The following is a 144,179-nucleotide window of genomic DNA, read 5'->3' as shown; positions in this document are numbered from 1 at the left end:
AGTCTCTCCGATTTTCTAACCTCTGTCATGGGAGGGACTGTAACAGTACCCCCTCATCTACGGGTGACTGACCTTATCCGGAAGCGCCCTGTGAAAGGTTTTCACTAGGCAACTAGCATTAACGTCGGCCACTGGAACCCACATTCTCTCCTCTGGACCGTAACTTATCCAGTGAACGAGATACTGGAGGGATCTACTGAGAATTCGGGAGTTCACTATCCTGGCAATCTGAAATTCAAGATTATTGTTCACCATGACAGAATTGACTATGGAGAGCTGGATCATTCCACTCCGTATCCGTAGCCCATCTCCTAAATTCTGAGCAATAGGTCTCCGCAGAATGCTCTCCCTGCCGTAAGCCAGACAACTTGGTCTCGGATAGGGAGATTCGATCTGGGTCATCATAGATAAGCCCTAGGGCTCTGAAAAATTTGTCTACTGACCGGAGGGACTGTGATCCAGTCCGCAACAAAAAAGCCCAAGACTGAGCGTCACCTTTTAGCAAAGAAATGATTATACCCACACTTTGACTCTCGTCCCCAGAAGAGCGTGGACGCAGTTTAAAATATAATTTGCACGACTCCCTGAACCAAATAAAATTGTCACTTTCCCCGGAAAATCTGTCCGAAAGAGCCACCTTAGGTTCAGGGCGGGCCTGGTACAACTTATCTTCAATAGAAAATGGATGGGCAGGAACACTGGAAAGGTCCACACACCAGCTATTCCAAATCCAAGCAGAAAATATCAACCACATGGCATGAAGTGTGCAGTCAGACTAAATAGAGGAGCCGTAATGACCACAAGCTACACCTGGGACAAGAGGTGTGGTCATTACTGACAACAACTCTGAAAATCAAGAGACTGTCAGATAACCTTACGTGCAGCCAGTCTCTCAGATCTTCTAACCTCTGTCATGGGAGGGACCGTGACAACATCTTGGCAGGCAGGCAGAAGCATGATCGAGGCAGCAGCAGCCTTATGAAAGAGGATGGTCGGCAGGCTGAACCAGTGGTATGGTGGTGGCAGCGGCATAATGGAATCAAGCAGGCAGCAACAGCAGTATTAGCAAGGCCAGATCTATTCAACAGCCTCAGCCAGAGGAGTGTAAACATCCTCATGAGTTCAGGCTTAGTTAATTTTGACAAAAGTAATATTTTGGACACTGGCGGAGAACAACTTGGTCCAGACAAAACACTGGAGGCTAGGTAAGAAAGAAGATAGAGTGTGTGCTGTGCACCAGAGGGTGTCCTGAGTTTAGGTATGCCTGAGTATGGGTGTTGAGTCAGGAGCCGTTGGCTTGCTGACTGGCCTCAGCCTGGTGCTGCACATGAAATATTCCAGATGAGGCCACACCAAAGCTTTGTAAAGTGGTAATATTACATCCCTGGCACGCGAGTCCATGCCTCATTTAATGCATGACAATATCCTGGTGGCCTTAGAAGCATCCGATTTACATTGTATGCTGTTATTTAATCTACCATCTACAAGGACACCCAAATTCTTCTCTATAAGTGACTCCCCCAGTGTTACATCCCCGAGGACATATGAACGGAGATTATTACTACCAAGATGCATAACTTTACATTTGTCCACATTGAAGCTCATTTGCCAAGTTGATGCCCAATCACTCAGAGTGTTCAAGTCAGCTTGTAGTTTATAGACATCTTCCATAGACTGTACAGTTCTACACAGCTTAGTGTCATCTACGAAAATAGATATGGTGCTATTAATCCTGTCCTTGATATCATTAATAAATAAATTAAATAATAGAGGACCCAACACCACTTATAACCCGGGACCATTCTGAATAGGAATCATTGACCACAACTCTCTGGACACGGTCCTTCAGCCAGTTTTCATTCCAATTACAGACTATACTTTCCAAGCCAATAGACCTTACTTTACCTATTAAACGTCTATGAGGGACAATATTAAAATCCAGAAACACTACATCCACAGCCGCCCCTCTGTCCAGGCTTCTACTCACCTCCTCATAAAAACAAAGCAGGTTAGTCTGACAACTTATGTCCTTGGTAAACCCATGTTGGTTATCACTTATAATATTATTTATAATCACATACTCCTGTATATAGTCCCTTAAGAGTCCTTTAAACATTTTTCACACAACAGAAGTTAAACTAACTGGTCTATAATTACCTGTGGAGGAGCTAGATCCTTTTTTGAATATGGGCACCACGTTTGCCTTGCACCAATCACTTGGCACTTTACCAGTCCCTAGAGAATCTTAAAGAATTATAAACAGGGGCACAGCAATGACTGAACTGAGCTCTTTAAGGACTATTGGGTGTAATCCATCTGTCTTCCCGCTGCTTGTACAGATGCTCAAGCATGTGCAACGTTGAATTCCAGTGATATGGAATGTTGAGAATGCAGAGTAAGCAGTGTAGCTGCAGTCCATTCTGACTCTAAGTCCAGAAGAGCATTCCTCACCATGTGAGAATGGCTGAAAAGAGGGACAGTCTCCAAGACATTGCCAGCACTTGTACAAGTCAGTGCATTTTTAAAAGGCCATGCAGGGAATATGTGTTATTTCCCCCAGGTTTAGGGCAGCCAGGATGTTGCGCCACTGCCGTTGACCACCTTGCCCAGTTAGAGTCAGCGGGGTGACAACCAGTAGGATGTTTGCTGATTGATGTACTTTAGCAACTGCTTTCTATTGTGGCTACTTTCGCCCAGGCCGATCATCTCCAACACGGCGTGGTAACGCTTGACGTGACATATGTCATAGAAAGAAGATGGAGTGGCAGGACGCTGTGCTCTGCTGCTGTTGTGGATGGGTGAGCATAACATAAGAGCAGCAGGGCACAGGTGACAGGGGAGGAGGAAGCGTAGGATGTGGTTTACTTCAGGGTTCTATGTAAAGGTGATCCACATGAGGAATACAAAATCCATCTCTATGTACTGCCCTATTCCACAAATGCTGAAGAGGTAATGAACAACATATCACATCTTAGATAAAGATTCATGTCCGGGTTCACACAATGTGTTTAGTGCATGGCCACAAAAATGGCTGCAATTTTTTATGTAGTTTTTATGACAGTGTTTTTAGTGGCATTTAACCCTTCAGTAACAACCCTTTTCATGGTATTGTAGAATAAGCCTTGCATGGTCTCCCGTCCAGCTGTTGAGCAGACACAAGGTTGTCTAACCTAATTAAACATTTGATTGCTCGACATGAGAAAACTTCTAGTGTTGAGCGAACAGTTCGAGCATAGTTCGGGTCCGTACCGAATTTTGGGGTGTTCGTGACACGGACCCGAACCCGAACTTTTTCGTAAAAGTTCGGGTTCGGGTTCGTCATTCGGCATGTATTTTGGCGCATTTTGAAAGGCTGCAAAGCAGCCAATCAACATGCATCATACTACTTGCCCTAAGATGCCATCGCAGCCATGCCTACTATTGGCAAGGCTGTGATTGGCCAAGTGCAGCATGTGACTCAGCCTCTTTATAAGCTTGTGCGCACGTCGGGACGTGCTCACTCCCGATGTGAATAGAACAGGGATAGACGCAGCTGATGCTAGGGCGAGAATAGGCAGGGATAATTGAATAACTGGAAGCAAATTTCTCTCCTCCACCTGTGATTCATCTGAACAACTGCAGCTGAGCTGCTTTTTTGATAGGGATTGGCTATTTTTAGAGTGGCCAGAGTGATTTTTCCATCCACATGTACCCGGGCTGACCGCCGGCCGCCATTTTGCGACTTGTAGTGCTGCAGCAGAAGCTGCCACAGTGTGCATTCCAAAGCTCCAAACAAGTCAGACATCTACACCTGGGATTCAGACCAATAGCGATTTAGCAGCACAGTCCAAGGCTATTTTTTTTAAAGGTTGTGCAGACCATTTTGTGGCACATGTTACTGGGCTGATAGACGGCGGCCATCTTGGGACTAGTGCTGCAGCACAATCTCTCCCAACGTCCATTAATCACTTGTAATAGTGGTCTGTGCCATAGAAATCCTACATCAGGGACTTGGGTGTGCTTGTGTCACCCCTACTAATACCAGTCCACCTGTAATCCATACAGTGAAAAGCCATAAAGTATTCCAGTGAGGGAATTTTTTTTATTTAAAAAAGGCCAAGTTAGTTTATCTGGCGTTCAATATACTAGATACAGTTAGGCCTGCGTTTCATACATCTGGAATTAGCAAACTAATGTGCTGGGGTTGGGAAAACATATATGTACCCATACTAGAATCTGTCAAAGAAAGCGGTACTCACATATAACAGTCATTCCATCTGTAATCCATACAGTCAAAAGACTAAAAGTATTCCAGTGAGGGAATTTTTTTTATTTAAAAAAGGCCAAGTTAGTTTATCTGGCGTTCAATATACTAGATACAGTTAGGCCTGCGTTTCATACATCTGGAATTAGCAAACTAATGTGCTGGGGTTGGGAAAACATATATGTACCCATACTAGAATCTGTCAAAGAAAGCGGTACTCACATATAACAGTCATTCCATCTGTAATCCATACAGTCAAAAGACTGAAAGTATTCCAGTGAGGGAATTTTTTTTTATTTAAAAAAGGCCAAGTTAGTTTATCTGGCGTTCAATATACTAGATACAGTTAGGCCTGCGTTTCATACATCTGGAATTAGCAAACTAATTTGCTGGGGTTGGGAAAACATATATGTACCCATACTAGAATCTGTCAAAGAAAGCGGTACTCACATATAACAGTCATTCCATCTGTAATCCATACAGTCAAAAGACTGAAAGTATTCCAGTGAGGGAATTTTTTTTATTTAAAAAAGGCCAAGTTAGTTTATCTGGCGTTCAATATACTAGATACAGTTAGGCCTGCGTTTCATACATCTGGAATTAGCAAACTAATGTGCTGGGGTTGGGAAAACATATATGTACCCATACTAGAATCTGTCAAAGAAAGCGGTACTCACATATAACAGTCATTCCATCTGTAATCCATACAGTCAAAAGACTGAAAGTATTCCAGTGAGGGAATTTTTTTTTATTTAAAAAAGGCCAAGTTAGTTTATCTGGCGTTCAATATACTAGATACAGTTAGGCCTGCGTTTCATACATCTGGAATTAGCAAACTAATGTGCTGGGGTTGGGAAAACATATATGTACCCATACTAGAATCTGTCAAAGAAAGCGGTACTCACATATAACAGTCATTCCATCTGTAATCCATACAGTCAAAAGACTGAAAGTATTCCAGTGAGGGGATTTTGCTTATAAAAAATAATATATTTCATTGTGGTGCGAGTTGAATCGCAACAATGAAGAAAAATACTATTAAGGGACGAAGACGCGGTCGTGGTGGTGTCCGTGGAGCCTCTGTTGCTGGTAGAGGACGTGGCCGTTCGGCCCCAGGCGCACACAGTAGGGAACGAACTCCCTCAACTAGCCGGCAGAATGTACCGCAATATCTCGTGGGGCCCAATGACGCTCTTAGGATGGTAAGGCCTGAGCAGGTACAGGCATTAATCGATTGGGTGACCGACAGTGCTTCCAGCACGTTCACCACATGGTCTTCCACCCAGTCTTCTGCGGAAAGCGCACAGGTGGCACCTGAAAACCAAGCCCATCAGTCTGTCACATCACCCCCAAGCATATCAGGGAAACGGTCTGAGCCACAAGTTATGCAGCAGTCTCTTCTTCTGTTTGAAGACTCTGCTTCCAGGGTTTCCCAGGGGCGTCCACCTAGCCCTTCCCCAGTGGAGGAAGACATACCATGCACTGACGCACAACCACTTATGTCTCCAGATGAAGAGGACATGGGAATACCACCACAGCAGAGTCACCGACTCTCTGATGATGACGAAACACAGGTGCCCACTGCCGCGTCTTTTTGCAGTGTGCAGACTGAACAGGAGGAGGTCAGGGAGGGAGACTGGGTGGAAGACGATGCAGAGGACGATGAGGTCTTAGACCCCACATGGACTGAAGGTCGTGGCGATGACTTTCACAGTTCAGAGGAAGAGCTAGTGGTGAGACCGAGACAACAGCGAAGCCAAAGAGGGAGCAGGGGGCCAAAGCAGACGAGCCGCCGCCCCCAGAGTTCGCCTGCTACTGGACATCGCCAACAGGGACCCAGCCCCACAAAGGCAGCTTCAAAGAGTTCCCTGGCATGGCACTTCTTTAAACAATGTCCTACCGACAAGACCCGAGTGACTTGCACGCTCTGCCATCAGAGCCTGAGGCGAGGCATTAACGTTCTGAACCTCAGCACAACCTGCATGACCAGGCATCTACATGCAAAGCATGAACTGCAGTGGGGTACACACCTTAAAAACCAGGCACTCGCTGAGGCTCCCCCTGCTCCCTCTACCGCTGCTGCCTCGGCTTCCGCCTCGAGAGGAATGTTGCCACCTGCCGAGCAGCAAACAGAGGATGTGCCACCGACACCACCACCACCGCCACCGTCAACTAGCGTCTCCACTATATCACACAGCAGCGTTCAGCTCTCAATATCTCAAACCTTAGAGAGGAAGCGCAAATTCCCCCCGAGTCACCCTCGAGCCCTTGGCCTGAACGCAAGCATTTCTAAACTGCTGGCCTTTGAAATGCTGTCATTCCGGCTGGTGGACACAGACAGCTTCAAAAAGCTGATGGCCATGGCTGTCCCGCAGTATGTGGTTCCCAGCCGCCACTACTTCTCCAAGACAGCCGTGCCTTCCCTGCACATGCAAGTGTCCGATAAAATCAAGTGTGCACTGCGCAACGCCATTTGTGGCAAGGTCCACCTAACCACAGATACGTGGACCAGTAAGCACGGCCAGGGACGCTATATCTCACTAACTGCACACTGGATGAATGTAGTGGCGGCTGGGCCCCCGGCGGACAGTTCCTTGGCGCACGTCCTTCCGCCCCCTAGGATCGCAGGGCATCATTCTCTGCCTCCTGTAGCCTCCTCCTCCTACTCGGCTTCCTCCTCCACTGCTTCCACCAGCTCATCTGGTCAGCCACACACCTTCACCACCAACTTCAGCACAGCCCGGGGTAAACGTCAGCAGGCCGTTCTGAAACTCATATGTTTGGGGGACAGGCCCCACACCGCACAGGAGTTGTGGCGGGGTATTGAACAACAGACCGACGAGTGGTTTCTGCCGGTGGGCCTCAAGCCAGGCCTGGTGGTATGCGATAATGGGCGAAATCTCGTGGCAGCTCTGGGACTAGCCGGTTTGACGCACATCCCTTGCCTGGCGCATGTGCTGAACTTGGTGGTGCAGAGGTTCATTCACCACTACCCCAACATGTCAGAGCTGCTGCATAAAGTGCGGGCCGTCTGTGCGCGCTTCCGCCGTTCACATCCTGCCGCTGCTCGCCTGTCTGCGCTACAGCGGAACTTCGGCCTTCCCGCTCACCGCCTCATATGCGACGTGCCCACCCGGTGGAACTCCACCTTGCACATGCTGGAGAGACTGTGCGAGCAGCAGCAGGCCATAGTGGAGTTTCAGCTGCAGCACGCTCGCGTCAGTCGTACTGCGGATCAGCAACACTTCACCACCAATGATTGGGCCTCCATGCGAGACCTGTGTGCCCTGCTGCGCTGTTTCGAGTACTCCACCAACATGGCCAGTGGCGATGACACTGTTATCAGCGTTACAATACCACTTCTATGTCTCCTTGAGAAAACACTTAGGGCAATGATGTTAGAGGAGGTGGCCCAGGTGGAGGAGGAGGAGGAGGATGAGGGCTCGTTTCTAACACTTTCGGGCCAGTCTGTTCGAAGTGGCTCAGAGGGAGGTTTGTTTAAGCAGCAGAGGACAGGTTCACAAGTCGCCAGCCAAGGCACTGTACTGGAGGACGAGGAGGAGGAGGAGGTGGAGGGGGACGAGGATGACGCAAGTTCACAGCGGGGTGGCAGCCCAGGCCCATCACTGGTGCGTGGCTGGGGGGATACGGTGGACGATGACGATACGCCTCCCACAGAGGACAGCTTGTCCTTACCCATGGGTAGCCTGGCCCACATGAGCGAATATATGCTCCAATGCCTGCGCAACGACAGCAGAGTTGCCCACGTTTTAACGTGTGCAGACTACTGGGTGGCCACCCTGCTGGATCCCCGGTATAAAGACAATGTGCCCACTTTAATTCCTGAACTGGAGCGCGACCGTAAGATGCGCGAGTACAAGCGCACGCTGATAGAGGCGCTCTTGAGAGCATTCCCACATGTCACAGGGGAACAGGTGGAAGGTGAAGGCAGAGGAGTGGCAAGAGGTCGCCAACGCAGCTGTGTCACGGCCAGCTCATCTGAGGGCAGGGTTAGCATGGCAGAAATGTGGAAAAGTTTTGTCTCCACGCCACAGCTATCTGCACCGACACCTGATACGGAACGTGTTAGCAGGAGGCAGCATTTCACTAACATGGTTGAACAGTATGTCTGCACACCCCTCCACATCCTGACGGATGGTTCGGCCCCATTCAACTACTGGGTTTCGAAATTGTCCACGTGGCCAGAGTTAGCATGTTATGCCTTGGAGGTGCTTTCCTGCCCGGCGGCCAGCGTTTTATCTGAACGCGTATTCAGCACGGCAGGGGGCGTCATTACTGACAAGCGCAGCCGCCTGTCCACAGCCAACGTGGACAAGCTGACCTTCATAAAGATGAACCAGGCATGGATCCCACAGGACCTGTCCCTCCCTTGTGCAGAGTAGTCCTTATTAACTGCCTAAAACATGTCTTGTTGTGCTACGGGCCACTTCTTTATTTGATACAAATTTTATGAAACCCACAGTTGAATGAAACTCTTCTCTGTCTGGGCGCCGGGGCCTAACCAGATGAAAGTGGCCGGTTAAACTAACGGGTGACATGAAGCCATAACCTCTGCCATGCTACCTCTGTCTTCTGTCTGGGTGCTGAGGCCTAAGTCAAATAAAGCGGTCTTCTGCTGTGCTGGGGGATATGAAGCTAATCTCTGACCTCTCTCCTCTGTCTGGGTCCAAAGGCCTAAATCACTGAAAGAGGCCTTTTCCTGTGGTGTGTGATATGATGCCAGAATATGTGCTGTGGGGCCTCTCTCCTCTTCCTGGGTGCAGGGGTCAAATAAACTAAATTGTGGCCTACTCCTGTGGTGGTTGATATGATGCCTGATTCTCTGATGTGGAACCTCTCTCCTCTGTTTGGGTGAAGGGGTCAAAGTAACTAAATGGTGGCTTCTCCTGTGGTGGCTGATATGATGCCAGAATATGTGCTGTGGTGCCTCTCTCCTCTTCCTGGGTGCAGGGGTCAAAGTTACTCAATGGTGGCTTCTCCTGTGGTGGCTGATATGATGCCAGAATATGTGCTGTGGTGCCTCTCTCCTCTGTCTGGGTCCAAAGGCCTAAATCACTGAAAGAGGCCTTCTCCTGTGGTGTGTGATATGATGCCTGAATATGTGCTGTGGTGCCTCTCTCCTCTTCCTGGGTGCGGGGGTCAAAGTAACTCAATGGTGGCTTCTCCTGTGGTGGCTGATATGATGCCAGAATATGTGCTGTGGTGCCTCTCTCCTCTTCCTGGGTGCGGGGGTCAAAGTAACTCAATGGTGGCTTCTCCTGTGGTGGCTGATATGATGCCAGAATATGTGCTGTGGGGCCTCTCTCCTCTTCCTGGGTGCAGGGGTCAAAGTAACTCAATGGTGGCTTCTCCTGTGGTGGTTAGTATGATGCCAGAATATGTGCTGTGGGGCCTCTCTCCTCTTCCTGGGTGCAGGGGTCAAAGTAACTCAATGGTGGCTTCTCCTGTGGTGGCTGATATGATGCCAGAATATATGCTGTGGTGCCTCTCTCCTCTTCCTGGGTGCGGGGGTCAAAGTAACTCAATGGTGGCTTCTCCTGTGGTGGCTGATATGATGCCAGAATATGTGCTGTGGGGCCTCTCTCCTCTTCCTGGGTGCAGGGGTCAAAGTAACTCAATGGTGGCTTCTCCTGTGGTGGTTAGTATGATGCCAGAATATGTGCTGTGGGGCCTCTCTCCTCTTCCTGGGTGCAGGGGTCAAAGTAACTCAATGGTGGCTTCTCCTGTGGTGGCTGATATGATGCCAGAATATGTGCTGTGGTGCCTCTCTCCTCTTCCTGGGTGCGGGGGTCAAAGTAACTCAATGGTGGCTTCTCCTGTGGTGGCTGATATGATGCCAGAATATGTGCTGTGAGGCCTCTCTCCTCTTCCTGGGTGCAGGGGTCAAAGTAACTCAATGGTGGCTTCTCCTGTGCTGATTGATATAAAGCTGATGGTTGTGCCATCTGACATGGTTGCCAGGGTCTGATTCAATGGGGGCCTACTCCTGTGGTGGGTGATCTAAATCCCTGATTCTCTGCTGTGAAACCTCTCTCCTCCGTCTGGGTGTAGGGGTCAAAGTCTTTCAAAGTCGCCTTCTCCTGTGCTGATTGATATGAAGCTGATGGTTGTGCCATCTGACATGGTTGCCGGGGTCCCATTAAATTGTGGCCTACTCCTGTGGTGGTTGATATGATGCCTGATTCTCTGATGTGGAACCTCTCTCCTCTGTTTGGGTGAAGGGGTCAAAGTAACTAAATGGTGGCTTCTCCTGTGGTGGCTGATATGATGCCAGAATATGTGCTGTGGTGCCTCTCTCCTCTTCCTGGGTGCGGGGGTCAAAGTAACTCAATGGTGGCTTCTCCTGTGGTGGCTGATATGATGCCAGAATATGTGCTGTGGTGCCTCTCTCCTCTTCCTGGGTGCGGGGGTCAAAGTAACTCAATGGTGGCTTCTCCTGTGGTGGCTGATATGATGCCAGAATATGTGTTGTGGTGCCTCTCTCCTCTTCCTGGGTGCAGGGGTAAAAGTAACTAAATGGTGGCTTCTCCTGTGGTGGTTGATATGATGCCTGATTCTCTGCTGTGAAACCTCTCTCCTCCATCTGGGTGTAGGGGTCAAAGTCTTTCAAAGTCGCCTTCTCCTGTGCTGATTGATATAAAGCTGATGGTTGTGCCATCTGACATGGTTGCCAGGGTCTGATTCAATGGGGGCCTACTCCTGTGGTGGGTGATCTAAATGCCTGATTCTCTGCTGTGAAACCTCTCTCCTCCGTCTGGGTGTAGGGGTCAAAGTCTTTCAAAGTCGCCTTCTCCTGTGCTGATTGATATGAAGCTGATGGTTGTGCCATCTGACATGGTTGCCGGGGTCCCATTAAATTGTGGCCTACTCCTGTGGTGGTTGATATGATGCCTGATTCTCTGATGTGGAACCTCTCTCCTCTGTTTGGGTGAAGGGGTCAAAGTAACTAAATGGTGGCTTCTCCTGTGGTGGCTGATATGATGCCAGAATATGTGCTGTGGGGCCTCTCTCCTCTTCCTGGGTGCAGGGGTCAAAGTAACTCAATGGTGGCTTCTCCTGTGGTGGCTGATATGATGCCAGAATATGTGCTGTGGTGCCTCTCTCCTCTTCCTGGGTGCGGGGGTCAAAGTAACTCAATGGTGGCTTCTCCTGTGGTGGCTGATATGATGCCAGAATATGTGCTGTGGTGCCTCTCTCCTCTTCCTGGGTGCGGGGGTCAAAGTAACTCAATGGTGGCTTCTCCTGTGGTGGCTGATATGATGCCAGAATATGTGCTGTGGTGCCTCTCTCCTCTTCCTGGGTGCAGGGGTCAAAGTAACTAAATGGTGGCTTCTCCTGTGGTGGTTGATATGATGCCTGATTCTCTGCTGTGAAACCTCTCTCCTCCATCTGGGTGTAGGGGTCAAAGTCTTTCAAAGTCGCCTTCTCCTGTGCTGATTGATATAAAGCTGATGGTTGTGCCATCTGACATGGTTGCCAGGGTCTGATTCAATGGGGGCCTACTCCTGTGGTGGGTGATCTAAATGCCTGATTCTCTGCTGTGAAACCTCTCTCCTCCGTCTGGGTGTAGGGGTCAAAGTCTTTCAAAGTCGCCTTCTCCTGTGCTGATTGATATGAAGCTGATGGTTGTGCCATCTGACATGGTTGCCGGGGTCCCATTAAATTGGGGCCTACTCCTGTGGTGGGTGATCTAAATGCCTGATTCTCTGCTTTGAAACCTCTCTCCTCCGTCCGGGTGTAGGGGTCAAAGTCTGTCAAAGTCGCCTTCTCCTGTGCTGATTGATATAAAGCTTATGCTTGTACCATCTGACATGGTTGCCGGGGTCTGATTCAATGGTGGCCTACTCCTGTGGTGGGTGATCTAAATGCCTGATTCTCTGCTGTGTAACCTCTCTCCTCCGTCTGGGTGTAGGGGTCAAAGTAACTAAATGGTGGCCTACTCCTGTGGTGGGTGATATGATGCCTGGTTCTCTGCTGTGGGACCTCTCTCCTTTGTCTGGGTGCTGTGGTCAAAATAATAGTAAGTGACCTTCTCCATTGGTGGGTGACTTGAAGCCTGATTCTGTGCTATGGGACCTCACTCCAATTAATATTGTTTAATTTTTATTTATTTTATGTTAACTCATCATTTTCCTATCTACATTTGTTTGCAGGGGATTTAACTACATTTTGCTGCCTTTTGCAGCCCTCTAGCCCTTTCCGGGTGTGTTTTACAGCCTTTTTAGTGCCCAAAAGTTCGGGTCCCCATTGACTTCTATGGGGTTCGGGTTCGGGATGAAGTTCGGGTCGAGTTCGGATCCCGAACCCGAACATTTTTCGAAAGTTCGGCCGAACTCGTCGAACCCGAACATCCAGGTGTTCGCTCAACTCTACTGGTGACACCTCATGACTTGAAAGCAGCACCCTGGATAAATCCGAGCGCCACCTGTTTAAAGTATTTTGTCGTGAGGCTAAGTGATCTGCTGGGGTATATCTTTAGGGGGAGAAAGAAGAAATGATCTCAGAGGGAGTCTCCTATCACCAGCTTCTGCCAGAATGTCGAGTCTGTTCTCTGGGCCTCTAATCCATTCCAGACATCTCATCCCCTGGATTGCTCTATAGTATACTTCCATATCAGGGAGTCCCATTCCCCCCAACCTATTAGGTTGAACCATAGTCGAGTGCGGTATACAGGGTCTGGATTTTTTCCAAAGAAATCTGGAAAAACATTGTTTCAGCTGGGCAAAAAAGGATTTTGGCAAGTGAATTGGTAATACTAACATGAAATACAAGATTTTGGGGACTAACACTGATTTTATCAATGTACGCCTTCCAAACCACGAGGTGAAGGGGATACACCAGGAGTCAATAGTGGCTGATATTGATCTATGAAGATTACTGAAATTTTCCTCAAATAGATCTCCAGGGTCTGATGTTAAATTTACCCCTAAAAATTTAATAGAACGTGATGTCCAGCCATATCCATACTGCCTTTCCAATATCATCTGCAAGTCTCTACCAGCTGTGACATTTAAAGCTTGGGATTTCGATGGGTTAATCAGGAAATTTGACAAGATTCCAAACCTCTGGAATAATTCCTGTATAACAGGAAACGCCTCCAATGGATTGGTTATTATAACCAAAAGATCGTCGGCGAACGCCGCCAACTGATGGTAGGTGTTACCCACCTTCATACCCTGGATTCTATCCTCCTGACGGATCGCCTGAAATAAGCACTCCACCACAAGGATAAAGAGCAGGGGGGACAAGGGACACCCTTGCCTTGTGCCGTTGCCAATGGAAAATCTGGGAGATATGGTGCCATTTACCATCACACTAGCCGTGGGTGAAGCATACATAGCCATCGTGGCAGAAATGAACTGGGGCGGGATCCCAAACTTAGCCAGGGCCAGACGCATAAAAAGCCAATCAATGCGATCGAACGCTTTCTCTGCGTCTGTCCCCAGGAGAACCAGAGGAATGGATCTTTCCCTAGCTTGATGTATAACATTTACTATCCTAACAGTATTCATCCTTCCCTCCCTGCCAGCTACAAAACCCACCTGTTCCGCATTAATTAAACTGGGTAAGAAGGGTTGCAACCTAAGGGCCAGCATCTTGGCATATAGCTTCAGGTCTGCATTCAAAAGCGAGATAGGCCTATAGCTGGCACAGGATGAAGGGTCCTTACCCTCTTTTGGCAGGATAGTAATGAGGGCTGATAACATTTGTGATGTAGAAAGAGGATCTTAAACTAACACAGCAGAAACTAACATTTCTGTGAAAAGAAAAAAGGTGGGGGTCAACTGATCCCCCGTAGCTGTCCTGCAATGTGGTGGAATGATCTGCTAATTTAGCTTTTGTCCATTTGTCTGTAATTGTTCTATAAAGAATTCTCCAGACTCATGATCCCGGGGGTCAAAGTTAGCACCTTTAAGTTCAGGGATGTGGATTTGATCCATTATCAGTGTGGAGTATTCACCTGTCTTGTTTTCCACTATACTTTGCAGGTCCGACCATGTGCACCCATAGGTTTGATGCACTTGGGACAGTTTCCTGAAAAAGGGCATGGGATGGGTCTCAGGGTCAGGCAGTAAATTCACTATGGTGAATAACTGTTGTGGGGATGCGGATTCTGCAGCACCGTCTGCATCCCCCTGTTCTGCTTCATCAGGTTGCCCTCCTACCATTATAGGAGTAAGGGTGGCAGGTGAGTGTGGTAGCATGAATGTACCGTCCGGGTTAACCATGGGGTACAAGGTAGTAGGAAGGGGCAAGGGTGACATAGGAGTGACGGGGGGGTCCGGACCGGATGATATTAAAGGTCCGTTCATGGGCGTTGCCTGGGGACAAGATGGCGCTGTAGCTAACACGGGAAGTGATGGGACGTGCTGGGGAGTAGTTACCAAGGTGTGGTTTTGTGGGTGGGGAACCTCACAGTGAAGGCACGTATCACGGGAGGAGGGATTCTGTTGACCACATGTTTTGCAGGTCCACCCACCTGCTTTCTTCCCGGCGCCATTATAGGGTGGTGGCAAGTCATGTATCAATGCAACACCAGGTTTACAGAAATATCTCTGTCTTTTCTCATCAAAATTTTGTTCTCCCCCCCCGTCTGTTCAAATTCTTTACTACAGTCCAACCACACACGGACCATGTCTGTCAATTTATCATCTTCTAACTTCCCCCTCTTCTCGTTTAACAACACTTGCCAGGTGGCACTACAAAGGATGCCTCCTTTACAGACACTATAACTCTTCTCCAACTTAGTTAATCCTTTTATGAAACGTTTGCCTCTCCTGTCCTCCACGTACTGTTCAGGTGAACAGTAACCCTTCGGGACACTTTCCTCATTTCCCATCTTCTGGATCCTTCACCTTGTTCTGGACAACACAGAAACCCGATATAACACGTTGAGCCTAATGTCCCACACACTCTGGGTAGACACTGGCCGGTCTCCTCCCTTCTGTCGCCTCTCGGTCACAACACCAGGGTGACCGATTGACACAGGCACTTTAGGAGACCTTTGGGTTTCTATCAGTCTGTATTTCCATTACAAAGGGTCGCACATTAAAAACAATAAACCACAATACATCAAGGAAGAACCCTTGCGTACTGTCTAATCGTCTCTCGCACCTACTGGAGCCGCCTAAAGACCTCTGTATAGAGTAATCACTGGACGTGAGGACCTTTGAGTCCCGGCAGCACACTCTGGGCTACCCCGAACCGCTCTCCACCCATCTGTGATCGTCCCCTTTATGGAGATTTGAGTCAGACGCCGGGCTGAACTCCGATACAGGCACACAGGAGAACTCCGTGTCTCAGTCAGTGATACTTGTCAACAGGGTCTTCACAACTTATAGGCACAACACAGTACATCAAGACTTTAAAAAAACATATGGGGTTCTTACTTTCATGCCCTCGAGGACGTCCCAGACTGCTTCCGCACCCCTCCCTCAGACGAACTCCAAGAGGCTACACCAGGGGACACTTTAAGGGCAAGATGACTCAATTTTCTCACCTCATATCACCGGTTGCGATCCCGGTGTCCGTTAGTGCGCCTCTCCTCGTCTGGTCTCCGGGGGTACGGGAACAGAGGGTCCAATCCTCGAGCCCCACGTTTGGGCGCCAAAATTGTTCTGGTTCTGGCCAAGCTGCCAGTTCAGTTGATGTACTGCTCCAAATTGATTAGTGTACGTGCACGGAGAGATCAGACTGAGACAACTCACAGCAAGGAGTTAAACAGGATCTCTGCTTTATTTTCTGAAAACAACACACAATACATAGGTTTTACGACAGGGAGGGGGGGTAAAAGATAAAGTATATCTTTTCTATTGGCTACGAACACTCTATGCTTTTCTGTAACCTTGACGGCCAGAAGAAGAAATTCCTCCACCCTCCCCCCTTGCTCGTGGGAGATACCGTTACTTCTTATTCTTTGTAACTGCTTGCTTGAGCTGAACGGAAACCTCTTTGTAACTGCTTGCTTGAGCTGAACGGAAACCACAAAGAAACACATGATAAAACACAAAGTAAGATTCTAGTTTATAGGTGTTGGCTGACTGCCTGGCCGCCATCTTAGCTAAACATAGTCCTCAACAAGCAAGTATCCATTTTGTATTAATAGTCCATAACAATGTGAGTATATCGCAGAAACTAGCCCTCTGGGTATTTGAGTTTTAACAACTCCTATGAGTGTGTATTTAGAAACCGTGGTGTTGGCATTTGGGAGTTTCCTCTGTATAGCTGAACGGATTTGTAGGTATGAGAAAAAATGAGTTTGAGGGATCTGGTATTTCTGGGATAATGTTTCAAATGTCATTAATACTTCTTGGTCATATAAGTCTCCAACTGTTTTAATCCCCATCATCTGCCATCTGTCTCTCCCCATTATCCTCTGCAATTGTGGTAGCGATTGGTTGTCCCACAGGGGAATATTTGAGACAACTTCCGTAAAACAGAATAATGATATGGCTTCTCTCCAAGATGTTTGTGCCAGCCTGTGTAGTGGCAACAACGGTTTCTGGAATTTAGGGGGCATTTCCAGGACGGACCAAAGTGTATTGCAGTTGAGATCATTTTTTAGGAAATATTCTGAGGTGGGTAATTCCTCCGAGGAGTACCAGGCGCTAATAAGCCTCAATTGGCCTGCCAAGTAATACAAACAATAGTCCGGCAATGCCATACCTCCCTCTGTTTTTGGTCGTTTTAATGTATCCATGCTTAATTTAGGTCGGGATCTGCCCGAGACAAAGACTCTAGTAAGTGCATCTATTTCTGTAAAGAGTAATTTGGGTATATAAGTCTCTGAGTGTTGAAGAATATAGAGGGATTTTGGAAGTATAATCATTTTGATTAGATTGATATGTCCTTCCACAGAAATGGTCACTCTTCCAATTTTGAAGTTTATTCCGAACATGGCCAATTAAGGGGTAAATATTAAGTGATAAGGCCTGGGAGTGTTTTTTGGTAATGTGTACTCTTAGGTATTTGAAAGTGTCCACTACTTTGAGTATCTCCACATGGGATGGGCCAGTCCAATTCGCCTTGCCCAGGGGCATATATACTGATTTCTCCCAGTTAATTTTTAGACCTGAAAACTCTCAAAACTGATTTATCAGCCCTATTGCACTTCTAAGAGATGTGTTGGGTGATGACAAATATAGAATCATGTCGTCCGCATATATGTAATCCTATGCGAATTTCTCTCTCTCCCATTTTTATCCCTGTTAAATTATTGCTAGGGTTGAGCGAACCCGAACTGTAAAGTTCGGGTTCGTACCGAACTTTAGGATTTTTGGACGCCGGACCCGAACATTTCAGTAAAATTTTGGGTTCAGGTTCGGTGTTCGGTGAGTTAATGGCGCTTTTTGAAAGCAGCCAATCAACAACCGTTTAACTTGTGTGCCCTTAAAAGCCATCACAGCCATGCCTACTAATGGGCATTTTGTTTTGTGGGTGCAGTGCACAATCTTTTTACCCTGCCCTGAGCCCGGTGACCCAGAAAAATAGGCGAGACCTGTGTTCCTTGTTGCGCTGTTTCGAATACTCCACCAGGAATATAAAAACTCCAGCAATAGCGTTGCAAAGAAGGAATTCTTTAATAGACATTTGCGGCTGTGTACAATTTGTGACGTTTCGGCCACACATTGGCCTTCATCAGACTACAGCAAAAGGAAAGGAAAAGGTAAAAATAAAGTGAGCAATGTAATCACATCTTACATATAAATATTTGCATAATGTACCATGGCAAGTAACATGGAATAAGGCACAGGTATAAAGCAATAATTGGAGTCCAGAAGGTTCTGTAATCTTGTCCACCTGTCAGTCAGTGGCCGGACATATCCATATATCCGTCCCTAGTCAGACAGACATCCTTGGTGCAGGTACTGTGGTCGGGTCAAATAGTGAGGCAGGTACTGTGGTCGGGTCCCATAGTGAGGCAAGTACTGTGGTCGGGTCCCATAGTGAGGCTATCTCAATTGAGAACATATTAAGGGGTATAATGTCCATATGAAAAGAAGTCCATAGTGTACTTAGATAATCCGTGAGCATCAGCAGCGTTACAGGAGTGAAAAACACGTATTGTCATGATAATATGGTTCAGTCACCAGGTAGAACTAAGGTTAGATATCCTTATGTTCAAATGGAACACAGTTATATGGAACAGCTGGAGGCGGATCCATGGGTAAATGAGAAGGATTGGGAGGGGGGAAGAGGGAGAAAGCAGGGAGGAAATGGGGTGATAATGATAACAGGAAATATAGTATTTCGGCTACTCATCATATGTACCTAGTATGCAGGGAAGATTGTATTGCAATCACCAGCCTATAAACAGGTATACTTAGCTATTACTATGGAGTTGGAATATATCCTACCTTCTGCCGCTTTGGGGTAGATATCCAGGATGTTGGCGTCAGGGTAAACGTGCAATCACACTATCTGGGAAGCGCCTGTGTAGCTCAGGACGCGCGCCCTCATTTAAGGGGTATTGCGCATGCGCAATAGGTTCCGGTGCGTGTCAAGCCTCGCTTTTGTTGGGGATGAGATCCGGTATGTGTCACATCGATGCACCTCAAGCCTTGCTTGGGATGTTAGTGTTGCGCATGCGCAGACAGTACTAGTGCGTGTCAAGCCTCGCTCTGAGCACCGTTATGATTATAAGGGATATCTGGAGCGCACATAGTCCCAGCACTTAGTATAGAGGGAAAGTGAAGGTTTAAAGGCAGGGCGTACATAGGAAGGGATATAGAGGGAAAGTAGAGTATATGGACATAAAATACATGAACATAGATAATATGGGCATACGACGTACGGACATACGGATATAAGACATATACATGTAACATACCATAACGTGAAAAGGATACTATGGATGACCCCAGGATGTGAAGGGCAGTGTAATTAATTCATCTAAAAGGAATGACAAGATAAATGAGATGGTGGTGGAAATTGCATCTCCACATGCTACCACATACATAGGTATACAGTATAGAGGTACATAAGTCCCAGACAGACCTACCATAAGAGGGTCTATGGATATAGTGAAAAACAGGAACAAAAATGTTGTATGTTAAAGAAAGGGAGAGCATATTAGATACTGAATAATGAATACCATTGCGTCATTCATTATATTGTATCTCCGTACATAGTGCTGTGTATAATTGATGATTCAGATAAGGCTGTGAATTTCATATTCCCTATGTAATCCTTTGGGTTCCAGGCTATCGAGCGTATGGATCCAGTATGCTTCCCTCTTTTTTAACAGTTTAATTCTATCACCTCCCCTCCTACTTGGTGTCACCTGTTCAATTACTTGGTATTTTAGCTGCGATAGACTATGACCTGCTGACTCCAAATGTGCTGGTACTGGAAGTAGTAGATTTTTACGTCTGATATTTGATTTGTGCTGGCATACACGATCACGTATCTTTTGAGTTGTTTCTCCTACGTATATCTTTCCACAGGGACACTTTAATAGGTATACGACGAAATTGGTTTCACATGTGAAAAAGCTGCGAATCGGAAAGCTTTTACCTGACTGTGGGTGATAGAATTGGGGTCCTTTCAATACATTTGAGCATTGGAGGCAATGTATGCAGGGAAATGTTCCTGTCTTTTGTTTCTGCATAAATGTCTGTATCAGGGTGGTCTTAGCCGGGCCAATGTCAGCCTTCACAATTAGGTCCCGTAGATTCTTGGGACGGCGTGTACAAGATAATATAGGGTATAAACCCTATATTATCTTGTACACGCCATCCCAAGAATCTACGGGACCTAATTGTGAAGGCTGACATTGGCCCGGCTAAGACCACCCTGGGACAGAAAAAAAAAAAGGCACATACATGTGTAAATTCCCCTTCGTGATCATTACCTTGTTGTGGTGAAGGGGCTTGCGTATCACAATGAATTGACCACCTCTATGAGTGTGTTGGCAATGGCAATGTTGGCACACCCCAGATGATAAGGTCGTTGCTTCATTGTGAACAGATCAAAAGTGATCGGCTGGATAATTTTGCATTGAAAAAACATTAATTTTCTTTGTGATCATCTAAGGCAGTGATGGCGAACCTTGACACTCCAGCTGTGGTAAAACTACGACTCCCAGCATGCTCCATTTATTTCTATAGAGTTCTGAGAGCAGCCAAGCAAGCGGGGCATCTTGGGAGTTGTAGTTTTACCACAGCTGGAGTGTCAAGGTTAGCCATCACTGATCTAAGGTGATCATTAAAGCCTACTGGGCCAACAATGGGCCCACACTGCAGAATCATTGTTTTCTGGGTCACTTAACTGTCACTGAACTACCTCAGCAAGACCATAGGCTTTGAAAAACCCCCATCGCCTGCAATCTCCCAAACGTGCGCACGAGCACAGTCATCACTACACCAAGATTGACGCACAGAGGTATAAAATTTATGTCATGTGTGTCAACTATTGACAACTCTTTGCGGTTGTCTAAACTCTATTCCATACACGTCCCCTGATAGGGGACGTAACAGGGATTAAACTGATAAGAATAGAACTACTTAACACACCACTCATATCTGGTGGCACAGTACATTGCAAGGCGCACGCGCAGTGCCCCAAATTGGAAGTAAGAGGAGCAACCAAGCATCTTTTTCCATCTCCCGGTTCCTAAAATCTATTCCATACACGTCCCCTGATAGGGGACAAAACAGAGATTAAACTGGTAAGAACAGATTTTTTTCATAAAAAAAAAAAGAGGACAGCCTCTGCGGAGCTGGGTATTTATGCCCTTTATGGATTAAAACCCGAATCTGCGTCAACTACGCAATTTTCCATGGGAGTTTTGCCATGGATCCCCCTCTGGCATGCCACAGTCCAGGTGTTAGTCCCCTTGAAACTACTTTTCCATCACTATTGTGGCCAGAAAGAGTCCTTGTGGGTTTTAAAATTCGCCTGCCTATTGAAGTCTATGGCGGTTAGCCTGTTCGCGAACATTTGCGAAAATTTGAGTTCGCCGTTCGCGAACGGAAAATTTTATGTTCGCGACATCTCTATATATGTCACGGATGTGTATTAATTGCACACTGTAGACAATAAATGTGGCGCTGATTATTTGAATTTACGCAAAAAGACACAGTCTGCGGATGATGTACAGTATATGTCACTAATAGGTATTAAAGAAAATATCTTGCTGATGTCAAACACACACAGTGGTCCTTAAAAGGACTTTGGGGTCTTTTGGTAGTAAAAACAGCAAATTTCTCTCCCTGCACTATCTGTCCCTTCCTCAGCACGGATGTCCCTGAGACTGATCAATTTAGCGCAGGTAAAAATATATTGCTGCTCTAAAACACACACAGTAGTCCTTAAAACGACTTTTGGGTCTTTGAAAAGCTTTCTGCGAATAATAACTGAGAATTTCGCTCCCTACACTGCCTTTCTCTTCCTACGCTCTGCTCTCCCTGACTATGACTGATCCGAGCACGTGTCATCCGGTGCTATATAGCACCCGATGATGCGTTGGGCCAGCCAATCACTGTAATTCCAGCAGGCAACATGGCTACTGGCATTACAGTGATGGCAGTACATAGCTGCACGTTTATTGGCTGCTTAGCAGCCGCAAAACGTGCAGGCAGGAGACTCAAGCATGGCGCTCGAGCACATGCGGTACTCGGCCGAGTTCCGCCATGTGCCGAGCATAGCGTTGCTCGAGCCGAACCGGTATTCGGCCGAGCATGCTCGCTCATCACTAGTGCTGAGTCAATTGCAAAGACAGAAATACTTCTCTCTAGTGCACTAGTAGTCAACCCGTGAATGCGAACAAACTGTCCATCAACCAAGTTAGCTCTTGCCCCACTGTCGGTAAATGCTTCGATTTTCACAGTTTTGGACTCTAGCGCCACCTCCGCAGACAGGAGAAAACGTTTACTACCAGTAAAAGGCAAAAGTAGGTTTTCTTGATCCCCACCCACACTAGCAATAGTAATTTGGAGATTAAACGTTTTTTTTTATTTTTGTTTACACCTTGATGCTGCAAGTACGGACAAATATTCACAAAATGTCCCTTCTTGCCACAACAAAAACACACTCCTTTCACATGACCCAAGCTTTTGCCAGTAGTTCCAGGAGTAGATCCTCCTAAATGCATAGGCTCATCACAAGGCGTAAGCAACGGTGTTTCTCTACCATGACTGTCAAAGGAAGCGGTACCCTTGTTTGACAGTACATCCTGAAGGTGAGAACCCCTAGATCTCTCTCTCAAGCATCTATCCAGACATATAGCAAGGGACATAGCTGCTTCCAATGACTCAGGATTTTCATGAAAGGCCAACGCGTCCTGCAGTCTCTCAGAGAGACCCTGACAGAATTGGCTACGGAGAGCAGAATCGTTCCACTCAGTATTCTCCCTGCCTCAAACCCCGTAACTTGGTGTCGGCCTGAGAGATCCGATCTGGGTCATCGTAGATGAGACCCAAGGCTCTAAAGAATTCATCTACCAACTGGAGGGAAGGTGATCCGGTCGGCAGAGAAAAAGCCCAAGATTGGGCGTCCTCTCTAACCCCTTAAGGACTCGGGCCTATTTCACCTTACGACTTGGCCATTTTTTGCAAATTTGACCAGTGTCACTTTAAGTGCTGATAACTTTAAAACGAAAATAGAAAAGAACGGCTCCAGATTCACATAGAGGTCCTCTAAAAACTTCTTCTTTATTCATATGTATAATGCTTACAGCAGACACATCCACCTGGTATACAAGACTTGTTGACGCGTTTCGGACACTTGGTCCTTAGTCGTAACAACATTTCATAATGAAGCACAAGAATTTAAATGTATCACAGTCCCACCTCTCCAAAATCCAGGGGAGGGAAAACTGACATCATTGGTTGCTTCATTAGGTTGACACCCTTCACCTACACACATCTAATCAAATAGTACCATTGTGCAATGTCTGGTTCTGGTTCCACTTTAACCCCTAGAGGTCCGTACAAGTGATTTGCTCTGAATCCATACAAGGGGGAGAAAAAAAAACGCACAGTGTGAATGGCATACTACAAAATAAAAACATATGGTGACATTTGCTAATATGACCTCCTTCTATACTATTACATTTCTATAATATAGGGATCCATATGACCTATAAGGAAGAATAAAATGTACATATATTCTCATGTTGAGCACATTACTGATAAATGTACATTAACTCCTTTTTTAAATTCAAACCAGCTGGGACCCTACTGTTCAGTCTGAAAATCCAAAATGCCTCCCGTAGGAGGAGTTTTTTTTTCTGTGGTCACCTCCTCTTGAGGGGGCAAAGACCCTGTCTATCGCAAAGGCAGTGAAACTTCTAACCCTACGGGCATGCACCTGCACAAAATGTCTTGCTGCATTTGAAATATTGATAGCATTGGGATTACTAATATAGTTCAAATGCTCCAAAAGCCTACTTTTGAATTTCCGCATGGTACTACCTATATATATATCGAATCACACTCAGTGCAGCGGACAATGTATACCACGCCTGTAGTATTGCAATTGAACTACAGGAGTGGTCCGAATTATCAAAGGATTGTATAGGGATCACATAATTGCAAGTTTTACATGGATTACCCCCACATTTCGTGAACCCTCTATAGCTGAGCCAATTTATTCTGATGCCCTATTGCTAGCTCGTGTGTTGGATGCGAACAGGGACGGTGACAGGGAGCAGGACAGCGTGGAAGCCCTCCTTGGCACTATTTTAAAGCCAGACTTTAGTGCATTATATAGAATCTCGTCATCGTATAAAATCGGAAGGCACCCCTTTATAATGGAACATATTTTATTGAATTCCTTGCTGTATGTTATAGACAAAATCGGAGTGTTGTCCCGCCTCCTGTCACCGTGCCCAATCACATCCTGTACATGGTTCATGGAATCCCTCTTCTCCCGTTTGGACCCAAAGAGCATATCAAATCAGTTTTTTTGCATCGCTATATTCCTACCTCTCTGCAACATCCAATCGGGGTAGTTCCTTGCTTTTAACCTTTTATCGACTGCACTGAATTCCTCCTTAAGGTACATAGGTAAACTACAATTTCTTGCAGTCCGTATATATTCCCCCACAGGGATCGCTTTTATGACATGCAAAGGGTGGTGACTTCTTGCATTTAAGATTGAATTTCCCGCTATGTTTTTCCTATATGTTCGTGTGCGCACAATCTCACCAGGACATCCATGGAGTGTCAGATCCAAAAAATTGATCCTGGACTCATTGACCAAACATGTAAAGCGTAAGTTGTAATCATTATCGTTTAAATAGGCCTGGAGGTCTGGGACGGCAGACACATCGCTCGCCCATATCATGAGCAGATCATCGATGTATCTGCCATACCAGACCAATCCAGAGCCTTTAAAACGCTTTGACTTATCCAGGCCATTCTGAGATTGTTTTTTCGTCACATATTGTACTTCATGACAGTGGTAAAATGAAGTAAAAAAAATATCATTTTTATTTATAAAAAAATACCAAATTTACCAAAATTTTTTAAAAAGTAGCAAATTTCCAAGTTTCAATTTCTCTACTTCTATAATACATATATCAAAGGAAAAGACCGTCACTTGCCGGTCTTTTCCTTTTATATTTGAAGCGGGTTATTCTCACCCTGGACGCGAGCACCACGATTCATGAGGAGGAGTGCCGACTGTTTGTATTTCCATTCTATAATACATAGTAATACCTCCAAAAATTGTTATTACTTTACATTCCCCATATGTCTACTTCATGTTTGGATCATTTTGGGAATGATATTTTATTTTTTGGGGATGTTACAAGGCTTAGAAGTTTAGAAGCAAATCTTGAAATTTTTCAGAAATGTTCAAAAACCCAATTTTTAGGGACCAGTTCAGGTCTGAAGTCACTTTGTGAGGCTTACATAATGGAAACCACCCAAAAATGACCCCATTCTATAAACTACACCCCTCAAGGTATTCAAAACTGGTTTTACAAACGTCGTTAACCCTTTAGGTGTTCCACAAGAATTAATGGAAAATAGAGATACAATTTCAAAATTTCACTTTTTTGGCAGATTTTCCTTTTTAATAATTTTTTTCCAGTTACAAAGCAAGGGTTAACAGCCAAACCAAACTCAATATTTATGGCCCTGAATCTGTAGTTTACAGAAACACCCCATATGTGTTTGTAAACCGCTGTACGGGCACACTGCAGGGCGCAAAAGGAAAGGAATGCCATACGGTTTTTGGAAGGCAGATTTTGCTGGACTGTTTTTTTTGACCCCATGTCCCATTTGAAGCCCCCCTGATGCACCCCTAGAGTAGAAATTCCAAAAAAGTGGCCCCATTTTAGAAACTACGGGATAGGGTGGCAGTATTGTTGGTACTAGTTTAGGGTACATATGATTTTTGGTTGCTCTATATTACACTTTTTGTGAGACAAGATAACAAGAAATAGCTGTTTTGGCACTGTTTTTATTTTTTGCTATTTACAACATTCATCTGACAGGTTAGATCATGTGATATTTTTATAGACCAGGTTGTCACGGATGCGGCGATACCTAATATGTATACTTTTTTTTATTTATGTAAGTTTTACACAATGATTTCTTTTTTGAAGCAAAAAAATCATGTTTTAGTGTTTCCATAGTCTGAGAGCCATAATTTTTTCAGTTTTTAGCGATTACCTTGGGTAGGGTATGATTTTTGCGGGATGAGATGACGGTTTTATTGGCACTATTTTGGGGTGCGTGTGACCTTTTGATCGCTTGCTATTACACTTTTTGTGATGTAAGGTGACAAAAAATTGTTTATTTAGCACAGTTTTTATTTAAAAAATTTTACGTTGTTCATCTGAGGGGTTAGGTCATGTGATATTTTTATAGAGCCCGTCGATACAGACTTTTTTTTTATTTATGTAAGTTTTACACAATAATATAATTTTTGAAAAAAAATAAAAAATCATGTTTTAGTGTCTCCATATTCTGAGAGCCATAGTTTTTTCAGTTTTTGGGCGATTATCTTAGGTAGGGTCTCATTTTTGGCGGTTAGATTGGTACTATTTTGGTGGGCAAATGCCTTTTTGATCGCTTGCTGTTGTACTTTTTGTTATGTAAGGTGACAAAAAAATGGTTTAGTTAGCACAGTTTTTATTTTTTATTTTTTACGGTGTTCATCTGAGGGGTTATGTCATGTGATATGTTTATAGAGCCGGTCGATACAGACGCGGCGATACCTAATTTGTATACTTTTTCCCCCCTATTTTTTACCATTTTTTTAACTTTATTTGGGGAAAATGACGTTTTTGTTTATTTTTATTTGAAACTTTTAATTTTTGGGGGGAAAAACTTTATTTTTTCAACTTTTTTTTTCACTTTATTTTTTGTCCCACTTTGGGACTTGAACTTTTGGGGGTCTAATCCTTTACAATGCATTCCAATATTTCTGTATTGAAATGCATTGGCTGTATGAGTAATACTGTGTGTATTACTCATACAGCTTCCGGCCTTCCTTAGGCATCGCGCTGCCTTCCATGCCATCGGGTCCCCCCCACAGCCCCATGGGGACCCGATGGCACAGCCGACCACCGCCGCCGCACCAGGTAAAAGCCGCAAACCGCAGGTCTGAATTGAACTGCGGTTTGCGGCGATCGCCGACACGGGGGGTCACGGGACCCCTTTCCGTGCATTTAGCCGTGGTGCCTGCTTAATGATTTCAGCAGGCACCATGTTCCGATCACCGCCCGCCGGGCGGCGGTGATCGGAATTATAGATGACGTATCGGTACGTCATGGGTCCTTAGGGATTCGGGAACCATGCCGTAGCAGTACGTCATGGGTCCCTAAAAGGTTAAGCAACGAAATAATCATACCCACATGTTGACACTCATCCCCAGAAGAGTATGGATACAGCCTAAAGTATAATTTACATGACTCCCTGAACCGGATGAAATTGTCGCTACCTACGGAAAAAACCTGTCCGGGAGAGGCACCTGTCCGGGGACCCACGACCAGAACCAGCAGCTGTAGACTCTAAATCTGCAAGACCGTCGGGCGGAGGTCTGCTACCTCCAAAGTCAGATTCTGCAGCTGTTCGACCAATGCAGACATAGTATCCAGAATTGCACATATTACAGTAGAACAAAAATGGTGGTATGAGCTCTGGATAATGTCACGGATGTAGTAGGGGAGAACACCAATGAGACAACAAGGAGGAAGGGGAAAGACACCTGGCCTCACCGCTAGGGAAGGAAAAGGGTCACCTCCTATAAAACCCTGCTCCTGACCCTAACTCCTATCCATATGGGCACCTCTCGATGGTAGAGATCCCCATACACAGGAACCTAGAAAACCCTGGTGACCCTCGGATGCCCTAAACGTAATGACGGGGCAGAGTCAACCAATTCCTTCCAAGGTGAAGGAACTAGCGACTCACTGAGGCCCAGTAAACAACCAGGGGGAAAAATACAACAAGCGGAACACTTAACTTATGAGGAAGATGGATGAACAGGACTTCAACAAGAACCACACTCCAGCTTTTCCAGAACCAAATGAAGCTATCCAGAGAAAGGAGCGATGGGTTAAGTCAGACTAAATAGGGAGAGGTAAAGGTCACATGATTCACACCTGAACAGGAGGTATGGACATATCAGCAACACATAAACAAAGTGAAACCAAAAGAGGCTGTCAGATCACTCATGTGCAGTCAGTCTTTCAGACCTTTCAACACCTGTAACAGGTGTGACACAACCATACTTTTTTCAATGGTCAGCTCAGCAGCAGGCCCTCAACCATAATTTTTTCGATGGTCAGCTCAGCAGCAGGCCCTCAACCATAATTTTTTCCATGGTCAGCTCAGCAGCGGGCACTCGCCTATAATGTTTTAGAGAGTCAGCTCACCAGCAGACCCTCAACCATAATTTTTTTGATGGTCAGCTCAGCAGCAGGCCCTCAACCAAAAAATTTTCTATGGTCAGCTCAGCAGCAGGCCCTCAACCATAATTTTTTTGATGGTCAGCTCAGCAGCAGGCCCTCAACCGAAAACATTTCTATGGTCAGCTCAGCAGCAGGCCCTCAACCATAATTTTTTCGATGGTCAGCTCAGCAGCAGGCCCCCAACCTTTTGATGGTCAGCTCAGCAGCAGGCCCTCAACCATAATTTTTCCAATATTCAGCTCATCAGCAGGCCCTCAACCATAATTTATTTTGATGGTCAGCTCAGCAGCAAGCCCTCAACCATAATTTTTTCAATGGTCAGCTCAGCAGCAGGCCCTCAACCATAATTTTTTCGATATTCTGCTCAGCAGCAGGCCCTCAACCATAATTTTTTCGATGGTCAGCTCAGCAGCAGGCACTCATCCATAATTTTTTCCATGGTCAGATCAGCAGCAGGCACTTGCCCCTAATGTTTTAGAGAGTCAGCTCAGCAGCAGACCCTCTACCATAATTTTTTTGATGGTCAGCTCAGCAGCAGTCCCTTGCCCATAATTTTTTCCATGGTCAGATCAGCAGCAGGCCCTCACCCCTAATGTTTTAGAGAGTAAGCTCACCTGCATACCCTCAACCATAATTTTTTCAATGGTCAGCTCAGCAGCAGGCTCTCACCCTTAATGTTTTAGATGGTCAGCTCAGCAGCAGACCCTCACCCCTAATATTTTAGATGGTCAGATCAGTAGCAGGCCCTCGCCCCTAATGTTTTATAGGGGACACCAGCAGGCCCTTGCCCCTTATGTTTTTGAGGGTATCCAGAAGGCCAGCAATCATAATTCTTCAAGGGTGGGCATGATGCTCTCCTTTATATGTAATAAAGGGTGTATTGAAGTGCCAGTTTCTTGCAATTTTTGGCAGCCCTTTCACTTAGTGCATAGGCTTTATGAGTTTTTTGTTCTCCTCCTCCATCATATCAACATGCATATTAGGCTGCCCTCGCTCCTAATGTTTTAGAGGGTCAGCTTAGCAGCAGACCCTCAACCATAATTTTTTTGATGGTCAGCTCAGCAGTAGGCACTCGCCCCTAATGTTTTAGAGAGTCAGCTCAGCAGCAGACCCTCACGCCTAATGTTTTAGATGGTCAGTTCAGCAGCAGACCCTCACCCCTAATGTTTTAAATGGTCAACTCAGCAGCAGGTCCTCACACATAATGTTTTAGATGGTCAGCTCGGCAGCAGGCCCTCGCCCCTAATGGTTTAGAGGGTCAGCTCAGCAGCAGGCCCTCAACCATAATTTTTTCAATGGTCTGCTCAGCAGCAGGCCCTCAACCATAATTTTTTCGATGGTCAGCTCAGCAGCAGGCCCTCAACCATAATTGTTTCGATGGTCAGCTCAGCAGCAGGCCCTCAACCATAATTTTTTTGATGGTCAGCTCAGCAGCAGGCCCTCATAATTTTTTAAGGGTGTGTATGATGCCCTCCTTTATGTGTAACAAAGGGTGTATTGGAGTGCCGGTCCCTTGTAACTTTTGGCAGCCCTTTCCCTTAGTGCATAGGCTTTATGAGTGTATGAGTCCCACTACCTGAACAATTGTACCACAATGTGAATGAGGCCTCCTTTATGTGATATACAGGTTGTATCGGAGTGCCTCTTCCTTGTAATATTTGGCAGCACTTGCACTTTATATACATGTAAATATATATGAAAGAATTTTTCCTCTAAAATCGATTTTATCTTCGGTTTTGCGCGCATTATAGTCAGTCTGTAAAATTGGCGTACTGCTCGGACAACATTGTTCCCAGCAGTGACTTGGGAGTCCAAGATGCATCCAGACATCCTCCACATGCTGTTCCCGAACCATTTCAGTGGTGCTTGCATCAGTTTCTGACCTTTTCATGTGAACCAGACACCATCCCCTCTTCAGAGCAGGGGGTGCCTGGTTTAATGCTTGGGTTCTCCTATTGGCTTACATTGTGCTCGGGTGCTCGGTAGAGCACCCGAGCATCGCGAGGTGTTCTACTCAAGCACACGAGCACCCAAGCACTTTGGTGCTCGATTAACACTAATGCCTAACCCTATTAAATGTAGCACACTTAAAGGGGTTAAAGGGGTTGTCTCACTTCAGCAATTGGCAATAATCATGTAGAGAAAGTTAATATAAGGCACTTACTAATGTATTGTGATTGTCCATATTGCCTCCTTTCTATCACATTATACACAGCACGTATCTGTGGTTATTACCACAGTGTAATCCAGCAGCGGTGGCCGTGCTCGCACACTATAGGTAAAGGTGTTGGCCTATGAGCACTTCCAGCCTTTCCCTATAGTGTGTAATTACCGTGCTGGATTACACACTATAATGGTAATAACCAAGGATACGTGCTGTGTTTAATGTGATGGAAAGGAGGCAATATGGACAATCACAATACATTAGTAAGTGCCTTGTATTAACTGCATGATAAATGCCATTTACTGAAGTGAGACAAACCCTTTAACCCCTTTTAGCATAAATGTCTGGCATGAAATTTACCAAATCGTAACCTCCTCAGATTGCACATAATCTACAGTATAATAAAAGGGTTGTCCGACCATAATGACCTATTGCCTATCTACAGGATCGGTGATAAATATCAGATTGCTGGGGTCTGACTGCTGGAACACCCACTGATCATAAAAAAATGAGTCCTGAGACATTCAATTACATTACCACCAATCTATGTACACAAGGGTCTTAAGACCACGTTCCCTTGATCATGGTGGTCCCCTGCAGTCAGACCCCCACCAATCAGACACTTATCACATGTCGTGTCATAGCTGTTGGACCTTATCACATTACCTATCTTTAAAGGTTTTCTTTGGGTGTAAAAAAATAAAAAATAAAACATCGGGCCCAAAATATGTGTCAAACTAAACTAGAAAAGCTCGCCTGTTAAAGAACCGGTGTCCACTTTTCTAGTTATCCTTTATCCACAGGATCGAGGATAACTAAGTGATCCGCGGGGGTCTGAACGCTGGAGCCCCCACTGATCCCCCTTCTTGATTGAGTGGCAGGTGGAGCACATGCCCTGCCTCTCCATCCATTCTCTATGGGGATTTTGGAGATGGTGGAGTACAGCGCTGGCTATTTCCAGTGGTCCCAAAGAGAATAGATGGAGCAGCAGGGCGGATGTGTGGCCGCCACACCATCAAAAAGGGGAAACAGGACCCGTTCCTGGGATCAGTGGGGGTCGCAGAATCGGACCCCACTAATCATATAGTTATGCCCTATGGTGTGGAGAGGATAACTTGAAAACCTGGACAACCCCTTTAAATCCTTCACCAGTCCACCAGTATCTTTTTACATGGCAGCAGTGATGCCTGTAAATACAGAATATCATCACTACCACCATGTAAACCATTTGTGTCAATACTGGAGAATAGGACGCACTGTGCAGAATTTTCTGGGCGTAAGTCCAACCCCTTTTGCAGGTCACAACCTTTAACAAAGCCCAAGCAAAGTTCCTAGAGGAGCAACGTGAGCAAAGGGCACAAACGAAGGGTCATAACTGGAGCAGAGGCATTATGTCACCTGAGGCAGGGTAATAGTGTGGATCCTGGATCAGGGCTAACTGGAGAAGAGGCAATACTAGTGGTGCATTTAGAGTGGGGGCATCTGGAGCTGGAGCATTTATGAGGGTGTACCTAAAGCAGAGGCATTAGGATTGCAGGGTAATAGTGGTGATCCTGGAGCAGAGGTATTGGGGGGCAATTGGAAAAGATGCAATATTAGGGGTGTATTTAGAGTGGGGACATTGGGGGGCATCTGGAGTTGGGGCACTTATGAGGGTGCACCTAAAGCATAGGCATTGGGAGGACCTAGGGCAGAGTCCCCCCCAATGCTACTCTGAACTCTGCAGACAGCAGCACACATTCATAGATCTGTGTCTGCTATAAATAAATCAGTCTCCTACAATCTCCTACAGCTCACTACTGTCACACACCAGAGAAATCAGCCCAGCACCGCAGAGGAGTCCTTCTCTCCAGCAGCCACAGTTTCCTGACAGTAGGGCGGGCAGGAGGATGGCCAGACATGTTCTCTCCTCCATCACTGCCAGCAGCCGGGAAGTTTAGAAGATACTGCAGGGCCTCCTGTACAATGTACACCAGTAGGAGGCTGCATCACTGTGCGATACTGCCACCTAGTGGCTACAATAATTATCTCTCCTGAGAAACAAGAGAAAAAATTACTTACCCGTCTTATCTCTAGTCGCAGGAGACTGGGGGCCTACCAAGGAATCCCCCGCCTCCCCGGTGGGCCAGTCCGAGCCTGGCGGCAGGCAGTCAGCATGCAGTGATGTATCTGGGCCAGTGACGTCAACACAGACTTTCTGCTGAAATCCTCTCCACTCCACTGTTATGGACCCACTACTTGTATCGGCCTGGAACAGAACAGGTTCTCTAGCAGACAGTGTAAAAGGAGTGCGCTCTTTCACTCTATAGTATAATCTTGGGCCACAGCACGGATTATACCTGATGCTAACATTGACCTGTAAGGCTTAGTTCACACTTCGTTATTTGGTCAGTTTTTGACCCGTTACTGACCAAATACAGTAAGTGAAGTGTGCAGTGATTCTAAGAGCGACGCCTGTCTCCTGCTAGTCATACTGACTCACAGTATCGTTTCACTACCAGAAAGGACTAGCTATGCAGCACGGTGATGTACACCGAGATACGCTCTCCCTGCTGCCGGGAAATAGCTGATTACGAGCTTTGTGACAATATAATTTGGATCGAATAAAAAAAATTGGAAAAAGTCTGTGAAGCGTCTGAATCCAATTTTTTAAAACTTCGCTCATCTCCACTCCTCTCATCTTAACTACCAGAACAGTGGCGTAGCTAGAAATGACTGGGCCCCACAGCAAATTTTTGAATAGGGCCCCCATCCCCCAGAAATTTTTTGCAACCCCTTCCTTTCATGCCGCCCCCATTCCTGTGGCTAGTAAAGATCGCTCTCTCAGACCAGGACCGGCAGCTGTTCCATCTGTTTTCTACGCTGTTTTTACTGTCACTATATATAATTTTATTGTTTAATACTGTTGAGGGGGCCCTGACAAAATGTTTTAGGCCCCTTTCACACGAGCGAGATTTCCGCGCGGGTGCAATGCTTGAGGTGAACGCATTGCACCCGCACTGAATCCAGACCTATTCATTTCTATGGGGCTGTGCACATGAGCGGTGATTTTCATGCATCACTTGTGCGTTGCGTGAAAATCGCAGCATGCTCTATATTGTGCGTTTTTCACGCAACGCAGGCCCCATAGAAGTGAATGGGGCTGCGTGAAAAATCGCAAGCATCCGCAAGCAAGTGCGGATGCGGTGCGATTTTCACGCATGGTTGCTAGGAGACGATCGGGATGGGGACCCGATCATTATTATTTTCCCTTATAACATGGTTATAAGGGAAAATAATAGCATTCTTAATACAGAATGCATAGTACAATAGGGCTGGGGGGGTTAAAAAAAATAAAAAATAATTTAACTCACCTTAGTCCACTTGTTCGCGCAGCCCGGCTTCTCTTCTGTTTCCTTCTTTGCTGTGCACAGGAAAAGGACCTGTGGTGACATCACTGCGCTTATCACATGGTCCATCACATGATCCATCACCATGGTGATGGATCATGTGATGGACCATGTGATAAGCGCAGTGACGTCATCAAAGGTCCTATTCCTGTGCACAGCAAAGATGAAGACAGAAGAGAAGCCGGGCTGCGCGAACAAGTGGACTAAGGTGAGTTAAATTATTTTTTATTTTTATTAACCCCTCCAGCGCTATTGTACTATGCATTCTGTATTAAGAATGCTATTATTTTCCCTTATAACCATGTTATAAGGGAAAATAATACAATCTACACAACACCTAACCCAAACTCGAACTTCTGTGAAGAAGTCTGGGTTCGGGTCTGGGTACCAAACATGGCGATTTTTCTCATGCGCGTGCAAAACGCATTACAATGTTTTGCACTCGCGCTGAAAAATCGTGCATTTTCCCGCAACGCACCCGCATCTTATCCGGGCCAAAAACATGACGCCCGTGTGAAAGAGGCCTTAGTCCTCCTCCTCCTGGATGGGCCCCTCCTGGGTCAGGGCCCCAAAGCAGCCGCTTCCCCTGCTTCCCATATAGCTACGCCCCTGTACCAGAATATATTTTGCTGTGTGATTACTCAATGTGGATTTGAAGCTCTCCCATTTATCCTCAGTATTATTATGTGACAGTAGCTGCTCCCAGTCTATGCCCTAAAATGCTGCCCTCATCCCAGGGAAATTGGCTTTTTTAAAATTCAGTGTCTTTGCTCTGCCTGACAGAGATTGCTCCTTATAGTTCAGGGGGAATATAATTATATTGTGGTCACTATTACCTGGTGTTTCACGAACAGTAGGATTACCAACAAGCTCTGTATCATTAGAAATTACCAGAACCAACACAGCATCGCCCTTAGGCCTAATGCACACGGCCGTTGTCTTGGTCTGCATTCCGAGCCGCAGTTTTGGCGGCTCGGATGCGGAATCATTCACTTCAATGGGGCCGCAAAAGATGCTGACAGCACTCCGTGCTGTCAGCGCTTTGCGGACAAGAATAGGCAGTTATATTAAAGGCTTTCCGTGCCATTCCGCAAATTGCAGAATGCACACGGACGACATCCGTGTTTTGCGGATCCGCGGTTTGCGGACCGCAAAACACACAACGGTCCTGTGCATTAGGCCTTAATGTGATCATCTACAACAGGCATCCTCAAACTGCGGCCCTCCAGCTGTTGTAAAACTACAACTCCCACAATGCCCTGCTGTAGGCTGATACCTGTAGGCTGTTCGGGCATGCTGGGAGTTGTAGTTTTGCAACAGCTGTAGGGCCGCAGTTTGAAGATGCCTGATCTACAAACTGGCCTATAAAGTGGTCCTAGAGCAAGTTGAGGAATTTTCTCCCCTTTGCAGTTGATACAGAACCATGATCCCACTCAATATCTGGTAAGCAAAAATCTCCCCTTATGACCACTGTACCAGCCCGTGCAGCCCACTCTATTAGGTTATACAACTGAACTTCTATCTCCTCTGTGATGTCTGTGGATTACAGCAAATATTATTTTTTTTAAGGTTTATTTCCCTTTGTAATTCCACCCATAAGGTTGCAACATCCTCACCATCTTCACCCACAATTTCCTCTTTCGCAATTGCCTTCATTTCCTCCTCACATACAGTACAGACCAAAAGTTTGGACACACCTTCTCATTCAAAGAGTTTTCTTTATTTTCATGACTATGAAGGCATCAAAACTATGAATTAACACATGTGGAATTATATACATAACAAACAAGTGTGAAACAACTGAAAATATGTCATATTCTAGGTTCTTCAAAGTAGCCACCTTTTGCTTTGATTACTGCTTTGCATACTCTTGGCATTCTCTTGATGAGCTTCAAGAGGTAGTCCCCTGAAATGGTTTTCACTTCACAGGTGTGCCCTGTCAGGTTTAATAAGTGGGATTTCTTGCCTTATAAATGGGGTTGGGACCATCAGTTGCGTTGAGGAGAAGTCAGGTGGATACACAGCTGATAGTCCTACTGAATAGACTGTTAGAATTGGTATTATGGCAAGAAAAAAGCAGCTAAGTAAAGAAAAACGAGTGGCCATCATTACTTTAAGAAATGAAGGTCAGTCAGTCAGCCCAAAAATTGGGAAATCTTTGAAAGTAAGGGCTATTTGACCATGAAGGAGAGTGATGGGGTGCTGCGCCAGATGACCTGGCCTCCACAGTTACCGGACCTGAACCCAATTGAGATAGTTTGGGGTGAGCTGGACCTCAGAGTGAAGGCAAAAGGGCCAACAAGTGCTAAGCATCTCTGGGAACTCCTTCAAGACTGTTGGAAGACCATTTCAGGTGACTACCTCTTGAAGCTCATCAAGAGAATGCCAAGAGTGTGCAAAGCAGTAATCAAAGCAAAAGGTGGCTACTTTGAAGAACCTAGAATATGACATATTTTCAGTTGTTTCACACTTGTTTGTTATGTATATAATTCCACATGTGTTAATTCATAGTTTTGATGCCTTCATAGTCATGAAAATAAAGAAAACTCTTTGAATGAGAAGGTGTGTCCAAACTTTTGGTCTGTACTGTACATGCACACGCCACAGCCTTTTCTGTTGCCCCTGTCTTTTCTAAAGAGTGTAAAACCGTGAATAGTAACAGCCCAGTCATGTGACGAGTCCAGCCATGACTCGGCCCCACCAACTACATGAACTGGGTACATTACGAATTACCCCAAAATTTGGCTGCAAGATAACCCTTAAGCTTTTTTGGGTGTAATTCTCAATATTTGCTCTTATTCTGTATATATGGACACTGCACAGTACCACTTCTCCTGTCCTGTATACCGGGTGTAATCCTCAGTGTGCAGGAGCCAGTGGACGGGTGTGGTCGTGTGTGCAGGAGTCAGTGGACGGGTGTGGTCGTGTTTGGAGGAGCTCCTGCTGATTGTCCAGCCGCTTCCAGGGATTTTTCCATCTATCCCAGCCCAGGCCCTGCCTCTCTCCCCAGGGAGGTGGTGGGGTCCTGGGCAATGAAGCGACTGAAGACCCAGGATCCTACTTCCCGGGGTAGGCCGGCGGGAGGTAGGGGAGGTGAGCTACCGGCCTCAGTTCCATCTTCCGCCTCGGGGGTCAGAAGATCCAGCAGGAGTCGTGGTGCAGCGGCCCCTGCAGCCCCCGGAGGTGAAGCCGTGTCCATCGCCGGCAGTTCCAGGAGGGCGGACAGTAGCCCTCCAAGAGGTACGCGGAGTGCTCCTGGGGATGGGACGGTTCCGGTTGAGGCTGACTGGGGCAACATGAAGCCCCGGGAACTAATCGCTGTTTACAGCTCCCGGATCACAGACTATCTCCGGGAGTACGAGGAAGCGAATAGGACCCTCAAGAAGGTGAGGGAGAACCTAAAGCTTGAGAGGGGGAAGGTGGACAAAGCAGCCAGAAAAAACAGGCCAGAAATATCAAGAAAAATAAAAATCTTAAAAGAAGTTATTAAAGAGCTGCAGGAAAGAATGGGGGCCATTCTGGATAACAGTGGTCCCTTTAAGGAAAAACTCATGAACGATGAAAGGTTCAATGAAATGGCTGGAAACCTAAAGCAGCAAGAAGATGACTCCTCTAGTGAGGAGGAAGAGTCGGACATGGGGGGGCAGCCTGCGGAAACTGGCATCACCGCAGAGCAGGTATGCCTGCCCCCCACTAGCTCTGACGAGGAAGGCGGGTACAGTGAGAACAGCGGAGTTGGGGGGCAGCTTATGACCGAGATACGCCACCTGGAGTCCCCCAAAATTCATGAGGACATTTGTTTTGGTGATGAATTACCTGAAGATGAGCCGATGGGAAAGAAGAGAAAGACAAAGACATTAAAGCCAGAGGTGAGGTATGTCTATGTGACCCACCCTGCGTGCCCTGGGCCAGCTGAAAAGCCAGCTTAGGGCACGAACCCCACCATCCTCCCTGGCCCGGTCTCTGCTGTGGGATCGGTGCGTAGGAGTGGGGAGACAGACGTGGCAAAGATGGCGCAGGACGCCGTCCCTGTTTGCGGTAACAGGGGCGGTGAGGAAAAGCTGGAGGGGCCAGACAGGAAGGCTCCCGGGGCGGGCGACGAGGGGGGCATGGTTGGTGGTCGGATGGCTCCGCCCGCCTCTGCTGGGGCACTGGACAAGTGCCAGGTGGAGGTGCGGCGGGGCGGTGTGGCTGCCACTGCCCCCCTTGCAGAGGTCGTTGCCGGGATCCCTATTCTGGGGTCTGCCTCCTCTGCCCCGGTCTGCTTCGCCGCTCCCGTGCGCCCTGCAGCCCCCCCTGCCGGTTTTGGCATGGCGGTGGGGGACGGGGGGGCGGGGGTGGTGGGGACGGCTGTGGGTGGAGGGGGTGGGACCGCGGGTACAGCGGTGTCCCGATCCGGAGTTGCAGGGGGAGGGTGCGAGGTGGCTGCCTCCGCCCCTCCCAGTTTGGATGCCCAAGTCCTTGCCGGGGTTCCAGTCTCCTCTGCCCCGGTCTGCTCCACCTCAGTCCCTTCCGCTGGTATTGTCGTGGCGGCGGGGAGTGGAGGCGCAGTGGGAGTGGTCAGGGGTGGAGGGGGTGGGGCTTCGGATGTCCAGAGAAGAGCTCAGAGCAGTGTGTGTGTAGGCAGAGAGGGAGGGGGCGGTCCTGATGCGAGTGTGGTGCGCACCGCCCCTCCCTCCTGCACTGTCCGTCAAGTGGATAAGGCCGGCGTGGCTGGGACCAGTGGTTCTACAGCCCGCCGGCCCGAAAAATCAGGAAAGACTGAAAAATCAGGAAAGACTGTTAAAAATGTGTCCAGCAAGGAGATGCTGGACAAAACAAATAATGTGACCTCGGTCCCCTCTGGCCCAGCAGTGTGTGTGGGGGGAGGGGAGAGTGTGGTAGTGGCCACTGAAGAAGTGGTCACTTGTGTAAATACAGTTTTTGTTAGTGGTGTTGCCCTGGGCCCTGATGGAGGGGTGAGCTACTAAACTAGGAAGGCGGGAGCTACTAAACTAGTACATGGATTGCAGGATAAAACTTACCAGGAAAGGTTAAAGGACCTTAATATGTATAGCTTGGAAGAAAGAAGAGACAGAGGGGATATGATAGAAACTTTTAAATACATAAAGGGAATCAACTCGGTAAAGGAAGAGAGCATATTTAAAAGAAGAAAAACTACCACAAGAGGACACAGTTTTAAATTAGAGGGGCAAAGGTTTAAAAGTAATATAAGGAAGTATTACTTTACTGAGAGAGTAGTGGATGCATGGAATAGCCTTCCTGCAGAAGTGGTAGCTGCAAATACAGTGAAGGGGTTTAAGCATGCATGGGATAGGCATAAGGCCATCCTTCATATAAGATAGGGCCGGGGGCTATCCATAGTATTCAGTATATTGGGCAGACTAGATGGGCCAAATGGTTCTTATCTGCCGACACATTCTATGTTTCTATGTTTCTATGTTTCTATGAATGTTGGAGGTCGGCCGCCCACTGTACAAGTGGCCGGTGCGCCTCATGTAGCCCCTTCAGAGGGGTCTGGAGTGGCACCTGCTGTAGATAGGTCTGGGGGGGGTGGGGGTGGGCCCGGTCCGGCTGCCCCTCCTGCGTCGGTTACACCTGGCAGAAGTTATGCTGGTGTGGTTGCCGGCGCAGGGGGGGAGGGGCGGTCCCCATTGTCCTCCCCATTACCAATGTCTGGTGACGGTAACTTGCAGCGGCAACTTCTAGAGGCTCTTAGGAGAGGGGAGAATTCCATTACAGTAGGGGGGCAGCAGGTGGATCTATCCTTCTGGATAGACAGGCATGGCCTGCGTGCCTTCCGAGAGCAAGGCGGGGGCGAGACCACCTGGTCCTCACCCACAACCGGCCCCGGGTCAACCAGGCGGAATGTTGTCTGTCTGAAGTGGAGAGGCAATGAAGCGTGCCCTACCAGAAAGAGGGTGGCAGAGCTTCTCTTTCGGATGGGCATCAGGGCATGTGACATCTTTGCCCTGATACATCCGTATAGCACCCGGGAGTTTGATGTCAGTTTTGCCCTGCCAGAGGGTCTTGAACTTTTCTGGTCTGGGTATGAACTGGCAAAAGACCAGCCGGACTGGCAGGGGTTTTTTGTGCAAGCGATAACCCGCCAGAATGAGGTCAAGAAGGTGACCGTTCTCACCCGTAACGAGTCACTTTCTTGTGTTGACATCTTGACCTGGTTGAGCAGGTACGGGGACGTCCAGGGTCTTCCTAGCAAGAACCTGGATGAGTTTGGCATCTGGTCGGGTGCCTGGACGTTTCAGATTAAGTTGAAACATTCAGGGGGGTCGGTTTCCCACATACCATCCTCTGCTTTCCTTGGTCGGGATAGGATCATGGTGTTCTACAGGGGGCAGCCTAAGCTGTGTTACAAGTGCGGCAGCCCTTCGCACTTCAGCGCCAGCTGCCAAGTGCAGAGGTGCGCGTTGTGCGGGGGTGAAGGCCATCTAGCTGCATCTTGTGGGCAGATTAGATGCAACCTGTGTGGTGAGCTAGGGCACCCGTTCAGTCGTTGCCCTCGCTCTGTCGCCAACGTGGCTCGTGCACGCGCGGAGGCGAGCCGGGAGGCCCCCACCGCCGAGGCGAATGCTGGCGAAGGCGACAGGGCAGTGGGGTCGATGAAGAGAAAAGACGGCCCGTCCCAGCAGAGACGGAGGGAGAGGCGTCAAATGGAGAGGGGGCAGGTGGAACCCCGTCCTGGGGTGATGCCTGAGCCCTCCCAGGAGAATGCCTCTCCTAGAGCTGAGACCCTGGGGGATATCGAGGGGAATGAGGAACTCAGGAGACTAGACCGTTCCGAGGTGACTCTGTCCTCTTGCTACGAGAGTGCAACAGAGGGGAGTGAGACAGAGTCTAAAAGAATAAGAAAGAAACGTCTGACCAAAAAAAGATCTAGCCCGACTAGAGTGCCTGTGGAAGGCAAAGCCAGCTCCCCCCTGGACCTCTCTAATCCTGACTCTCTTCCCCTGGATCTTTCCAACCGGTACCTCACCTTGGATGAGATCTCCGCCTCCTCTTCTTCCGGGGAGGAGGTTCAAGGTGGGGAGCCGGAGGGGCAAGAGAAGGAGCCTCTGGAAGGGCCCGGGCCTCCCTCCGGTGAGGATGCAAGGTCCTCGGGAGGTGGGGCGGGTCCAGACACTGGGAATGGGAATGACAAGGGTGGTGCGAAGGGGGAGGCGGTAGTGACTAATGAGATGGACACCACTGTCTCTCTCAAAAGAGATCGTGCCACCTTAGGGGGTAGCCCCAAGAGGGGTAAGATGAAGAACAAGAAGGGGAAGGGAAGGAATAAGGCCGTCTAACTTAATCACTCTGTATGGCGGCACTCACTCCGTTGACGCTGGCGACCATTAATGTCGCCAGTATTAAATCGGATGCGGCTAGGTTTGCAGCCTTTGATTTTCTCAGCCGGGTTGAAGCTGACATTTTATTTTTGCAAGAGACCAGGCTGCCAGATTTGGCGGCTGTGTATAAAGCAAAAAAGGAGTGGAGGTGTGGTCCATCATATTGGTCTCTTGCGGCTGAGCCGTATAGCGGAGTGGCGGTTCTTTTTACCGCACCAGTAGAAAGCCGACGAGTGATTGAGTTAGAAATGGGGAGGTGTTTGATTTTAGATGTCCTCATGAAGGGTCAAGAGCTTCGCCTGATAAACATCTATGGTCCCCAAACCAGGTGGGATCAGAAGCGTCTCTTTATGAGGATCAAACCTTTCCTTTTTACGAGTCGGCAGGTGGTCTTTGGCGGGGACTTTAATACAGTCACAAGGTCCCAAGACCGGGGAGGCGCCAGAAACCGGCTGGCTTATGATAGTGTATCCCTGAATAGCATAGCTAGCGAGGCTCGCCTGGTGGATGTCCACATTAGGCACACCCCAGGCCACGGTGGTTTCACTTATTATAGAGGTAGTCAGATTAGGTCTAGAATAGACAGGTTTTATTTAAAGGAGGAGACTACCTTTTCACCTTTAGAGGTGGTAGAGGTGGAATTCTCCGATCACTGTATGATTATGTTCTCTTTGAATGTTGCAGAATCCCCCCAAATGGGAAGAGGCTATTGGAAGCTAAATTCGGCCCTCCTGGAGGAAGCAGAGCTGAGACAATCCTTTAAGGACTTCCTTCAGAGTCAGGTAGAGTTGCTGGATCTTTGTGACACTAAGTCTGAGTGGTGGGAGATATTCAAAGATCGGGTGGCAAAGTTCTTCCGCCAGCTCTCGAGCCTCAGGTCCCTGGACAGGTACCGCTTGTATCAGGGTCTGAGGAGGAAACTCGAACAACTGGTCTCGACTGGAGGTAGCCGAGAGGATATCTCCAGGGTGAAATCTTTGCTTAAGAGGTGCCAGTACGATAGGCACACATCTTTGGTTTTTGAGAGGGATTTCGGGAAGTACCGCTCGCCCGACCCTTACAGAAACTGTAAGATGTCAGTGAAAAGTAAGTTGGTGACGGGACTGGTCGATGGTACGGGATCTCTGGATAGGTCCAGATCAGGGATCTTGGAAATCGTCAAGTCCTTCTACTCGTGCCTCTTGAGGAAGAAGGATCTGAATCGGGACAGGATTTCGGCTTTCCTGGCTGAAACCATCCCTGAGTCAAGAGTAGACCTCTCTCTTGGCGTTTTGATAGAAGAAATCAGAGAAGAGGAAGTCAGCCTGGCGATCGAAGGGCTTGCCCTAAAGAAGTCGCCAGGCCCGGATGGCTTAACATCCGAGTTTTATAAGACCTTTAAGGACTCCTTGGTTCCCCTCTTGACTAAGGTATTCAATGAGTGCCTTTCCTCGGGTGCTCTGCCGAAGTCAATGAGGAGGTCAGCTCTGATCCTTATATCAAAGGGTAAAGATCCGAGCTGTATTGAGAATTGGCGTCCCATAGCGCTTCTCAATACGGACAGAAAGATCCTGGCCAAGATACTGTTTAAACGGTTGGTGCAGTTTGCACCCCGGCTCCTTTCGGAGACCCAACATTGCTCAGTTCCAGGCCGAAGCACGTTTAGTGCTGTGCTCGGTGTCCGAGAGGCAGTGGAGCAGAGTAGGGCGGGTAGCTGGAAGGGGTACATGCTGGCTTTAGATCAGGCAAAGGCTTTTGATCGGGTTAACCACGAGTACCTCTGGGCAGTCCTTCTGAAATATGGCCTGCCGGGAGGGTTTGTCGATTGGCTAAAGATCTTGTATGCAGGGGCAGAGAGTTTCCCGCTGGTGAACGGTTGGTCTGGCAGCCCTTTTGAGGTCGGGTCTGGAGTCCGCCAGGGTTGTCCATTGAGCCCGCTCTTATACGTGTTTGCGATTGATCCTTTTATTAGGAGGATTGATCGGGGACCGTTAGCGGGAGTCAGGATGAGTCTGGAGGAGCCAGAAGCCACTCTGAGGGTGGTGGCGTATGTCGATGACGTCACTGTTTTCGTTTCCTCGGGAGGGGAGGCGGAATACATGATGTCGGAGGTAGAACGCTACTCGGAAGTCTCCGGATCCGTGATTAACCGGGATAAGTGTGAGAGTCTCTGGCTGGGAGGGGGTGATCCATCTTTCGGTCTCCCGGATACCCTCCGAGAGCCCCAGTCGTCAGCCAAAGTCCTAGGCGTTCAATTCGGCCATGGGGATTATCCCACCCAAAATTGGGACAGCAGGCTCACGATCGCCGCTCAGAAGGTTGACCAGTGGAAGGGTTGGTCTTTGACCCTCAGGGAAAGGGTGAATCTGATCAAGACTTACCTTCTCCCTTTGCTTATCTATTTGGCCAGTGTATGTGTCTTGCCAGAACCTCTCTGGACTCGGGTTTACAGTCTGTTCTTCCAACTGTTTTGGGGGAATAGGCTGAACCTAGTCAAGAGAGAGGTCACATACCGTATGAGGAGATTAGAGGGGTTGCGTATGGTCTACCCTGTGGTGTTCCTTGTGAACACCTTTGTTAAGATCAACCTGGAAAACCTCTGGAAAGAGATGGCTCCTCCGTGGGTAGTCTCTTCCAGGGGTTGGTTTCGGCCTTTCTTCCAGGAGTGGGAGACAGGAGGGCAAGTGAAGGATTTGCGTACACCTCACGGATATCGTCCGGCTTATGTCACCCCGATTCTGAAGGTGATCCGCCGGTGGGGTTTGGGAGTGAGGGAAATCAAGATCCAGTCAAGGAGATCCCTTGACGAGAGGGTCTTGTTGACCCACTTCCAGAAGACCCTGGCCCTTAAGAATTGCCCAACCCGGGATCTAGACAAGGGGTTACAGTTGTTAAATTCGGCAAGGATCCCCTTGAAGTTTTGGGACTTGGCTTGGCGCTGCTTTCACGGGAAGCTGTATGTAAGGGACAACTAGTACAGGAACTCTGATGAAAGGGGTTGTCCCCGGGAGGAGTGTGGCAACATACTGGAAAGTATGGAGCACTTCCTGCTTCAGTGTTCCTTTAATACAGAGGTATACAAACGGGTGGGTGCATCCATTGGCTGGCCTAGGCTAGCCAACCTCTCCTATGCGGAATGGGCTTATGGAGCATTCAAAGGTTTGGGAAGAAAGGACCCATGCACAGCTTTTATAGTTAGCATAGTGATCAGGTACTTCACATGGAACACACGGTGTTTAGTTTCAACCCAGCAGAAAGTCCTCCCTGTGGAAGAGGTGTGTAGGAACATTCTAGGTGACCTGGCGAAGGTTCGCTCTCTTGAGTGCGAGAAGGTGGGTACGGATGGGGTCTCTTACCTCTGGAGAGGCTTCACCTTTGATGTGCCTTAGCCTCAGTAGCACTTTTCCTGGTGTTGGGCTGAGGCTTTCACATTAGGTTTTTGTTTTGTATTTAAGATGAGTTTTTGAAGAAAGGTTTGCAAATGACTGAACTTGGGCCTTCGGGTGGATTTTAATATTGGTTTGTATAGATTGATATGGTTGTTATAAGATGTATATATTGTATGATAGGGTAAGTGGGGTGTAGTTAGGTTGGGTGGGATGGGGTAGGGGGGTCCATATTTTTGTGTGGGGAGGCCCTGGGTGAAGGTGATGGGATAGATAGATAGATTGGTAGGGATAGTATAGGTTTGTGTTTTCTCATAAATGTGTGTGTGTATAAAAATAAATAATAATAATAATAATAAATATATATTTTTTATTGTTATTTGATATTTCTATTATGATTTCTATTATGATTATTTAATTTGTGTTGATTATTTATTGTGACAAGTTGTCATTCATTTTCTGTTATAAACAATTTGTATAAATTCGTATATAGTCAGGGTTCAGCCGGATCGGATGTTTAGGTTAGGCTAGGTTTCTTTTTCTCTTTTCATTTTCTCTATTTAGAAGGTATGAATGAGATAGTATGCATGTAGCTGGGCCAGTAGGGTAAGTGTATATACTTTATACCTTGTTTTATATCTTGTTTGGAAATTTTATGGCAAAGTTTTTGTATTTTTGTATAAAATTAAAAAGAGTTCCTCAGTATCTACTCTTATTCTGTGTTGTGTATATATATATATATATATATATATATATATACACTGCACAGTACCACTTCTCCTCTCCTGTATACTGGGTGTAATCCTCAGTATCTGCTCTTATTCTGTATATATGGACTCTTTTAATTTGCAAATTAATAAATAACAAAAGGCCATAACAATATCTTCACACAGAAATGAAACACATTACTAAACCCATCCCGACCAGTCCACCACCCCACTAGAACCTACAATACTATTCACACTTAAAACACTTTCGTAACCCCATACTATACATATTTACATATTTGCATCTTACACGTATATATAAAATCCATAAGATAAAATATATACACAATATACATAAACTATATACAAACTATATACCAACTATATACAACTTATAGATCTAAATCTAACTAACCCACCACCAGTCCACAGCAAATATGCAAACTGATAACCCCCAAAGTTCCAAGGGGATAAACCCCGAACTTTGAGAAGTCCTAGTCATTCCCCAGTCGGACTGGGGTCAGTCAGTTTGCAGCAAAAAAAAAAACACCCTTTTTCTTTTTTTTTATTATATATATGTATATAATATATAATAGAAAATAAAAATATATACACTCCCTCCTCCCTCCCAGCCCCCCTCCCAACCTAACTAAACTCCACTATAAACTTAACAATACTAATATAATAATATAATATTATCATAACACTAACATAATACAAAACATACCTATATAATACAATATAGTACAATATAAATACAATATAAATACAATATAGATACCATAAACCAACACTATTACACCTAAACCAGCTATGGTTCGGTACCCGTAAGCCTTTCCATACTTACATTACTACAAAACAAAAACCTATGAGTGTGCTATATCAGCCCATCACCAGGAAAAGAGTTCTGCTCAGCTATGGAACCCCAAAACAGAAGCCCCTCCACAGACGAGAGGCCTTGGGGTCCCCCCACCTTTCGTACTCAAGAGAGCGTACCTTCACCAGGTCACCCATGATGTTCCTATATACCGTCTCCACCGGGAGGATTTTGCGACTCTTTGTTGACACTAAACACTGTGCACACCAGATGTGGTGCCTAACCACTGCACTAACTACGAATAAAGTGCGACGGTCCCTCCCACCAAGGTCTTTGAAAGCCCCATAGGCCCACTCTGCATAGGACAGGGCGGCCAGCCTAGGCCAACCGATGGAAGCCCCCACCCTTTTGTATACCTCTATATTAAAGAGACAATGAAGTAAGAAGTGGTCCATGGTTTCCAGCAGGTTACCACACTCCTCCCGGGGACAAAGGACAACCCCTTTCCTCTGAGTTTCTACACTTCACATTGTCCCTAACATAAAGCTTACCATGGAAACAGCGCCAAGTCATATCCCAAACTTTCTTAGGGATCCTTTCTGAATTCAACAAAGACAGCCCATCCTCCAGATACTGACTTGGGCAGTCCCTCAAGGCCAGTGGGCCCTGAAAAAGGTAAGATAGAACCTTCCTGTCAAGGGAAAACCTTGACATGGTCTCAACCTCTCCCTTCTCCAGACCCCACCGTCTCAGGATTCTCAGAACCGGGGCAACATAAGCCGGAAGATATCTATGTGACACACGTAGGTCTTTCACTCGCCCTCCTGTCTCCCATTCCTGGAAGAAAGTCCAAAATCATTCCCTACAGGAAAATACCCACAAAGGAGCCCTCTCTTTCCAGAGGTTTGCAATATTAATTTTCAAAAAGGTATTTGTTAAGAATACCACCGGGTTAACCATATCCAACCCGCCTAGTCTCCGTGTGCGGTAAGTAACCTCTCTCTTGATTAGGTTCAGCCTGTTTCGTCACAACATCTGGAAAAAGAGGCTGTAGACCGTACCCCAGAGAGACCCTGGCAAAACACATCACCCAGCTCACCTCCTCATCCGAAGAGGCAAGAATGGAGACATCATCGGCATGCGCCACCACCTTCAGAGATGGCCCCCGCACCGCCAGTTCCATCCCCACCCCCGCCAACGGTCCATGATCTACCCTTCTAATGAAGGGATCAATCGCAAACACATACAGCAAAGGGCTTAAAGGACATCCATGGTGGACACCTGAAGCCACCTCAAAAGGTCGACCTGACCAACCATTAATCAACGGGAAACTCTCCACCCCTTTGTACAAAGTTTTTAACCAGTCTACAAACCTCCCAGGTAGACCATACCACAAGAGAATGGACCACAGGTACTCATGGTTCACCCGGTCAAAAGAATTTTCCTGGTCCAAAGATAACAGAAACCATTTCCAAAGGCCCATCCTGCCCCGCTCCACGGCTTCTTGGACACTGAGAACGGCGCTAAAATCGCTACGACCGGGAACAGAGCAGTGCTGAGCCTCATAATGAAGTCTCGGTGCAAACTTCACTAATCTGCAGAAAAGTATTTTTGCCAGAATCTTCCTGTCCACATTGAGAAGCGATATGGGTCTCCAGTTCTCAATGCAGGAAGGATCTTTACCCTTTGACAGAATAATCAGGGCTGACTTACCCATTGACTTTGACAGAGTGCCCGAGGAAAGACACTCATTAAACACTTCGGTCAAGAGAGGAACTAATTGTTCCTTGAAAGCCTTGTACCACTCGGATGTTAAGCCATCCGGACCTGGCGATTTCTTGGGCCTAAGCCCATCAATGGCCAGTCCCACTTCCTCTTGCCTGATAGATTCTGCCAAAACATCAAGAGAGGGGTCTATTCCTGCCTTGGGAATAGCTTCAGCCAAGAAAGCTTAAAAACTGTCCCGATTTAGTTCTGTCCTACCCAAGAGGTGAGAGTAGAAAGACCTGACGACCTCCAGGATCCCTGATTTGGACCTATTCAGGGAACCCGTACTGTCGACCAGGCCTACCACAAATTTACTTTTTACTGTCATCTTACAGTTTCCAAAGGGGTCGGGTGAGCGATAATTCCCGAAATCCCTTTCAGCAACCAAAGAGTCGTATCTATCGTACTGACACCTCTTGAGCAAGGATTTCACACAAAAGATTTCCTCACAGCTACCCCCGTTAAAACCAGTCTTTTAAGTTTCTTCCTCAGTTCCTGGTACAGACAGTATCTGTCCAGCTCCTGAGGTTAGAAAGCTCATGGAAAAACCTCTCCGTCCTTTTTTGAATATCTCCCACCACTCCGACTTACTGTTGCAGAGGTCCACCAAAGGTTCCTGGCTCTGAAGGAAATCCTCAAAGGACTGTCTTATTGTCACTTCTTCCAGGAGAGACAAATTCAGCTTCCACATTCCTCTGCCCATACAGGAAGTCTCTGCAACATTCAAAGAGAAAATAATCAAACAGTGGTCGGAGAATTCCACTTCCACTGCTTCTAATGCTGAGAAAACAGTCACCTCCTTTAAATAAAACCTATCTATTCTAGATCTACGATTTCCCTGATGAAAGGTGAAATCCACGTGGTCTGGCTTATGCTGTAAATTGGCGTCCACCAGACGAGTATCCTCAACTATCCTAGACAACACAACGCTATCAGCATCCAGCCCACCTTTGGAGCCTCTCCTATGACAGGCCCTCGTCACATTGTTTAAGTCCCCTCCAAAGATCACTTGCCGGCTAGTAAAAAGAAAACGCTTAATCCTCATGAGGAGACACTAGCGGTCCCACTTACTCTGTGGGCCGTAGATGTTTATTAATCTCAATTCTTGTCTCCCCATGAGGCACCTTCCCATTTCTAACTCGATTATCCTCCTGCATTCCACTCTTTTGGCGGTCTTAAAAAGTACTGCCACCCCACTACGTGGCTCAGCCGCAAGAGACCAGAAAGACGGACCTAGCCGCCATTCTCGCTTGGCTTTTGCCAGCAGAGTCGTACTTGTTAACCAGGTCTCTTGCAAAAACAAAATATCAACTTCAATACGGCTGAAAAAATCAAAGGCCAGGAAACGAGCTGGTCTTACTTAATACTGGCAATGTTAATGCTTGCCAGTGTCAACGGGGTGAGTTCCGCCATCATTGATGATCGAGTTAGATAGCCTTCTTTTTCCCCACCCCACCACCATCAGCATTTTCATCTGAACCATCACACTCCTTCTGTCTTTTCAAACATACAGAGACATCCATACCATCCTTTTTACCCAAGGTTCCAGGCTTGGACCCCCCTCCAGAAGGTAATTTACCCCCCGGACAGGGCCAGGAATCCTGCGAGGAAGCCCCCGTGCCCTCTAGCACCACACCCTCCTCCCCCCCAGCTGAAGCAGTTGGGGGATCCTCGTCAAGGGCCTGGTGCCGATTAGAAACTTCCACCAGAGGGGGACCCAGTTGATCCTTCCTAAAGCCTCTGGTCGAGGATGAGTGGGACAGATGGGTCCCACTCCAGAGAGGGCTTACGACCCTCTCCTTTCTTCTTCTTCTTACTCTGCTTGTTCCTCCTACCCTCCAACCACGCTCTGCTGCCCTCGTCCAGGCTTTCGCCATACGAGGAGACAGGGTTGGCGGATGGTTTAGCCTCCACAGGTTGGGCCTCTGGTTCCCCATCGTCGCTTTACCACGGGTCACTACAACCGGGATCCTCAGGCAGACCAGCCAAAGGACCAGCTGAAGGGTCAGCTGCCACCTGTTTACTATCCTTACGGCATTGTTCTTGCCGCCTGATCCTGGATGGCCTTTGCTTCTTCGGATCCTGTCTACTTCCTCCAGCGCTAGTAGTTCCAGCGCTCATCCCCTCACCAACTGATTCAGTCCCGGCAGCAGGCTCCTCCCCAACCACAGACCCAGCCTCGCGGCTAGTGCCTGCCTGATCTTCAGCCCGGCCCTGAACCCTGTTGGCGAATTCAAGCGGACAGCGACTAAACGGGTGACCTAGGTCCCCACAGAGATTGCACCGGATCCGCCTACAAGATGCGGCAAGATGACCAGTGTCCCCACACTTCAAGCACATGCGAACATCACATTGTGCGCTGAAGTGGGTGGGACTGCCGCACTTGTGACAGACCTTTGGTTGGCCTCTATAGAACACCATAATCCTATCCCTTCCTATGAAGGCAGAGGAGGGAATATGAGCAATAGAATTGCCCCGATCAAACAGCTCAACGCTTAAAGTCCCGGCACCTGACCAGATGCCATGCTCATCGAGCAGCTTGGTGGGGAACTGCCCAACCCTACCATATCGACTAAGCCAAGTCATGATGTCCACACTAGACAGTGATTCATTACAGGTCAAAATGGTCACTGTCTTCACAGTAGATTAGCGGGTGATGGCCTCAACGGAAAAACCCTGCCACTCCAGGGTGTTCTTCATCAGCTCATATTTAGACCAGAAGAGCTCCAAACCCTCCGGCCTAACAAAGCTGACGTCGTACATAGCGGTGCTGTAGGGATGTATGAGTATCCCAGATAGTCCAGACATACACTCAAATCTGCAGTCATTCTTGAATTTTTCCAAGAATGCGCCACCATTTTCCTCAATGGCGGCCCTCTTTTTCTCCAAAACCGCGATTACCTCCTCCAACTTCACCAGTCTGGAGGAGAGGATTGCCTTCTTTGTCTTAGGTGCCATTTTCTCTTGCATTTTTATGTTTTTATACTCCATATTAAGACTTTTTAATTCCCTCCTGACCTCCTCGTGCATGTTGAGAAAATATGCTATTTGAGAGGAAAAGGTTTCTAAAGACTCTTTAGGGCCCAAAATATCCCAATTAAGCAGTCTCTTAGCCACTGGGCAGGAAGTAACCAGGCTTCTTTATAGTAACTTTGTTGCCGGGCAGAGGTATTGACACAGACATACCACATGCTGAATCACCTATCTCAGCCTTTGGCCTCGTCATCTTCTCCACGGCCTTCCCTGTATCCCGTCCCATGGTCCATCCGGCAGCTTGTCCAGCCACTGCACTTTTTCATTTTTTCACCCGCTGCTTGTGCAGCAGCGGGCTTTTCCATAGCATCCTGCTTTCTCGGGTGCCGATTCAAATTGTCCAGAGAGGATCCCAGGATGATTGCCCTCCTGTGACCCCTCTGGACCTCACTCGGTACTCCATTGGGCTCACTGCAGGGATCGCGGCCGCTCCTAGTAGCGGGGCCCCTCCTGCCCGAGAAACTTGCGTGGCTGCCCTCCATTGCTTGCAACCTCGCGGCCGATTGAAGCAGTGTCTTCATAGGCACATCGTCGTCCACCTCCAGTAGCGCCGAGGTATCTAAGCCCAGGTCTCCAGTCCTGGAGGCCCTCCTCTCCACTCGCGCATCTCCGCCACGGCTGCCGACACGTGGTGATGAACGCCGGCAGCCGGAGGCCCGGGGATCCATACCGGGGGAAAACGCCACCCCCTGGGGAAAGGGTAGCGATTCCCCCGGCAAACAAAGCGCTGTCAAGCCTCCTGGTCCTCACACACGCACACAACAGGAACAGAAAAGGAACAGTAGCTCCTCCAAACACTTCTCCTGTCCTGTGTACTGGGTGTAATTCTCAATATGTGCTCTTATTCTGTATACGTAGACACTGCACAGTACCACTTCTCCTGTCCTGTATACTGGGTGTAATACTCAGTATCTGCCCTTAATCTGTATATATGGACACTGCACAGTACCACTTCTCTTCACCTATATACTGGGTGTAATTCTCAGTATCTGTTCTTATTCTGTATATATGGACACTGCACAGTATCACTTCTCCTCTTCTGTATACTGGGTGTAATACTCAGTATCTGCTGTTATTCTGTATATATAGACACTGCACAGTACCACTTCTCCTGTCCTGTATACTGGGTGTAATTCTCAGTATCTGCTCTTATTCTGTATATATGGACTCTTTTAATTTGTAAATGAATAACAAAAGGCCATAACAATATCTATACACAGAAATGAAACACATTACTAAACCCATCCCGACCAGTCCACCACCCCACTAGAATCTACAATACTATTCACACTTAAAACACTTTCGTAACCCCATACTATACATATTTACATATTTACATCTTACACGTATACATAAAATCCATAAAATAAAATATATACACAATATACATAAACTATATACAAATGATATACAAATTATATACAACTTATAGAACTAAATCTAACTAACCCACCACCAGTCCACAGCAAATATGCAAACTGATAACCCCGAGCTTTGAGAAGTCCTAGTCTTTCCCCAGTCGGACTGGGGTCAGTCAGTTTTCAACAAACAAAAAAAAACACTTTTTTTTTTTTTTTTTTTTTATAATTATTTTTTTTATATATGTATATAATATATAATAGAAAACAAAAATATATACACTCCCTCCTCCCTCCCAGCCCCCTCCCAACCTAACTAAACCCCACTATAAACTTAACAATACTAATATAATAATATTATATTATCATAACACTAACATAATACAAAACATACCTATATAATACAATATAGACACCATAAACCAATACTATTACACCTAAACAAGCTATGGTTTGGTACCCGTAAGCCTTTCCATACCTACATTACTACAAAACAAAACAAAAACCTATGTGTGTGCTATATCAGCCCACCACCAGGAAAAGAGCACTACTCAGCTAAGGAACCCCAAAACAGAAGCCCCACCACAGACGAGAGGCCTTGGGGTCCCCCCACCTTTCGTACTCAAGAGAGCGTACCTTCACCAGGTCACCCATGATGTTCCTATATACCGTCTCCACCGGTAGGATTTTGTGACTCTTTGTTGACACTAAACACCGTGCACACCAGATGTGGTGCCTAACCACTGCACTAACTACGAATAAAGTGCGACGGTCCCTCCCACCAAGGTCTTTGAAAGCCCCATAGGCCCACTCCGCATAGGACAGGGTGGCCAGCCTAGGCCAACCGATGGAAGCCCCCACCCTTTTGTATACCTCTATATTAAAGAGACAATGAAGTAAGAAGTGGTCCATGGTTTCCAGCAGGTTACCACAGTCCTCCCGGGGACAACCCCTTTCCTCAGAGTTTCTACACTTCACATTGTCCCTTACATATAGCTTACTGTGGAAGCAGCTCCAAGTCACATCCCAAACTTTCTTAGGGATCCTTTCTGAATTCAACAAAGACAACCCACCCTCCAGATACTGACTTGGGCAGTCCCTCAAGGCCAGTGGGGCCTGAAAAAGGTAAGATAGAACCTTCCTGTCAAGGGAAAACCTCGACATGGTCTCAACCTCTCCCTTCCCCAGACACCACCGTCTCAGGATTCTCAGAACCGGGGCAACATAATCCGGAAGATATCCATGTGACGCACGTAGGTCTTTCACTCGCCCTCCTGTCTCCCATTCCTGGAAGAAAGGCCGAAACCATTACCTACAGGAAATTACCCACAAAGGAGCCCTCTCTTTCCAGAGGTTTGCAATATTAATTTTCAAAAAGGTATTTGTTAAGAATACCACAGGGTTGACCATATCCAACCCACCTAGTCTCCTTGTGCGGTAAGTAACATCTCTCTTGATTAGGTTCAGCCTGTTTCCCCACAACATCTGGAAAAAGAGGCTGTAGACCGTACCCCAGAGAGACCCTGGCAAAACACAAACAATGCTTAGATACAAAAGCACGGGAATCAGGTAGGCTTTGCACAGGTGAACCCTTTCCCTGAGGGATAAAGACCATCCCTTCCAACGGTCCACCTTTTGGGCGACATCTTTTAGTGTACTCTCCCAATTTGATAATCTCCATCCTGGCCAAAATTGATGCCTAAGATCTTTACGGACTTCTGAGGTTCTGGAAGAGTGCCCTGGAGATCGAAGACAGGATCCCCTTCCCCCAGCCAGAGAGTCTCACATTTGTCCCAGTTGATCTGAGACCCAGAAACATCTGAATAGCATTCCACCTCCGACATCACCCAGCTCACCTCATCCTCCGAGGAGGCAAGAATGGAGACATCATCAGCATATGCCACCACCTTCAGAGATGGCCCCCGCACCGCCAGTTCCATCCCCACCCACGACAACGGTCCACGATCTACCCTTCTAATGAAGGGATCAATCGCAAACACATACAGCAAAGGGCTTAAAGGACATCCCTGGCGGACACCAGAAGCCACCTCAAAAGGTCGACCCGACCAACCGTTAATCAACGGGAAACTCTCCGCCCCTTTGTACAAAGTTTTTAACCAGTCTACAAACCTCCCTGGTAGACCATACCACAAGAGAACAGACCACAGCTACTCATGGTTCACCCGGTCAAAAGCCTTCGCCTGGTCCAAAGATAACAGAAACCCTTTCCAAACACCCGCCCTTCCCCGATCCACGGCTTCTCGGACACTGAGAACGGCGCTAAAAGCGCTCCGACTGGGAACAGAGCAGTGCTGAGCCCCAGAAAGAAGTCTCGGTGCAAACTTCACCAATCTGCAGAAAAGTATTTTTGCCAGAATCTTCCTGTCCACATTGAGAAGCGATATAGGGCTCCAGTTCTCAATGCGGGATGGATCTTTACCCTTTGACAGAATAATCAGGGCTGACTTACCCATTGACTTTGGCAGAGTGCCCGAGGAAAGACACTCATTAAACACCTCAGTCAAGAGAGGAACTAATTGTTCCTTGAAAGCCTTGTACCACTCGGATGTTAAGCCATCCGGACCTGGCGATTTCTTGGGCCTAAGCCCATCAATGGCCAGTCCCACTTCCTGTTGCCTGATAGGTTCTGCCAAAACATCAAGAGAGGGGTCTATTCCTGCCTTGGGAATATCTTCAGCCAAGAAAGCTGAAAAACTGTCCCGATTTAGTTCTTTCCTACCCAAGAGATGAGAGTAGAAAGACCTGACGACCTCCAGGATCCCTGATTTGGACCTATTCAGGGAACCCGTACTGTCGACCAGGCCTACCACAAATTTACTTTTTAATGCCATCTTACAGTTTCCAAAGGGGTCGGGTGAGCGGTACTTCCCGAAATCCCTTTCAGCTACCAAAGAGGCCTATCTATCGTACTGATACCTCTTGAGCAAGGATTTCACACGAGAGATATCCTCACTCGAAACCAGTCTTTCAAGTTTCTTCCTCAGTTCCTGGTACAGACAGTATCTGTCCCAGCTCCTGAGGTTAGAAAGCTCATGGAAAAACCTTGCCGTCCTTTTTTTGAATATCTCCCACCACTCCGACTTACTGTTGCAGAGGTCCACCAAGGGTTCCTGGCTCTGAAGGAAATCCTCAAAGGACTGTCTTATTGTCACTTCTTCCAGGAGAGATGAATTCAGCTTCCACATACCTCTGCCCATACAGGGAGTCTCTGCAACATTCAAAGAAAAAATAATCAAACAGTGGTCGGAGAATTCCACTTCCACGGCTTCTAAAGCCGAGAAAACAGCCTCCTCCTTTAAATAAAACTAATCTATTCTAGACCTACGATTTCCCTGATGAAAGGTGAAATCCACGTAGTCTGGCTTATGCCGTAAATGGGCGTCCACCAGACGAGTATCCTCAACTATCCTAGACAACACAATGCTATCAGCATCCAGCCCACCTTTGGAGCCTCCCCTATCACAGGCCCTCGTCACATTGTTGAAGTCCCCTCCAAAGATCACTTGCCAGCTGGTAAAAAGAAAAGGCTTAATCCTCATGAGGAGACACTAGCGGTCCCACTTACTCTGTGGGCCGTAGATGTTTATTAGTCTCATTTCTTGTTTCCCCATGAGGACATCTAAAATCAGGCACCTTCCCATTTCTAACTCGATTATCCTCCTGCATTCCACTCTTTCGGCGGTCTTAAAAAGTACCGCCACCCCGCTACGTGGCTCGGCCGCAAGAGACCAGAAAGACGGACCTAGCCGCCATTCTCGCTTGGCTTTTGCCAGCAGAGTTGTACTTGTTAACCAGGTCTCTTGCAAAAACAAAATATCAGCTTCAATACGGCTGAAAAAAATCAAAGGCCAGGAAACTAGCTGCGTCTGACTTAATACTTGCAACGTTAATGCTTGCCAGTGTCAACGGGGTGAGTTCTGCCATCATTGATGATCGAGTTAGATAGCCTTCTTTTTCCCCACCCCACCACCATCAGCATTTTCATCTGAACCATCACACTCCTTCTGTCTTTTCAAACATACAGAGACATCCATACCATCCTTTTTGCCCAAGGTTCCAGGCTTGGCCCCCCCTCCAGAAGGTAATTTACCCCCCGAAGGACAGGGCCCCGCAGCCTGCAAGGAGGCCCCCACGCGTTCTGGCACCACACCCTCCCTCCCCCCAGCTGAAGCAGTTGGGGGATCCTCGTCAAGGGCCTGGTACCGATTAGAGACTTCCACCAGAGGGGACCCAGTTGATCCTTCCTTAGGCCTCTGGTCAAGGATGAGTGGGACAGATGGGTCCCACTCCAGAGAGGGCTTACGACCCTCTCCTTTCTTCTTCTTCTTACTCCGCTTGTTCCTCCTACCCTCCAACCACGCTCTGCCACCCTCGTCCAAGCTTTCGCCGTACGAGGAGACAGGGTTGGCGGATGGGTTAGCCTCCACAGGTTGGGCCTCTGGTTCCCCATAGTCGCTGTACCCCGGGTCACTACAACCGGGATCCTCAGCCAGACCAGCCGAAAGACCAGCTGAAGGATCAGCTGCTACCTGTTCCCTATCCTTGCGGCGTTGTTCTAGCCGCCTGATCTTGGACGGCTTTTGCTTCTTCGGATCCTGCCTGCTTCTTCCAGCGCTAGTAGTTCCAGCGCTTGTCCCCTCACCAACTGATTCAGTCCCGGCAGCAGGCTCCTCCCCAACCACAGACCCAGCCTCGCGGCTAGTGCCTGCCTGATCTTGAGCCCGGCCCTGAACCCTGTTGGCGAAGGCAAGCGGACAGCGACTAAACGGGTGACCTAGGTCCCCACAGAGGTTGCACCGGATCTGCCTACAAGATGCGGCAAGATGACAAGTGTCCCCACACTTCGCACACATGCGAACATCGCATTGTGCGCTGAAGTGGGTGGGACTGCCGCACTTGTGACAGACCTTTGGCTGGCCCCTATAGAACACCATAATCCTATCCCTTCCTATGAAGGCAGAGGAGGGAATATGAGCAACAGAATTGCCCCGATCAAACAGCACCACGCAGAAGGTCCAGGCACCTGACCAGATGCCATGCTCATTGAGCACCTTGGCGGGGAACTGCCCCACCCTACCATATCGACTGTGCCAAGTCATGATGTCTACACTAGACAGTGATTCATTACAGGTCCAAACTGTCACTGTCTTCACAGTCGATTGGCGGGTGATGGCCTCGACGGCAAAACCCCGCCACTCCGGGGTGTTCTTCATCAGCTCATATTTAGACCAGAAAAGCTCCGGCCTAACAAAGCTGACGTCAAACATAGCGGTGCCGTAGGGATGTATGAGCGCAAAGATGTCATTCGCGACAAACCCCGCCCCCAGGAGAAGTTCCACAACAGTCTTCCTAGAAGGAATTGCTGCTTCCTTACTCCTCCAATAGAGACGGGCCACATTCCTACGGTCCCTCCCCGGTGTGGGGTGAGTCCATACGATCTCACCCCTCCTTTGTTCTCGGAAGGCCCTAAAACCATACCTTTCTGTCCAGAAAGCCAGGTCAACCGACCCTCCCTCTACCTGTATGGAAGTCCCCGGTCCTTTTTTTAGGGCCTCCAGGAGGCGCCGTTGCAAGTCACCCCCGCCCGAAACCTTGGGCAAAAAGTCACCCGAAACAACACCCGCATACGTCTTTGTTTTTGCCATCCTCTCGCTCACATCCTTCCTCATTGCTTCCTTCCGCATAACTTCCTCCTCTTCATCCACTTCCGTATCCGCAATATACTCCTCAATTAAAGCCTCCTCATCCACCATCTCAATTTCTTCCTCATCCACAATCCCATTCACCAATTCATTTGTATCCTCATTTATAACCTCGTCTACGTTCTCATTCACCCCCACAGCCACCTGCACATTATTACCCACAATCCCATTAACAACCATATTTGCATCCATATTTGTTTTTGCATCACCTTTCACTCCCCCTGGACTGGTCGGGTTCCCTAAAGAGACCGGAGAATCACTGGGGGCGGGCCCTGAGGAGCCCCCCGCAAAACCCGCAGGGGACTCCCCATCTCCCACACCCCCCACGGCCTGCACAGTCCTGGGATAATCGACCATAGTGTTCTCCCCAGGTTCCAAAGTCTTTACATCCTCTTTCTCAGCACCACCACCTTGAACCTTGTCCACAATCATCACATCCTTGTCCGCCACACTGTTTGGGGTTTTACCCCCTGCGCTTCTTGTGACCACCCTACCACTACAGGAAGGGGGGGCACCTCCCGTCACCATCTTAGAATTAATCTCCCGCACTGTTTGACCCGATTCCACTACAGGAACCGGGCTGGGCACAGCAGAGGATTCAAAAGGCACAAATCGAAGCACTTCTTCCATTACAGTTTTATTTTTCTCCTTTCTGATTTTCACCAGCTCATCCTCAGGGACCTCCTCATCCCCAAAATACAGTCTGCCCACCGGGGACTCCAGCTGCCTGACTTCCAGCATTAGTCTTCCCCCAGACCCGCTTTCATCCCCGGAGGCGGCCGCAATCAGGTCTGAGGGGTCCCCCTGGCCACAAGGCAGAGAGTCCGCCTCCGAATCCTGTGTTCCAGGTACCACCTTTCCCTGGCTTCCAGCCTGCTGCCCTGACAGACTGGGGCCAGGAGTACCAGACAGTCCAGACATACCCTGAAACCTGCAGTCATTCCTGAATTTCTCCAAGAATGGGCCGCCATTTTCCACAATGGCGGCCCTCTTCTCCTCAAAAACCGCGATTATCTCCTCCAACCTCACCAGTCTGGAGGAGAGGATTGCCTTCTTTGTCTTAGGCACCATTTTAACTTGCATTTGTACATTTTTATATTCCACATTCAGTCTTTTTAATTCCCTCTTGACCTCCTCATGCATGTTCAGGAAATATGCTACCCGGGAGGAAAAGGTTTTTGAAGACTCCTTAGGGCCCAAAGTACCCCAATTATGCAGTCTCTCAACCGCTGGGCAGGAAGAACCCCCGACACCAGGCTTCTTTACAGTAACTTTGTTGCCGGGCTGAGGCACCGACACAGACACACCACATGCTCACAATCACTTACCTCAGCATCTGGCCTCGTCACCTTCTCCACGGCCTTCCCTGTATCCCGTCCAACGGTCCGTCCGGCAGCTTGTCCAGCCACTGTACTTTCCATGTTTCCACCCGCTGCTTGTGCAGCAGCGGGCCTTTCCACAGCATCCTGTTTTCTTGGGTGCTGACTCAAAATGTCCAGAGAGGATTCCAAGCTGGCTGCTCTCCTGGGACCCCTCCGGACCTCACCTGGCACTCCATTGGGCTCGCTGCAGGGATCGCGGCCGCTCCTAGTAGCAGGGCCCCTCCTGCCTGCGGCACTTGCGGGGCTGCCCTCCATTACCTGCGACCTTGCGTCCGCTTGCTGCGGAGTTTTCACATCCGCGTCGTCGTCCACCTCCAGTAGCGCTGAGGTATCTAAGCCCAGGTCTCCAGTCCTGGAGGCCCTCCTCTCCACTCGCGCATCTCCGCCACGGCTGCCGACACGTGGTGATGAACGCCGGCAGCCGAAGGTCCGGGGATCCATACCGGGAGAAACCGCCACCCCCTGGGGAAAGGGTAGCAATTCCCCCGGCAAACAAAGCACTGGTAAGCCTCCCGGACCTCACACACCCACAAACAACAGGAAACAGGAACAGGAAGGAACAGCAACTCCTCCCACCACTTCTCCTGTCTTGTATACTGGGTGTATTTTTTTTTGTGTTTGTATTTAATTATGTTTTAAAGTCTATATTTACCCTAGAGTTTCTGTCTGAACACTCATTTGTGTGGCTGGTTTAGGGTTTAAATTCATTTTGAGGTGTGATAAAGAAATTGGGATTAGTGATGGATGAATATCGGCCGGGACGATTTGTGAACGCGCGTTCGCGATCAAATAATCGTGAACTGCGCGTTCACGGTGTGCCCCATTGACTTTAATGGCAGGCGAACCTGAAAAACCTTCAGGTCATATTTACAGCCACCAAATACTTCCTAGAAGTGCACAAATAGTCCCACAACATGGACAGTGACATACCAGAGGGGGATCAATGGCAAAAATTACCACAAAAAATATGTATTTTAATCAAGGGTTATTTTTATGCGTCTTAAAAGGAAACTCTCAAAAATTTGCCCTGCTGAAGCCTAGAAAAAAATTATTTTAGGCCACGGGAGTACAGGCCCCAAACATTAGGCATTTACATGACAGAAAAGAACAAGTGATTATGTTCCTGGAGGTATATTAGGCAGTCAGTGGATAACAATTTTAGTGCAGGCCAGTGGAATACAGGCCCCAAAAATTTTTTATTCACCGGACAGAAAACATCAAGTGATTATGTGGCTGGAGGTATATTAGACGGTCACTGAATAACAATTTTACTGTAGGCCAGTACAGGCCCCAAATATTGGTCATTCACCTGACAGAAAAGAACAAGTGATTATGTGGCTGGAGGTACATTAGGTGGTCACTGGATAACATTTTTACTGTAGGCCAGTACAGGTCCCAAAAATTAGGCATTCACCTGACAGAAAAGAACAAGTGATTATGTGGCTGCAGGTACATTAGGCAGTCACTGAATAACAATTTTACTGTAGGCCAGTGAAGTACAGGCCCCAAATATTAGGCATTTACCTGACAGAAAAAGGCCTTTTATGCCGCTATATATACATAAGACAAGGACCATTCTTTGTTCTTGGTGGTGGCGGACATTTGTGGGCTGGCATAAGGAAATTCAATTAAACTTGGTCGTCACAGGTGTTGAATTCCTCCGAGATCCATGCCTCATTCTTTTTAGAAATGTGAGGTAGTCCACACTGTCGTGAGCTAGGCTAGTGCGCTTATCGGTCACGATCCCCCCTGCTGCGCTGAACGTATTTTCGGACAGGACACTGGACGAGGGGCAAGCCAAGAGTTCCATGAAAAATTTTGCCAGGTCTGGCCACAGGTCAAGCCTACAAACCCAGTAGTCCAGGGGTTCCTCGCTTCTCAGAGCGTCCACATCGGCCGTTAACCCGATGTAGTCGGACACCTGTCAGTCTAGGCGTTCCCTGAGGCTGGATCCGGAGGGCGGCTGTCGATGAGTTGGCTGCAAGAATGATCTCATATCCGAAGTGACCAACGCATCTTAAAACTGCGCTCTTCTTGCAGGCGCGGTAGGATTGGTAACTGCAACTGTTTTGCTGTGGGTGGAAATTCCTCTGCCAGCGCCCGCAACAGCAGAATGCAGGATTTCTCGCAGCAAGACCTGGAAATGCTGCATTCTGACAGCCCTCAGTGATGCTGGTAACATGGCTGTCGTTTTGTGTTTGTACCGGGGGTCTAAGTACGTTACCACCCAGTACTGGTCCTTGCCCTTTATGCTTTTTATACGGGGTCCCTCTTCAAACACTGGAGCATGAAGGCCCCCATTTGCATTTGCACTAAATTGGAAGTGGTGGAGCGCCCTTGCTTCTGCTCTTCGCACAGGAGAATGTTGTCCTCGGTCTCCTTCCCCCAGCCACGGACAACACCAGGGATCCCCGAAAAGTTTAAAGTCCCCCTCAAAGCCTGATCTTCTTGCTCCTCCTCCTCCCCCCAGCCACCATCCTCCTCTGACTCCTCTTCAGACTCCTGCTGACTTGTCTCAGATGGAGTAGCCCTCCCGGGAATTCATTCAGCATTGTGACTTCCTCATCTTCCAGCTCCTGCTCCTCGACGGCTTGATCAATGACACGAGACAACGCAATGCACGCTCCAGAATGAAGGTGTAAGGTACGATGTCACTGATGGTGGTGCCCTGGCTGTGACAGACCAGTTTAGTGATCTCATCAAATGGTTGCAGAAGTCTGCATACGTCGCACATGAGCAGCCACTGGTGCGGTGAAAAGAAACCAAACTCCCTAGAACCTATCCTGCTGCATAGTTCGTACAGGTAGTCGTTAACGGCACGTTGCTGCTGAAACAGCTTATCAAGCATATACAAGGTGGAGTTCACCTGCGTCGGGCTGTCACAAATCAGACGTCTGACGGGCAGTTGGTTTCGCCGCTGAACGTCAGCAAGGCGAGCCATGGCCGTGTAAGATTTTCTAAAATGGCCAGAGATTTTCCTGGCCTGCAGCAAGACGTCCTGGACCCCGGGGTATTTGGCAACAAATATCTGCATGACTAAGTTCAGGATGTATGCCATGCATGGCATGTGTGTCATTTTGCCCTGTTTCAGCGCACACAGCTGATTGGCACCATTGTTGCACACCACTTTACCAACTGTCAAATTGAGCGGGGTTAGCCACTGATCGGCCTGTGACCACAGAGCTGAAAGCAGTGCAGGATCAGTGTGGCTCTTGGCTTCCAGGCACAACAGCCGCAGCACAGCCGCAGCACAGCCTGGCAACGTCTCACCTGACACGTCTAATAGGTTCAGGGGGATCTTAGGGGGTGCAGCGGAAGAGGCGGTAGCAGAGGTAAAGGAGGAGTCAGCCAAGGAGGAGACGGAGGATGGAGTAGGAGGAAGAGAAGAAGAGGCAGGCCTGCATGCAATCCGTGGCGGTAACACCAAATCCACACGGGTGCCACGGGTTACATGCTTGACGGCCATCAGAAGGTTCACCCAGTAGGCAGTAGAAGTTATGTACCTTCCCTGCCCGTATTTGCTAGAACACGTGTCTGTGGTCAGATGTATCTTGGCACCTACACTTTGTGCCAGAGATATATTCACTTGCCGCTGAACGTGGCCATATAGCTCTGGGATACCCTTCTGGGAGAAATATTTCCTTTCGGGGACTTTCTATTGCAGTGTGCCTCCGAGTCCACCAGTTTATATGGTAGTAGTTGGCTGGCAAGCAGTTCCGACAAGCCAGCGGTCAGCCGTTGGGCAAAAGGGTTATCCAACGTGATAAACTTTTTACGCTCAAACATTTGGGCCACGTAAGCCTGCCTTGTGCCAGATGAACGCGACAACGGCACAGCAGAGTGGAAGACAAATGGGAGGAGAGAGGAGAAGGAGAAGAGGCAGGACGTGGAGCGCCGGGAGTGTGGCTTTGTGGGTTCTGACGGCGTTGCTCCCACTGGGCTCGGTGATGGCAGGCCAGGTGCCTTCTTAAGGCGGTCGTCCCTAGCTGAGTGTTGGGCTTACCGTGACTTATGCGCTGACAGCAGAGGTTGCAGATGGCAACACTATTGTCAGCAGCTGGCACGTTAAAAAAAGCCCACACTGCGGAACCATTTGCCAGCATCCTGGGAGCGCAAGATGTGACCATGCATGGTGGATGGCTCACTCCAGATACATTTGCAGTCTGCTTTTTGCCTCCTGTGCACTGCGAGTTCTGCCTGCTTCTCCTCCTTCTCCTCCCTATCTGCTGCTTTGTCGCTCCCTCTGAACTCCCCTCCTCTTCCTCTCTTATGGGCACCCACGTGATGTCCATCGACACGTCATCATCGTCACCTTCACCACCACTGATATTAGAGATCTCGAAGTCGGCAGCAACAGCGGGGACTACCCTCTTTGGGCCGATCTGGGTACTGTCGTCAGACCGCTGGGTGTCGGCCGTTGCTACCTCCTCTTCCTCATCTGATGCCAAGAATGGCTGCGCATCGGTAAGGTCTGGGAATAGATGGGAAAATAGGGGCTGTGGTGTAGGGGCTGTGGTGGTCGTGGTGGTGTCTTTGGTAGTGCACAAAGCAGTTATTGAGGAGGGTGCAGATAGAGAGGATGAGGAGGGTGCAGAAGCGGAAGGCTGAGTGAGCCACTTAACCAACTCTGGTGCATCCTTTGACGTAATCGCACGCACCTTCTCCAACTTCCCACTTAGGCTCCGGCCTGGTGCACCTGCCCAACCCCTACCACCCCTGCGGAATGGCCTGCCTCTTCCTCTGCCTGTCATTTTCAATATTACCCTGTGCCAAAGTCCTTAGAGAAGAGCAATATTTGGTGGAAGCTGGTATATCAATCCCCTTAATCAGTATTTTGTGTAAGCAGGTAAATTGCAAGCCTCAATCAGTATTTAGTGGAAGCAGGTATATTAAACCCCTTAATCAGTATTTTGTGGAAGCAGGTTTATCGCAGGCCTCAATCAATATTTGGTGGAAGCAGGTATATCGCTCCCATTAATCAATATTTTGTGGAAGCAGGTATATCGCACCCCTCAATCAGTATTTTGTGTAAGCAGGTATATCAAACACCTTTATCAGTATTTTGTGGAAGCAGTTATATTGCACCCCTAAATCAGTATTTTGTGGAAGCAGATATATAGAACCTCTTAATCAATATTTGGTGGAAGCAGGTTTATCGCACCCCTCAATCAATATTTGGTGGAAGCAGGTATATCAGTCCCCATAATCAGTATTTTGTGGAAGCAGGTAAATCACAAGCCTCAATCAGTATTTGGTGGAAGCAGGAATATCAATCCCCATAATCAGTATTTTGTGGAAGCAGGTATATAGAACCCCTTAATCAATTTTTGGTGGAAGCAGGTATATTGCACCCCTCAATCACTATTTTGTGGAAGCAGTTATATCAAAACCCTTAATCAGTATTTTGTGGAAGCAGGTATATCAAACACCTTAATCAGTATTTTGTGGAAGCAGGTACATCGCACCCCTCAATCAGTATTTTGTGGAAACAGGTATATAGAACCCCATAATCAATATTTTGTGGAAGCAGTTATATCTCACCCCTCAATTAGTATTTAGTGGAAGCAGGTATATAAAAACCCTTTAGTCAGAATTTTGTGGAAGCAGGTATATCACACCTCTCAATCTGTATTTTGTTGAAGCAATTATATAGGACCCCTTAATCAATATTTGGTGGAAGCAGGTATATCGCAGGCCTCAATCAAAATTTGGTGGAAGCAGGTATATTGCACCCCTCAATCAGTATTTTGTGGAAGTAAGTATATCACACCCCTCATTCAGTCATGGAAGGGGCAAGAGGGCTGCAAATGGCAGTGAAATGTGGTTAAGAACATAGCAAGTGCTCTGCAAACAAATGTGGATAGGGAAATAAATTAAAATAACAAAAATTACGTAAAAATAAAAAATAATAATCTTGATCTAGGAGGAGGAGGTCCATATGGAATAGGAGGTTGAGGAGGCGGTGGATGTGGAAGTGTAGGTGGAAGTGGCGGTGGAGGAGGAGGAGGTAGCCAACACAGTTTTTTTGTTTTGTTTTTTATTATATTTTATTATTTATTGATTTTGTTTAAATTTGGGTAGACCCCAAAACATTGGGAAATATAACCTGTGATAACCCCCTCCAGCCATACTAAACAAACGTTCAAGCAAAAAAAAAAACTGTCTGCAGGGCAGGCCAGCACCTCCAAGGCATAAAGAGCAAGCTCAGGCCATGTTCCCAATTTGGAGACCCAGAAGTTGAAGGGGGCAGACCCATCAGTCAGTACGTGTAGGCGTGTGCACACATACTGCTTAACCATGTCGCACGTCCCCGTGATGTCCACAATCCAATTGGATATCTTCTCTATCAACTTTCGATGTTCTTTTCTGCGCCTACCATGGTGATCACAGGTAGCGGGGAATCAGGGTTCCAGGCCGGAGACGGAGCGTGAGAAAGGGATACCACATCCAAGGGAGGTCTATGGGTGAAATGTGATTGAGCGGAAATGTGGGACAAGTTATTAAAGCGGAAGGATCGAATGAAAGATGGTGGCACGCGTCAATTAAAGATGAATTTTAGAGATTTAAGTCCCTGTCACCTATGCATAGCAGGGGTTTTGCATCGGCAAAAATGGGTTAATGTCAACCACCAATGGAACAGACGATTAAAAAATTTTTTCGTCCCTGTCCACTATGCAGAGCAGGGGTTTATTCACGGCAAAACTGTGTTCATGTCACCCACCAATTGAACAGACGATTTTACAAAAATTAGGTCCCTGTCACCTATGCAGAGCAGGGGTTTGTATACGGCAAAATTGGTAAAATGTCACCCAAGAATGTAACAGACGATTTTGCACCCTGCTCCATCTTTTGCTGTGCTGGTGCCTCTGTGCGACCACCACCTCTTCCTCCGAACTAGACAGGTCACTCGCATTACCTTGATTCCATGTGGGGTCGAGGACCTCATCGTCCTCCACATCATCTTCCACCCAGTCTTCACCCCTGCCCTCCTTGTCGGTCTGCACACTGCAGAAAGCCACAGCAGTTGACACCTGTATTTCGTCATTATCCGAGACGTTCTGCGGTGGTCCTCCCATGTACTCATCCTGAAACATAAGTGGTTGGGCATCGGTGCACTCAATCTCTTCCAATTTACTTGGGCAGGACTATGAGGATGGCCCTGGGAAACCCTGCTAGCAGAGTCATCAAAAAGCAGAAGAGACTGCTGCATGACTTTGGGCTCAGACAGCTTGGCTGATTTGCAAGGGGGTGAGGTTAAAGACTGATGGACATCGGCTGCAGGTGCCAACTCTGATCTTTCAGCAGGAGACTGGATGGGAGACAATGTGAAGGAACTGGAGGCACTGTCAGCCACCCAATCTACTATCGCCTGTACTTGTTCTGGCCTCACCATTCGTAGAGCAGCATTAGGCCTGACCAAATAACGCTGCAGGTTTTGTCGCCTACTCGCACCTGAGGAAGGTGTTTCACTTTTGTGTGTAGCTGGCACAGAACTACCATGTCCTCTCCCTGCAACAGGAGCTCCACCAACACCAGGAGCACCACAATCGGGGCCACGTCCCATTTTTGACGCTCTCCTCATTCTTTGCGTTCACCAACCAAACTAACAGATGGTTGATGTCAGGCAACTATGTAATTGCTGATAGTCAAGAATTAAGTTAACTGAGAGTAAGACAGTGCCGGTGTCATAAAGAGGAAAAATTTCTTGAGGTCACACAACAGTGTGACAGGCGAATTTTATACAATTACTTCACGGTCACAAAAAATGTTAATTTGTCAACCAACAATCTAACTGCAGCATTGACTGGTTGTATTTGACTGTGACAAAAGCAGCAAAGGCCCCAGATGTAGGATATTGTAAAAAATGGGTGGTTTTTTAAACTCAGAATATAATTGCAGTATTTAAAGTTTGTATTTGACTATCACAAATGCAACATAGGCCGCAAATGTATTATCTTGCGAAAATTGGTGTTTTTTAAAAAAAACCTGAATATAAATGCAGTATTTAAAGCTTGTATTTCACTGTGACAAATGCAGCAAAGGCCCCAGATGTAAGGTCTTGCAAAAAATGGGTGTTTTTCTTAAACCCAGTATATAATTGCAGTATTTGAAGCTTGTATTTCACTGTGACAAATGCATCAAAGGCCCCAGATGTAGGGTATTGCAAAAAATGAGTGTTTTCTTAAACCGAGAATATAATTGCAGTATTTAAAGCTTGTATTTCACTGTCAGAAATGCAGCAAAGGCCCCAGATGTAGGGTCTTGCAAAAAAATGGATGTTTTTTTAAACCCAAAATATAACTGCAGTATTTAAAGCTTGTATTTCACTGTGACAAATGCAGCAACGGCCCCAGTTGTAAGGTCTTGCAAAAAATGGGTGCTTTTTTAAACCCAGAATATAACTGCAGTATTTAAAGCTTGTATTTCACTGTGACAAATGCAGCAACGGCCCCAGTTGTAAGGTCTTGCAAAAAATGGGTGCTTTTTTAAACCCAGAATATAACTGCAGTATTTAAAATTTGTATTTGACTGTCACAAATTCAGCAAAGGACCCAAAATTTATTATCTTGCAAACAATGGTTGTTTTTTGAAACCCAGAATATAATTGCAGTATTTAAAGCTTGTATTTCACTATCAGAAATGCAGCAAAGGCCCCAAGTGTAGGGTCTTGCAAAAAAAAAATGGGTGTTTTTTTACACCCTGAATATAACTGCAGTATTTAAACCTTGCATTTGACTGTCACAAATGCACATATGTTATGCTGATGCACTGAACTTGCACAAATTGGCAGCCGACGCCCACCTAACTAGCAGAAGGATAAAAGTTATTTTTCTCTGTCACTGGGCTCAGGGCAGGGTAAAGAATGGTGCACTGCACCCACAAAACAAAATCGCTGTAGATCGCTGAGTTAACAAGCACTTCTGATAACTGATTCTTTCCTATTCTCTCCCTCACAGCAGCTGCATCCTCTCCCTACACTAGTAACAGCACAGTGACGTGCAGCGCTATGTGACTCCAGCTTATATAGAGGCTGGGTCACATGCTGCACTGGCCAATCACAGCCATGCCATTAGTAGGCATGGCTGTGATGGCTTCTAAGGGCACACGAGTTAAACACTTGTTGATTGGCTGCTCTGCAGCCTTTCAAAAAGCGCCATTAAATCTCCGAACACCGAACTCAAACTTTTACTGAAAAGTTTGGGTTCGGGTCCGGAGTCCAAAAATCCTAAAGTTAGCTCAACCCTATATGTAACCCTTACAGTTCTGGAATGTATTGGATTACACTGGCATAATGATGCCAGTGTTATCCAATACATTCCAGAACTGTAAGGGTTACATAGCATCATAAATCAATATAATGCTATGTGACCCCCGGCAGCGCTAGTGATCAGGCCGGGAGCTGCGATTCAGACTCGCTGCGGGAGGAGTGCTCTTCTGCAAGGGGCCTTAATGTGTCTTTCCTTAATGGGTCCTGGGTCCACCCCCCCTTCCCGAAGGCGCAAAGGTTTAATCCCTGATGAGCTAGTGGAAGGGTGAATCGCTGTCACCTGTGCCATCCTATGTCCTTGCTGGGACTGTACTATATGTATTATATGCTGTGGTACCCTCACCCTGTGTTGTCTGAGTAGTGTTCCACCCACGGGAAAGGAGCACGGGCATTCAGTGGTATGAGCCCTGGCCCTTCGCGGTCTTTATAAAGATAGCCAAGCTGGATAACGAGAGCACCCACTGATCACCGTGTCTACACACAGTGCATTACCTACAGTAACACACATTCTGTGCATCAGAATCTCCCACTTGTACAGTAAGTAATGAAAAATAGTGAATGATGGTGGGTCTGTGTATGCTGTATACTAGGTGTGTGTATTTTATTGATTTATTTTACTCACGTACATAGCGTTGACACATTCTGCAGAACTCTACAGACATTATCATCACTCCCTGTCCCCAGTGAAGCTCACAATCTACTTTCAATATTAGTACTGTATTTTTTGGAGTGTGGGAGGAAACTCTTACAAACACGGGGAGAACATACAAACTCAATGCAGATGTTGTCCCTGGTCATATTCAAACCTAGGACCCCAGCGCTACAAGGCACCAGTGCTAACCACTGAGTCACGCTATACATGTGTGTGTATATGCTATATGTATGTGTGTGTATGCTGTGTATGTGCTCTATGTTGTATTTGTGAGTATATACTGTACCTATGTGGACACCAGGAGATTGACTCATTCCTTTTCATAGGGAAAAGCTGAGGGCAAGCCCCAGAAATGTGCAGCAACGTCTGAATGTGGGTTTTGTCATGGAACTTTTCCCAAATTTTGCAACAGATTCTGAACTTTGCTTTGGAAAGTATAAAATCTAAGGCCAGACCTTAAGAAAAATGCTGCGAAATATAAATTATCTCTGGATTTTCTGACATTGACATTGGAAATCTACAACACTGGCAGTGGGGGTGCAGTGGGGGGGTAGAGTTTACTTTACCCCTGGCTAAACCAGTACGAACAAAATAAATATAAATATAAAAATTAGTATAAAACATGAAAAACATCCCATACATCTAATGATCCTGTCTTTCTTCATTTCTTTCCTCTCTGTACAGACAGGGTAAACTTTATAAGCTGGCACCGATTAGATCTTATTAGACAGATAACAGATGTAGATCCAGTTCTACGTGGTCTCCGAGACCATGATCTACTGACTGAGGAACAGTACAATGATGTGATGGAAAAGAAAACATCCCGGGAGAAGATGGAAGCTCTGTGTGATATCATCAGTCACTGGGAGGACACTGGGAAGTATACGGCATATACACTTCTCAGGAAATACAGTAAAGAATTAATCAAACACTTGGAAGATGAAATGAAGAGAAGATCTGGGTTATATTACGTAGGTGAGTCTATGAAATTTTGTGACACTTTACATCTGGTTGTCTTTAGATATAAACAAGCGACTGATGAATTCTCAGCAATATCTCTAAAGCAAGAAAAGGGAGAATCATTCAGGGGCAATGCTTATTTATCAAATTCTCAATCCACTCCTCCTCCCCACTGTGCCAAAGACAAACTGTGATTGGATATACATTTTAAATTGTGACTGGAAATTCATGTTTCAGCAGATTTGTACCTATGTCCCCACATTGCTGAGAAAAGTGATGTTTTAACATGTGCAGATGAGCCTCTAGGAGCAACAGGGGCGTTACCATTACACCTAGAGGCTCTGATCTCTCTGCTACTGCTGAGCCCTCTGCACTTTAATTGACAGGATTAGGCACCAAGGGCGTAGCTATAAAAGGTGCAGAGGTAGAAGTTCCTACCGGTCCCAAGAGTCTGAGGGGGCCCCTTTGTCAAATCTGGGAAGCTGCAGCAGGAAACTTGACACGGCCGTTTGCTGTCGGCACGCGGGGCGTCTGATTCGCAATGCTCTCACACATGCACTGCGAAGCAGATGCCTCACGTGCCGACAGCAAGCTGCCGTGTCAAGTTTCCTGCTGCAGCTTCCCAGACTTGACAAAGGGGTCCTTCGAACCCCGAAACGCGTTGTCTTCAAATAAAACTCATCTTATTCGTCATCTGGTTGTGATCTTGCGCCTTGTGTCCACACGTTTGCTAGACTGCCATGGTCCAGTAGATGTAGATGGTAATGTTGGTACCCAGGGTACGATTGCCAAAGTGTTGTAGAGTGGCCTACAATGTCTCTGAAGATGTTGTATACACGTGTCACTGTGCCCCTACCTGGATATCCGTGGATCCCAGACGTGGTGGTCCGAAGCAAGTGCAAAAGGGGGTTGTTCAACTTGAGTGATGAATAAGTAGAATAAATGGAGTCCAGACTTTGTATTAATGTTGAACACAGCTATTCTTGGCATAAACGGTAATCCAAACAGTTTCCAAATGATGTTTTGGTCATCAGCAGGTATTGGCTTAACTCTGGCAGGCAAACACTTCTGAAAAAAATCTCAGCTTTGCTATGCGGTAGCTTTCTCAGCTCTACTATGCTAGCTGGAGTAAACAGGAACTTTTCCTCTTCTGCTGGAACTTAACTTAGCTGTCTGTAGTCTGTCTCTTACTTTATCTTTAATATTAGGATCTTCTTCCTGGCATCAAACTCACTTTAGTTGGGGTTAAGGCAATGCAAGCCCAGGAGGGGGCAAGCAACCATGTAGACTTCAGAGGCTTGGCCTCTGGGCATAGCAGAGCACACAGTGCTCTGCTAGCCAACACACAACCTTTCCCCAGGAGGGGGTAGGCTAGACTGCTCCAAACTAACTAACTCCTTCCTTTCTAGAGAGGGCTGGAAGGGAACTAGGAGGTTCCTCTCCAGAAAAACTAACACATTGCCAATGTTGCTGCCACCTGCTGGTGAGCCAGGCACATTATATGTCAACATTACATTTTAAAAGGAAATGCATACATACACATTGCAGGATATGGCAATAAATCTAAGAGATGACACAGGATCACACAATGCAGATAGTGGGGGTACAAAAGGAGGTGGTAATGCCACTCTGGGAAGTTACATTCCCCGGAACTTAAGAGGCAAGCAGCCCTCGGCTTGTGCTTACGGTATGCAAAATATAAATACCACAAATATATGCTCTCAGGGTACCGAACAAACATAAAATTCTGCCTTACAAACAGACATACAAAGTCCGACATATGTTACCATTTGACATGGCAACGGCAACGGCTACAGCTACCAAAAGGTCTCTCTGCCCTTGTGAGTTGGGTGTCTGTTAACAGTTTCCCTCTCGGGTATAACCAGAGAACTAACCAATGTGCACAAAGCACTCACTACTGACTTTTTCTGTATACTCTGGCCATGAATACCAAAGAAAGCGCGGGGGTGTCTTTACTCACCACTCTTTGCAATGAAACGCCCGCAAACAGAAGGGTGGCTTTATCCTGTATTCCCTTCTAACACAACAAGGCCTAATTATGCTTTACGCTACGTCACCTTGATGAATGAAACAGGTAGCTACAAAATTTCCTAAGCTGGTGCACTAGGCCTTAGGACATACTCAACCTTGGCTAAACACAAGAGGTACCTCAGGAGGATAAGTTACACTCAAATCTCTCAACTGAACTATTTTAGCAAGAGGAGCCTTTTCCTACCACTCCAAACACCCTTAACGGTGTTAGATCTGCTTGGCACATAACCACTCGGTTCTTTTAGATTAGGACCGTTAGTTTTTTGACAATGCTCAGAGGCGATTCATAATAAGCAAGGCGATGTTAGAGCTGCTTGGAACGTACCAGACGTCCTTAGGGGCAGTCCATAATGACTAAGAAATACAGTGCTAACTATCTGGTGATCTAAAAAGATTGCAAGCATAATCCATACAAAATGCATATAAAATCACATTGCTGTACCTGAAAGAGAATACACAATGGGCAATATTCTTGAGCGTTGCTGAAAAGGTAAAACGTTAGTGCAAATCAATAAGGCACATTTTTAATGCAACAAATATTGAGTCACTTTAGACTCCATTCTTCAATATGTGAAGATAAAGTGCGTCACACTGTCACTTTAAGTGCAAAAAACAGTTTTTTGTAATCCATGGGAATAGAAATGTCATTATTTGTAATCCAAATAAATTAATAAAGTTATTTGTAATCCACATAAGGCACAAAGTCATTTGTAATCCACAAGGGTGTAAAGTAGCAGCACAGGTTATGAGAACCATTAGCAGAGGCTCTCAAATAACCTGAAAAGAAAAAAGAAAGGAAAATTGGCGCTGTCCTTGCGCAACTGGGAAATAGATGATTGTAACTGGGGGGGGAGTCCTTACAAATCATGACCATCCGGGTGAGGGCAGAACGGTGGCAACCTGTAAACATAAAAACACATTAGAACATGCCAACAGGCCCTCACCCTTCAGGAACAGTCCACGCTGTGGCTCCCAAAGTCAATGTTATTTTTACTAAAGATAGAGTTGGTCCAGCTCCTTAGAGGAGGGACTGGAAGTCCTCTTCGCTGCTTGAGCTTGAGAAGGACATTAAAGGATGGTCCTTCCTCTGATATTCTAGTCTGGCTTGGGTAGTGGAGTGCCACTGCCCTCCGGTGGTTGGATCCAGTAGTGACCGGGTGGTGGTGCTCCGCACAACTATTCTCACCCGCTGCTTGAGTGGAGCGGATGCTCCGGCTATCTGGAATGGGTCTAAGACCTCCGGTTGCATCGGCGCTGGCAAATGATCCTCTGGGACTGCAGCCATCTTTCAGGGCAGCTAGTAGACGCCACCATATAACATGTTGGTGGTGGCGGTAGTCCAGGGATGAGGTGCTCCGGCTCCGGTTGTGGACGCTCCCGGTAGCGGAACACTCCACCCGCCGTCTATTGTAAGGCTCACAGTTTCCCCACAGCAGAGGGATCCTCCTCCCATACCTCTGGGGCAGATGCTGTAGCCAGTTCACCCCAGCAGCAAAGGGGCCTTTATCAGAGTTCATAGGCGTGAAATCCACTTGGTCTCCCTGGTAAAGGCTATGCCGGGCCTGGGATAGGTGTGGTCGCTTCACTGACCGCCTGTTGGCAAAATACTCCGTCCTAATCTCGTCATCCCGAACGAATCCAGAGTCGTGTTCCATGGAGAACCATACTACAGTTCCCATCCTCACTCTAACAGATCAACGACCCAGTCCTCGACCACTTTGCGGTAATCCCACGCGGAGGTCACACAGGCCGTGACACGCTGGGGCACGACCGGGTTGAGTTCATCATAGGCTGCAGTCTTGCTGGCGGCGGAGTATTTACTCGGGCTCTTTGGCTTCAGGGTGCTCTCCTCTCCAGAATAGTGATGGACGAACATCGGCCGGGACGGTTCTCGAACGTGATCGCGCAAACATGATCAAATGTTCGCGAACCGCAAGTTCGCGGCGAGCCCCATTCACTTTAATGGCAGGCGAACATGAAAAACCTTCAGCTCATATTTGCAGCCACCAAATACTTAGTAGAAGTGTACAAATAGTCCCACAACATTGACAGTCACATACTAGAGAGGGATCAATGACAAAAATTCCAACAAAAAATATGTATCTTAATTAGGGGACATTTTTATGCGTCTTAAAGGGAAATTCTTAGTTCCTTAATTCCCTCACTGGAGCGTGATCGGAAGATGCGCGACTACAGGCGCACGCTGGTAGACGCGCTCCTGAGAGCATTCCCGACTGACGCCGGGGGACAAGTGGAAGCACAAGACGAAGGCAGGGGAGGAGGAAGAGGTCGCCAACGCAGCTGTCAGCGGCAGCACCTCAGAAGGCAGGGTTAGCATGGCCGACATGTGGAAAAGCTTTGTCAACTCGCCGCAACAACCGGCCCCAACTGCTGATATGGAGCGTGTTAGCAGGAGGCAGCATTTGAACAACATGGTGGAACAGTACCTGTGCACACGCCTACACGTACTGACTGATGGTTCTGCTCCATTCAACTTCTGGGTCTCCAAATTGTCCACATGGCCAGAGCTTGCCCTGTATGCCTTGGAGGTGCTGGCCTGCCCTGCAGCCAGTGTACTCTCTGAACGTGTATTTAGCACGGCAGGAGGCGTCATTACAGACAGACGCAGCCTCCTGTTTACAGCCAACGTGGACAAGCTCACGCTCATTAAAATGAACCAGGCCTGGATCCCACAAGACTTGTCTGTACCTTGTGCAGAATAGACAGTTCTAGCAGCCTCAACCATCCATCCTTGTACTCAAGTGCACTTATTCCTTTTTTTTTATATGTCCCAATATTTTGGGGGATACCCCTATGTAAAAATGCAAAATAACACACATCTGTGTTGGCTACCTATTCCTCCTTCTCCGCCGCTTCCACCAAGACCGCCACGTGAGTCTACACCGCCACATCCACCCATTCACCGCCTCCTCAACCTCTTCCTCCTAGATCATTCCTAATTTTAATTTTTTAAGGTCTTTTATGGTATTTTAATTCATTTCCCTATCCACATTTGTTTGCAGAGCATTTGCCATGCTCTTAAGCACATTTTGCTGACTTTTGCAGCCCTCTAGCTCTTTCCAGGGCTATTTTAGAGCCATTTTAGTGGCCAAAAGTTCGGGTCCCCATTGACTTCAATGGGGTTCGGGGTCAAGTTCAGGTCAAGTTGCCGAACCCGAACATCCAGGTGTCCGCTCAACTCTAGTCAGGAGTGCATGACCAAAATGGGTTTAGCATAAATTTATTGGTGGCCAGTTGGCACCGAAAGAGGTAGCATTTAGCTTAGGTACAAGAATACAAATAACATGTAAAGTATAACGTATAGAATAGCATGTACTGTAACATTTGTATAACACTGAAGCACATGGTAAAATGGCTGCCTAACATAGAACTACATGTCTAACTAATAGTAGTAACAACTCCCAGAGTAACAATTACAACTGACTGAACAGCTCTGCATAATAAGAATATTCCTGAAACAAAGATAGATCTTTTACCAGATATGATTTTACAAGGATGGTGGCGTTTGAGAAGGAGATATGCAGAAGGATAGCTCTGCTGATGTGTCCTGGTGACTGGACACTTCTCTTTCCCAGGATGCTTTGCACTTCCACAATGCTTTGCACCACCTACAATGTAGCAGTCTTTGTAACAGGAAAAACTAAGTGTAATACAACTTAACACCGCTAGATGGTGCTATAACCACACTAATCACTACAGAAATACAAAAACTGAGGCAGACGTGATCTCTAATGATTCTCAAACTCGGCTGGGCAGAACACAGACGCCACTACTAGGTCCTTCATTCTTAGCAACTCATTTTGGTCAATGATAGGATCAAGCTTCATCAAAGCGCTATTCTTGGAGACTGTTTGACCTTTGATGAGGTAGTCTATTTTCTTTGCATGCAATTCACGTTGTATCGTGCAAATTATTATGTTCTTGGACCTTTCCAGATTAGGAGCGGTAAAGGTGTGTTTGCTGTGTTTGCTGTGAAGCCAACCTTAGCAGGGCTTCTGGCTCACAGGTTTTAGTAACATAGTAACATAGTACATAAGGCTGAAAAAGTCATTTGTCCATCCAGTTCGGCCTGTTATCCTGCAAGTTGATCCAGAGGAAGGCAAGAAAAACTGTGAGGTAGAAGCCAATTTTCCCCACTTAAGGGGGAAAAAATTCCTCTTGGGCTTTTCTTCCTTGCTGATTTGGAAGGTGAATGTGTCTGCCTTTAAATCCCAGAGCCAGTGGGTGCCATTTCTGCATGGTAGTTCTGGAATTTTCTTTCCGTGAAGGTAAATAAATGTACTTTCGTCTCAGGTTTCCCTTACGTCCTAACAGCAGCACAGATGGGGGTTAACTGCCCCCCGTGGACTGGTAGGACCGGCAGAATTTTGAATGAGCCCAAAGAATAACCAATGAAAGAACTCCATCTCCCTTAAAGGGAGGGGTTCGCCCCCCAGCCCACCGTGTGTTTTTTTCTGTCCTTTGGACAGGTGGACTGGAGAGTCTCTCCCTCTCTGGGAGTTGGAGACCGTTTTTTACTATGAGTTCATTTTGGTCTCTTTTTCTTTTTTTAGGATTAAGCGCTTATTCTATGCGCTTATTTTTCTCCATTCCCCCATTTAGCTGCCTGGATTAGCGATACCTGGGGGTAATGTATTGCTTCACTGAGCTCTCCCCTCCTGGACGCTTCGGCTGCGCTCCGATTCCGGTGTGGCATGGGCGCCGCCATGACCGGAAGTGATGCGCAGCCGGCTGTGGCGTCACTTCCGGTCTCTCGGCTATGGCGTTTTTCTTCCTAGATAAAGCAAACTGGGTCTTGCCAGCCGGGGTTTATTCCCACAGGAGGGGTGGGTCAAGTGAAAGGGAATTAGTATTGTTTTGTTACCACAGTAAGGTTTTTAAACATATCACTGTGGCTGTGTTTTCTGGGGGAGGGCCTGTTACTGGCCCCTGCCCTGGGTAGAGCTGTTCCCTTCTTAAGCTCCCTGATAGCTTCAGTCTGTCTCTGGCTGCGCTGATTTAACAAGCTAGCTCCAGAGTCTCCTGTGTTCAGTTGAGATTTTTTGCTATTATCTGAAGTTCATTCAGCTTCTAACTTTCCAAAGTGCTTGACTTTTTCTCCTCTGGTTCGTGCCGCTAACTAATGTCTTTAGACTCCCTTAGTTTTTTTTTGGGGATGTTTTAATTTTCTTCTTTCGTTTCAGCTATGGCTTCTCCTAGAGAGTCAGACCAGCAGCGGAAGTCTGCGGCCAAGAGGAAACACCTGGCCTGTTATGATTGCAACATGCCCCTTGACGAATGTTGCCCCTATTCCAGGTGCGACAGTTGCCGTTTCGGCACCGCAACAGAACCTACTATGCAGGACATGTACCAGTGGGCGAGGACATATGTGGACGACTCCATCAAGGGTGTCGTACGGCTTCTAAATGAAAGGTTACCAGGTCCCTCCCAGACTCCGATGGAGGTTGCCGCCCCTACTGATAGACCTATGCCCCTCTCTGTGGGGTCATCTTCCTCGGATGATGAGGAATCCACTTCGTGTTTTTTTTCCACCCGATAAGACACAGAAGTTATTAAAGTCCATCAGGTCGGGGGACCATGATGTTGACATAGGGGAGTCTTCCGATCCCGCCTGCCGGACTCAGCGGGTCTTTAAGGCGGATGAGAACCTTCTTTCTGTGATGCGCACAGAATGAAAAAAAACGGAAAAAGGTCCAGTCCTCACCCGAAGGTTTAAATTTATGTTTCCGATGGCTAAACCCTTAGTGGAATCATGGGGTTCCATTCCTAAGGTGGACATGGCTATAGCCAAATTGTCCAGGAGCACTCTGGTTCCTGCGGACGATGGGTCTAGCCTGCAGGACCCTCTAGATAGAAGGGCAGAGTGCACCCTAAGAAGGGGCTATTCGGCGGCCGCAGCCTCGGCCTCAACCTCCATTGCAGCCACCGAGGTCTCTTCCTTCCTACGATCTAAGCTGAACCAGATCCAGACTGATGTCGACCAGAGTGTCTCCCGGAACGACATCCTGGCCGCTTTTAAATCCGTCAATCTGGCCATGGATTTCCTGTGTGACACATCCCAGCTACAGCTGAAATTGGCAGCCAAAACAATGGCTCTGGTGTCAGCTGCTAGGAGACCTCTGTGGCTAAAGCCCTGGAATGCGGATAACACATCCAAATATAATCTCTGTGGGCTCCCCTTCGAACCAGACCGTTTATTCGGTTCCGAGCTAGATACCATCATGGAGGGTCTCTCAGATAAAAAGGGAAAGAGTCTCCCCCAACAGCCCTTTCGGGGCCGGGGTAGACAAGATCGCGGTGGCAGATCCGGACAGCAGGCCAGACGTAGAGATTGGGGGGGCAGTCTAGAAGATTTTCTAGACGCTCCCGTAAAGCCACCAAGGAGGCAAAACCCTCCTGACTATGGGCCTCTCAGAGGCTCTTGGATAAACCCTGCTACCCCTGTCGTTACGCCTCTGGATTTTCCCGTACCCCTCCCTCACCTCCCTGTAGGGGGTCGCCTTTCTTTTTTCAAGCACGTATGGGCCCAGGAAATCTCAGATCCCTGGGTCCAAAGCATAGTAGCTACGGGCTATCTAATAGACCTCGTTTCTCTCCACCCAGAAAGATTCATCGCTACGCACAGTTTTTTGCCGGCCAGACAAAAGATCCTAGAGTCCTATATTCAGGACTTCATCTCCAAGGGAGCCCTGGAGGAGGTACCGGCAGGGGAGAGGGGTCTAGGAATTTATTCTCCAGTATTCCTGGTACCCAAGAAGACAGGAGATCTCCGGATGATCATAGATTTGAGATTCCTCAATCGTTTCGTAAGGAGAACCAGGTTCCGGATGGAAATCATAAGGTCAGTCAGCCACCTCCTCAGCCCTGGGGATGTGATGGCTACTCTGGACCTCAAGGATGCTTACCTGTAATGACCGGCATCACGCACAGGGAGGGAAAATGGAAAGCCCTGCCCAAGGGAGAGGGAAAGGTGGTGACCCCTGACTCACCTTGCAGCTGGCACCTGACTGCCCTGACTTCCCTAGACGGGTTCCTCACCCGTGCGGCGATCACGTGCCTAAACCCTGGCTTTCCCTAAAATGAGCCCTAGATAGTGAACGGGCCGGTGGGATCGCTAGTCTGCACTACTATCACTAAGAGGGAAACACCAGGGAGAGGACAGACAATACAGACAAACACATACACCCAGGTGGGCGACCACAGCAGACCACAAAGGTTCAACAGGGATCCGGAGGGTAACGTTCTGGACCAACAACCAGAGAACGCAGCAACACAGCTCCAGAGGGTCAGTATAGAAGTCCAGGTAGGAAGCTCTATATCTGGCAACCAGAGAAGTGTGAGAGGGGAATATAAGGAGGTTGGGAGTGCTGGACAAGAAACAGCTGAGGAGAAGGAGCTACGGATCCCTGAGTGAGCCAAAAAGGGTTGCAAAGCAAACCCAGAAAGCTACCATAAGGAAACAGCCCTATCTTACATAGAGCGCGCAGCCAACCGCTGCGACTTCCTGACCCCGGGTATAACGGAGTCGGGCGTGGTTCTTGACACCCTCGTGACATTACCTCCACATTCCGATCCATCCTTCCTCCCGGAAATTTCTCAGGATCGCTGTCCAGATCTCAGGAGTGCGCAGGCATTTTCAATTTGCCACCCCCCCTTCAGAATCTCATCTGCCACCCTTATCTTCACCAAAGTGGCCGTATCGGTGGTAGCAGCTCTGAGACTCCAGGGACTGACCATTGTTCCTTACCTGGACGATTGGCTTCTTTTAGCCTCTTCGGTCCCATTACTTTCGCATCATCTTCATGTAGCAATTTCCTTTCTGCTCCGCCTAGGCTGGATTATCAACTGGCAGAAGTCGAACGTGAGCCCTTCAACTTCTATCCATTATCTAGGATTCGTAGTCGACTCTCTGGAGATGTCCCTCCAGTTGACGCCAGAAAGAGGAGCGTGGATTCAGGACCTGGCAAGGTTCCTTTCCGTACCACGACGAGTCTCCATCCGGACTTTCATGAAGATGTTGGGGCTCATGTCAGCGGCTGCGGATGCAGTCCCTTGGGCTTTATGGCACCTCCGGCCTCTTCAGTCGGAGGTCCTAGACAAATGGAACGGCAGCCCTACGGGGCTAGATTCCCTGTGCTCCCTGTCCAACCAAACCCGGAATTCCCTCAGATGGTGGTTCCATCTACCAGCAGGGAAGTCTATGATCCAACCAGTTTGGCTCATATTGACTACAGACAAGTCCCTTGTATGCTGGGGCGCCCATCTAGACGGATCCCAAGTTCGGGGATCTTGGTCTCCTCAGGAGCGGCATCTTCAAATCTCTGCGAGATGCGTGCTATCCGGCTAGCCCTCCTTCACTTCGCCCCTCAGATTCTGGGCAAAGCAGTGAAAATGCAGTCAGACAAAATGACTGCCGTGCTTTACATAAACAAGCAGGGAGGCACAAGATCCTTACCTCTCCTTTCAGAGATTAGGGTAATTCTGCGGTGGGCAGAGCTGAACCTATCCCATCTATCTGCCACTCACATCCGAGGCTCCCTTAACATCATTGCGGATCGCCTAAGTCGCGGCTTACCGACCATGGAGTGGTCACTGCATCCGGAGATCTTCAGGCAGCTTGTCCTCAGATGGGGTATGCCAGAGGTGGATCTCATGGCAACCAGGTTCAACGCCAAGGTGCAGAGGTTCTGTTCCCTATACAGTCAGGACAACCCCCTGGTAATAGACGCTCTGACAATACCGTGGAGGTTCAGGCTGGCTTACATCTTCCCTTCCTTTTCCATGATTCCGAGGGTATTGATGAAAATCTGTCAGGATCAGGCCTCGGTAATAGCCATCATACCATTTTGGCCCAGGAGATCCTGGTTTACCCAGCTCATTCAGATGAGTCGGGGACAGTATTGGAGACTCCCCCCCCCGGAGCAGACCCTGGTGTCGTGGGACACTCATCTCTGCCCAGATCTGCACATATTCAACCTGACAGCCTGGAGGTTGACCAGTCCCTTCCCAGAGTGGATAGGCTCTCTGAGTCGGTCCTGAGAACCCTGTCGCATTCCAGAGCAGAGTCTACCAAGAAGGCCTACTCCCGGATCATGAGGATCGTCACCTCATGGTGTAGCTCCAACCAGGTGGCGTCTGCAGATCCGCCCCTCTCTGCGATCTTACAATTCCTCCAGGATGGGTTAGACAGAGGTCTCTCCCCATCTACCCTAAAGGTTCAAGTTTTTGCCATCTCGGCCTGTCTCAACAGACCATATTCTCGGGACCCGCTCATCAAACGCTTCCTTAAGGGAGCAGAAAGATTGAAACCTACAATACTGAAACCCGTTCCCCAATGGGACTTGTCAGTAGTTCTCAAGGGGTTAGCATCTCCCCCCTTTGAACCTTTGGAGGAGGTAAGCTTTAAGTTTCTAACACTTAAGGTGGTCTTTCTTCTGGCTATAACCTCAGCCAAAAGAATTTCTGAGCTGCAAGCTTTTTCCGCTTTACACCCATACATCATTTTTTTTACAGGACAGAGTCCTTTTAAAATTTCTACCTTATTTTAGACCTAAGGTTCCAACTTTTCAAAATATTAATCAGGTAATTTCTCTACCTGTATTATTCTCCGCCTCCTCATCTGATGTTCCAGTTCAACATCCACTGGACATATCGAGATGCCTCCAGATCTATGTGGATAGATCCAGAGAATTCAGGATAGATGAGAACCTCTTCATCCTGTTTTCCGGTAAGTCTAAAGGCTGTAAGGCGTCTAAAACTACTATTAGTAGCTGGGTTAAGGAAGCCATTAGGGAAGCTTTCACCTCCCAATCCTTAGATCCTCCGGAGTTTGTGAGGGCCCATTCTACTAAGGCCGTAGCTACCTCTGTCACGGAGAGAAGTCTTCTCCCCCTAGAGTTGATCTGTAAGGCGGCTTCCTGGAGCTCTGAATCAACCTTCATCTCTCATTATAGAATAGATGCTAAGGTAGCAGAGTTTTCGGCCTTTGGGCAGACAGTTCTTACTTATGCCAGGCATGAGGACCCTCCCTAGGGGATTCTTCTTGCTATCTCCCCATCTGTGCTGCTGGTAGGACATAAGGGAATCGTTAATTTCTAACGATAATTTGTTTTCCCTTAGTCCTAACAGCAGCACACAAATTTTCCCACCCTAAGTACTTTCTTTCTATAGACACGGTGGGCTGTGGGGCGAACCCTTCCCTTTAAGGGAGCTGGAGTTCTTTCATTGGTTATTCTTTGGGCTCATTAAAAATTCTGCCGGTCCTACCAGTCCACGGGGGGCAGTTAACCCCCATCAGTGCTGCTGTTAGGACTAAGGGAAAACAAATTATCGTTAGAAATTAACGAGTCCTCTGAAGTTTGTGCTTGAGGGAAATAAATTGACTGTAGTTCTTTGTTGTTAGGTAAGCGTCATCTTCAGGGTTTAAACGGTAACGGTGCGACCCATCTTTTTGACTTGTCTTTTACTATTCCTTGATCCATGATATCCAAGAATTGTCTGTCTTCTTCTATGGACATTGCGACCCTGTTATCTTCTCTTGTCCTGTGGAAAACTGTGCACCCTAAGTGATCTTGCTCATCATCGAAGGCATGGTTTTCACTGAAGCGATCTGCGAAAGGACAAGCAAGGCACAGGAGCGCTGTGTACTAACTTTGTTATAAGGAAACTGCTCTGACATGGCTGGAATAGGGAAGGACATCCATTTTCAAGTGCGTTGGTGAGCATATTGTTGACTGAGGTCGGCTTGTGTGCTCCTGCTAGACAGACGTCTCCTATGATAACCCATCCTAGATCAAGTCTCTGGGCATATGGAGCATTTTGGGGACCGTTAATCTGTCCTCTAGCCTTATGAACTCGTAGTATGTCTCTTCCAAGAAGTAAGGCTATTGGAGCTTCTGGGTTGAGATGGTATCAGGTGAGCTATACGCCTCAGGTGGGGGTAGTATGCCACTACCTCTGGTTGTCAGGAATGTGATTGTATTCCAGTACGGTTGGCTGCATATGTCCTTAAGGAGTAGGGAGAACCGGGCTCTACAATTTTGAAGGTGTCGAAGAAGGTGGATTTAGCTACAGTTGCGAGAAAAAGTATGTGAACCCTTTGGAATTATATGGATTTCTGCACAAATTGGTCATAAAATGTGATCTGATCTTCATCTAAGTCACAACAATAGACAATCACAGTCTGCTTAAACTAATAACACACAAATAATTAAATGTTACCATGTTTTTATTGAACACACCATGTAAACATTCACAGTGCAGGTGGAAAAAGTATGTGAACCCCTAGACTAATGACATCTCCAAGAGCTAATTGGAGTGAGGTGTCAGCCAACTGGAGTCCAATCAATAAGATGAGATTGGAGGTGTTGGTTACAGCTGCCCTGCCCTATAAAAAACACACTCCAGTTCTGGGTTTGCTTTTCACAAGAAGCATTGCCTGATGCGAATGATGCCTCGCACAAAAGAGCTCTCAGAAGACCTACGATTAAGAATTGTTGACTTGCATAAAGCTGGAAAGGGTTATAAAAGTATCTCCAAAAGCCTTGCTGTTCATCAGTCCACGGTAAGTCAAATTGTCTATAAATGAAGAAAGTTCAGCACTGCTGCTACTCTCCCTAGGAGTGGCTGTCCTGTAAAGATGACTGCAAGAGCACAGCGCAGACTGCTCAATGAGGTGAAGATCAGCTAAAGACTTACAAAAGTCTCTGGCATATGCTAACATCCCTGTTAGCGAATCTACGATACGTAAAACACTAAACAAGAATGGATTTCATGGGAGGATACCACAGAGGAAGCCACTGCTGTCCAAAAAAAACATTGCTGCACGTTTACAGTTTGCAGAGTAGCACCTGGATGTTCCACAGCAGTACTGGCAAAATATTCTGTGGACAGATGAAACCAAAGTTGAGTTGTTTGGAAGAAACACACAACACTATGTGTGGAAAAAAGAGGCACAGCACACCAACATTAAAACCTCATCCCAACTGTGAAGTATGGTGGTGGGGGCATCATGTTTTGGGGCTGCTTTGCTGCGTCAGGGCCTGGACGGATTGCTATCATCGAAGGAAAAATGAATTCCCAAGTTTATCAAGACATTTTGCAGGAGAACTTAAGGCCATCTTTCCACCAGCTGAAGCTCAACAGAAGATGGGTGTTGCAACAGGACAACGACCCAAAGCATAGAAGTAAATCAACAACAGACAGGCTTAAACAGAGGAAAATACGCCTTCTGAAGTGGCCCAGTCAGAGTCCTGACCTCAACCCGATTGAGATGCCGTGGCATGACCTCAAGAAAATGATTCACACCAGACATCCCAAGAATATTGCTGAACTGAAACAGTTCTGTAAAGAGGAATGGTCAAGAATTACTCCTGACCATTGTGCACGTCTGATCTGTAACTACAGGAAATGTTTGGTTGAACTTATTGCTGCCAAAGGAGGTTCAACCAGTTATTAAATCCAAGGGTTCACATACTTTTTCCACCTGCACTGTGAATGTTTACATGGTGTGTTCAATAAAAACATGGTAACATTTAATTATTTGTGTGTTATTAGTTTAAGCAGACTGTGATTGTCTATTGTTGTGACTTAGATAAAGATCAGATTACATTTTATGACCAATTTGTGCAGAAATCCATATTGTTCCAAAGGGTTCACATACTTTTTCTTGCAACTGTAAAGACCTGTTGCTTTGATCATCTAAGATTGCATATACCTTGATTGCCTTATCTCGGTGACCGACCGGATAAACTCTGACAAGTCCTTTACAGATCTCCGTACAATGAGAAGTGACTACTGCGGTGTCTATGTCAATGTCTATCTGCTTCCCATCATGCTCCTCTGCTTGGGGTGATACCTGAGATGGTGATCCAGGGTGTAAAGCCGTGTTGTGTTCTGTGCTACCGCATTCTGTGCCAATCAAAGGATGACCTATAGTGTCCGGAATTGATTCAATTACCCACAATGTAGGGATCTACATTGATAAGACACTGAGAGATTTCGTAGTCTCTCTTCCTTGGTATATTAGGGATACCTCTGATCTAATAAAAAAACTTGATGTCCTGACGGTGGATGACAATATCTTACTGGCCTCAATTGACGTCGAAGCCCTTTAGAGTAACATCCCTCATGACAAAGGGCTTATGGCAATACAACACTATCTGAAAACAAGGGCACACATTGCAATCCCCATAATGAACTGATATTGCGTCTATTGGACTTTGTCCTCAAACATAATTACTTTCTCTTCAATTCTAAGTACTTCCACTAGCTCAGGGGCACTGCCAACCTGTTCCTGGGATGGTGGGAGGATACCGTGATATTCACTGAAGAGAATAAATGGACGTCCTACATAAGCTTTTGGGGTCATTTTATTGATTATGTTTTTATTTTATGGAATGGCCCAATGGACGCTTTCAGGGATTTTATAAAAGATATCAATAATAACAACATTGTGATGCATTTTACCTCTGAGATTAATGAAAAACAGATGGCGTTCCTTGATCTAGACATCTATCTTGACCACAGACAAATATATATTGTATTTACAGAAAACCCACTGCAATGTATAGTCTCTTCAGATGGGACAGTTACCATCCTTTCAGTCTCAGAAGTGGTATATCAAAAGGGCAATACTTGTGGGTACGTAGAAACTGCTCAAAAGTAGATGATTTTCACCGCCAGGCCAAAGAGCTACAGGGTAGATTCCTGAGGAAAGGTTATCCACCAAGAGTGCTCAAAGGTGCCTATAAGAATGCCCTGAGTAAAGATAGGACTGAATTACTATAGCCACATCGAAATACAGAGAGCAACGAGTCTAAAACCGAAAAATGTACTCGAATTATAGGCACTTTTGATGATCAACACAAAAAAATACGAGGTATCCTCTTCAAATACTGGGATCTCCTAAAAATTGACCCAGATATAAAAGAAGTGATATTGAATCACCCTGCCATAACCTTCAGAAGAGGTAGATCCCTTAAAGATTGATTTGTGCATAGTCACTATGTACCAGCAAGTAGATCGGATACTTGGCTGCAGAGAAGACCATGTGGCATGCATAGATGTGGGGGCTGTATAGCCTGCCCGTTTATACATGCCACAAAGAGCTTTATTAGTACAACCACACAGAGATCATATGACATCAGAAACTATGCCAATTGTAAAAGCATGGGAGTGGTGTACCTTTGCACATGTTCCTGCCCACTACAATATGTGGGCAAAACTAGTAGAGAGATACGGAGACGCATAGGTGAACTTCTAGGTGATATTAGGTACAAACAGGACACCTCTATTGCACGTCATGTTCATGAAAAATATTTAGGAAATCCGAATTGCCTTAAGTTTTTTGTGTTATTGAACTGATATGTCCATCTCACAGAGGGGGTGACATTGATATAAAAAAATACTCCAGAAAGTTTTCTCTAAATACTCACCTGGGGTGCTTCTTAATAGTAGTCATGAATGACTGCTTAGGTCATCTGTCACAAAGTGTTTGTATTTGGCCGGAAAGGCCTAACATTTATATTGTTTCATCATTTTGGGGCATATCGGGGTTGAGATTCCTTAGTCAATTGACAAGGACTCCTCCCTAGTCCCCAGCAATTATATAGACCAACATCAGCCTGCCAAATCTTTTGGGGAATTATGGGTTAAATGTAATCATTACTTGAACCCATACCCACCTCCATAATCTATATGTAACGGAACTCCTGGCACCCCGACCGGGTACCTCCGTTGATAGATGCTCCTAGTGCTTTCCGAGGATTCCAAGCACTCCACTTGACACCGTACGCACTGCAGACCCCACGAACCGCCGAAGCTTAATTGAGGTCTCACCGTCTCCTACCCACCCTGGACCTACGACAAGGCTCCAGGCTCCAGTGGGTGAACCTCTCCTAAAACCATAGAGCAGGAACAGCTCTTACAAGAGCTAGTAGTAAAGCCAGGAGAGTATAGCAAATCTTCAGCGTATAGCAATCCCCCAGTGTTGATCAGTTACCCAAACACCAGCCTCAACATGATGAAGGATAAAACAGGCACTGTTTTATTGAGGGCTACCCGCCCGTATTTATGCAGGTCCCCATCTGGTGGACACGCCCCTAGGGGACCAGAAGGAAGACTGTGACACAGGACAGATATGCAGCAACTCAGGATACACAGACACAACACATCCCCACAATGCATCATGGTTTCCTCCTCTCTGCCCTGGAGACACCCGAGGAGTAATTCAATTATCTCTCAAGACAAAGGGAAATCGCCAATACACATGTGGGGACAACCGGACAGAAATCACCACCCAAACACACAATGTCACACCCCCACAGCAAACACAGACATTTAACATATCCCCAGATAGCTCAAGTCTGAGTGCATATCATTAGGTGAATGGCACTCAGAATACACAAAAACAATAAAATTAGCTATCTGGGTCCCCTCACATAACAAAATACAATTCCAAAGACAGATTTAAGCTGTGCGGCCGGTCTGTCTTCTCCTTTAAAGTTAGTATGGGCCATAATCCTGAGGCAAGAGGCTGGTAGCCAGGCCCCTCCGAAACCCAGTGGCGAGGTTGGTTTCGCCACACTATATATGATACATAAATTAAGGCCTTCCTTTTCTACAAAACATTCTGAGTATAAATTTATACTCATCTCCATTACTAATATCTATAGTGTCCTATTAATGACTGTCCAGTATGGAATGGCCTTTCCGCTGCTGATTATATTGTTACCTAGCGCATATGTATTATCCACATCAGTTCTATCTGCCAGACCGGCGCTTCTGCGCATGCGCAGGATATCGGCAAGTGTATAGTTAACATAAACCATTGACGCATGCGCAGAATAAAATAGCGTCCTTACGTCAACATTAGAGTCATCGGCGGTATACGCCTCTTGTTTTGTGCGCGTGCACCAGATGATGACTGGCGCACACGCGTCCACATGATAAATGATGATATGCAATAACTATGTACGCATAGTATACTCACAACGGCATTTCGTCAGTGCGCTGCAATGCGCACTGTCGTGACTCACACGCCAATCTGATAGGTACAGTGGAGGTGGGAGGGATATTTAAACCCCAGCTTGGGCAGCCATACGCTGCTGCAAGCCACTCATCTAATGGCTGGATCATCTTTTCCAGCACCACCGTGCATGACGAATATAGTCCCCTGATGAACCTCTTCATTTCAAAGGGGAAACGCGTCGGGATGAAAAGCTTTTTAATTTTTGACTAGGATTACCACCATCATTCTCAAGTCCGCAAACCGCGGATGCTCAAAAAACGGAAGTATAAAAATATGGAAAAAGTTGCCATTTACAGAGATATTTCTCACACATAGTATGGGTATATGTAAAAATACACCCCAAAACATATTGCCCTACTTCTCCTGAGTACGGCGATACCACGTGTGACACTTTTTTGCAGCCAAGATGCGCAAAGGGGCCCAAATTCCAATGAGTACTTTTAGGATTTCACAGGGCATTTTTACGCATTTGTATTCCAAATTATGTCTCACGCTTTAGGGCCCCTAAAATGCCAGGGCAGTATAAATACCCCACAAGTGACCCCATTTTGGAATGAAGACACCCCAAGGTATTTCGTGAGGGGCATGGCGAGTTCATGTAAAATTAAATTTTTTGTCACAAGTTAGTGGAATATGAGACTTTGTAAGAAATAAAATAAAAATAAAAAATCTATTTCCGCTAACTTGTGCCAAAAAAAAAATCTTCTATGAACTCGCCATGCCCCTCATGGGGGTGTCTTCTTTCCAAAATGGGGTCACTTGTGGGGTATTTATACTACCCTGGCATTTTAGGGGCCCTAAAGCGTGAGAAGTAGTTTGGAATCCAAATGCGTAAAAATGCCCTGTAAAATCCTAAAGGTACTCATTGGAATTTGGGCCCCTTTGTGCACCTAGGCTGCAAAAAAGTGTCACACATGTGGTATCGCCGTACTCAGAAGAAGTAGGGCAATGTGTTTTTTTGGGGTGTATTTTTACATATACCCATACTGTGTGTGAGAAATATCTCTGTAAATGACGACAACTTTTTAAAAAAATTTATACAAAGTTGTCCATTTACAGAGATATTTCTCTCACCCAGCATGGGTATATGTAAAATGACACCCCAAAACATATTGCCCTACTTCTTCTGAGTACGGCGATACCAGATGTGTGACACTTTTTTGCAGCCTAGGTGCGTAAAGGGGCCGAAAGTCCAACGAGTACCTTTAGGCTTTACAGGGTTGCTCACAATTTAGCCCCGCCCAAAATGCCAGAACAATAAACACACCCCACAAATGACCCCATTTCGGAAAGTAGACACCCCAAGGTATTCACTGAGGGGTATAGTGAGTCCGTGGGAGATTTTTTTTTTTTATTGCCAGAAGTTAGCAGAAATGGAAACTTTATATATATTTTTTTTCCTCAGAAAGTGTAATTTTCCGCTAACTTGTGAAAAATAAATAAATCATACATAAACTCACCATGCCCCTCCGCGAATACTTTGGGGTGTCTTCTTTATAAAATGGGCGTCATTTGGGCGGTATTTATACTATTCTGGCATTCTAGCACCTCAAGAAACATGACAGGTGCTCAGAAAGTCAGAGCTGCTTCAATATGCGGAAATTTACATTTTTGTACCATAGTTTGTAAACGCTATAACTTTTGCGCAAACCAATAAATATACACTTATTGCATTTTTTTTAATCAAAGACATGTAGAACAATAAATTCTGACACAAACTTGTATAGAAATGTAATTATATTTGAACAATTTTACCAGAAAAAGTTAAAAATACACTTTTTTTGAGAAAATTGCAGTCTATTTTGATTAATATCAGAAAAACGAAAAATCTCAGCAGCAATCAAATACCACCAAAAGAAAGCTGTATTTGTGAGAAGAAAAGGAGGTAAAATTCATTTGGATGCCAAGTTGCATGACCGAGCAATAAACCGTTAAAGTTGTGAAGTTCCGATTTGTAAAAAAAAGGGCCTGGTCACTAGGGGGTATAAACCTGTGGTCCTTAAGTGGTTAAGTGGGATTTTAATAATAATTAAACGTTATGTTTTAAAGGGGAAATATTTCTTGCTCAGTGATATTGCATTATGTGCATGTCACAATGACCATACAATTCCTGGCGAAGTGCGATGTAGTGCAGCACCTGAAGCAGATGTTTCCTTTGAGGAATTCTTTGCAGTCCTCTAAAGTCTTTTCCCTGAAGGCTCTGAATTTTAGTAGAGAATGTGGTTTCTTGTGCAGGGGGCATTCTTTGGTAAGATCTTTGTGTTTGTTCTCTTCTTGAGAAGACTTAAATGGCCTGTAAGGAGAACCTGTTGCGGCAACGTTAGTTTTGTGGACTGCCACAGTTTTTTTTATGAGGTTTGACACCAGGGGTAGTGGGACATGACAATGTAAAGTCAAAACTGGGATTGTTTCTGATCCTTGCCTGTTAAATAACAAAGTCTATAAACACCACGAAGGGGGGGAATGGTACATTATGAAACTTTTTATAATGGGAACCATGCGTGATCCACTTCTCTTGTAGATTAAAATGGAGTTTTTGAACAATCGGATTGACACCTCTGGTGGTGTCCAGAAATGCTAGCCCTGGCAGCTCTCCTTCTGCCTGAGCAATCTGTACCTTTATCAATAAGTCACAGAATTCCCTGAGCTTCTGGTAACCTCTACCGACTATTCTTTTATATAAAGCATTTCTATAGCTTCTATTGACCCATAACGCTCATCTAGTCTTTCCCACACCATCTTTAAGCCTTTGCCCGGATAGTTTATGCTAATGTCTCTGATTCTTTTGGTGTGTTCAGCAGACTCGCTTCCGAGCCACTTTACCAAGAGACCTAACTCCTCATTACAGGAAAGATCTAAGTCCCTGATGGTGTTCTGGAAGGAGGCTCGCCATGTCCTGTAGTTCTCGGGGCGATCGGTGAACTTTTTAAGTCCTTTGGTAACCAGCTCCTGTTTAGCAAAGAACTTAGCGAAGTCCAAGGTAACCTGGTTAGCGCCAATACTACCAGGTGTGTTGTTGTCATGCTGCATGTGTGGTGTATCACCATACCTTTTAGGGATTTCTCGCTTAGGGAAGTCTGTATAATACCGTTCTGACGCGAAGGTTGTCCCTTTAAGTCAAAGAGAAGGTTGTAGCTTTCGTTCTGTAGGGCGGTAGTTGTGGTCAGCATCGTATTGTCGCATACCGTCCGTCCTGCCCGAGGTACTGTGGATCAAAGTAGGATCTTTGACACTCTGTATAGGCTGGATGATATACTGGATCATAGTTGTCATCTGTCTTGGGATGCTGATGGATATATTCTGAGATGCGCTGTGCTGGATCTTGTTGATCTAGGTCTGGCCCAAGTACTTTGCTGTGTTTCTTGGATCCGGGGAACTCCATGGCTTCTAGGAACTATGCTTTGGCTATTGAGGCTGCCGCTTCTTTCTCTGCTGTGAGTTTTTCCAGTGATGCTTGCAGGCATGCTCTCTCCTTTTCCAGTGTCACTTGCAGGCATGCTCTCTCCTTTTCCAGTGACTCTTGCAGTGATGCTTACAGGCATGCTGTCTCTTTCTTTGGTTTCACCTCTTGTGCAGCAAAAGAAGACCTTACTTTTGCAGCCTCATCTTCTGCACAGACGAGAGCAGCCATTTCTCTTATTGAGGACTTGCTAGAGCAGCTTGCTCATGATCTAGTCCTGCATGATGATGCCTGGCTAGCGGACATTGTGTGCCTTTTGCAAGCTGCTTAATGTCTCTGTGTGGACTCAGTCTATGTAGAGACCGACATCAGTGTGGCCTGGATCGTGCTGCACATGCTGGGGGCTGCAATCATGCACGCAGGACCGCGTGGCTGATGGCGGCTCCATATAGTCAGATCCACTATCGCTGGTGACTAGCATCTATTTTACTGTTCTCTCTTCATACATGTTCACACAGTGTGCAGTCTGACATTCAGTATAAACCATTCCTGTCTTCCAAATAGGAGGACTGTTCTTTGTAATCTAACTTTATTGGTCAACAGGATGTACTCTCTACGTGATGCGCGTGAGTGAGAGATTGTACAAGTGTGCGGTAAAACTACAAGAATACAAATAACATGTATAAGTATAATGTATAGAATATCATGTACTGTAACATTGGCATAACACTGAAGCACATGGTAAAAAGGCTGCCTAACATAGGACTACATGTCTAACTATCAGTAGTAACAATTACAACTGACTGAACAGCTCTGTATAACATAATATCCTTGAAACAAAGATAGATCTCTCACCAGATATGCTTTTACAAGGATGGTGGAGTTTAAGAAGGAGATAGGCAGAAGGACAGCTCTGCTGATGTGTCCTGGTGACTGGAGACTTCTCTTTCCCAGGATGCTTTGCACTCCCACAATGTTTTGCACCGCCCACAATGCAGCAGTCATTGTAACAGAAAAAAACAAAGTGTAATACAACTTAACACCGCTAGATGGTGCTATAACCACACTAATCACTACAGAAATACAAAAACTGAGGGAGACATGATCTGTAATGATTCTCAAACTCGGCTGGGTAGAACAATAAAAATTCCTATGGTGAAATACAATATAAAACATGAAAAACATTCCATATATCTCATGATCCTGTCTTTCTTCATTTCTTCCCTCTTTGCACAGACAGGGTAAACTTTATCGGCTTGCACCGATCAGATCTTATTAGACAGATAACAGATGTAGATCCAGTTCTACGTGGTCTCCGGGACCAAGATCTACTGACTGAGGAACAGTACAATGATGTGATGGAAAAGAGAACATCTGAGAAGAAGATGGAAGATCTGTGTGATATCATCAGTCACTGGAAGGACACTGGGAAGTATACGGCATATACACTTCTCAGGAAATACAGTAAAGAATTAATCAAATACTTGGAAGCAGATGAAATTAAGAGAAGATATGGGTTATATCACTGGGGTATGTCTAGAACATTTTGTGACACTTTACATCTGGTTGTCTTCAGATATAAACAAGCAACTGATGGATTCTCTGCAGTAACTGGCAAAGCTTATGTACCAAATTCTCAATCCACTCCTCCTCCCCACTGTGCCAAAGACAAACTGGGATTGGATATTAATTTTAAATTGTGATTGGAAATTAATGTTTAAAGGGCATCTGCCAGCAGATTTGTACCTATGACACTGGCAGACCTGTTCATATGTCCCCACATTGCTGAGAAAAGTGATGTTTTACATGTGCAGATGAGCCTCTAGGAGCAACAGGGGCGTTACCATTACACCTAGAGGCTCTGATCTCTCTGCTACTGCTGCACCCTCTGCACTTTAATTGACAGGACTAGGCACCAAGGGCGCAGCTATAAGAGGTGCAGAGGTAACAGTTGCTACCGGGCCCAGGAGTCTAAAGGGGCCCAAAAACCCTTGTGCGACATAAGAAGTCTCCGGCATTATAGAAAGTGCATGCTATTCAGTGTCAATTAAAGTGCAGCGGGTGTGGTAGTTGGAGAGAACTAAGCCTCTAGGTCTAGGAGTAACGACAACACCTCCTTTGCTCCTAGAGGTTCATTTGCATATATTAAAAATGCATTTTTCTCAGAAATGGGCCTGGAAGGACGAGGAGCAGGAGGAATGCTGTGACCCTTGGCTCCAAGTTATGGTGTCAGACTTAGAAATCACTTCCACATCATCCTGCTGTGACTGAGAGAAGGAGTGAGCCATCTAATCCACAATCTCTTCTTTGTCCCCAATAACGGATCCGTCCCGTTTCAGTTATGCAGGAGCGGACTTCCCTGCGTAACGGAAACGGAACAGATCCATTTTGCAGCCCATAGACTTCTATCATGACAGAATGAATAACAGAATGCCTCTAAAGGCATTCCGTCATAGAATTGCGTTCTGGTCCGTGGTAACGGAATCCATAACGCAATTCACCTTTTACCAGTAAACAAAGCATGAACGAATTTTAAAATATGAAATTCGCTCATCTCTGGTCTGAATACTCATGTATGTGGCTTTTCTAGGGTTTAAATTCATTTTGGGGTGTGATAAAGCAATTGTGATTACTACTTACTGCTGATTAGGTTAGCAATGTTTGGGCTGTGTGTAAATGGGGGCCAATGCACTAAAATGGCGGCTGACCCAGTCATCGGCAGCTATTCTACAGGATGTCAGACTAGGGACTATGGTTCTTCTGCCCAACCTCGAGCCTGTGGATTTGGTGTGAGGCTCCACTTGGTGGGTGCCTGTCCAAAGTGTGGGGCTACTGACCGGGTTAGTTGGTCCTGACCCCCCCCTTCCCCCGATGTCACAGAGGTTTAATCCCTGATAACTCAGTGGAAGGGTGAATCGCTGTCACCTGTGCCATCCTATGTCCTTGCTGGGACTGTACTATATGCTGTGGTACCCTCACCCTGTGTTGTCTGTCTGACTAGTGTTCCATCCACTGGAAAGGAGCACGGGCCCTTTGTGGTCTTTATAAAGATAGCCAAGCCAGATAACGAGAAAACCCATTGACCCCCGTGCATTACCTACAGTAACACACATTCTGTGCATACTTGATATACAGTAAGTAATGAAAAATAGAGAATGATGGTGGGTCTGTGTATGCTCTCTGTAAGTTTGTATATGCCGTATTAAACAGCACTCTGGAAACACAAATTATATAAACTCATGCCATACTCACTATAACATATATACCAGTGCTAATGCTATACTTTGTATATATATATATATATATATATATATATATATATATATGAGGTTCTTGGCAAATTCATTTTGTGCAAAATCACCTTCAACTACAGTAAGGTGACCTCTTTTGGATGGGAACTTACGTTAAATGATACATCTTTTGGTTCCAGCTGGCTCCCAATAAATTTATGAAAGGCAGGTTCCATATATGTACTGAGCCCACTCTGCATCCTACAGATGCTGGAGATTAGCGACTTTTCAAAAATTTTATTCGTCGGTTCGCCTAATTTTTTGGGAAAAATTTGGTTCGATCCGAATAAATTTGCGGCAAATTACGTTAAATAAAACAGCTATTTCCTGGCTGCAGAGAGCCTTTATAGTTGTGTAAAACACTGTGCCTTGTAGTAACACGCAAAGGGAGTGAAACAATACTGTGAGTCCGTATGACATTCAGATGACAGACGTCGCTCTTAGAATCCCTTCACACTTCACTTATTTGGGCAGTTACGGGGCCAAAACTGACCATATAACTCAAGTGTGAACTCAGCCTTACAGGTTGATGTTAGCGTCTAGAAGAAGCGCACTCCTTTTACACCTTCGTCAGCTGATTCCACATAGATGTCTACAGAACCTGTTCTATTAAACACTTATACAAGTAGAGCCCCCGACAGAGTGGAGAGGGTGTCAGCAGTAAGTTTGTGTTGACGTCACTGATTATTTTGCCCTTCCTCTGATCCATCAGAACAATAACCCCAAAAAACGGATCCTGTCTGTGGAGCATCCGCCTTCCCTCGGTCAGCATTTGGTCAGTAATCCATCAGTATTACTAAAAAAAACAGGAGTGGATCCAAAACAGAGATGACACATGAATGGAATATTTGCATGTCTTCTGTGTTTTGTACCCACTCCTGCTTTTGGCTGCCAAATTACAAGCCAATTCCTTTTTTTTTTTTTTTGAATGGGGGAGAAAAAAAACAACATTTATTTAACAAACAGGATATTAACACACATATAATACAACACAGAAGAGGCAAAACCACAAGATTTAAAAGACAAACTGAAAAAACAAAGAATGGATTGACGACCAGTGTCAGGGTGACCACGATGGTCATGCATATTGATCAAGAAATGGACGAAGGTATGGCTGATAACTGGAGGACAGTCCAGCAAACAAGCCAACTCCATCTCATTCCGTGACGACCTGGGTTGCTGATAAGTGGATTCTAAAGTGTCTGAAGAAATGCAAGTAAAGACATTGGAATAAATTGTCCACTTCCTGAACGTGACCTTGGACTTTGATTTATGAATATCATTCCATAAAGTCTTGAAGTCCTCTGCGTGGATGGCATAAGAAATGTCCATGCGAGGTTTGACGGGCACAGAGAAAACAAGCTCCGTGGCCGATACTAATCCAGACTAGTGTTGATCGAGCATGCTCTGCACATGGCGGTATTCGGCTGAATAACGCATGTGCTCGAGCGCAATGCACTAGTCTCCTCCCGCAACTTTTCTTGGCTGCTACGCAGCCAAAAAACGTGCGGGTGGGTACTGCCCTCACTGTAATGCTGGAGCAATGTTGGTTACTGGCATTACAGTGATTGGCTGGCCGGAACGTGTCATTGGGTGCTATATAGCACCCGATGACGCATGTTCGGCTCAGTCTTAGTCAGGGAGAGCTGTACTAAGGAATGGACATGTAGGGAGTGATATACAAATATTTTATTAGAAATACTTTCAGAGACCCAAAAGTTCTTTTAAGGACGATTGTTATGTGTGTGGCAGCAAGATATATTTTTAGCGCAACCTGCGCTAAATAGTGTGCAATAATTGGGCACCCATTAGCTGCGCCACATCTCCTGGGTAAAGTGTGCACATCCAAAAAATATCTGTGACATACAGTGTCCTTTTTCCGTAGACGGTGTCTGCTGCGGACAGTGACATTAGCTGCGCCACATCTGCTGGTGGTAACTCTCCTGTATAACGTTTCCTCATCCCAAATACCTGTGACATTCCCTGAAATTTTTTATTAGCCGCTGGTGACAGCATTGACATTATCTGCAGGATATCTTCTGTGTGACATTTCCACATCACAAATACCTTTTTAAATTTGTTTCTGCATACACTTCCAAATCCTACACTACTGTACGTGTGACAGACTTTTAATCATATTTAACATTTAATATGAAGAAGGCGAGCAGTAAGGGACGGGGCAGTGGCCGTGATGCTGATGGTGCACGCAGAGGCCGTGAAACTGTGCCTGCTGCCAGAGTACAAGAAAAACAATCATCCACAATACCTAACTTCACATCCCAGTTTGCAGGGTGGCACAGGACACCACTCTTAAAGTCAGATCAGTGCGACCAGGTGGTCAGTTGGATTGCAGCAGATAATGCTTCCAGTCGGTTAAGCACCACCCTGTCTTCCACCAAGTCCAGTCTCAGTAGCCATGAGTCTGGTCAACACAATCCTCACCCTGATCCTCTTTCCTCCCACCATGGAGAGTCTGGGAAAACAAGTGATCCCACACTCGGATATTCCGAGGAGCTCTTTTCAGCACCATTCCTTAATTTGGCCCTCTCGACAAGCATGCTTGAAGAGAGACAGATCTTGTGCCCTGATTCCCAAATTCTTGAGCATCCACAGTCACAAGAAGATGATGGTGGGGAACGGCAATTACTGTTTAATGAGGTGGATGATGATGAGACACAGTTACCAATGCGTCAACCGCAATTACTGTCTCAAGATGTTGATGAAGAGGATGAGACACAGTTGTTAATCACTAAGGTTGTGGTTAGGTCAACAAGTCAGGAGGATGAACAGAGTGAGGAAGTGGAAGAGGAGGTGGTGGACGATGAAGTCACTGACCCAACCTGGGAAGGTGGAAAACCAAGCGAGAACAGCAATACAGAGGCGGAGAGATCTGCTGCACCGCAGCAGGCTGGAAGAGGCAGTGGGGTGGCAAAAGGGAGAAGGCGGGCCACACCAAACAGGCCCGCAATTGTTCCAAGGAGCACCCCCTTGTGTAAATATCCCATGCCAAGGGGTAGGTACTCCCCTATATGGCGCTTTTTTGAGGAAAGTGCGGACGACAAAAGAATAGTAGTTTCTAACCTGTGCCATACCAAAATGAGCCTGGGCGTGAACACTAGCAACCTCAGCACCACAAGCATGATCCGCCACATGAAATCCAAGCACCGTAATAAGTGGAACAAATGCCTGGGTCCACAATCTGTGTCTGCGGGTCACACCACTGCCTCCTCTTTCCCTGTGTTACGTGCTCGCCAATCCTCTGCCCGGATGCCTCCCGCCCTGCACCTGGACCTTCGAAAGTACCATCAGCGACCACATCCACTTCCGTGTCCCAGTGCAGCGTACAAATGTCCTTTACCCAGAGATTTTAACGCAAGAGCAAATACCCAGCCACCAACCCACAGGCCATAGCACTAAATGTGCAACTTTCCAAATTACTGGCCCTGGAAATGTTGCCATTTAGGCTTATGGACACTGAGGCCTTCCGCAGCCTGATGTCGTCGGCCGTCCCGCGTTACGCAGTCCCCAGCCACCACCATTTTTCAAGTTGTGCCGTGCCGCCTTACACCAACATGTGTCCTGTAACATCACACGTGCCCTGACCAATGCAGTTACTGGGAAGGTCCACTTAACCACGGACACATGGACAAATGCATTCGGTCAGGAATGCTACATTTCCCTGATGGAACACTGGGTGAACGTTCTGGAAGCCAGAAGAGAGTCATACCCTGAGATGGCACAGGTGCTACCGACGCCAAGGATTGCGGTCCCTATGTCGATCATGGTTTCTGCCAGAACCAACTTTAGTGGCTCCAACCGCCACTTCGCCTCCTCCTCCACTTCCACCTCCAAATTATCCACGTGCAGCACCAGTCAGCCTTCAGCCGGTAGCTGGAAGCAGTGTAGCACTGCAGTGGAAAAGTGGCAATAAGCCATGCTGAAGCTGATATGCTTAGGGGACAAGCAGCACACCGCCGCAAAGCTATGGCAGGGGATAAGAAACCAGACTGAGCTGTGGCTCTCGTCACTCAAACTAGAACTAGATGCACACACGTTACACTGGAGATGTTGCACTGGTAATGTCACTGTCAGAGGCGGACACCATCTATTAAAAAATAATATTGGATGTCACAGATACATTTTTTTAGCGCACACGTTACACGGCAGATGTGGCGCTGGTAATGTCACTGTCCGCAGCAGACACCATCTACGGAAAAAGTACACTGGATGTCAGATATTTTTTGGGATGCGCACATTTTACACTGGAGATGTGGCACAGCTAATGTCACTGTCTGCAGCGGACACCGTCTATGGATAAAGTACAATGGATGTCACAGATATTTTTTGGATACTTACACTTTTCACAGGAGATGTGGCACAGCTAATGTCACTGTCCACAGCGGACACCGTCTACAGAAAAAGTACACTGGATGTCACTGATATTTTTGGATGCGCACACTTTACACTGGAGATATGGCGCAGCTAATGTCACTGTCCGCAGCGGACACCGTCTACGGAAAAAGTACACAGTATGTCCCAGATATTTTTCAGTTGCATATTAGTGTGGTGCACCATTTGCAGTGATCTATTTACTCTTATATATTCATCCACACATTTTTTCATCTTGTGTAGGATGTTTTTGTGGAACATGTGGTCCGCTGCCGGCATCCTCCATTGTATGCATTTTTGCTGGGGATGATCTGCTCCCCCGGTTATAAATACGCTACAGTATTTGGGGTTTGAGCATTTCCTCGCATTAAGGCCACTCTATTCTGTGATTTTTCTTGATATGTGTTGAATGTGCGGATGCTTATCGTTGGTAACATTCTAGTGCACCTGGTAGCCTGTGTCACATGGCCTGCTATAGGTGGGGCTTGCAGCCTACTCCCATTGTATTAGTGATCTTACTTTGGAGGTATGTGGGAGTTTGGCTGTGAGTCGGACCTTGGCACCTATCGGACAGTGTCCACACACTATAGGTAGGATAGCGGAGAGTCCTGCGCTACACTGAGATACCTTGGCAGGGTGAGAGGGCTTAGATTTCTTCCTGACAGGAATATATTGGCTAAAATATGATTTTTTAACATCAGTGTGAGGGTTTGCCTTGTATTGTCAGTTGCATATTAGTGTGGTGCACTATTTACTCTTATACATTAAGATCGGCCCATACAGCAAAAGGAGGTGTACAATCAATCCATCAATTTTCCCTAAAAAAGCCTGTTTCACAGAAAAAAATTATTTGCTTCACCGCTGTTTACTGCTCCTGAAATAAAATTGGGGCAACCAGCTTCAGCTTCCTCCAATTGTGTATGCTTACGGAGTTCTTTTATTATGGCTTTGCACAGGGAGCAAAAATGTTACGCTTAATTCTGAATGGAACTCATGATCTTAAGAAACTGGACTTGGACTCCAAAGTAAAGGCTCTCCTGTCATGTCTTGTGTGCTGTGGAGATCGAATGCAGACGGAGTAGATAAAATCACATGAATATTTTCAACTTACTAAAGCTGTTTGATTTAATTGTGAATAGATGGTAAAGGCAAAGTCTGCTGGTGTGTTGTCATCAGCGTCTTCATAATGTTTACTGCAGGACTCAGGATGACGTAATTCGGTCCATCTAGCAAAAGGAGGTCTATAATCACCCATGAAATTTCCTAAAAAAAAGCCTGTTTCATAGAAACAAATTCACCACTAGGTAATTCGGTCCATACAGCAAAATGAAGTGTACAGTCACCCATTAATTTTCCCCAGAAAAGCCTGTTTCACATAACAAATTTCACTACTACGTAATTCGGCCCATACGGCAATAGGTGTACAATAACTCATCAGTTTTCTTGAAAAAAACATGCTTGAAATTATAAAAGTCACCACTACGTAATTTAGCCCATACAACAAAAGGAGGTGTACAATCACCCATCAATTTTCACAAAAAAAGCCTGTTTCACATAGAAAATTTCACAACTACCAAATTCGGTCCATAAAGCAAAAGGTGATGTACAAAAACCCATCAATTTTCCCGAAAAAAGCCTGTTTGACATAAAAAAAATTCACCACCACCTAATTCGGTCCATACAAAAAAAAAAACACAGAATAGAGTATGACTTATTGATGGGTGATTGTATATACCCCCGTATCCTAAAGGAATTAAGTAATGTCATAGCCAGACCCTTATTTCTGATATTTGCAGACTCTATACTGACAGGGAATGTCCCACAGGATTGGCGCGTGGCATATGTGGTGCCAATATTCAAAAAGGGGCCAAAAACAGAGCCTGGAAACTATAGGCCGGTAAGTTTAACATCTGTTGTGGGTAAACTGTTTGAAGGTTTTCTGAGAGATGCTATATTAGAGCATCTCAACGGAAATAAGCAAATAACGCCATATCAGCATGGCTTTGTGAGGGATCGGTCATGTCAGACTAATTTAATCAGTTTCTATGAGGAGGTAAGTTCTAGACTTGACAGCGGCGAATCAATGGATGTCGTATATCTGGACTTCTCCAAAGCATTTGACACTGTACCGCATAAAAGGTTAGTATATAAAATGAGAATGCTCGGACTGGGAGAAAACATCTGTATGTGGGTAAGTAACTGGCTCAATGATAGAAAACAGAGGGTGGTTATTAACGGTACACACTCAGATTGGGTCACTGTCACTAGTAGGGTACCTCAGGGGTCAGTATTGGGCCCTATTCTCTTCAATATATTTATTAATGATCTTGTAGAAGGCTTGCATAGTAAAGTATCAATTTTCGCAGATGACACTAAACTGTGTAAAGTAATTTACACTGAAGAGGACAGTATACTACTACAGAGGGATCTGGATAGATTGGAGGCTTGTGGTTCAAATAAAAGAAAAGGTGTCCCGTGGCGCAAAAACCACCCAATAGTTGGAGTGATATTGGTTGATATTTATTTGAGCAAGGGGTACCTGGAATACGTACAGATTGGAGGCTTGGGCAGATAAGTGGCAGATGAGGTTTAACACTGAGAAATGTAAAGTTATGCACATGGGAAGGAATAATGCAAGTCACCCGTACATACTAAATGGTAAAACACTCGGTAACACTGACATGGAAAAGGATCTAGGAATTTTAATAAACAGCAAACTAAGCTGTAGAAACCAGCGTCAGGCAGCTGCTGCCAAGGCCAATAAGATAATGGGTTGCATCAAAAGGGGCATAGATGCCCGTGATGAGAACATATTCCTACTACTTTACAAATCACTGGTCAGACCACACATGGAGTACTGTGTACAGTTCTGGGCTCCTGTAAACAAGGCAGACATAGCAGAGCTGGAGAGGGTCCAGAGGAGGGCAACTAAAGTAATAACTGGAATGGGGCAACTACAGTACCCTGAAAGATTAACAAAATTAGGGTTATTCACGTTAGAAAAAAGACAACTGAGGGGAGATCTAATCACTATGTATAAATATATCAGGGGTCAGTACAGAGATCTATCCCATCATCTATTTATCCCCAGGACTGTGACTGTGACGAGGGGACATCCTCTGCGTCTGGAGGAAAGAAGGTTTGTACACAAACATAGAAGAGGATTCTTTACAGTAAGAGCAGTGAGACTATGGAACTCTCTGCCTGAGGAGGTGGTGATGGTGAGTACAATAAAGGAATTCAAGAGGGGCCTGGATGTATTTCTGGAGTGTAATAATATTACAGGCTATAGCTACTAGAGAGGGGTCGTTGATCCAGGGAGTTATTCTGATTGGAGTCGGGAAGAAATTTTTTATTCCCCTAAAGTGGAGAAAATTGGCTTCTACCTCACAGGGTTTTTTGCCTTCCTCTGGATCAACTTGCAGGATAACAGGCCGAACTGGATGGACAAATTTCTTTTTTCGGCCTTATGTACTATGTTACTATGTTACTATGTATATTACCTTTTGCTATATGGACCGAATTAGGTGGTGGTGAAATTTTTAAACTTTTTTGGGGGGTAAAATTGATGAGTGATTAATCACCTCCTTTTGCTGTATGGGCCGATCTACATAATGGTGAAATTTTTTATGTCAAACAGCCTTTTTTCTGGAAAATTGATGGGTGATTGTACACCTCCTTTTGCTATATGGGCCAAATTACATATTTTTTATGTAAAACAGGCTTTTTTTTAGATAATTTGTCTGTGATTGTACACCTCCTTTTGCTGTATGGACTGAATTAGGTTGTGGGGAAATTTTTTATGTCAAACAGGCTTTTTTCGGTAAAATTGATGGGTGATTGTACACATCCTTTTGCTGTATGGGCCGAATTATGTAGTGGTGAAATTTTTTATTTCAAACATGTTTTTTTTCAGAAAAATTGATGGGTGATTGTACACCTTTTGCTATATGGGACGAATTACGTAGTGGTGAAATTTTTTATGTGAAACAGGTTTTTTTGGGGGGAAAATTGATAGGTGATTGTACACCTTTTGCTATATGGGACGAATTACGTAGTGGTGAAATTTTTTATGTGAAACAGGTTTTTTGGGGGGGGAAATTGATAGGTGATTGTACACCTACTTTTGCTGTATGGGCCGAATTACGCAGTGGTGAAATTTTTAATTTCAAAGCAAACTCTGCTGCTCTTTATCTCTTGTAAAGTCAATGTCTCAAACTATGCCCCTGTCGTGATTTACACCAAATACATTATTTTCATGTAGAAATCCAAGAATTATGTTGGAGGCATGTAGTGTATGCAAGCCATGTGTGACCCCTCTCATCACTTTTATGCTGTTCTGCACCTGGTTTGCCTGGGCAAACAAATTCACATAGGGGAGGAAATGCTCCGTGTCCTTCATCAAGAAATCAAATCCTGGCTTTCTACGCGACAACTCAAAATAGGAACCATGGTGACCGACAATGGGAAGAACAATACAGCGCTGCGTCAAGGAGAGCTCAGCCATGCGCCCTGCATGGAACACGTGTTCAATCTGGTTGTCAAGCAGTTCCTGAAGTCTTCCACCCATCTGCAAGACATCCTAAAAATGGCTGGGATACTTTGCATGCACTTTAGTCACTCATACACCACAAACCACAACCTCCTTGAGCTGCAGTGGCAGAACTGCATCCTCCAACATAAGCTGATATGGGACATTTCCAACCATTGGAACTCCACCCTCCATATGTTGGACAGACTGTACAAACATAGAAAGGCAATAAACGACTTCCTGATGATCCAAGCAGACAGGATTACTCCCCTGTGTAACTTCGATGTCAGCCAGTGGCAGATCATGCGTGACACCTGCCATTTGCTCAGGCCCTTTGAGGAGTCCACGTTATTTGTCAGTCGCCAGGACTACGGGATAAACAACGTCATTCCACTGCTTCATGTTCTGGAACAGATCCTGGTAAATCTGGCTTTTCATGGGACTGAAGATATGGCACCTAGAAAGATGGCAGCAGAGTTTGGTACATTTGTTTGTTAAGATCTCTGTTTACAGTCAGTGAACGGGAACATCATTTATTGCAAGGATACGCAAACATCTTAACCCCCAGAAGTAGGTCATCGGCACGAAGGAGCAGTAATTTTTATAGCTCAAGGTATCTTCCTGGAAGTTTGACCTCTGCAAGTCGACTGTCTGCATTGAGAAGCTTTCTAAAAGAATAATCCCGCAGTGCACCCCCTTGGAGGAAACTCTTGATCTGGCACAGGCTGCTTTGCTCCTTCAAAAACAATGGACTCTGCACAGCGTGACACTGATGTATAATTTCTCATACACCAGACTGAAAGAGTATTCCAAGCACCTGTCTGCCCACATAGCTGCTGAGAAGCAGACGGGGCTTGCCATTGAAGAGGGCTCAGAGCTGAACCTAAAAGCCAAATTTTCCGGTTTACCTGGACTCAAAGGAAAGGACAGAGCTCCACTGGCTGTGCTCATACAGATTTCATTCAAGCCTCCACTCACCAAGGCAAGCACAGAGGACTGGATTGTGTGGACAAGTTGGTTCTGCGGGACGTACACAGAGCAAGATCTATTGCCGGTGTTACCAGAGACATTTACTTCACTCCCTTTCTTCCTGCATAGAGGCGCTCACGGCCATCATAGGGACGTGGTTCCAAAGAAACTTTGACTGTTGTTTCAGTAAGCTGGTGATCAGTTCTCAGGACCTTACGTGGCTAGCAGCGATGTGGACTGGGTATGACGTGTCTGGATCAGTGTCGGCCACAGAGCGTGTTTTCTCTGTGCCCGTCGAACCTTGCATGGACATCTCTTATGCCATCCACGCAGAGGACTTCAAGACTTTATGGAAGGATATTCATAAATCAAAGGACGACGTCACATTGGAGGAAGTGAACAATTTATTCCAATGTCTTTACTCACATTTTTTCAGACACTATTAAATCTACTTATCAGCAACCCAGCTCGTCACGGAATGAGCTGGAGTTGGCTTGTTTGCTGGACTGTCCTCCAGTTATCAGCCATAACCCCATACATTTCTTGATCAATATGCATTACCGTCGTGGTCGCCACGACACTGGTCGTCAATCCATTTTATTTTATGTGTGTTAATGTCCTGTTTGTTCAATAATGTCTTGTGATTTGGTAGCTAAAAGCAGGAGTGGGTACAAAACACAGAAGACATGAAAATATTGCTTTGTATCCACTCCTGTTTATTTTGGCTTTAGCAATACTGATGGATTATTGAGCAAATGCTGACCGAGGGAAGGCGGATTCTCCACAGGATCCGTTTTTTGGGGATTATCGTTTTGACGAATCAGAGGAAGGGCAAAATAATCAGTGATGTCAACACAAACTTATTGCTGACTCCCTCTCCACTCTGCCGGGGGGGCTCTACTTGTATAAGTGTTTAATAGAAAAAGTTCTGTAGACATCTATGTGGAATCAGCTGACGATGGTGTAAAAGGAGTGCGCTTCTTGGTACTAACATTGGCCTGTAAGGCTGAGTTCATACTTGAGTTATTTGGTCAGTTTTGGCCCCGTGACTGCCCAAATAAGTGAAGTGTGCAGTAATTCTAAGAGCGACTCCTGTCACCTGCATGTAATACTGACTCACAGTTTTATTTCACTACCACAGCAGACTCCGTATTACTGCAAGGCACAGTGTTCTACACCACTATAAAGGTTCTCTGCAGCCGGGAAATAGAAGTTTTTTTAACTAAATTCACCCCAAATATATTCGGACCCCAAATATATTCGGCAAACAGGCTAAACAAATTTTTCAAAAAATTTCTCATCTCTAATTATCATCACCCCCTGTCCCCAGTGAAGCTCACAATCTACTTTCCCTATTAGTACTGTATCTCTTTGGAGTGTGGTAGAAAACCCATACAAACACGGGGAGAACATACAAACTCAATGCAGATGTTGTTCTTGGTCAGATTTAAACCTAGGACCCCAGCGCTACAAGGCACCAGTGCTAATCACTGAGTCACGCATGTGTGTGTATATGCTATATGTATGTGTGTGTATGCTGTGTATGTGCTCTATGTTGTATTTGTGAGTATATACTGTATATATGTGGACACCAGGAGATTGACTCATTCCTTTCCATAGGGACAAGCTGAGGGCAAACCCCAGAAATTTGCAGCAACGTCTGAATGTGGGTTTTGTCATGGAACTTTTCCCAAATTTTGCAACAGATTCTACACTTTGCTTTGGAAAGTTTAAAATCTAAGGCCAGACCTTAAGAAAAATTCTGCGAAATATACATTTTCTCTGGATTTTCTGACATTGACATTGGAAATCTACAACACTGGCAGTGGGGGTGCAGCGTGGGTGCAGTGGAGGGGTAGAGTTTACTTTACCCCTGGCTAAACCAGTACGAACAAAATAAATAAATAAAACAATAAAAATTCCTACGGGGAAATATAGTATAAAACATGAAAAACATCCCATACATCTAATGATCCTGTCTTTCTTCATTTCTTCCCTCTCTGTACAGACAGGGTAAACTTTATAAGCTGGCACCGATTAGATCTTATTAGAAAGATAACAGATGTAGATCCAGTTCTACGTGATCTCCGAGACCATGATCTACTGACTGAGGAACAGTACAATGATGTGATGGAAAAGAAAACATCCCGGGAGAAGATGGAAGCTCTGTGTGATATCATCAGTCACTGGGAGGACACTGGGAAGTATACGGCATATACACTTCTCAGGAAATACAGTAAAGAATTAATCAAACACTTGGAAGATGAAATGAAGAGAAGATCTGGGTTATATTACGTAGGTGAGTCTATGAAATTTTGTGACACTTTACATCTGGTTGTCTTTAGATATAAACAAGCGACTGATGAATTCTCAGCAATATCTCTAAAGCAAGAAAAGGGAGAATCATTCAGGGGCAATGCTTATTTATCAAATTCTCAATCCACTCCTCCTCCCCACTGTGCCAAAGACAAACTGTGATTGGATATTAATTTTAAATTGTGCCTGGAAATTCATGTTTAAAGGGCATCTGTCAGCAGATTTGTACCTATGACACTGGCAGACCTGTTGATATGTCCCCACATTGCTGAGAAAAGTGATGTTTTAACATGTGCAGATGAACCTCTAGGAGCAACAGGGGCGTTACCATTACACCTAGAGGCTCTGATCTCTCTGCTATTGCTGCGCCCTCTGCACTTTAATTGACAGGACTAGGCACCAAGGGCGTAGCTATAAGAGAAACATAGAAACATAGAATGTGTCGGCAGATAAGAACCATTTGGCCCATCTAGTCTGCCCAATATATCTGAATCCTATGAATAGTCCCTGGCCCTATCTTATATGAAGGATGGCCTTATGCCTATCCCATGCATGCTTAAACTCCTTCACTGTATTTGCAGCTACCACTTCTGCAGGAAGGCTATTCCATGCATCCACTACTCTCTCAGTAAAGTAATACTTCCTTATATTACTTTTAAACCTTTGCCCCTCTAATTTAAAACTGTGTCCTCTTGTGGTAGTTTTTCTTCTTTTAAATATGCTCTCCTCCTTTACCGAGTTGATTCCCTTTATGTATTTAGCAGTTTCTATCATATCCCCTCTGTCTCGTCTTTCTTCCAAGCTATACATATTAAGGTCCTTTAACCTTTCCTGGTAAGTTTTATCCTGCAATCCATGTACTAGTTTAGTAGCTCTTCTCTGAACTCTCTCTAGAGTATCTATATCCTTCTGGAGATATGGCCTCCAGTACTGCGCACAATACTCCAAGTGAGGTCTCACCAGTGTTCTGTACAGCGGCATAAGCACTTCACTCTTTCTACTGCTTATACCTCTCCCTATACATCCAAGCATTCTGCTGGCATTTCATGCTGCTCTATTACATTGTCTTCCCACCTTTAAGTCTTCTGAAATGATTACTCCTAAATCCCTTTCCTCAGAAGATACTGAGGTCAGGACTGTGTCAAATATTCTATATTCTGCCCTTGGGTTTTTACGCCCCAGGTGCATTATCTTGCACTTATCCACATTAAATTTCAGTTGCCAGAGTTCTGACCATTCTTCTAGTTTTCCTAAATCCTTTTCCATTTGGCGTTTCCCTCCAGGAACATCAACCCTGTTACATATCTTTGTGTCATCAGCAAAAAAGACAAACCTTACCATCGAGGCCTTTTGCAATATCACTTATGAAGATATTAAACAAAATTGGTCCCAGTACAGATCCCTGTGGAACCCCACTGGTAACATGACCTTGTTTTGAATGTTCTCCATTGATTACAACCCTCTGTTGTCTGTCACTCAGCCACTGCCTAATCCACTCAACAATATGGGAGTCCATGCTCAATGACTTCAGTTTATTGATAAGTCTTCTATGTGGGACAGTGTCAAAAGCCTTACTAAAATCTAGATAAGCGATGTCTACTGCACCTCCACCGTCTATTATTTTAGTCACCCAGTCAAAAAAATCTATAAGATTTGTTTGACATGATCTCCCTGAAGTAAACCCATGTTGTTTTTCATCTTGCAATCCATGGGATTTTAGATGTTCCACAATCCTATCCTTTAATAGGGTTTCCATTAATTTGACTACTATTGATGTCAGACTCACTGGTCTATAGTTGCTCGATTCCTCCCTACTAGTGTTGAGCGAACAGTTCGAGCATAGTTCGGGTCCGTACCGAATTTTGGGGTGTTCGTGACACGGACCCGAACCCGAACTTTTTCGTAAAAGTTCGGGTTCGGGTTCGTCGTTCGGCATGTATTTTGGCGCATTTTGAAAGGCTGCAAAGCAGCCAATCAACATGCATCATACTACTTGCCCTAAGATGCCATCGCAGCCATGCCTACTATTGGCAAGGCTGTGATTGGCCAAGTGCAGCATGTGACTCAGCCTCTTATAAGCTTGTGCGCACGTCGGGATGTGCTCACTCCCGATGTGAATAGAACAGGGTTAGACGCAGCTGATGCTAGGGCGAGAATAGGCAGGGATAATTGAATAACTGGAAGCAAATTTCTCTCCTCCACCTGTGATTCATCTGAACAACTGCAGCTGAGCTGCTTTTTTGATAGGGATTGGCTATTTTTAGAGTGGCCAGAGTGATTTTTCCATCCACATGTACCTGGGCTGACCGCCGGCCGCCATTTTGCGACTTGTAGTGCTGCAGCAGAAGCTGCCACAGTGTGCATTCCAAAGCTCCAAACAAGTCAGACATCTACACCTGGGATTCAGACCAATAGCGATTTAGCAGCACAGTCCAAGGCTATTTTTTTTAAAGGTTGTGCAGACCATTTTGTGGCACATGTTACTGGGCTGATAGGCGGCGGCCATCTTGGGACTAGTGCTGCAGCACAATCTCTCCCAACGTCCATTAATCACTTGTAATAGTGGTCTGTGCCACAGAAATCCTACATCAGGGACTTGGGTGTGCTTGTGTCACCCCTACTAATACCAGTCCACCTGTAATCCATACAGTGAAAAGCCATAAAGTATTCCAGTGAGGGAATTTTTTTTTTATTTAAAAAAGGCCAAGTTAGTTTATCTGGCGTTCAATATACTAGATACAGTTAGGCCTGCGTTTCATACATCTGGAATTAGCAAACTAATGTGCTGGGGTTGGGAAAACATATATGTACCCATACTAGAATCTGTCAAAGAAAGCGGTACTCACATATAACAGTCATTCCATCTGTAATCCATACAGTCAAAAGACTGAAAGTATTCCAGTGAGGGGATTTTTTTTATTTAAAAAAGGCCAAGTTAGTTTATCTGGCGTTCAATATACTAGATACAGTTAGGCCTGCGTTTCATACATCTGGAATTAGCAAACTAATGTGCTGGGGTTGGGAAAACATATATGTACCCATACTAGAATCTGTCAAAGAAAGCGGTACTCACATATAACAGTCATTCCATCTGTAATCCATACAGTCAAAAGACTGAAAGTATTCCAGTGAGGGAATTTTTTTTATTTAAAAAAGGCCAAGTTAGTTTATCTGGCGTTCAATATACTAGATACAGTTAGGCCTGCGTTTCATACATCTGGAATTAGCAAACTAATGTGCTGGGGTTGGGAAAACATATATGTACCCATACTAGAATCTGTCACGTTCACCACATGGTCTTCCACCCAGTCTTCTGCGGAAAGCGCACAGGTGGCACCTGAAAACCAAGCCCTTCAGTCTGTCACATCACCCCCAAGCATATGAGGGAAACGGTCTGAGCCACAAGTTATGCAGCAGTCTCTTCTTCTGTTTGAAGACTCTGCTTCCAGGGTTTCCCAGGGGCGTCCACCTAGCCCTTCCCCAGTGGAGGAAGACATACCATGCACTGACGCACAACCACTTATGTCTCCAGATGAAGAGGACATGGGAATACCACCACAGCAGAGTCACCGACTCTCTGATGATGACGAAACACAGGTGCCCACTGCCGCGTCTTTTTGCAGTGTGCAGACTGAACAGGAGGAGGTCAGGGAGGGAGACTGGGTGGAAGACGATGCAGAGGACGATGAGGTCTTAGACCCCACATGGACTGAAGGTCGTGGCGATGACTTTCACAGTTCAGAGGAAGAGGTAGTGGTGAGACCGAGACAACAGCGAAGCCAAAGAGGGAGCAGGGGGCCAAAGCAGACGAGCCGCCGCCCCCAGAGTTCGCCTGCTACTGGACATCGCCAACAGGGACCCAGCCCCACAAAGGCAGCTTCAAAGAGTTCCCTGGCATGGCACTTCTTTAAACAATGTCCTACCGACAAGACCCGAGTGACTTGCACGCTCTGCCATCAGAGCCTGAGGCGAGGCATTAACGTTCTGAACCTCAGCACAACCTGCATGACCAGGCATCTACATGCAAAGCATGAACTGCAGTGGGGTACACACCTTAAAAACCAGGCACTCGCTGAGGCTCCCCCTGCTCCCTCTACCGCTGCTGCCTCGGCTTCCGCCTCGAGAGGAATGTTGCCACCTGCCGAGCAGCAAACAGAGGATGTGCCACCGACACCACCACCACCGCCACCGTCAACTAGCGTCTCCACTATATCACACAGCAGCGTTCAGCTCTCAATATCTCAAACCTTAGAGAGGAAGCGCAAATTCCCCCCGAGTCACCCTCGAGCCCTTGGCCTGAACGCCAGCATTTCTAAACTGCTGGCCTTTGAAATGCTGTCATTCCGGCTGGTGGACACAGACAGCTTCAAACAGCTGATGGCCATGGCTGTCCCGCAGTATGTGGTTCCCAGCCGCCACTACTTCTCCAAGACAGCCGTGCCTTCCCTGCACATGCAAGTGTCCGATAAAATCAAGTGTGCACTGCGCAACGCCATTTGTGGCAAGGTCCACCTAACCACAGATACGTGGACCAGTAAGCACGGCCAGGGACGCTATATCTCACTAACTGCACACTGGATGAATGTAGTGGCGGCTGGGCCCCCGGCGGACAGTTCCTTGGCGCACGTCCTTCCGCCCCCTAGGATCGCAGGGCATCATTCTCTGCCTCCTGTAGCCTCCTCCTCCTACTCGGCTTCCTCCTCCACTGCTTCCACCAGCTCATCCGGTCAGCCACACACCTTCACCACCAACTTCAGCACAGCCCGGGGTAAACGTCAGCAGGCCATTCTGAAACTCATATGTTTGGGGGACAGGCCCCACAGCGCAAAGGAGTTGTGGCGGGGTATTGAACAACAGACCGACGAGTGGTTTCTGCCGGTGGGCCTCAAGCCAGGCCTGGTGGTATGCGATAATGGGCGAAATCTCGTGGCAGCTCTGGGACTAGCCGGTTTGACGCACATCCCTTGCCTGGCGCATGTGCTGAACTTGGTGGTGCAGTGTTTCATTCACCACTACCCCAACATGTCAGAGCTGCTGCATAAAGTGCGGGCCGTCTGTGCGCGCTTCCGCCGTTCACATCCTGCCGCTGCTCGCCTGTCTGCGCTACAGCGGAACTTCGGCCTTCCCGCTCACCGCCTCATATGCGACGTGCCCACCCGGTGGAACTCCACCTTGCACATGCTGGAGAGACTGTGCGAGCAGCAGCAGGCCATAGTGGAGTTTCAGCTGCAGCACGCTCGCGTCAGTCGTACTGCCGAACAGCACCACTTCACCACCAATGATTGGGCCTCCATGCGAGACCTGTGTGCCCTGCTGCGCTGTTTCGAGTACTCCACCAACATGTCCAGTGGCGATGACACTGTTATCAGCGTTACAATACCACTTCTATGTCTCCTTGAGAAAACACTTAGGGCAATGATGTTAGAGGAGGTGGCCCAGGTGGAGGAGGAGGAGGAGGATGAGGGCTCATTTCTAACACTTTCGGGCCAGTCTGTTCGAAGTGGCTCAGAGGGAGGTTTGTTTAAGCAGCAGAGGACAGGTTCACAAGTCGCCAGCCAAGGCACTGTACTGGAGGACGAGGAGGATGAGGAGGAGGAGGTGGAGGGGGACGAGGATGACGCAAGTTCACAGCGGGGTGGCAGCCCAGGCCCATCACTGGTGCGTGGCTGGGGGGATACGGTGGACGATGACGATACGCCTCCCACAGAGGACAGCTTGTCCTTACCCATGGGTAGCCTGGCCCACATGAGCGAATATATGCTCCAATGCCTGCGCAACGACAGCAGAGTTGCCCACGTTTTAACGTGTGCAGACTACTGGGTGGCCACCCTGCTGGATCCCCGGTATAAAGACAATGTGCCCACTTTAATTCCTGAACTGGAGCGCGACCGTAAGATGCGCGAGTACAAGCGCACGCTGATAGAGGCGCTCTTGAGAGCATTCCCACATGTCACAGGGGAACAGGTGGAAGGTGAAGGCAGAGGAGTGGCAAGAGGTCGCCAACGCAGCTGTGTCACGGCCAGCTCATCTGAGGGCAGGGTTAGCATGGCAGAAATGTGGAAAAGTTTTGTCTCCACGCCACAGCTATCTGCACCGACACCTAATACGGAACGTGTTAGCAGGAGGCAGCATTTCACTAACATGGTTGAACAGTATGTCTGCACACCCCTCCACATCCTGACGGATGGTTCGGCCCCATTCAACTACTGGGTTTCGAAATTGTCCACGTGGCCAGAGTTAGCATGTTATGCCTTGGAGGTGCTTTCCTGCCCGGCGGCCAGCGTTTTATCTGAACGCGTATTCAGCACGGCAGGGGGCGTCATTACTGACAAGCGCAGCCGCCTGTCCACAGCCAACGTGGACAAGCTGACCTTCATAAAGATGAACCAGGCATGGATCCCACAGGACCTGTCCCTCCCTTGTGCAGAGTAGTCCTTATTAACTGCCTAAAACATGTCTTGTTGTGCTACGGGCCACTTCTTTATTTGATACAAATTTTATGAAACCCACAGTTGAATGAAACTCTTCTCTGTCTGGGCGCCGGGGCCTAACCAGATGAAAGTGGCCGGTTAAACTAACGGGTGACATGAAGCCATAACCTCTGCCATGCTACCTCTGTCTTCTGTCTGGGTGCTGAGGCCTAAGTCAAATAAAGCGGTCTTCTGCTGTGCTGGGGGATATGAAGCTAATCTCTGACCTCTCTCCTCTGTCTGGGTCCAAAGGCCTAAATCACTGAAAGAGGCCTTCTCCTGTGGTGTGTGATATGATGCCAGAATATGTGCTGTGTGGGCCTCTCTCCTCTTCCTGGGTGCAGGGGTCAAATAAACTAAATTGTGGCCTACTCCTGTGGTGGTTGATATGATGCCTGATTCTCTGATGTGGAACCTCTCTCCTCTGTTTGGGTGAAGGGGTCAAAGTAACTAAATGGTGGCTTCTCCTGTGGTGGCTGATATGATGCCAGAATATGTGCTGTGGTGCCTCTCTCCTCTTCCTAGTTGCAGGGGTCAAAGTAACTAAATGGTGGCTTCTCCTGTGGTGGCTGATATGATGCCAGAATATGTGCTGTGGGGCCTCTCTCCTCTTCCTGGGTGCAGGGGTCAAAGTAACTCAATGGTGGCTTCTCCTGTGGTGGCTGATATGATGCCAGAATATGTGCTGTGGTGCCTCTCTCCTCTGTCTGGGTCCAAAGGCCTAAATCACTGAAAGAGGCCTTCTCCTGTGGTGTGTGATATGATGCCTGAATATGTGCTGTGGTGCCTCTCTCCTCTTCCTGGGTGCGGGGGTCAAAGTAACTCAATGGTGGCTTCTCCTGTGGTGGCTGATATGATGCCAGAATATGTGCTGTGGTGCCTCTCTCCTCTTCCTGGGTGCGGAGGTCAAAGTAACTCAATGGTGGCTTCTCCTGTGGTGGCTGATATGATGCCAGAATATGTGCTGTGGGGCCTCTCTCCTCTTCCTGGGTGCAGGGGTCAAAGTAACTCAATGGTGGCTTCTCCTGTGGTGGTTAGTATGATGCCAGAATATGTGCTGTGGGGCCTCTCTCCTCTTCCTGGGTGCAGGGGTCAAAGTAACTCAATGGTGGCTTCTCCTGTGGTGGCTGATATGATGCCAGAATATGTGCTGTGGTGCCTCTCTCCTCTTCCTGGGAGCGGGGGTCAAAGTAACTCAATGGTGGCTTCTCCTGTGGTGGCTGATATGATGCCAGAATATGTGCTGTGGGGCCTCTCTCCTCTTCCTGGGTGCAGGGGTCAAAGTAACTCAATGGTGGCTTCTCCTGTGCTGATTGATATAAAGCTGATGGTTGTGCCATCTGACATGGTTGCCAGGGTCTGATTCAATGGGGGCCTACTCCTGTGGTGGGTGATCTAAATGCCTGATTCTCTGCTGTGAAACCTCTCTCCTCCGTCTGGGTGTAGGGGTCAAAGTCTTTCAAAGTCGCCTTCTCCTGTGCTGATTGATATGAAGCTGATGGTTGTGCCATCTGACATGGTTGCCGGGGTCCCATTAAATTGTGGCCTACTCCTGTGGTGGTTGATATAATGCCTGATTCTCTGATGTGGAACCTCTCTCCTCTGTTTGGGTGAAGGGGTCAAAGTAACTAAATGGTGGCTTCTCCTGTGGTGGCTGATATGATGCCAGAATATGTGCTGTGGTGCCTCTCTCCTCTTCCTGGGTGCAGGGGTCAAAGTAACTAAATGGTGGCTTCTCCTGTGGTGGTTGATATGATGCCTGATTCTCTGCTGTGAAACCTCTCTCCTCCATCTGGGTGTAGGGGTCAAAGTCTTTCAAAGTCGCCTTCTCCGGTGCTGATTGATATAAAGCTGATGGTTGTGCCATCTGACATGGTTGCCAGGGTCTGATTCAATGGGGGCCTACTCCTGTGGTGGGTGATCTAAATGCCTGATTCTCTGCTGTGAAACCTCTCTCCTCCGTCTGGGTGTAGGGGTCAAAGTCTTTCAAAGTCGCCTTCTCCTGTGCTGATTGATATGAAGCTGATGGTTGTGCCATCTGACATGGTTGCCGGGGTCCCATTAAATTGGGGCCTACTCCTGTGGTGGGTGATCTAAATGCCTGATTCTCTGCTTTGAAACCTCTCTCCTCCGTCCGGGTGTAGGGGTCAAAGTCTGTCAAAGTCGCCTTCTCCTGTGCTGATTGATATAAAGCTTATGCTTGTGCCATCTGACATGGTTGCCGGGGTCTGATTCAATGGTGGCCTACTCCTGTGGTGGGTGATCTAAATGCCTGATTCTCTGCTGTGTAACCTCTCTCCTCCGTCTGGGTGTAGGGGTCAAAGTAACTAAATGGTGGCCTACTCCTGTGGTGGGTGATATGATGCCTGGTTCTCTGCTGTGGGACCTCTCTCTTTTGTCTGGGTGCTGTGGTCAAAATAATAGTAAGTGACCTTCTCCATTGGTGGGTGACTTGAAGCCTGATTCTGTGCTATGGGACCTCACTCCAATTAATATTGTTTAATTTTTATTTATTTTATGTTAACTCATCATTTCCCTATCTACATTTGTTTGCAGGGGATTTAACTACATTTTGCTGCCTTTTGCAGCCCTCTAGCCCTTTCCGGGTGTGTTTTACAGCCTTTTTAGTGCCCAAAAGTTCGGGTCCCCATTGACTTCTATGGGGTTCGGGTTCGGGATGAAGTTCGGGTCGAGTTCGGATCCCGAACCCGAACATTTTTCGAAAGTTCGGCCGAACTCGTCGAACCCGAACATCCAGGTGTTCGCTCAACTCTACTCCCTACTACCTTTCTTGTGGATGGGCACGACATTAGCCAATTTCCAATCTTCCGGGACGACTCCTGTTACTAATGATTGGTTAAATAAATCTGTTAACGGTTTTGCCAGCTCACCATTAAGCTCTTTTAATAGCTTTGGGTGTATCTCATCAGGCCCCTGTGACTTATTTGTCTTCACTTTAGACAGCAAACTTAGAACATCTTCCTCTGTAAAGACACATGCATCAAATGATTTATTAGTCATCCTTTCTAGTGGAGGTCCTTCTCCTTCTTTTTCTTTTGTAAAAACTGAACAGAAGTATTCTCTAAGGCAGTCGGCTAGCCCTTTATTCTCTTCTACATACCTTCCGTCTTTTGTTTTTAATTTAGTTATTCCTTGTTTTAATTTCCTTTTTTCATTTATATATCTGAAGAATGTCTTATCCCCTGCAGAGGCAGCAGTTCCTACCGGGCCCTGGAGTCTAAAGGGGCCCAAAAACCCTTGTGCCACATAAGAAGTCTCCGGTATTATAGAAAGTGCATGCTGGTCAATTTACACCTCTGGCTGAAGGGAAGGGGTTAGGTCAAGAATTTGACATGCGGGGGTGCAGTTTCATTTTTTTTCTCAGGCAGCACAGAGGCAATGTGCTTACCTGCCCCTGGCCACACAGCACTGAGGGAAGGGAGGCCCAAGCTGAACTCTTGCACCAGGGCCCATGAGCTTTTAGCTAAGCCCCTGCTAGACAGTGTAGTTGTGATCACACCTGGTCCTGTCAAATAAAGTGCAGAGGGTGTGGCAGTTGCAGAGAGAGCTAAGCCTCTAGGAGTAACAGCAACACCTCCTTTGCTCCTAGAGGTTCATTTGCATATAATTAAAATGCATTTTTCTCAGAAATGGGCCTGGAAGGACGAGGAGCAAGAGGAATGCTGTGACTGACTCCAAGTTATGGTGTCAAAGTTATAAATCACTTCCACATCATCATGCTGTGACTGAGAGAAGGAGTGAGCCATCTAATTCACAATCTCGTCTTTGTCCCCAATAACAATGTTGCACCTTTTGGAAGCCAGGGAGGTGCCTACTACTACTACAACTCTACTACTACTACTACTACTACTACTACTACTACTACTACTACTACTACTATTAGCCAGATGGTTGTAGCTGCTATGTACTTCTGCTACCCACATTCTGACACGAGAGGATAAGTCCTAGGTCTTTCATTTTGCACTCTTTTGCTTATTTTATTATGAGGCCTATAAAAGAAAAGTAATGGGTTTCCTATAAATGAGAAGTCATGGGTTTGGTAGACACAGATTATTGAACAGTACTAGTGCAGCACGCCAGACCTGCAGGGTATAGCGACAGTGAGGTCACGGTATGGGCAATCGAGGGTTACTCACTTTTCTGAGGAGAACCCTGGGCAGGCATGCAACAGTGAAAGGAGAGGCAGACACTAGTTCCTCTGGGGCACACTCTGTAGATAGGGACCAGGCCTGATGGTGTGTGAGGTGCCCTGGATGTTGTAGGTGTTTTGAGTGCCTTAGGTAAGGTCCCTTTAAGATTCGTGACGCCAGTGCCTGTAACGGTGGCACACCGGTTTGTAGGAGGATTAAATGAGTACACAGTTGGTAAACCAAACGTTGCTTTACTTGGTGGAAAAACAGTCCAACTTTTTACAGACAGTTACAGTTGATAATGATGATGCAGTCCCTTGAACAATACTCCACAAGCAGGTTCTCTTTACAATAATGGCAGGTATTAATCATGCAAGATACTTGGAGGGCAAACAGTTAATGCTTTGCAGTGCAATGCTGCTCTATCCCCTTCAGCTATTCTAGCTGGCTGGATCCCAAGGCCCGGATGCCTAATTGCTTGCTTTAATCCTTGGTATATAAATCCTTCCTCCAGTATTGACCCTTGCTCTTTACTTTATAGTACTTCTGCCCATCAAGTTACTTATCTGAACTTGGATTATCCTTGCTTGGTAGGGAAACTGCAGGTTTCTCCCAGGAGGTACATTCCTACTACTGGGGTAATCTTCTGAGCTAATTGAGGCTCACTTGATCTACAGGCAGGCTAGAGTTCCTCACTAGCCTCCTGGTTGTAGCTAGCAGCCAGGGCTATCAAGCTGCATGTCAGGAGGAGGTCCTTAGCATATCTCTGGCTGGTGCCTTCTCACTTCTGTCTCCACAGACTCCTGACTATGAACTAACTCCTCCCTGTCTGGGCCTGGACATTTATACTAGGGGCTCCCTATCTCCCTCTAGTGTCTAGGATGCCTAACTACACCCTAATAGGCCTGCTATACATAATACAGGGGAAACATTGCATGTAAAAACACATTAGAAAATACATTAAATGCATAATAAAATATAATATTTCTGTCCCTTGTGAGTAGAAGTAACACGCACACCAATTGACCCTTGTGTAGTGCCCACGCCTATCTAGTGGGACACTACACTAGCAAAATTGCAAGTGTGTTTTCTGTAATTTAAAAGACACAGGAGTAATTAAACATCCATTCATTTCTACAATTACAATGCAAACTGGTATTGACTATTTACTTTTGGAATAATGCAATGTTTGTGGTGAAATTTCTTTGAACTATGTGTGTTTAATATTTCCACAGCCATGGATATATCCTACCGGATTCCAAAAAAGTTGGGACACTATACAAATCGTGAATCAAAACTGAATGCAATGATGTGGAGGTGCCAACTTCTAATATTTTATTCAGAATAGAACATAAATCACGGAACAAAAGTTTAAACTGAGAAAATGTACCATTTTAAGGGAAAAATATGTTGAATCAGAATTTCATGGTGTCAACAAATCCCAAAAGAGTTGGGACAAGGCCATTTTCACCACCGTGTGGCATCTCCCCTTCTTCTTATAACACTCAACAGACGTCTGGGGACCGAGGAGACCAGTTTCTCAATTTTAGAAATAGGAATGCTCTCCCATTCTTGTCTAATACAGGCCTCTAACTGTTCAATTGTCTTGGGCCTTCTTTGTTGCACCTTCCTCTTTATGATGCGCCAAATGTTCTCTATAGGTGAAAGATCTGGACTGCAGACCGGCCATTTCAGTAGCCGGATCCTTCTCCTACGCAGCCATGATGTTGTGATTGATGCAGAATGTGGTCTGGCATTATCTTGTTGAAAAATGCAGGGTCTTCCCTGAAAGAGATGACGTCTGGATGGGAGCATATGTTGTTCTAGAACCTGAATATATTTTTCTGCATTGATTGTGCCTTTCCAGACATGCAAGCTGCCCATGCCACACGCACTCATGCAACCCCATACCATCAGAGATGCAGGCTTCTGAACTGAGCGTTGATAACAACTTGGGTTGTCCTTGTCCTCTTTGGTCCGGATGACATGGCGTCCCAGATTTCCAAAAAGAACTTCGAATTGTGACTCGTCTGACCACAGAACAGTCTTCCATTTTGCCACACTCCATTTTAAATGATCCCTGGCCCAGTGAAAACGCCTGAGCTTGTGGATCTTGCTTAGAAATGGCTTCTTCTTTGCACTGTAGAGTTTCAGCTGGCAACGGCGGATGGCACGGTGGATTGTGTTCACTGACAATGGTTTCTGGAAGTATTCCTGAGCCCATTCTGTGATTTCCTTTACAGTAGCATTCCTGTTTGTGGTGCAGTGTCGTTTAAGGGCCCGGAGATCACGGGCATCCAGTATGGTTTTACGGCCTTGACCCTTACGCACAGAGATTGTTCCAGATTCTCTGAATCTTCGGATGATGTTATGCACAGTTGATGATGATAGATGCAAAGTCTTTGCAATTTTTCGCTGGGTAACACCTTTCTGATATTGCTCCACTATCTTTCTGCGCAACATTGTGGGAATTGGTGATCCTCTACCCATCTTGGCTTCTGAGAGACACTGCCACTCTAAGAAAGCTCTTTTTATACCCAATCATGTTGCCAATTGACCTAATTAGTGTTAATTGGTCTTCCAGCTCTTCGTTATGCTCAAATTTTCTTTTTCCAGCCTCTTATTGCTACTTGTCCCAACTTTTTTGGGATTTGTTGACACCGTTAAAATTGGAATCAACGTATTTTTCCTTTAAAATGATACATTTACTCGGATTAAACGTTTGATCTGTCATCTACGTTCTATTACAAATAAAATATTGACATTTGCCATCTCCACATCATTGCATTCAGTTTTTATTCACAATTAGTTTAGTGTCCCAACTTTTTTGGAATCCGGTTTGTATAATTCCAGTGTTAGATCCTGACTTCTGAATCCCACTTAAATGCTGTACTGATGGCCCGCAGAACCCTCTACTTGAGAGACTCAGGAGAGTCAAAATGTTGCTGCATTTGGCGCTATGTTATACAAAATAAATCATCACTACATCATTGAAGAGTGCTCTAGGCTATCAATATTGCATATAAAACATGGAGAACATCCCCAGACATGTAATGATCTTGTATCCTTCTCCTTCAATTCTATCCTACACTACAGGCTGTGGAAACTTTATAGACATTCACCAATCAGCTCTTATTAAAAGGATATCGGATGTAGATCCAGTTCTACATGATCTTCAGAACCAAGGTCTACTGACTCAAGAACAGTACAATGATCTGCTGGAAAAGAGAACATCAGAGGAGAAGATGACAGATCTGTGTGATATTTTCAGATATTGGAGGGACACTGGAAAGTATGCTGCTTTCAAAGTTTTCAAAAAACACAACAGAGCACTTATGAAAGACCTGGAAGCAGAGGAAAATATGATGAGAATTAATCTGTTAAATATCAGGAGTAAGTCGAGAACATTATGTGACATTTTATATCTGATTGTCTTTAGATATAACCAAGGGGTAATGATCTCTCTGTATGATCTGCAAAGGAAAAAACTTTTCTTACCCATATAGATTCTTTGTTTCTATACAGAAAATTCCTTTTTACACAGAAGGCCAGAAAATAAGACTTTGGGTGCTGGTTAGTGTTGGTCGAGCACCAAAGTGCTCGGGTGCTCTGGCCGAACACTTCGGGATGTTCGAGGATAATGGAAGTCAATGGGAGAAACCGAGCATTAAAACAGGCACCCCCTGCTCTGAAGAGGGAAGGGTGCCTGGTTCATAGAAAAAGGTCAGAAATTGATGGAAACACCACTGAAATGGTTCTGGAACAGCATGGGGAGGATGTCTGGATGCATCTTGGACTCCCAGGTCGCTGCTTAGAATGCACAAAACCAAATAATACACACAAAACCAAAGATAAAATTGATTTTAGAGGAAAAATTGTTTGGAAACATTCTTTCCTATATACAGTTGCAAGAAAAAGTATGTGAACCCATTGGAATGATATGGATTTCTGCACAAATTGGTCATAAAATGTGATCTGATCTTCATCTAAGTCACAACAATAGACAATCACAGTCTGCTTAAACTAATAATACGCAAAGAATTAAATGTTACCATGTTTTTATTGAACACACCATGTAAACATTCACAGTGCAGGTGGAAAAAGTATGACATCTCCAAGAGCTAATTGGAGTGAGGTGTCAGCCAACTGGAGTTCAATCAATGAGATGAGATTGGATGTGTTTGTTACAGCTGCCCTGCCCTATAAAAAACACACACCAGTTCTGGGTTTGCTTTTCACAAGAAGCATTGCCTGATGTGAATGATGCCTCGCACAAAAGAGCTCTCAGAAGACCTACGATTAAGAATTGTTGACTTGTATAAAGCTGGAAAGAGTTAGAAAAGTATCTCCAAAAGCCTTGCTGTTCATCAGTCCACGGTAAGACAAATTGTCTATAAATGGAGAAAGTTCAGCACTGCTGCTACTCTCCCTAGGAGTGGCCGTCCTGTAAAGATGACTGCAAGAGCATAGCGCAGACTGCTCAATGAGGTGAAGAAGAATCCTAGAGTGTCAGCTAAAGACTTACAAAAGTCTCTGGCATATGCTAACCTCCCTGTTAGCGAATCTACAATACGTAAAACACTAAACAAAAATGGATTTCATGGGAGGATACCACAGAGGAAAAAAACATTGCTGCACGTTTACAGTTTGCAGAGTAGCACCTGGATGTTCCACAGCAGTACTGGCAAAATATTCTGTGGACAGATGAAACCAAAGTTGAGTTGTTTGGAAGAAACACACAAGACTATGCGTGGAGAAAAAGAGGCACAGCACACCAACATCAAAACCTCATCCCAACTGTGAAGTATGGTGGTGGGGGCATCATGGTTTGGGGCTGCTTTGCTGCATCAGGGCCTGGATGGATTGCTATCATCGAAGGAAAAATGAATTCCCAAGTTTATCAAGACATTTTGCAGGAGAACTTAAGGCCATCTGTCCACCAGCTGAAGCTCAACAGAAGATGAGTGTTGCAACAGGACAACAACCCAAAGCTTAGAAGTAAATCAACAACAGATTGGCTTAAACAGAAGAAAATACACCTTCTGGAGTGGCCCAGTCAGAGTCCTGACCTCAACCCGTTTGAGATGCTGTGGCATGACCTCAAGAAAGCGATTCACACCAGACATCCCAAGAATATTGCTGAACTGAAACAGTTCTGTAAAGAGGAATGGTCAAGAATTAGTCCTGATCGTTGGGCACGTCTGATCTGCAACTACAGGAAACGTTTGGTTGAAGTTATTGCTGCCAAAGGAGGTTCAACCAGTTATTAAATCCAAGGGTTCACATACTTTTTCCACCTGCACTGTGAATGTTTACATGGTGTGTTCAATAAAAAGATGGTAACATTTATTTATTTGTGTGTTATTAGTTTAAGCAGACTGTGATTGTCTATTGTATTGACTTAGATGAAGATCAGATCACATTTTATGACCAATTTGTGCAGAAATCCATATCATTCCAAAGGGTTCACATACTTTTTCTTGCAACTGTATTTACTTGTATATAAAGTGCAAGTGCTGCCACAAATTACAAGGAAGAGGCACTCCGATACAACCTGTATATCACTTAAAGGAGTGCCTCATTCACATTGTGGTACAATTGTTCATGTAGTGGGACTCCGACACTCATAAAGCCTGTGCACTAAATGAAAGGGCTGCCAAAAATTACAAGGAACCGGCACTCCAATACACCCTTTGTTACACATAAAGGAGGGCATCATACACACCCTTGAAAAATTATGATTGATGGCCTGCTGGTGACCCTCTAAAACATTTGGATTAAGGCGGCCTGCTGGTGACCCTCTAAAACATTTGGATCAAGGCGGCCTGCTGGTGACCCTCTAAAATATTTGGATCAAGGGCCTGCTGATCTAACCATCTAAAATATTAGTGGTGAGGGCCTGCTGGTGAGCTGACCATGTAAAAGATTGTAGGTGAGGGCCTGCTGGTGAGCTGACCCTCTAAAAAATTATATGCGAGGGCCAGTTGGTGAGCTGACCCTGTAAAATATTATATGTGAGGGCCTGCTGATGAGCTGACCGTGTAAAAGATTGTAGGTGAGGGCCTGCAGGTGAGCTGACCCTCCAAAAAATTATATGTGAGGGCCTTCAGGTGAGCTGACCCTGTAAAAGATTTTAGGTGCGGGCCTGCTGGTGAGCTGACCCTATAAAACATTATATGCGAAGACCTGCAGGTGAGATGATCCTGTAAAACATTGTAGGTGAGGGCCTGCTGTTGAGCTGACCCTCTAAAAAATTGTATGCGAGGGCCTGCAGCTGAGCTAACCATGTAAAACATTATATGCGAAGGGCATATATGCTAGGGCTTTATATGCTACGAATAAGCATGTTTATATGATGAAGAGGAGGAGGAAGAGACTGAGAAAAGGAAGATTTAACCATATACCCTTATTTGTGGTGGAAGGGTGCATGGGAATACAGTGTATTCAGTACATTATAAAGAACACATTTAAAGTGCCTTTATATTCATCCGCTTTCCTTTGGTGGAGTCGAAAAGTCATGGTCAATCCAGGCCTTGTTCAATTTTATAAGAGTCAACCTGTCAGCCTTTTCAGTTGACAGGCGGATATGCTTATCAGTTATAATGCCACCAGCAGCACTAAATACCCGTTCTGACAAAACTCTGGCGGCAGGGCAGGCCAGCATCTCCAAGGCGTAGAGCGCCAGTTCATGCCACGTGTCCAGCTTGGACACCCAATAGTTCTAAGGCACAAAGGGATCACAGAGGACACTGACACGGTCTGCTATGTACTCCTTCACCATCTTCCAAAATTTTTTCCATCTTTGTGACACTAGGCCGCACATCAGGGTAAGGGTGCTGGCAGTGTTTAATGAAACTGTCCCAGGCTTTGGAGAGTGTTGCCCTGCATCTGTCGGAACTGTGGTGTGTTCCCCTTGTCTCCCTTCCTCGGTTGGCCAAGGAACTACGGACTCTGCTGCCAGCGTTTTCAGATGGAAATTTTTGGAGCAATTTTTCAACATGGACCTTCTGGTATTGCACCGTTTTGCTCGTCCTCTACACCAGAGAAATGAGAGATGAGAAATTCTCTTTGTAGCGGGGGTCGAGGAGGGTGAACAACCAGTAATCCTTGTTGTCTAAAATGCGTATAACGCACGGGTCGCGGGAAAGGCAGCCTAACATGAAGTCAGCCATGTGTAATAGAGTACCAACAGACAAGATTTGCTGTTTTCATCAGGAGGATGACTCTCCTCATCCTCATCTGCCCACCCACACAGAACAGAACAGAGCAAATTATGGTAGGTTTTGAGAAACCTCTGAACCACTAAGTTTAAGACGTGGGCTAGGCATGGGATGTGTGTGAGCTTGCCAAGCTCCAAAGCCGCCACCAAGTTACGGCCATTATCAGACACAACAATGCCTGGTTCTAGGTTGAGTGTCGAGAGCCACAGCTCAGTCTGGTCTCTTATCCCCTTCCACAGCTCTGCAGCGGTGTGCTGTTTGTCCCCTAAGCATAGCTTCAGCACGGCCTGTTACCGATTCCCCACTGCAGTGCTACACTACTTCCAGCTAACGACTGATGACTGACTAGTGCTGCACGCAGGTAATTCAGAGGTGGAAGTGGAGGAGGAGAAGTGGGGGTTGGAGCCACTAACATAGGTGCTGGCGGAAACCCTGATCGACATACTGTAGGGCCCGCAATACTTGGCTTCGGTAGCACTTGTGCTATCCCAGAGTACGACTCGCTCCCGGTCTCCACAACATTCACCCAGTGTGCCGTCAGGGAAATGTAGTGTCCCTGGCCAAATGCACTTGTCCATGTGTCTGTGGTTAAGTGGACCTTCCCAGTAACTGCGTTGGTCAGGGCATGTGTGATGTTACAGGACACATGTGGGTGTAAGGCGGGCACGGCACACCTTGAAAAATAGTGGCGGCTGGAGACTGCACAATGCGGGACGGCCGCCAACATCAGGCTGTGGAAGGCCTCAGTGTCCACAAGCCTAAATGGCAACATTTCCAGGGCCAGTAATTTGGAATTTTGCACATTTGCGCTATGGCCTGTGACTGGGTGGCTGGATATTTGCGCTTGTGTTCAAATGCCTGGGGTAAGGACATTTGGACGCTGTGCTGGGACACGGTAGTGGATGTGGTCGCTGATGGTGCTTGCAAAGCTCCAGGTGCAGGGCGGGAGGCATTCCGTCTACGGAAAAAGTACACTGGATGTCACAGATATTTTTTGGATGCGTACACTATATACTGGAGATGTGGCGCAGCTAATGTCACTGTGTGCAGCGGCCTAACTATTTCACACTATTTAACGCAGGATGTACTAAAAATACATATTGCTGCCACACACAATAGTCCTTAAAAAGACTTTTGGGTCTCTGAAAAGTTTTGATGGTAAAAATATTCTTAAATCACTCCCCACACTGTCTGTCCCTTCCTCAGCACAGCTCTCCCTGACTAAGAATGAGCCAAACATGTGTCATCGGGTGCTATATAGCCCCAATGTCGTGTTCCGGCCAGCCAATCAGTGTAATGCCAGCAGCCAACATGGCTATGGCATTACAGTGAGGGCAGTATTTACCTGCACGTTTATTTGCTGCGTAGACTCGAGCATTTCGCGGCCAAATACAGCCATGTGCCGAGCATGCTCGATCATCACTAGTGCTGGTCAAAAGACACAATCATTCATCAGATGATTGGTGGCACCTTTACACGTGGCACTAGAGATGAATGAATCAATTTGTAAGAATTGATTTGTCTCATCAGGTGGGGTTCTGCATCTGTGACCGGGTGTCCCCGATGCTAAGGATGCCTATCCCGAAGCTTAATTGACCGGGTCAGACATCTCAGCAGTAACTGCTTGTGCACCTCTCCACTTTGGGTAGTGGTCCACAAACAGTTGCTGCTCCTGTAGCGGAAGCAGAGCCTCTGCATTTGCGCTGATACTCAGAGCAGTGACAAATGCATAATATTGTCAGGGGTCAACCAAGATGCCTGACCCTGTCAATCAAGCGGCAGGGTGAATGTCCTCAGCTTCAGGGATACCTTGTCACAGATGTAAAACCCTGCTTGGTGAGACAAATCGATTCTTACACATCGGTGCACTCTACTGGGCACTTGTTGGGAACAAGCACTTCTAGTTACTCTCCAATAATGGCCTGATTGGCCGCCTATGGAAAAGAGCCTTTAGAGTCCAATTCCAGTTATCAACAATAGTAATAAAAAGAACCATGTATAGCTAAGATGGGAATAACCCTTCATGTTGTAAATTCTTTACCCCTTTGCCTCTAATTTTGTAATTGCCAATATTTTGGTTCTTTTGTATTTTCCACTTGAAGTTACTTTCTGTCGTTCCGTTTCCACTCATTGGAGATAACTCCTTAACATTAATTATGTAGCAAGGGTTGGACAGTATTATTACAATTATAAATTTGTCTTCTTCAGTAGATAAAGATCACTTTGTGAACAGACACAGATTTTATCTGATTTATAATATAAAGGAAGTGAGCCCAGTTTTAGATGATCTTCGATCCAATCATCTACTGACTGGAGAACAGTATGAAGATCTACAAGCGATGACCACTCCTGAAGAAAAGATGAGACGTCTATGTGATATTCTCTGCCATCAGTCAGACACAATGAAGGATCAGTTCTACAATTCTCTCTGGAGATACAACTACACCGCCATCAGTGATTTAGAAAAAACAGATGAGACATCAAAATCATTATTTGACCACGTGTCACGAGGTAGGATTCATAAACCTATAAATGAGATCAGGAAAATTATTATTTCATTTTGCAGGTTTTATTTGTTTTCCTGTGAGAGAAATAAGCTGCAGACATTTGTCCAAAAATTGACTTAAATGCTAAGTCTAATATCAAATCTATCAGTATTCTTCATAATTTTCTGCCATTTTATCAACTTATTATTCATTTTAAAGCACATCTGTCAGAAGATTTATCCCTGTGACACTGGCTGACCTGTTCCATGTGAATTTGTCAGCTGAAGGCATCTGTGTTGGTCCCATGTTAATATGTGCCCGCATTGCTGAGAAAAATAAAATATTAATATATGCAAATGAGCCTCTTGGAGCAACGGGGGTGTTGTCGTTACACCTAGAGGCTCAGCTCCCTCTCTAACTGCTGCGCCCTCTGTACTTTCATTGACAGGTCCAGGCATAGTAAATGTGATCACATCTGGCCCTGGTAACCAAGGAACAGAGGGAGCAGCAGGTGCAGAGAGAGCTGATCATCTCGGAGTAATGGCACCGCCCCCGTTGCTCCTAGAAGCTCATTTGCATATATTACTACTTCATTTCTGTAAGCAATGCAGGCACATATGAACATGGGACCAACACAGATGCCTTCAGCTGCCAAGCGCACATGTAACAGGTCAGCCAGTGTCATAGGTACAAAACTGCTGACAGATGCCCTTTAAATCCTAAAACTGAGTTACAATTAAGTAAAGTCCTCCCAAACATCTTGTTTCCTTATGTTACTGCTGTAATGGCTGACCTCCGCAATCAGTAGCACACTATACATGAAATAGATATAAAGTGTGACCCTCAAAAAAGAAGCCCGTCTATAATATCTTCAAATCAAACTGCCTAATAGTATATCTATCTTAGTTGTCTATAGCAACCAATCAGAGCTCAGCTTTTACTTTTTCAGAGCCCTGTAGGAACTGAAAGCTGAGCTCTGATTGGTTGCTATGGACAACTAAGACAGATTTATTATTCGGTTTGATTTGGAGATATTGGAGGTGGGTTACTTTTTGGTGGGCCACTCTGTAGTGTTTGTGGTCACCAGTAGAGACAGATGGAGTGGAAGAAACCATTGGATTGCTCATGGCAGCCATGTTTAGTTATTATTTTATCATGACCAGCACTGGATTAGCCTTTGGTCTAGTAGAGGATTTCCAGTCACTGATCAGCGACTGAATGGTCAGCTTTAGGCCTCATGCACGCGCGGTCCTCAAAATGCACAATGGAGCATATGTGGACAGCACACGTTGTGCTGTCGGCATCTTTTGTGGCCCTGTTGAATTGGTCCGCATCCGACCCTCAAAAAATGTGGATTGGATTTGGACAAAAAACACGGTCATGTGCATGAGCCCTAAGTCTGGAATTAGACTTTGACACCATATGATGTCGGAGATATAAATCATCTATATCCCTGGAATCACATATAAATGTGTGGCCACTGTAATGTTTACTCGATGTCAGTATACTTTTCTATGAAAGCATATATGGCCAACTATACAACCAGTCATGGTAATGGTGCCAGTGGTCATTCGCCCCACAATGGCTTCAGGCAAAGCCGTGATCCTCATTCGCTGTATGATCCTTGTATTCTTCTCTCTACAGCTGGAGATCATTTTATAGACAAACACAAAGAGGATCTGATTGAACGAATGCAAAATGTGCTCCCAGTTATATGTGATCTGTGTGATGAAGGTCTGCTGAATGAACAAGAGGAAATTCATATAACGTATACATTAGATCCAAAGTTCATGATGAGACGTCTGTATGACATCATCAGACACTGGGATGACGATGATAAGAAGGAGCTTATTCAAATTTTGTACAAGCACGATCCCAGCGTCATTGAAGATTTGACAATGCTGGAAGGTTTTTCCAAATTAAAGGAACCTGGTAAGTGTAAATATGATCCATGTCCACATGGTCTTCTCCTCTGGATACTAACAAGTGAATTTCATTTGAAGAAACCTAGAAACAAGAGGAAGGAACACTTGTCCACTAATCAGTTTGATAAGAATGTAGCCTAAATGAGCTGTTAGGAACATAGGTGGGGGGTTAATCAAGCTGGTGTAAAGTAGTACTGGCTTAGTTGACCATTGCAACCAACCAGATTCCTCCTTTCATTTTCACAGCTGCTTTGGACAATGAAAGATGGAACCAACTAAGCCAGTTCTACTTTACATCGGTTTGATAAATCTCCCCCATAAGAACTACAGATCGAGCTGACAGAGCATCCCTCTACACTGCGTGCAGAATTATTAGGCAAATGAGTATTTTGACCACATCATCCTCTTTATGCATGTTGTCTTACTCCAAGCTGTATAGGCTCGAAAGCCTACTACCAATTAAGCATATTAGGTGATGTGCATCTCTGTAATGAGAAGGGGTGTGGTCTAATGACATCAACACCCTATATCAGGTGTGCATAATTATTAGGCAACTTCCTTTCCTTTGGCAAAATGGGTTAAAAGAAGGACTTGACAGGCTCAGAAAAGTCAAAAATAGTGAGATATCTTGCAGAGGGATGCAGCACTCTTAAAATTGCAAAGCTTCTGAAGCGTGATCATCGAACAATCAAGCGTTTCATTCAAAATAGTCAACAGGGTCGCAAGAAGCGTGTGGAAAAACCAAGGCGCAAAATAACTGCCCATGAACTGAGAAAAGTCAAGCGTGCAGCTGCCAAGATGCCACTTGCCACCAGTTTGGCCATATTTCAGAGCTGCAACATCACTGGAGTGCCCAAAAGCACAAGGTGTGCAATACTCAGAGACATGGCCAAGGTAAGAAAGGCTGAAAGACGACCACCACTGAACAAGACACACAAGCTGAAACGTCAAGACTGGGCCAAGAAATATCTCAAGACTGATTTTTCTAAGGTTTTATGGACTGATGAAATGAGAGTGAGTCTTGATGGGCCAGATGGATGGATTGGTAAAGGGCAGAGAGCTCCAGTCCGACTCAGACGCCAGCAAGGTGGAGGTGGAGTACTGGTTTGGGCTGGTATCATCAAAGATGAGCTTGTGGGGCCTTTTCGGGTTGAGGATGGAGTCAAGCTCAACTCCCAGTCCTACTGCCAGTTTCTGGAAGACACCTTCTTCAATCAGTGGTACAGGAAGAAGTCTGCATCATTCAAGAAAAACATGATTTTCATGCAGGACAATGCTCCATCACACGCGTCCAAGTACTCCACAGCGTGGCTGGCAAGAAAGGGTATAAAAGAAGAAAATCTAATGACATGGCCTCCTTGTTCACCTGATCTGAACCCCATTGAGAACCTGTGGTCCATCATCAAATGTGAGATTTACAAGGAGGGAAAACAGTACACCTCTCTGAACAGTGACTGGGAGGCTGTGGTTGCTGCTGCACGCAATGTTGATGGTGAACAGATCAAAACACTGACAGAATCCATGGATGGCAGGCTTTTGAGTGTCCTTGCAAAGAAAGGTGGCTATATTGGTCACTGATTGTTTTTGTTTTGTTTTTGAATGTCAGAAATGTATATTTGTGAATGTTGAGATGTTATATTGGTTTCACTGGTAAAAATAAATAATTGAAATGGGTATATATTTGTTTTTTGTTAAGTTGCCTAATAATTATGTACAGTAATAGTCACCTGCACACACAGATATCCCCCTAAAATAGCTAAAACTAAAAACAAACTAAAAACTACTTCCAAAAATATTCAGCTTTGATATTAATGAGTTTTTTGGGTTCATTGAGAACATGGTTGTTGTTCAATAATAAAATTAATCCTCAAAAATACAACTTTCCTAATAATTCTGCACTCCCTGTAGAAGAATTCAGTGAGAAGCAGGAAGAACAGTCTGCAGAACCAGAGAAACTGAAGCCATGTATAAGGAAAACTTTAGAAAAGTAATAAATACCAAAGGTAAAAAAGATTTTTAGTAGAAAAATAATTAGAATAAAATAATACAAAAATACCCCAAAGACATAGCCTTCAGGCTCGACCTCCAAAATACTCAAGAAATTGCCACAAGCCACCCTATTTGGGGTAAATTTCAATTTGAACTTGATGGACTTACAGCCAGGTCCATAAATATTGGGACATCGACACAATTCTAACATTTTTGGCTCTATACACCACCACAATGGATTTGAAATGAAACAAACAAGATGTGCTTTAACTGCAGACTGTCAACTTTAATTTGAGTCTATTTACATCCAAATAAGGTGAACGGTGTAGGAATTACAACAGTTTGCATATGTGCCTCCCACTTGTTAAGGGACCAAAAGTAATGGGACAATTGTCTTCTCAGCTGTTCCATGGCCAGGTGTGTGTTATTCCCTCATTATCCCAATTACAATGAGCAGATAAAAGGTCCAGAGTTAATTTCAAGTGTGCTATTTGCATTTGTAATCTGTTGCTGTCAACTCTTAAGATGAGATCCAAAGAGCTGTCACTATCAGTGAAGCAAGCCATCATTAGGCTGAAAAAATTAGACAAACCCATCAGAGAGATAGCAAAAACATTAGGCGTGGCCAAAACAACTGTTTGGAACATTCTTAAAAAGAAGGAACGCATCGGTGAGCTCAGCAACACCAAAAACCCGGAAGACCACGGAAAACAACTGTGGTGAATGACTAAAGAATTCTTTCCCTGGTGAAGAAAACACTCTTCACAACAGTTGGCGAGATCAAGAACACTCTCTAGGAGGTAGGTGTATGTGTGTCAAAGTCAATAATCAAGAGAAGACTTCACCAGAGTGAATAAAGAGGGTTCACCACAAGATGTAAACCATTGGTGAGCCTCAAAAACAGGAAGGCCAGATTAGAGTTTGCCAAACGACATCTAAAAAAGTCTTAACAGTTCTGGAACAACATCCTATGGACAGATGAGACCAAGATCAACTTGTACCAGAGTGATGGGAAGAGTATGGAGAAGGAAAGGAACTGCTCATGATCCTAAGCATACCACCTCATCAGTGAAGCATGGTGGTGGTAGTGTCATGGCGTGGGCATGTATGGCTGCCAATGGAACTGGTTCTCTTGTATTTCTTGATAATGTGACTGCTGACAAAAGCAGCAGGATGAATTCTGAAGTGTTTCGGGCAATATTATTTGCTCATATTCAGCCAAATGCTTCAGAACTCATTGGTCGGCGCTTCACAGTGCAGATGGACAATGATCCAAAGCATACTGCAAAAGCAACCAAAGAGTTTTTTAAGAGAAAAAAGTGGAATGTTATGCAATGGCCAAGTCAATCACCGGACCTGAATCTGATTGAGCATTTCACTTGCTGAAGACAAAACTGAAGGGAAAATGCCCCAAGAACAAGCAGGAACTGAAGACAGTTGCAGTAGAAGCCTGGCAGAGCATCACCAGGGATGAAACCCAGCGTCTGGTGATGTCTATGCGTTCCAGACTTCAGGCTGTAATTGACTGCAAAGGATTTGCAACCAAGTATTAAAAAGTGAAAGTTTGATTTATGATTATTATTCTGTCCCATTACTTTTGGTCCCTTAACAAGCGGGAGGCACATATGCAAACTGTTGTAATTCCTACACCGTTCACCTGATTTTGATGTAATTGCCCTCAAATTAAAGCTGACAGTCTGCAGGTAAAGCACATCTTCGTTTCATTTCAAATCCATTGTGGTGGTGTATAGAGCCAAAAACGTTAGAATTGTGTTGATGTCCCAATATTTATGGACCTGGCTGTCTTTTTTCAACCGTATTAACTATGTATCTCACCTCACACCTCCTTCAGCCTGCTTTCTGGGACTGTTGAAAACTATTGCATACTCTTCTGATTTCTGTCAGGTGCAATGTTGTCAGTGAAATCTTGGGCATTTAGAGATTCATAAATACCACCTGAGTCAACGAGTCATCTTCCGCACATTGTTCTATTCCATGTAGAGATTTTCACACACAGTCAGGCCAGGTTTATAACATTGGTTTGCCCTTTATCAAACCATTACTTTGTATGTGTTTTTATATGTTTGTATATGTTAGTGCAGTAGACTGTAGAAGGATCTGGGCCCCTGCTGCTCTCTACTTCTGACTTCAGTCTCAAAGTCTAGGAAATGTCATAGAAAGCCCTCTCAGCCAATCACTGCCTAAAAACAAAAAGGATAACAGGATGCACTGAGGGTTGATAAGTACATAAAAATGGAAATCATCATGCGTGCCACAGTAGAATGCATCGGAAGTAACACTCTGTGTCGGCATAGTCTAAAGTTAAAGTGTTACATTGTTAATGCCGATGCAATCAAAATGGAACTGTAACTTTTTTTCCATTATACAAAACATAGGAAATCTTCCCTGCATGGGAGCCATGAATACATAGAATGCATTCCAGAACGGGGCACATGGCCATTCAACACACAATTATCACCCTAATTATTACCAACCAACGGAACTAAAAAGTATAAAAAAAATAATATTTTTGTTTTATCTAAAAAACTAAAATATTAAACATTCAACACCTTTTTATTTTATATTCACAGTATTTGGTATATTTAGTACTGTGCAAACATTTTAGGCAGGTGTGGAATAATGCTACAAAGTAAGAATGCTAAAATAAAAGGGATAATAGTTAATTTTTACCAATTAACAAAATACAGCATGAATGAACAAAAGTGAACTCTAAATCCTGTTAATATTTAGTTTGACCGCCCTTTGCCTTCAGTATCAGTTCCTAGGTAGACTTGCACACAGTTAGTGAAGGATATCCGTAGGGAGGTTGTTCCAGACATCTTGGAGAACTAACCTCAGACCTTCTGTGGATGCAGGCTTGCTCCAATCCTTCTGTCTCTTCATGTAATCCCAGACAGACTGGATGATGTGGAGATCAGGACTCTCTGGGGGCAATATCATCACTTCCAGGACTCTTTTTTTACTGACATTTGCTGGATATTTGGAGTTGTTGTCCTGCTGCAGAATAATTTTAGAGCCACAGAAATGCCTTCCTGAAGGTATTCCATGATGGATCAGTATCTGCCTGGATTTTTCAGCATGGATGACACCATTATTCCTTACCAAATACCCAACTCCCCTTGCGGAAATGTAGGATATATGAAATGTGGCAATAAAAAAAAAAAAGGCAAGCTTTATTTACCAAACTAGGCTGCACATTGCAAGTGCTATACCTTAAAAACATATTATTTGAGTCCTTAGGAAATATTTACATTAAAGGGGTCATCCAATTTCAAGAAAAACCCCCACATGTGCAGGGCCCCTCACGGTAATATACTTACCTCACTACCCGCTCCTGGTCCCCACACCGCCCCTGCTGCTTTTCCCTGTACACGGATGAAAACATTGGTGGGGGGGGCATCGCAGGTGATGCTAGGGAGGCTCGTCCCCGTCCTCGCCTGCCATTGGCTGCTCCCCCCGACACCGGATGTTTTTATCTGTGTGCAGGGGGAAGCAGCAGCGGCGGTGCGGGGACCAAGAGTGGTGCCGGGAGCGGGTAAATATATTACCGGTATGGGGCACGGCTCATGTGGGGGGAGGCTTCTTGAAATTGGATAACCCCTTTAACTGAAGTCTTCTCTATTTACAGAAACAAGTGAGGAGAACGTGAAGCCGCGGACGAGTTGTGTGAAGATGACTGGAGGTGACATCAGCTGTAAACATTGCGGAGAGGTAACATTACACTGATGAAACATACTATATGAAATGATTCTTACTTTTTATGACCAAATGCTAAGATATTAAAGATGCATGTGAATAACATATTGACATACAGATCTGGTTAAAAACTCCAACTTTTAGGCCTCACAGATATTGTTGTACACTACCCTGTGTATTGGTGTGGTAATCACCTTTATTTTGGTTTGAATATATTCAATAACCCACCAAAAAATGGCCACAGTGTAGAGATTGAAATAAAGGGAAAATGATTTAGGCCTAAATTTGTTATCACTAACACATAATGTTCTGTGGTAACCTGTGTATTGGTGGATTCATCACCTATATGCTAGTTTAATTAAATTGAACAACCCCCCAAAAAATAAAAATTCCAATCATGTGGAGATGGAATAAACAGAAACGGATGATTAAGGGCCAGGACTGATGCTTAATATCCGGTCCGGGACTCTGTGTATTTTGTATGATTTTTTAACTTTTAACAAAATCAAATAATTTTATCAACTCTGTGAGATGCCCTGACATGGAGTATGCACTCGTATTTCAGGTGTGTTCACTGGGATTCAAAATGTTAGATTGAAACAGTTTTGTGCTTATTTATTTATTATTGATTTTGTCTCTTTGCAGCAGACACAGGATTCCGCCTATCCAGTTAGTCCCATTGGCAGTATATACCGGTAAGTTCTACCCAGCTCTTCATCTCTACTACTACTACTTGACTACACATGATCTAATTGAGCAAACTGTACAGCCACAAAAGGGCCTTACAGTGGAAGGGGCAACTGCTGCCTTAAAAAAATGTCTGCTCAGTTAGATCCCTTGTATGGAGCTTTACTCATGTCTTTCCGTTAAAAAATGTCAGATGGATCCAGCAAGTAAAATCAATAGTTCTTTATTCTATGCAGAAAATATTAAAACATATACACAGACAAAATGGCAGGCTGACGCGTTTCGACCAATAAAGTCCTAATCATCATGTCTATGATTAAGTCCTTATTGGTTGAAATGCATGAGACAGACATTTTGTCTGTGTACATGTTTTAATATTTTCTACATGGAATAAAGAATTATTGACGTGACTCGCTGGATCCATCTGACATTTTTTCAAGGATTATCGTTAGGTGTGAACCTCTAGGATCCGTACTTGAGAAGACTAAGATATTCCACCTGAGAGCTGGACTTCACTTACTAACTTCATGTCTATCAGTTACTGTACATTCATGAGCCATGACTCAGATGGTGTATCAGCACAGAATTCAGAAAAACCAAATGCTCACTGTTCTCTCGATCTCTCAGATTGGAGCTGAAATCTCCCGGTCTCTACCGCTGCCAGAAGACTGGAATCAAATTCCTGGTGAAAGGTCCAGTTGTCATTGAATATAAACTGGATTCTTGGAGCGATCACTTGAAACACATTCCAGGAAATCCTTATGAGATTTTGGGTCCACTATTTAGCATACAGAACCGTGGTGAACCTAATACCGTGTCAGCCGTGTACCTACCTCATTACCTGTGCTTAAAGGGTAAGTCAATTGTTATAATAAGCACATATTATAGTCTATAGGGGAGATTTATCAAGATCAGCACTTTCTGCGCTGGTCTTGATATCCCGTGTGCTGCCAGAGGATGTGCCTAATTTAGGATGAGGCGCAGGCCTCCTTTTATATTAGGAGGAACCTTCACCAGTCCACACAGCTAGATAGAAATCTACTGCAGCTCTGAGGTGCCATAGATTTCTGTCTTCATTTTTCACTCCCCTTATTGGAGAAGTAAAAATGGTGTTTAAAAAGTCGAAAGGGGAGATGATAAATCACCCCCTACATGTTTGACATTTTCTCAATTTGAAAATTAAAAATTTGAATAAAGAAAATAAAAATGTTTTCAATGCAGATAAAAACACATAATTTGATTTTGAAATTGGTGGTTTAGATGGATGGAAAGTGAGGATATTTTTGAAGTATGACAGGAAACCTGAATAGCCAGAAGAGGTCAACCTAAGTGTCCTCCAAGCTTTGTGTAGATTTGGCATTTTTAGGCTTCTCTCATGCTGGCCCACATTTATTAATTTGAGTCCACTAAAATTTTAGCATAAGCCGTGGCAAAAATGTTAAAAAATCTGATACATCTAGCTTTAGAGAAATTTTCTGTGCCTATCATAAGGGGTGTGGCTTTACAGAAAAGGGGCACAGTAAAAGGGATGTGACCCAACAGCTCCCAGATAGCTTTATACCGTGTTCAGATAAATTGTGTCTAAACCTAGAAGTGCTCAGCGACCCTATAGTTCCATACAGTGCTAGAGAACTCCATACAGTATCCAGATAACGCCATACAGTGCCCAGATTGCTCCATGCGTTGCCCGGATAGCTCCATGCAGTGTCCAGATAGCTCCATACGGTGCCTGGATAGCTCCATACGGTGCCCAGATAGCTCCATGCAGTGCCTAGATTTCCCCATACAATGCACAGATTGCCCCATACATTGTACAGATTGCTCCATACATTGTACAGATTGCTCCATGCAGTATCCAGATAGTTTCATATTGTGCTCAGATAAATTGTGCCTAAACCTAGAAGTGCCCAGTGTCCTTATATCCAGCCTGAAGTGATGTGTATGCAGGCTGCAGTGATTTTTCTGATTTGTCTTATTTTTATTGCCAGATTGTGAGATAATCTCCTTGTTCAGTACTTGTAAGACTTTTATTATCTGCTCCATCTTGATAAAATGTCCTATTTTTGTCCAATAGTATTTGATGAAGACCTATCACAGATTAAATGTGCTCACTTTAGAGATGGAAACATGACACTGGAGTCACCGGCACAGATTGAACCGTACTATATCACATTATACAATCCCACATTTTCCTGTCTGGGACCTCTGCTGTCACTTATCAAGAAAAAGATCCCGATACATGGAAGCGTCTTCATTTACTTCAGGGTTCTATGTAAAGGTGATCCACATGAGGAATACAAAATCCATCTCTATGTACTGCCCTATTCCACAAATGCTGAAGAGGTAATGAACAACATATCACATCTTAGATAAAGATTCATGTCCAGGTTCACACAATGTGTTTAGTGCATGGCCACAAAAATGCCTGCAATTTTTAAAAAAAATTTATGTAGTTTTTCTGACAGTGTTTTTAGTGGCATTTAACCCTTCAGTAACAACCCTTTTCATGGTATTGTAGAATAAACCTTGCATGGTCTCCCGTCCTGCTGTTGAGCAGACACAAGGTTGTCTAACCTAATTAAACATTTGAAAACTTCCACTAAACAATTCCCTGGATGTATATCTACATGCTGCAAGAAAAAGCGTTGCAACGCACCATCTATACACAATAACTATAATTATGCAGCCAATCTGAGCTATTCGAGCTTGTCAGTCAGAGGTATAGAAATCATTTAAACAGTCCGACCAACTAAATGTCACAGTAAAATTAAAAAAAAACCTGACTCCGGTCCTTCAGCACAATAGCAACTGATCATCCCTATTTGGCCAATCATTACGTACAAATGTAATTTTGTCCGACAACGTCCTAAATTTTCCAACCTGATGGATCACAATTTTGGCAGACTGAAGTCTTCAATTGCTACACTATACTTTTAATTGATTATAGGTCAAAATTGGTGAAATTGGTCATTTTGGCTTACCTTAATCTCATGTGTTTGGCTAGCTTTAAGGCTACCTTACACAGGTTAACAGTTGGGGCAATTATCGAGAAGGGAGCGTTCTTAGAAATAATCATTTCTGATATTAGTCCTGTGTAAAGATGTTGCGATTCACCGATCGACCAGCGGGTGAAAGCATCCCTGACGTGGCCTTCTAAACCTTTGTTTCTGGGGAGAAAATTGTCCGGTTTAAATAGGGATCTGCTGCCCAGAAAAAATGGATCTGTATGGAGACTAATGAATTCAGGCCCTATATCTGTAGAAACGCCTCCTTTATGTGCAGCTTTAGTATGTTTTTACTATTTATCTTTTTCCCTATGGTCATTAAATTCTTCTCTATTGTTTTAGGTTTTGTAGCTCCCTTTTGTGATGTTTTATTGAATATTAGTAAATATTTCTGTACTTGAATTTATTAATTTTTTTGTTGGCCCTATTTTAATTTCAGACCCTTGACAAAAAAAACAAAATATGTGGATTTCAGAGAATCAGAAAACCTGAGCACACCGACCCTGTATATACTAAAATAAGATACCTCATCACCGGCAATCCAGGAGTATTGGCTCATCCTAAGGTATATTTTATTAGGTAAATAGCCTGCACGTTGGCCCACATGGTTTAGAGATCACATTATTTTGCTTATGTGTTTATTTTTTATGACAATTTTTTTACTTAGTTGATCATCCTGATAACACTGCCATTAACCTTTCACATAGGATAAAATTATTCAACTTTTTCCTACACCAGGGTATGTTTTTCTTATTTGCAACTACTTTTCATAATTGCATTTGACTAAGGGCTCATTCAGACGAATGTATGGCATCCGTGTCCATGTTGTGGATGGCAAACTGCAGGTCCACAATACACCGGAACCAGCTGTGTCAACTCCTTGCTGAGGTGCACATTGATTTGATTGTGTCTGTGATCCGCAACATATGGCCAAATATGGGATATGTCCTCTATTTTGCGATGCGGAGGCACAGATTGGAAGCCCACGGAAATACTCCGAAGCTTTTCTGTGGGCTTCTGTTGTTGGTGGTCCACGACATGGGCACAGAGGCCATGAGCCCTAAATGTAAAGGCCCCTTTACATGGGCCAACTAAGCAGGCAATTTTACAGACCAAAACATTCTTCAGAGGAGGTGAGAGCTGCATTTCGAAGCAGCAATCATCTTTTCTGTATGGAGACCAGTGATTGGGGAGAACATAAAAACTCCATACAAATGTTGCCTTAGTCGAATATTAACCTTACCTTACATGCCCCTTTAAGTTCCCACCCCTTACACCCATTTAAAATAACTGCCCACTATTTTCCCATTATGTCAACCCCTATTGTCCTACTGTTTCCTAGATCTCCTGTTGCCATTGGCTGTCCTCAATACTTATTCCTCCTAGGGCATAGCATCTATCCCTACAATTTAAATGGGCTTACCTTTCTTTTTAATGATGTCCTATCAGATGCCCACTGATCAGATACTGATGACCTATCCAAAGGATAGGTCATCAGTGTAAAGATCTCGGAAAACTCCTTTAACTCTTAAAGGGATTATCCAGGAAGTGCTAATGATAACCTATCCTTAGGATAGGATATCATTATTAGATTGCCGGGGGTCCGAGTCCCGGTGCCAATCAGCTTTTTCAGGGAGCTGCTGCGCTCATGGGAGCTGTGGTGAGTGCTGTGGACTCCCAGAAGCTCACCAAGGACAGCATTGTACATTGTATAGTGGCTGTGCTTGGTATTGCTTGGTATTGCAGCTCAGCCCCATTCAAAAATTCGAGCTGCAATTTGGCCACGTGACCAATGTATGATGACATCACATGGCCTACGTCCCCTGACAATATGATATTGCTGACCTATTCTGAGGATAGGTCATCAATAATTATTCCAGGATAACCCATTTAATTTAATCTTTATTTTATCTTTTCTATAGAATTTACAGAATTTATTTAAATTTAATTTGGGAAATTCTTTGTAGAGACAGAGAAGGAGAACATGTCCTTCACAGCTTTTCAGGCGATTGAAGCACTTTCATCTTCAGTCTGAATCAAATTAGATTCTCATTTCAAATCGGAATTAAATTTCCACAGATTTGCTCGTCACTATTAATGATTATAACAACAATACATGTTTTCAGTAAAATCCGTATAAAATAAAAATGTAATATTGTTTCAACAAAATATTCAGCGAACCGTTTAATAGTCACAGACTACCTTTGGTCTTTCCAATAATCCTGCCGTTTCACTTTTCAGACTCTGAAGTTTGATTCAGAACGCTATCAGTTTACAGAGCTGAGACTTAAGGAAAAAGATGTAGATACTTATCTGAGTGTATCAGAAGAGACCTCCGAGGACACAGTCTGGGACGCTCACCTGACACAAGGTTCTAGTCGCTTGTCGTCTTTGTTTAAATTTCTCAAAATGAATTTCACATTCTTACTTCATGTATTTTGCAGGTGATATAAAGGACGTTTCACAATTATTATCATCACTGACAATCCGTGAAGGTAGATCTATCTTTATATATGTAAATCTCTCTTATTATTTATTACTGTCATGTCAGAGAGTTCCAGTCACTGACCTGTACCAGAAAGGCCACACTCAACGGTGCTGCTGGCCCGAAAAATTCAAATGACAGCTTTATGTCTTTTTTTTTATAATCACAAAAAAGCTTCCAGAAACTGTGTGACTTGATCATTTTTAATTTTTTTTTGTGTTTTGCTTTAGGCGTTTTAAGACTTTATTTTGTCAGTTAACAGTTTTTTACCACCTGGTATATTTTGCATGCCTGGCTCTTTTCTACATTAACGTATGTGTCTCTTGTGATGTCACTTTCTTGGTAGAGCTGCATTGTAAAAAAAATGTGTGTATATATATATATATATATATATATATATATATAGTACAGACCAAAAGTTTGGACACACCTTCTCATTCAAAGAGTTTTCCTTATTTTCATGACTATGAAAATTGTAGATTCACACTGAAGGCATCAAAACTATGAATTAAACACATGTGAAATTATATACATAACAAACAAGTGTGAAACAACTGAAAATATGACATATTCTAGGTTCTTCAAAGTAGCCACCTTTTGCTTTGATTACTGCTTTGCACACTCTTGGCATTCTCTTGATGAGCTTCAAGAGGTAGTCCCCTGAAATGGTTTTCACTTCACAGGTGTGCCCTGTCAGGTTTAATAAGTGGGATTTCTTGCCTTATAAATGGGGTTGGGACCATCAGTGGCGTTGAGGAGAAGTCAGGTGGATACACAGCTGATAGTCCTAATGAATAGACTGTTAGAATTTGTATTATGGAAAGAAAAAAGCAGCTAAGAAAAGAAAAACGAGTGGCCATCATTCCTTTAAGAAATGAAGGTCAATCAGTCAGCCGAACAATTGGGAAAACTTTGAAAGTAAGGGCTGTTTGACCATGAAGGAGAGTGATGGGGTGCTGCGCTAGATGACCTGGCCTCCACAGTCACCGGACCTGAACCCAATCGAGATGGTTTGGGGTGAGCTGGACCGCAGAGTGAAGGCAAAAGGGCCAACAAGTGCTAAGCATCTCTGGGAACTCCTTTAAGACTGTTGGAAGACCATTTCAGGGGACTACCTCTTGAAGCTCATCAAGAGAATGCCAAGAGTGTGCAAAGCAGTAATCAAAGCAAAAGGTGGCTACTTTGAAGAACCTAGAATATGACATATTTTCAGTTGTTTCACACTTGTTTGCTATGTATATAATTCCACATGTGTTAATTCATAGTTTTGATGCCTTCATAGTCATGAAAATAAAGAAAACTCTTTGAATGAGAAGGTGTGTCCAAACTTTTGGTCTGTACTGTATGTATATAAATATATATATACAGGGAGTGCAGAATTATTAGGCAAATGAGTATTTTGACCACATCATCCTCTTTATGCATGTTGTCTTACTCCAAGCTGTATAGGCTCGAAAGCCTACTACCAATTAAGCATATTAGGTGATGTGCATCTCTGTAATGAGAAGGGGTGTGGTCTAATGACATCAACACCCTATATCAGGTGTGCATAATTATTAGGCAACTTCCTTTCCTTTGGCAAAATGGGTCAAAAGAAGGACTTGACAGGCTCAGAAAAGTAAAAAATAGTGAGATATCTTGCAGAGGGATGCAGCACTCTTAAAATTGCAAAGCTTCTGAAGCGTGATCATCGAACAATCAAGCATTTCATTCAAAATAGTCAACAGGGTCACAAGAAGCGTGTGGAAAAACCAAGGCGCAAAATAACTGCCCATGAACTGAGAAAAGTCAAGCGTGCAGCTGCCAAGATGCCACTTGCCACCAGTTTGGCCATATTTCAGAGCTGCAACATCACTGGAGTGCCCAAAAGCACAAGGTGTGCAATACTCAGAGACATGGCCAAGGTAAGAAAGGCTGAAAGACGACCACCACTGAACAAGACACACAAGCTGAAACGTCAAGACTGGGCCAAGAAATATCTCAAGACTGATTTTTCTAAGGTTTTATGGACTGATGAAATGAGAGTGAGTCTTGATGGGCCAGATGGATGGGCCCGTGGCTGGATTGGTAAAGGGCAGAGAGCTCCAGTCCGACTCAGACGCCAGCAAGGTGGAGGTGGAGTACTGGTTTGGGCTGGTATAATCAAAGATGAGCTTGTGGGGCCTTTTCGGGTTGAGGATGGAGTCAAGCTCAACTCCCAGTCCTACTGCCAGTTTCTGGAAGACACCTTCTTCAAGCAGTGGTACAGGAAGAAGTCTGCATCCTTCAAGAAAAACATGATTTTCATGCAGGACAATGCTCCATCACACGCGTCCAAGTACTCCACAGCGTGGCTGGCAAGAAAGGGTATAAAAGAAGAAAATCTAATGACATGGCCTCCTTGTTCACCTGATCTGAACCCCATTGAGAACCTGTGGTCCATCATCAAATGTGAGATTTACAAGGAGGGAAAACAGTACACCTCTCTGAACAGTGTCTGGGAGGCTGTGGTTGCTGCTGCACGCAATGTTGATGGTGAACAGATCAAAACACTGACAGAATCCATGGATGGCAGGCTTTTGAGTGTCCTTGCAAAGAAAGGTGGCTATATTGGTCACTGATTTGTTTTTGTTTTGTTTTTGAATGTCAGAAATGTATATTTGTGAATGTTGAGATGTTATATTGGTTTCACTGGTAAAAATAAATAATTGAAATGGGTATATATTTGTTTTTTGTTAAGTTGCCTAATAATTATGCACAGTAATAGTCACCTGCACACACAGATATCCCCCTAAAATAGCTAAAACAAAAAACAAACTAAAAACTACTTCCAAAAATATTCAGCTTTGATATTAATGAGTTTTTTGGGTTCATTGAGAACATGGTTGTTGTTCAATAATAAAATTAATCCTCAAAAATACAACTTGCCTAATAATTCTGCACCCCCTGTATATATATATATATATATATATATATAAATGCAATGCAAAAAAGGCATTAAAA

The 144,179-nt window shown here is 45.7% G+C and overlaps 1 protein-coding gene across 1 annotated transcript; it reads left to right on the top strand.

The window, feature by feature from the left end:
* Positions 1-69,474: 69,474 nt before the first annotated feature.
* LOC120989776 lies at positions 69,475-139,063 on the top strand. Its single transcript, XM_040418098.1, has 11 exons — positions 69,475-69,538; positions 69,789-70,079; positions 92,804-93,097; positions 106,755-107,045; positions 127,112-127,414; positions 129,034-129,321; positions 134,953-135,035; positions 135,666-135,715; positions 136,335-136,561; positions 137,782-138,050; positions 139,055-139,063. The coding sequence occupies exons 1-11, from the start codon at positions 69,475-69,477 to the stop codon at positions 139,061-139,063; spliced, it is 2,169 nt and encodes a 722-aa protein (XP_040274032.1).
* Positions 139,064-144,179: the final 5,116 nt, after the last annotated feature.

The sequence above is a fragment of the Bufo bufo genome, chromosome 1 (genome assembly GCF_905171765.1).
Source record: "Bufo bufo chromosome 1, aBufBuf1.1, whole genome shotgun sequence".
NCBI lineage: Eukaryota > Metazoa > Chordata > Amphibia > Anura > Bufonidae > Bufo > Bufo bufo.
The sequence above is the reverse complement of the archived record's forward strand: the minus strand, read 5'-3'. Positions and strand labels throughout refer to the sequence as shown.

Coding starts and splice junctions, on each gene's coding strand:
- LOC120989776 (XM_040418098.1), top strand. CDS start 69,475: ATGTGGGTTTTGTCATGGAACTTTTCCCAAATTTTGCAACAGATTCTG. Junction 107,046..127,111: donor ATCTGGGTTATATTACGTAG/GTGAGTCTATGA, acceptor TGTCTTCTTCAG/TAGATAAAGATCACTTTGTG. Junction 129,322..134,952: donor TTCCAAATTAAAGGAACCTG/GTAAGTGTAAAT, acceptor CTCTATTTACAG/AAACAAGTGAGGAGAACGTG.